General features: G+C 41.8%; 2 protein-coding genes across 2 annotated transcripts; one reads left to right on the top strand and one right to left on the bottom strand.

Annotated features, from left to right (window-relative positions):
- Window positions 1–29,732: 29,732 nt before the first annotated feature.
- METTL25 (methyltransferase like 25) lies at window positions 29,733–127,515 on the bottom strand. The gene is made up of 11 exons (XM_034766101.1): window positions 127,216–127,515; window positions 112,637–112,801; window positions 100,739–100,785; window positions 96,246–96,390; window positions 56,388–56,482; window positions 52,981–53,010; window positions 50,467–50,540; window positions 45,926–46,019; window positions 33,319–33,393; window positions 32,652–32,723; window positions 29,733–30,442 (listed from the first exon to the last, which is right to left on the bottom strand). Exons 1-11 carry the CDS (start codon window positions 127,475–127,477, stop codon window positions 30,356–30,358), a joined length of 1,146 nt encoding a protein of 381 aa, XP_034621992.1. The 5' UTR covers window positions 127,478–127,515; the 3' UTR covers window positions 29,733–30,355.
- Window positions 127,516–127,646: 131 nt separating this feature from the next.
- CCDC59 (coiled-coil domain containing 59) lies at window positions 127,647–142,161 on the top strand. The gene is made up of 4 exons (XM_034772248.1): window positions 127,647–127,815; window positions 129,875–130,097; window positions 136,323–136,422; window positions 141,739–142,161. The coding sequence occupies exons 1-4, from the start codon at window positions 127,686–127,688 to the stop codon at window positions 141,898–141,900; spliced, it is 615 nt and encodes a 204-aa protein (XP_034628139.1). The 5' UTR covers window positions 127,647–127,685; the 3' UTR covers window positions 141,901–142,161.
- Window positions 142,162–144,179: the final 2,018 nt, after the last annotated feature.

Below are 144,179 nucleotides of genomic sequence, written 5' to 3'. Positions count from 1 at the left end.
AACCAATAGAGAATTATTTTGCAAAAGCAATTTAACAGAGGGGAGCTTCAGTTTTAAACTACTAAGTTCTTGTTAAAGATAAAAATAATTGTTGACAAGGATAAAATAATTAAGAGAAATGGAGAGGTCCTTTTTAAAAGGCATTTAGCTCCTTACACTTTGAAAGGGAATAGCAGTGATTGAGATAGCTAAATTATACATTGATTTGGAAAAAATAGCTCTTACCTTTAACAACTTTTGAAGCTTCCTGTGTTTCCTGAAATTAACAGAGTACATTTCTTGTGTCTTGACCTGTATACTCACACTGGGTAGATGGCTGCTTTCTGTCTGATGGCTAATTTTGTTAAACTATAATATTAAAGAGACTCTTTAAACATTAATGATTTACCCCCTACTTGTCATAAGTTATAGCGATAAGTGTTTTAGTTTACATTGTAGTCGTTTCTGTTTATGAAGTCATTGCTGCAAAGAAGGGAGAGGACAATGGAAGAACAAAAGAATCTTTTATTTGCGAGAGACTTCCATGAAAATAGAAAGATAGATGTCTTCAAAGTGAACAAAATATATGGAGGGCAGGATTTGCTTCAGCTTTCTTCTACTGACCACAGCATATTACACTTGCATTGGTTCGCTCATTAAAAAGCATGTTTGGAAACTCATTTTAGAGGGGAAATACCTATGCCTAGGGCCAGAAGCTAGGAAGAAGCAACTTCAAATGGGTTATCCATATGATCAGCTATCTTGGCACTATCTTCCAGCTTCACTTTTTCTTCAGACAGTGCAGAAGAAGTCAGAAATGCTCTGCAAAGGGATTGGGAAGCTATAAAAGGTCTGATAGAGTGAAGATTACTTTTTCCAACCTGGACATAAAAGTGAAGCTTTTGGAACTTAACTCACTTGGGTTTGTTTTGAATGGGATGTCAGAGCAGGAGACAATGATTATTTCTGAAATCCTTCACAAAATTAAATTAAGTGTTACATAGATTCAGATCTCTGGACTTCCCCACAATGAAAGTTGGATTGGCCAGGGACTCTTAAACATTTTTCTTTTTTAAATAAAAGATCCATGGCTTGTATCCCAAGCAAAATCCAACTCTTCTGCTACTCTTAAAGTAAAGCTAAGGATAAATGTTTTTGGAACGGTTAAGGGGTGATATGTTTCTATGCCCCTCCATTCAAATCAACCAAGATCATGTACGCTAAACTGTTGAATGGTGGAGGGATTATTTATTTAGCCAGATAATTCCTCAATTTTACTGGGGAGGGTGGGAAAGGAGGAAAGTGTTTGTCAAAGAACATTGGTAGGAGCTACATTTAGATTGTGCATTTGAAATTATTTCTAAATTAACACATAGCATTTGTCAAATATTTGTGTATTTTCTTTCCTTTAGATAAAGCTTTGGAATTCTCCTGTTAGCAACCAGTGGAAACACCCTGTCCTTCTGTATGATGTCCTAATACTAGTGTGACACACAGGAGTACTGGTAGGGCACTAGACTTTATAATCTGACCCCAGTCACCTGCAGAGGGTCAGAGTTAGGGTGACACCCCTGGGCCAGCCTGATGCCCCTCCCCCTGCATGGGGCTGGCCCAAGATCTCTCTGCCTCATGTCAGCATGGGGCCAGGCTGAAGTCCCCCTCCCCTCCTGCCACCCTCCCAAGCATGAGGCTACCCAAGACACCTGCCACCCCCTGTGACTCTCCTCCCCACCGTGACTCCCTTCTTCCCCCTGAGTGTAAGGCTGGTCTGAACTCTCTCTTCTCCCCCTTGTGGTGATCCAAGCCCCCTCGCCACACGCCCACACTTGGGGCTGGTGGTCCAAGCCCCCTTGCTGCACGCCCATGTGTAGGGCCGTCTAAGGCCCCTTTCTCCCCCTGCACCTGGGGCAGGCCTTGCCACTCACCCCCATCCCGAACCCATTCCTCCATGCCCCGCTAGGGGTTCCACCCCACTTTTTTGACAAATTGGGCATTTGTCCAGTCTCTTGCCAATTGATGATCAAGAGCAAACAGGCCAGATGCCCAGTTATGTAAAAAAAAAAAAAAAAAAAGTCAGAATGGCTGGGACAGGACCTAAAAAAGGGACTGTCCTGGCTAAAATGGGACATATGGTCAGCCTACTCAGAGTTATTGGCATAAATCAGGGTTACAAAAGGTTCTTGTAACATGACATCTATTGGGTCCAGTGGCCACTATTACACAGTGTGCCCTCCTTAAGACAACAGGTGTAACGCCTATAATCAGATGGGTACATTATCTCCCATAATTTCTTTCACCCACTACTTTAATCTTGTCTTAAAATAAACAGAGTTCTTCCAGGCAGGAACTGTCTCATATACTGTGTTCATACAGCATACTGTGCACAGGTCCAGTGGGAGCTTAATAGATAATTATGGCTCAATGTGGATGGCTCAATAGATAATTATTTTCTTTTGTATATATTTATACCCTGGAACAGTTAAAAAGTTACCCAGTTACCATATTATATATACAGCATCATCAGAAACACAGCTGTAAGAAGCTGCACAATGAACTACAGTGATGCTGTGTGATTGAAATAGGACCATGTATATCACTGTTGCTACCACGGTTATACAATTGCAACAAATCTTGTACGAAGTATATCATGTAAGGTATCAATGGAAAAGTTATGATTTGTTAAGCATGTTGATCCTCTTTATATGCATGGTCATCTTTTTATTTAAAGCTATGAATATTGATTATGGGACTGTATTTCAAATGTGTTTGCTCCTGGGATAATACCCACAAGGTAATTTGCATTCAATCTAGACAGCACATTGTGAATGGATTATTCAGGTTGATGGCCCATTGAAGAACACTTAACTCTCACAATGGGACATAGAAGAAACTTGTCCCACCACAAATATGTCTTACTGGGGCCACCTTAACCTCCAAGTGGGCAATGACTGCTCTGGTGAGTCATCAAAGCCATGTAAGGGCATGTAACTTGTTCATATGACCCTGGACTCCATTTTATGCCTGTAATTTTCCACAAACTGAAACTCGGAGCTTTGTTTGTGACAGTAAAATTCCATCCACATCAGAGAGGGTATAAAAGACCCTGGAAACATCTCCATTTTGTCTTCATTTCCTGCTTCATTTCTCTGCACTGGATTTCTAACAAGGATGCTATACACAAGAATTGATGACCTCCAAGCTGTCTGGGTAATTTCCAAAGAGACTTTTGCAAACTAGCAGTTTATTCCATCACTGCTACAAACCTGATATAAGAATTTTGCAATGAGTGTTTGTAAATGATCTATTAACCATTTCAACTCTATTTCTTTTCTCTTAAAAATAAAACTTTAAATTTTAACTATTAAATGAGTGGCAGCAGCATGATTATTGGGTAAGAGCTGAGTTACATATTGACTTGGGTACGTGGCTGATCTCTTGAGAGCAGAAGAACCCTTTGGTTTGATGAAATTGATTTTCATTAACTACGCATCATAAAGTCTAGTGTCTGGGTGGTGATGCATTTCTTACTTCTTTTTAACCAGTGTGGTGAGACAGAAGTTTACTTTTGTTAGTGGCTTGGTATATCTTATGGAAGAATAACCACCAGTTTGGGGTGATGCTGCCCTATTTCTCAGTAGTTTGTCCTGAATCTGGTATTCTCAGCTGTATCCCACTGAGGCATGGTGACAAATGCCTACAGTACATCTTAAAGTTCCAGGGCTGACTCCCTCTCATGGGGCTGCTGTAGAAAATTAAAAAAATAAAAATCAGGAAAGATATACTTGAAGTCTAATAAAGTAACTCCAGACTTACATCCAGTTAACCGAGAACAGTGTTTATCACATACCATATTCATACTCAGTTCACAGCCCAGCAGAATTTTTTATCCAAGTGGCTGTGAGACTCAGCTCATTAATGTTTATGAGGTGCTCAGATATTATACTGCTGAGATTTTACTGTGAATAGGATTTGGAGCAGGTCTTGCAGGGGGACATACGGTGCGCAGTGTGACATGCTGCTCCATGAGAGATCTTTATGGGATGATCTGGGTGGGCCAAGAAGGTGAAGGGGTGGGATGAAGAAGGGGTGGGGCTCATGCTGAATTAGCCACCATTGCAAAGATCCTTCATTCCTTCCCCCGATCCAATTAAAAGTCACAGAACAGCTATTTTCCCTCCACATCATGGCAGAGGGAGGTGGAGAGGTGGGGATATTTATCTCCTAATATCACAGCAGAGTTCTGCAGAGTTCCTCAGCACCTAGCATAGTTATTCTGGCTGGGTGTTGGAGAGAGGAATTTGTCTTTGTGAACAGGAAGCTTCCTAGTTACGGACTAAATCCACCCACAGATTCTAAAATCTATATTTTGTAGGGAGCTAAATGGATTCCCAAGGTCTTTAGCATGGAAGACTGCGAGCTTGCCAGATGACCGGCAAGATGATGCAGTCATACTGCCAAAGAGGAAAGATTTTGGAGTCTACAATTGCTGTGGACCTACCTGATCTACATTTTCTCGGGGGCGGGGGTAGGAATTCACACCAAGATACTGTCACATCTGAGTCGAGCACTGCAATTTAAGTGAAGATTGTAACATTATAGACAGTTCTTTGAACTGGGAGCAAGCCCAGGATGTATTAATGGGCTTCCTGAATCTTGAGAGTGAATTTGAACAAAATTTCCAAAGGACAAAGTGTTAGTATTAGTTCAACAGTTTGCAATTAAGTTCCTTTTACTGTAAGATTTTCAAAATTGAGGTAGGACTTTAAAAATGTATAATACCACACACGGTCACACACATACACAAATCTCATAAAAACCCTAACAGACAAAGTATACGGATCTTTGCTTGGCTGAGGTAGGAATCCTGCATTTACTCTAGAACAAAAGTAACATATCATAGTTAATGTGGGGTGACCACTTCAGTGGTTTCTGCCTGATAGGCTTGATGTGTTGACATTACACATTTACTTTTTTATATAGATTGAAAAGCCAACTGGGCCAAAGGGGTGATTTTCTACCTTTCACCTATTACAATAAAGAAAAAACATTTGCAATCAAAAATTTTATTTTTTATTTTAACTTTCTTGGAAAGTGTAGGAGGAAAGTGCTAATAGCCAGGTTTATAATAGGAAACATCACTGGTGTCCTTACTGCATGCTGTAGTGGGTTAGCGGCAGTCTCTCCCCCTCCAGCTCAGTGGGAGGCCACTCTGCCTCACTACGTCTCTGGGGTGCTGTCCCCTATCAGGGATTAGAGTTTCAGCGTCAGGCAGGGCAGAGCCAACAAAGAGACTTAAGGTTCAAATCCTCGGGCAGGGTGGAGCCAACAAAGAGTCTAGGATCTCAAGACCCAGGCAGGGCAGAGCAAACAAAATATAGTCTGACATCCTGGCTCTGGCAGTGGGCAGACAAACATAGGCCTCTTGGCCTAAGGTGCGGTGGTGTTACCCCAGGGGTGAGGTTGGCAGTAGAGGGTAGGGGGACCCGGTCCCACCCTACTCCATTGGGTCCCAGACCAGGGTCCTAATAATGGCGGAGGGTTCTGCCAACAGGTCAGCAGGGATCCTACCACAACGCACTGACCTGCATTCAGGCAACAACCCAACCAGATTACAATGTCCCTGGGCTACTGCCTACACTTCCTCAATAATGTACCTGCGGTTCAGGGTCATCCCCTGTCTCTCCGGGATATATGGCAAGTGGGTCACCTGGGTCAGTCTCCTCCAGGTGCAGGGAGTGGCACAGTGCAGGTTCAGCTCTGGGGATCTGCAGCAGCCTGAAGACATCTGCTCTCTTTTCTGGCTCAGACTCAACTGAGTTAGAGGTTCCACCTTTTCTACTTCCTGTCCTGCCTCTTAGCTTCCTGTGGGAGGGAGAGCCTGGCTTGGCTCTGGTGGCCAAGGATCAGAGAGTGGCTCCTCCCCCTCTGGCTCAGTGGGAGGATACTGTCTCATTACACATGCACTACATAAAGATTTGAGATCAGACTGTTTTATGATTTAGTGATTTAGCTGGAGTTGGTCCTGCTTTGAGCAGGGGGTTAGACTAGATGACCCCCTGAGGTCCCTTCCACCCTGATAGTCTATGATTCTACTTCTCAATGAAGTAAAATGTAAATAAGTTTGTTATAAATCACTGCTCAGAAAAACTGCACTGTCGTTCATTTACTCCGTCTTTGTGCATTGACTTTGCTGAGAAGCCCCAGGCAAATAGGAATACAAACAATGTAAGTCTTATTTTGTGAACTTCATTTTGTTGTTGGTTATTCTTATCCTAACACAGGAAAAGCTAAGAATATTTAGAGAGAAATACAGAGAACTCATTAAGAGGAATATGAAAATAATTACCTGAAATAAATGTTTCCATGGTTCTAAAACTCCTATCCAACTGCAGGATGCAACTGAATTAAGGAATTCAACTTTCTTGCTACCTGCATTCCCAAATGAAATAAGAAAGGCCCTTGCAGCTATACAAGCACACATTTGGAGCAAGATAGCATTTTGCACAGAGACCTGTGTAGGGGGCAATGCAAAGCTGCCCCTTCCTGCAGGATTACCTGTGCCTCAGAAGGTACAATCTCTTCCAGTTCCCCAGCGCACTTTGCTCCATCCATTTGAAAGGTGCAGCTTGGGCCCTCCAGTGCACAGGGATTGTTGCACAAGGAAGTGCAGAGGATATAAGGTCACGATCTACTCTGAGGGCTGCCACCTGCCTGGATTTTCACCATCCTGGTAGGTTTTTGAACTAGTCTGCCCATTAAAAGACTTAATGTGCTGTATTTTGTTGTTGTTGTTTTTTCACCCCCATGTTGGACACATTAGAGTGCCCCTCAGTTCACAACCCTGTAGTCTGGACTGCAGCACCATGTTAGGATGAGATTTAAAAAAAACCCCAAATACATACCTTATGGGTAATTTTGTGTGTGTGTAAAATGGTACTCTAAAATATTTTAGTAATGATTAGCCATAGTCTGCAGCAAGACCTTTTTGTTGGTGGGGAATGGCCTCTGGGTGGTTTGCCTGTATGTCAGAGATGCCAACCCTACCTGCTTGCAGCCCCTGTGCATGTGATTTGCCTTGTGAGAAGCAACGTTTCCAAATCTCATGATTTTATCAAAAGTCTCATAATACTTGGTGTTATTCTTAAACACCCAGCTCCTGGAGTCAAGTGATTGGGAGACTGCTTACACACAAAACCATAATACTTTTCTAGCCCTCTTGGTTGTGGAGATGTTTGAAAAGGACCCAGCACCTTTTAATCCCATGATTTTTAAAGCCTGACTTATGACTTTTGACTAGCTGGACTTGGCAATGGTGTGGATGGGGGTGGGGTCGAGGCAAGCAGTCCCTGCACACAGACATTTCCATTGTGTGTGGCTTTTCAGAGGAACATAATGGAGTGACTGTGGGAGGTATCCTCATACAGCCTCTCTTCTGCACAGCCACTGAAGGTGTGCTCACAGTCTGCCCCTTGATTTATTAAAGGAGCTATAAGGAACAATAACAGACACAAGAGAACTTCTAGCAAAGCCTAAAATGGGATTTCAGAATGTTCTTCCTTTAATCTTTCTGGTGCTAAAACTGTGGGAAAAAGCAAAGCTATTGCATAATGATGCTTGACTCTAAAGCATTGATTGTAACACCACACCATCATCCCCAAGCTATTCCTTGCATGTAAACATCAGGGTTTCATGGGATGTGGATTCATATGAAGTTTGAAATGAGAAGTAATTTGAAAATGCAAAACAAAAGTGAAAATTTGAATTTTGAGTAAAAAATTGATCAAAATTTAGGGGGAAATTATTGAAATATAATGTATTTAACTAACTCTAGAGCTGGTCAGAAAACATTTTAAAAGGTTCATGAAAATGTTGTTAATGTTTTCTTTAGCTAAATTTAAAATTTCATCAAAAAATTCAATTACATTTGGAAAATTTTGACAAGTTCAATGGGAAATTTATATCATCTGGTCCTGAAGGTGGGGGGGCGGGGGTAAGGAAAGGAAAAAGAAAAAAAAGAGCATCTCACTGCTGATAAAAGTACCCAGTAATAAGATTAGTATATATTGTCCATAATAGAACAACCATGATCATTTTTATATAAGGAATAGCTCTATCCCACCACTATCTAGCAAGTTGCCTCAAGCCTTTAACACCCATTTATTTGGCTTAGACCAGGGGTGGCCAACCTGTGGCTCCAGAGCCGCATGCAGCTCTTCAGACGTTAATATGCAGCTCCTTGCATAGGTGCTGACTCCAGGGATGGAGCTACAGGTGCTAACTTTCCAATGTGCTAGTGGTGCTCACGGCTCAACCCCGGGCTCTGCTCCAGGTCCTGACCCCACTCCACCTCTTCCCCCCAAGGCCCCTGCCCCTTCCCCAGAGCCTGCCATGCCCTCGCTCCTCCCCCTTCCCTCCCAGAGTCTCCTGCACTCTGTGAAACAGCTGATTGTGGCAGGCAGGAGGCATGGGGAGAGAGCGGGAGGTATGTGGAGGGAGAGGGAGGCGCTGATTGGTGGGGCTGCCGGCGGGCGGGAGGCACTGGGGGTAGGATGGGGGGAGCTGATGGGAGGCTGCTGACATATTACTGTGGCTCTTTGGCAATGTACATTGGTAAATTCTGGCTCCTTCTCTGGCTCAGGTTGGCCACCCCTGGCTTAGACTTTCCCCATTATGGACAACTATTTATAAAACGACTGTGTAGATTATATTGCATGTAAAACTAGCTACATTAACTGGAAGTGATTCTTGTTTGCATTCTATTCAATTATTGTGGTCAAAGCTTGCTTTGTTTAAAACGGTCAGCATCTTTTTTTCATCAATTAATTTGTTTTCTGCTTTAGTTAAATAGAGTATAAAACGTTGTCATGTTGCTATGTTTCCAAAACATTCTGTGGTATGTCTGATCCACTGTATTTCGGGCTGTTTTTCATGTGTGTGTGCTTATCCTGTGCATCTCTGTATTTACTAGATCAATTTTCTTCATCTCTGTCCTTGGTTTATGGCTTAATAATTCAGTCACGGTACAAATATAAATATTAATTGTGTTTAAACATACATAAAAAGTGTCCTGGACAAATACTACAAAAATATGTACTGCAAATATACATTTGGGGTGCTTCTGCCGCTTGTGTCTACTTTCCATATGTATTCTAGCAAGTTATCTTTATTAGCGGATATTTACAAAAGGTAATTTTGATCAAATGCTTGAATATGTGTCAAAAACAAGTTTCATATATTACATTCTGCCATCAAATTCCTCCTTTACAATTTTCAGTTTGTATTGCATTGCACCCCAAACCTCCAAATACATATTCATTTAGCTTTACTATCATAACCAGTCCCATTGGCCATAGTAGGACAACTCTCAGTAGTAAAGGCAAGCATGTGCATAAGTGTTTGCAGGACTGGGGTCCCAGTGAGTTAAATTAGTCATCCAATCAGGATACAAAGCAATGGAAAAATTAAGTATTCACTATCAACTCTTTGTGAACAATCTGTAAGCCAAGAATTATTCCCTGAAGAAATTCGTGAAGATTTTTGAACAACTCACACATTTGAAAAAAAGGTAGGATCTGCTATTCAATAATTCAGAAAGAGTGAAACTCACTACTAGCTAAAGAGCCACCATCAAACTTAAGATCAGCTAAGGTCCTCAAAGTAAGGCTTAAATTGGACTTAAGTGGTGTCTGCATCCTCTGCACAGTGGTGAATTTTACCCAAATTGACTAAGAAGACAACTTAAGCAAAGTACTTGTCACAATATTTTTCTGGCTCTTGTGATAGGCACTGACATGTTGGATAAAAGATACTGTTTCTGCAGAAGAAATGACATCCACTACAGAGAGTGAGAATCTTATTTTTCTTCTACAGATGACAGTGATTACTCTGACATTCCTTTTTCTGTTATAACAGGCAACTTGTTGCCTTGTGTGTATCTTGGGCATTTTCATAGCAACAAATTGCAGAGATGCAAAAGCTGACATTTTGAGACCATGGCCATATAAACAGCTTTTCAGAAGCTACATGGCAACATTATATAAAAAACTAACTTTTAACAAAGTATTCACTGATAAAATGTAAAAATAAAATAATGTCAATCTCTTAAATTGTTAAATTTCCCAGAATATGGACAGGTTTTTGTTTTATATAAAATTACCTGTCATTTTCTTCAGTTTGTAGGAGTGCGTGGTCGACCCTTGCAAATCATGCTATTCTGTGCATTGCTTGCTTTTTGTTCATAGGCCATGCCGCCAGAACTGAGATGATAGAGTGTATGAATAATACTTTTGGGTCACTGGAATTTTAGCCCTGAAAAGCTACTCAGAATAGTCAGGCACATTTCCAGCATCCATATAAGGATGACAAATTAGTGCTCTGTAAGAAGGTCCAGACTGTAGCTTTCTTATTTAATTTACATGAAAATGTTAGTCTCAAACTTTTATTTCAGTTGTAAAATGGTACAATCTCCCCACAGCTCCATTGTTCAGTATAACTGCTGGAAAACAAACCCCAGGGGTAAAGTTTAGTGAAGTCAAGTACATGGGAAATTAAACATTAAGGATAAAAGATTATCTTTTTAGTACAATAGGGTAACTTCCCTGAGGAGAACTTTGAGAGCTAAGGTCAACCTCTCAGCATTTTTAAGAACACGCAGAGTTGAGAAGTACCATATCAGAATACAAATGCAGTGATAATACAGTCAGTGTACAGCTAAGGGGCTTTTCCACTAATAGGTAGGCATATTTATGATTTTACATATACATTCTACAATATCTAGGGCAGCTTTCTGAATGCATACTGTTTCTTTGTCTTTATAATGTTCTCTAGCCCCCTCAGGGACAATAATATGGATTATCAGACTAAGGAGCAGTCACTGCAGTTCAGTTGAAAGCCAGGCAGTACACTGTGGAACAGTAAGCACAGCAATTAGGGCCTGATCCAAAGCTCACTGTACATTTCCTAGGAGACAAAGTGCAGTCGCGTACTGACTTCCTCAGGAAAGAAGGAAAAAAAAAACAAATGGAGCAAATGGAAAACGTTCTACTCCTTGCAGCTGAAAACATCTATTGCCAGATTGCAGGTGATTCTTTGGTACAATAAAATAGTTATTATGAAAAGAGGAAGAGGGCTGACAAGCCTCTTAATGGTTAACTCCCTTAACTGAGCAGCTGGAATTCAATGTGTGTTGTTCTGCAGATTAAAACAATTAGGTCTTGTATTTAATAACTGTATTATTTTGATTTCAAGCATTACAGGGCACAGAAAGCAGGACCTGTACCCCGATCTACCCTCTGCAGTCCAGAGCCTGCCTTCTGAAATGGAGAATCAGCTGTGGTCTCTGTAGCCACACCCAGATCTTTGCACAGTGACAGCCACTCCACACACATCTCTTAATTGTTAATAATAAATTACTAGTGAATAAATAATATGTTGCCTTTCTGGAGTTCCTTTCCTCTGAGAATGTCAAACTGCTTTACTAGTAGGGTCTCTGGAAGACTGGTACCAGGGGGGGCAGTCTGGCGTGGTGGTCAGCATGATATTCAGGAACCAGAAGCCAATGGGTCAATCCAAAAACAAGATCCAAGTGTCGGAGATGAAAGTTGGAGCCAGAGTCAGACAGGAAATAGGAACCAAGCTAAGGGTCAGCACTAAGTTGGAACATAAGAGCGAAGGCCTAGGATTTAGAGCCGGAGCAATCAGAAACCAGGGCCACAGGGTTCAGGGACTGGAACGAGGCTGAAGGCAGGAGGCAGGAAAAGGGCTGGGAGTCAGGTAGCAAACGGCAGGATATCTATAGCTTTAGCAAGCCAGAATCTACCTTTTAGCCCAGACAACTTTCTGTATCTTTTTCAGACTTACATAGTGTACCCTGCCCAATCAGGGCCTTGGAAGCTCCTCCAATCAGATCCCTGTGGTCAGTAACTTTAGTGACGTGTAAGACTTTAGGGGTCCCAATTCTCTAGTCACTACTAGAGCTGTCAGGTGGTGCTATGGAAGTGGCAGTAACCCAAGAGCCTGCAGGCCTGGATTCAGGATCTTCACATCTACAAACAGTGAGTTTTTCTCCCCACTCCTGACATAGCAGTGGTTATGATAATCCAAAGGGGATTAACTGTCCAGGGTGGATAAGTGCAGCAGAACCAAACATGGAGGAGGGAAATTCAGGAGCGCTACAGGGAAATGAGAGCAGCAATGGGAATGCTACTGAGACTGGCTTTGCTGGCAGGGTTTACCCAACTATGGTGCCCATAACATCCCATATATATTTGGAAGAAATAATAATAAAATGCAGTATATCACCTCAGCAAGACAAAGGAAGTTATTTGATTAGAATAGTGTTTTATTGTTTTGGCCATTGGAGCTGAATCTTTTTACCTGGCCCAAGAGAGTAGTCCTACTAAAGTCACCTAAGTAAGATAAGCAGGATTTAGCCAATGGATTATTGGTTATTATTTGTTTTACAGTATTGCTTGCATAGCCCAGCCAGAACTGGAGCTCCCTTTTGCCAGGTGCCGAACAGCCCCGTCCGAGAAAACTTTCAGTCCATATAGCCAAGACAAACAAAAGGTGAGTGAAAGGAAGAATTACAAACCCCATTTGACACATGAAGAACTGAGGCTCAGAGAGATTAAATCATATAATCATAGAACCATAGAATATCAGGATTGGAAGGGACCTCAGGAGGTCATCTAGTCCAACCCCCTGCTCAAAGCAGGACCTAATCCCCAACTAAATCATCCCAGCCAGGGCTTTGTCAAGCCTGACCTTAAAAACCTCTAAGGAAGGAGATTACACCACATCCCTAGGTAACCCATTCCAGTGCTTCACCACCCTTGCCTAAAGTCAAACTCAGAAATCTGTGGCAGATCTGGGAATTAAACCCAAATCACCTGAGTCCCAGTCCAGCACCGCAAACTCCCTTTCTAGAACTGGGCAGTAAGGACCCTGAAATTGCTCTTAAACCCTAGTTTGGTACAAGTCAGTGAATTAAGCTATCACCCAGTTCTGGTGCTAGTTTGATATAGAAATTAAGTGCATGCTGTGAATTATAATCTCAGTGGTGAAAGAATAGATTAAGGACTATTTAGAAAAGCTGGACATGCACAAGTCCAGATCTAATACATCCAAGGGTGCTGAGGGAGTTGGCTGATGTGATTGCAGAGCCATTGGCCATTATCTTTGAAAATCCGTGGTGATTGAGGTCCTGGATAACTGGAAAAGGCAAATATAGTGCCCATATTTAAAAAAAGGGCAGAAAGAGAACCTGGGGAACTACAGACTAGTCAGCCTCACTTCAGTCCCCAGCAAAATCATGGAGCAGGTCCTCAAGGAATCCATTTTGAAGCACTTGGAGGAGAGGAAGGTGATCAGGAACAGTCAACATGGATTCACCAACGGCAAGTCATGCATGACCAACCTGATTGCCTTCTATGATGAGATAACTGGCTCTGTGGATATGGGGAAAGTGGTGGATGTGATATACCTTGACTTTAGCAAAAGTTTTGATACAGTCTCCCACAGTATTCTTGCCAGCAAGTTAAAGAAATATGGATTGAATGAATGGACTATAAGGTGGATAGAAAGCTGGCTAGATTGTCAGGCTCAATGGGTAGTGATCAATGGCTCGATGTCTAGTTGGCAGCCAGTATCAAGCAGAGTGCCCCAGGGGTTGGTCCTGGGGCCTGTTTTGTTCAACATCTTTATTAATGATCTGGATGATAGGATTAATTGCACCCTCAGCAAGTTCACAGATGACACTAAGCTGTGGGGAGAAGTAGATACGCTGGAAGTTAGAGATAGGGTCCAGAGTGACCTAGACAAATGGGAGGATTATTAGCCAAAAGAAATCTGATGAGGTTCAACAAGGACAAGTGCAGAGTCCTGCACTTAGGAAGGAAGAATCCCATGCTGGGGACCGACTGGCTAAGCAGCAGTTCTGAAGAAAAGGACCTTGGGATTACAGTGGATGAGAAGCTGGATAGAGTCATCAGTGTGCCCTTGTTGCCAAGAAGTCTAATGGCATATTGGGCTGCATTAGTAGGAGCATTGCCAGCAGATCAAGGGAAGTGATTATTCCCCTCCATTCGGCATTGGTGAGGCTACATCTGGAGTATTGCGTCCAATTTCGGGCCCTCCACTACAGAAAGGATGTGGACAAATTGGAGTCCAACAGAGGGCAACAAAAATGATCAGGGGGCTGGGGCACATGACTTATGAGGAAAGGCTGAGAGAATTGGGCTTGTTTAGTCTGCAGAAGAGAAGAGTAAGGGGGGATTTGATAGCAGCCTTCAACTACCTGAAGGGGGGTTCCAAAGAGGATGGAGCTCAGCTGTTCTCAGTGGTGGCAGATGGCAGAACAAGGAGTAATGGTCTCAAGTTGCAGTTGGGGAGGTTTAGGTTGGATATTAGGAAACACTATTTCACTAGCAGGGTGGTGAAGCACTGGAATGAGTTATCTAGGGACTGGTGGAATCTCCTTCCTTAGAGGTTTTTAAGGCCCTGCTTGACAAAGCCCTGGCTGGGATGATTTAGTTGGTGTTGGTCCTGCTTTGAGCAGGCGGTTGGACTAGATGACCTCCTGAGGTCTCTTCCAACCCTGATATTCTATGATCTCTTACTGCATGTGTTAGAAAGGATTTATTTTGGCTGAACCATAATATATATGCTATAGTGAAGATATTTTAATGGAGAAATAACACATCACATGACTTAACCTACCATCTCACAATACTTATATTTCATTCAATAATATTACTTTGTAAAAACATTAATGTTCCTAGGCTAACAAAGCACCTTTGCTGAACCTTATGTACAGTATAACTAAAGAAAAATAAATGAGCAGCCTATAAAACAGCAACATTTTAGTATGACTGTAGAAGTAAATTAATAGTTCTGATAAATTTGTGACAATTAAGTTTGATTGTTGTAAACTAAAATAATACATCATCATAATGAAAAAAAAATTCAAAACCTTTTCATACTGACAACCTGAAATATCATTTTAATTTCTCAGGTATTTCACTGGAAACCTACCTCCAAGTATATCACTTTCAAGTCCCCATGGAAACAATTTTCAATAAAACAATATTTTAAAATATTTTCCCTGGGAATCCAGTCTGAGCATTAGTGACTTAAATGGAATTTTAAAATCAATGAAAATTTATGGCTCATTTTCTGTGTTTATGGGTTCTGGATTGAATTCTTGGTCTGTGCATAAAATAGGTATTTGTAATTTTATTTTCTCTTACTTTACCATATAAGGTCATAAATAAGGGACATGTTGCCTTCCAAGGGCTGAAAGAGGTGGTGAGTAGGGGGAAGAGCACACCATTTATACACAAGATAGAATTCAATTCTCAGTTTGATGATGTTTGAGAGGAAATCACTTCAACAGAAGTTGGTTTTTAAAGAATTACAGTCAAATCCTGCTTGCTTTATTCCTGAGAATAATCAGACTGAAGTCGATGAGCATTTTGCTATTGCCTTTAGTAGAATCAGGCACAGCTTTTGGTGCTTAATATTTTCATTTAAGTTATTCTTAAAAACACTGAATGCCCTAATTATTGGTAAAAGACTGAGGAGGAGTCAGAAGCAAAAGACTCTGAAGGGTTTAAAAAGATGCTAGCTGTAATAAGAAAAGAAACCCAAACAAAATACTGTCGAAGCTTGCCATAGTGTATTTGAAAAAGATTTCAGTGACTAAGCCACAGCTCACAGAAACAGATATACCACTCAGCTTCAACATGGAAAAAAGGAGAAGAGTACACAACTCCCTCTTCTTTACTGAAATCAGGGAGATGCTTTGATATAGACACGGTAATCCTATACTTATAGGATAGTCAAGAAGGAGATACATGGAGGATAATAACTGAATTCAATTCCCCCTTCTCCACTTATCTTTCTGTCTACACACACACACACCCCTCCCTAACTCTCCACCCATTCATACTAAGGTTGTGTTTATATAATTCTGAAAAATAAATGGGAAATGCTAATGATAAAATAAGACATGCTCAATATATTAAATATTTTTATTTATTATTATTTTATAATATATATATTTCTTAATGTTGTTAATTCTACACTAAGATAGGTATCTATATGTGTAAAGATGAACTAATTTTAATGTCTTATTATATGTAACCCAAAATATCAAGAAATAAAATTGAAAAAAACCCTTCCTTTTCTTCACAAATGGAAAATTTTACCTTACTATGTACAACTATACATTAATAATCACATCGTTTTTCTTTAAAAAAAAATGCCTTAGGACCCAATCCTGCTCACATATAAATCACTTGAATGGTTTGCCATGGACTTAAATAAGGCAGAGTCAGGCCCATCCTACATAACCATCCATAATAAAATGCCTCTGATTAATATTCAGCTATGCTTCCAAAGCCTCCCCTATGAGCTTTTTGCACAGTATGATGCTGTATAATGCTGAAGGTCTGGACTTTTCCACTTTTCAGCTACAGATAAACCCCAATTATCCGGAAACATTAGAAAACTTGTTAATCAGCGTTGAATTTTGATTTCTATTTGAATTGCAGATTTAGGAGATAAAAATTGTTTTCAGATCACCTGGAATTTAGATAGCGGGATTTGGATAACTGAGGTTTATCTGTATTCCTGCCAACTCTCAACTATCTCAATTCCTGCTTGACCCATATACCTGGAATGCCCATCCGAAAGCTGTTCTTTCAAATACTTCTTAAATGCCACCTCTATAGATTGTCTACAAAGTTGAGTACGTTCATACTGAAGCAGGTTAAAAATTTTTATTTGAAAACATTTTTTTAAAAAGAAGCTCAATGAAAGTTTGCTTAATCAAGGACCACAGTGCTGTCAGGCCTAAAGCCATCAGGAAAAAAAGTGAAATGTAACTGTACAGAAAACAAATAATGAATTATCTAATGATTTTCTGGCCAGAAAATAATTAGTTAACCTCACCCAGTCTGTGAATAATCTGAATAACATACACTACTATGGGTACTATTTTGGAAAAAAAGGTTCTTTCTTCGTGATCTTAAATAAATCAAAACTAAGGTTGTAGAGACAAGGGAGGAATTACAATTTTTGGAAAGGGAGATGAGATGGGTGAGGTAATGTCTTTTATGGGACCAACTTCTGTTGGTGAGAGACAAGCTTTCGAGAAACACAGAGCTCTTTTTCAGGTCTGGGAAAGGTACTCCCAGCATCACAGCAAAAGGAAAGGTGGAACAGATAGTTTAGCATAATTAGTTAGCACGTATTGTAAGCTACAATTGCACTGCACTATACAATTTTTTTAAAAGTTTTTTTATTCAGCACTTTATGGTGCATGTGTGTATGTTTTTTTCTTAATAACATGGCAACAATTTTGTTGAAATCACCACTTTCATTAAGTCATACCTTTTTATTATAACATTAGCCAGTCAGTTCTTGGTCTACAGTCCAAGAGCTTGAAATTAACAAAATTAAGTTTATATGTCATCTCCTTAATGTCTTCTGAGGTCTGTTCTTTGAGCGATGCATTGGAGAATTGAATGGATAACAACTGATACATTCATCTGAGTAATGTGCAGCTCTTAGTGTGTTTTATACATTCTAACATCTGTGTGTCCTCTTGATGACTTCAGCCCTTTCAACTTTAACAATTGAATATAGAATTTATAGTTGAGAAACAGCATGACAGCTTGCACTGTCAGTTTTCATTCATGGCTCTAATAAAAGTAGAGGTAATAAACAATGTAGATTTATAACTGTACATTTTAATTATTGTTTGTGAAGATTTAAATAATCAAAAGAGGTGATCACTGCTTCTTCTGATTTGGAATTGCCTCTTTCGATGCCAGACACTACTGAGTTATTCAATAAGGAGACAACTACTCTTTTCATCCTTGATTTGTGAAAGAGTTGATGGCTTGTATGTTAATGCAATTTGAGTTTCCGTCTGACAACCTGATTTGTTAACTTGGTAGATTTACCGTGTCTTGACTTGCTTGATAAATTCCATGTGAAACCCAATACCTTTGCCCTGACAATAGCTTTATCAACATGAAAAACATGGTTTGGGTGCAAAGATTTAGTTAAAAACTGAGAAGAGTTTGATTCCAATTAAGTTAAGAGTTTGCACTACACATGTAATTTACCAATGTGTAATGGTTTATTCTGCAGTTATGTTTAAAAATAGACTGCTATCTTTGAACATTCTTAGAGCAGAATTGCACCATCATTGTTTAAACTGAACTGTCCACTGAAATAAATGGAGAATTCTGCTTTAGAATATATGGCACATGCCCCATAGTTAGGAAAATGGAAGTCCCTTACTTATTATGTATTTGCTGTCCTAGTCTGTGACTAATCCTAGGGTAATGACACAAGCCTGAAAGCCTGTAAATTGAATGATAAACCTATCAAGCAATCAAAAAGTGCAGTAAAGGATGAAACTATAGATTATATAGTAGTTAAGAAATAATAAATACTAAGTGGAAAATAAATTGATTTCCTGGGTTTAATAGGAAATTGGACTGTAGACCTAAAAATCTCTTCACTTTTGCAATTGGTTTCTAGATTGCTGGGCAATTTAAAAATATTGACCTCCATGCTACTTGCAGGAAGTTCATACTTTCCCATCAGATGTTTCCAGTGAATTAGTAGATTTTTTTTAACAGCTGATAAAAATAGTGACTTACTTTATGATAGTTGGGGTGCTTTGAAATGTTTTGTCCATGGGGACATCCCTTATAGTGTTTGTGTCTGCAAGCTCCAAATATTTTGGCCAGCAATATCTGTGGGGGTATACCTGTACCCTGCAAATCCGTGTGCACCTCCCCTCTCCCACAGGCAAGGTATATAAGGTTGTGCAACCCCAATTTCAGTTCCCTTGCTATTCCAGAATCTCAGCAGAGGGCGGGTCTCCAAAGAAGCAGGATGGCGAGTAGGCTGTGGGATCCACACAGATAAGACATCTCAGAACCACATGTATTGTAAGGTCAGTAACAGTTCTTGATCCCTTGAGTATTTATTCATGTGAAGCCACTCAGGGCAATTAGCTAACAGTTCCTGATAGACTGGAGAGGGCCTGAGGAGTCCTAACTAAAGAGAAATTGCGGAACTGTTTGCCTGAAGTTAGCATAAGGCCATGAGACCAGGTCTAGGGCATAATGTTTTTTAAGATGTGGACTGAGTTTCATGTATCTCCTCTGCAAATCTTCAGCAGGTGGACATTCCTCAGGCATGCTGAAGGAGATGCTTATGCTCTAGTAGAGTTGGGTCTGATACCCAAAGGAAGAGACAAGCTTGCTAATTCTTAGTGCATTTTATTGTGCTGTCTGCTCTGCTTAGATAAACTTTGAGTGGAAATAGTTTCTGCATAAGCAACAAAAAAGCAGGCAATTTCTTGATGCATTTCATCCTCTTTTAGGTAATAAAGTTTCCTTGAGACATCTGGGGTATGTAATTTGGGTTTCAATGGACTTTGGGAAAGAAGATAGCGTGATTAATTGGTTGGATTAGATGGAAATCACACACCACTGTAGAGAGGAATTTGGGATAGGGTCTCAGTCCCACTTCATCCCTATGGAAAACAGTTGAGGGAGAATCTGCCATTAGAATTTGATTCTCACTAACCCTCTTTGTTGAGATAATGGAGAACAGTCTTGAAAGAGCTGGTAGAGGGAGCAATCTTTTAGGTGTTCAAAGTAGACGGAGGTTCCAGTCACATTGAGATCTTAGGAGGAAGAGGGTTCTTGAAATGAGGGGTAAACATGAACTGACTGAACCTCTTAGAAATGTAGTAATAGTGGAGTGTGAAAACACAGTATACATCCGTAGAAAGGGAAGGTATGCAAATATCACAGGCAAATGGACCCTGACTATGCTGAGCCTGTTTGTTTGTGATGGAAAAAGTAGCTCAAATTTTGAGAATAGGAGCTTCCAAAAGGTCAAACTTTTGTATTCTCTCCCATTTAATTCTGTAGCTGGATCTCAAGGAGGTTTCTGTTCTGAATGGGGATATCCTGCACCTCCACTGAGCTAGCTCTTCCACTCAGCAAGCCAACATCCAGTTTGTCAGGTGTAGAGATATGGGGTTAAGATGTTGAGAATTCATCCCTGATCCTGGGAAATTTGGAAGCAGGATTGGAGGCTGTTCTGATAGGTGTAACAGGTCTGTGAACAGTGCTGACATGTACATGATAGAGCTATACATATTGTTGAGGCTGCATTCTGTCTGACCTTCCTGATGATTTTGGGACGTGGATTCTGGTGGAAAGACATACTGAAGAAAGAAAAAAGGACCAAGAAAGGAAAAAAGGTATCTTGAATATTGCCCTCTTCCCCTGGAGATGGACAATGAGCCTTCGTTGTTTTGGTCAGTGGCAAACAGATATATTAGGAGAAAGCCCCAGCTGTAGAATATGGGTTTCAAGACAGTTATTCAGATCTCTCTTGGATGATAGCCAAGTAATGTATGCTGAGGTAGTCTGCTAAATAGTTATTTACACTTGGAAGGTGGCAAAGTTTTTTGGTGTTTCCAGAGTGTGATTGCTTCCTGACACAGAGACACGATGACGCCCCTCCCTGACTGTTGATGTAGTACATAGCAGTATGCTGTGTGTCACAATCTGAAGAGCGACTCCTTTCAGTGGGGGGAAGAAAGACTTTACAAGATAGCCGTATCACTCTGAGCTCTAGAACATTTTTGGGGATAATGGATTCTTGGGAAGCCCATGGGCCTTGTGTCTGTAGATGGTCTAGTTGTGCTTCCCAACCCAGCATGGATGCATCTGCCACTAATGACCCTATAGGAAGGGGGAACAGATGGGCACTCCTTTGCCAACTGTTACTGGATCTTTCCCAGTCCAGGAGGCCTGCATCATCATTGGGCTGTGAGATGAATGTCCATATGATGTCTGCTGGGCTGATAGAGAGACCTCAGCCAGCCTTGAGGAAGAGGCAGGTGCACAATGACATGTGTCCTAACAGTTTGACAGATTCTTGGTGTTGTGAGAGGATTTCTTTGAAGATCTGAGATTAACACTGTGATGGATTGGAACCTTGAGTCCAGAACTGCTCCTATGAAATGTACAGACTGGGTTGAAGTTAGCATGGATTTCTTGTATCGGGGGTAGCCATGTTAGTCTGTATCTACAAAAACAACATAGTTATGCATATGCATCCGAAGAAGTGAGGTTTTTACCCACGAAAGCTTATGCCCAAATAAATCTGTTAGTCTTTAAGGTGCCACCAGACTCCTTGTTGTTTTCATGGATTTCTTGTAGTTCCTGTCCAGTCCCAAGGACTGAAAAAAATTGAGAACTGTATTTAAAGTGTTCAAGATGTCTAGTAGGGATATTACCCAGGTGAGTAGGGTCCTACCAAATTCACAGTCCATTTTGGTCAATTTCACAGTCATAAGATTTTAAAAATAGTAAATGTCATGATTTCAGCTATTTAAATCTGAAATTTCATGGTGTTGTAATTGTAGGGATCCTGACACAAAAATGAGTTGGGGGTTTGGGGGTGTCACAAGGTTATAATAGAAGGGTTATGGTGCTGCTACCCTTACTTCTGTGTTGCTGTAGGTGGTGGCTGCCTTCAGAGCTGGGCAGTTGGAGAGCGGCGTCTGCTGGCTGGGATCGCAGTTCTGAAGGCAGAAGCAGAAGTAAGGATGACATGGTATGGTATTGCCACCTTTGCTTCTGGGCTGCTGCCTGCAGAGCTGGGTCCTCAGTCAGCAGTCACCACTCTCCAGCCGCCCAGCTCTGAAGCCAGCAGTGCAGAAGTAAGGATGGCATGGTATGGTATTGCTAACCTTACTTCTGCGTGGCTGCTGGTGGGGTGCTGCCTTCAGAGCTGGGCACCCAGCCAACAACTGCTACTGTCTGGCTGCCCAGCTCTGAAGGCAGCACAGAAGTAAGAGTGGCAATACCATGATTCCCCCCTAAAATAACCTTGTGACCCCCCTGCAACTCCCTTTTGGGTCAGGCCCCCCCAAGTTAAGAAACTCTCATCTCCCCCATAAAATCTGTTTAGTATAGGGTAAAAGCACACAAAAGACCAGATTTCACAGGGGTAGACCAGATTTCATGGTCCATGACACGTTTTTCATGGCTGTGAATTTGTTAGGGCCCTAAGATGAGATAATCCTTGAGGTATGGCTAACTGTATTCCCTAATGCTTTCTTTACTGCCAGGCATTTTATAAAGACACCTGAAGACAGCAAATGGCAGCACTCTATTGCTAATGACCATCTCACACTGTGAATGTGTGATATGGTCTGTTTGCTGAGTGTATCGCCACATGGTATTAGGCATGTTGTAGGTCAAGAGACATGAACCAATGCTAAGGATCTAATGAGGCAAGTTGGAAGATAAAATCGCCATCCTGAATGAAATTGTGAATTAATTTGTTGGAGATTGAATGCACGCCTCTTTTTGTTTCTGGGATGAGACAGTACTGTGAATGGAATCCCCTGGCCTGTGAACTCCTGTGGAACTTCTTTTATGACTCCTGGCTGAAGTAGGAATTTCACTTCTCTTAGTAAAGCCTTATGTGAAGGGTCCCTGAAGAGGGATGGGGAAGGATAGGATGGAGTGACTAGGGACTGGAATTGTACAGAATAACCCTTGATGATGATTCGAGGACTCACTGGTCCAAAGTGAATTCAGCCTATGCTGCCGAATAGAAGGAAAGGAAGTTGGCAAAGGGGGAACGGGGGAGAAGATACTGTCTGGCTGTCAGGATCAGTGCATGGCTCTCAACTGGACTGTCAAACCTACTGCTTTGAAGAGGAAGCAGGGTAAGTAATGCCAAAAAAATTGGTGTAAGATCTCTGATCTGCCCTAATTTAAGGGTTTAGATGATGGAAAAATATTGGGACCCAGAACTCATGGTATTTGACTGGGTCATTTTTGGAGTCTAAGGACCACTCCCAGAGGCCTTTAGGGATAGACTCTCAGCTCACTGAAGGTAGTAGCTGGTCCCTTCTTAGAATCTGGCCTATGACTGTTGAAATGTGATGCCATCTTCATAGGTTTCAGAGTAGCAGCCGTGTTAGTTCTTTTTGCATCTTCATAGATTACTCTTAGAGCCAGAGCTTCAACAAGTGCCTCTGGACTGGTAGGTCCTGGTGGCACAGGACCAACACTCCAAGTATTGATAGAGAAAGTGGCTCTCCACAAGACAGAGGGACATTTAGTATGCCAGTCAGAAATGGATATCAAGCAGGCACAAGGCAGATAAGGCTTGAAGTTCAAATATTTTGGCTCCATCATGAAGAAGTAAAATTGCTCTGGCATGGGGCATCAACCAGCTGGTCGTCTACCCAACATGGGGGAAAAGGGTGGCTGTCCACACAGCAGACCACATAAAAAAATATTCAGAGTACCTAATATCTAATCAAAACTAACTATAAAAAAACTATAAAGTTATAACCTTACTACCTTTTGTTCTGTTTGTGAGGAAAGGTGCTATGAGGTCTCAGACTTATACTGCAGGGTTCTGAGTTCTGATTCACTGCCAAAGGCAGTAAGAGGTAACTGAGATGTTGTTGGGATTGCATTACCTATATATTCTTGAGTGGAGGGGCACAAGGATATGCAGGATTCAGGTGGAACCCCAACGGACAATACTGGCCAAGATGTTCCATACCTTCACGTACAATGCACATGTGCACCATGATCCACACAGACAAATATTGGAAGAAAGACCGGGTATTTCCAACAGTTCTTGAAGTAGTGTATATGAATGAACATGGCACATTGTGTGACAGTGAAAAGAAAAGAGCCATTTTTTCACTGCAATCTTTTCAGCAATAAAACTTGAAAAGATCTCATCACATGTGAGACACATTTTTTCCTAATGGAAGAATCCTTGAAAATGGCCATGATGGGCTTAATGAAATTTTCCCCTCTCCTTGGTATTCAGATATCTGAAGCTTAAAAACTGTATTGAGATTGAACTTCTGATGACTTCTCTGACTGTGAACATCTGACAGAATTCTCATGAAAGAGTTGTTATTCTAAGAAGCACATTGTCTCTGTCCTTGTTTGCATAGACTACAAAGTGCCTGACTACTGAAAGAGCCTAAAGTGGATAAGGAGCCCATGAAAATTTATTCAGACCTTGTTTTGGGCTAATTCTAGAGATTGTGCCTGCTATTCTGAGTTGGTTCCAATGGCCTTTTATATAACAACCAACTATACTTGGAACTTCATCAGAACTTTACACATTAAAGTTTTCAAAATTAATTACATTTGCAGCATTCATTGTAGAGTTTTAACTCTGTTCACACTGAGTTGGGCTGGGCATCCTGAGACTAATGTACATTGGCCTTGCTGGGATACTTTTAACACTGGTGTAGTAGCTTTAGCACCAGTTTTGAGTGCAAGGCATCGACTATTTGTGGGTTCCTTGTTTGGGTACATATCTCATGTGTTTCTGTTTCTTGGCCTGGAAAAGCGGGACAACCATTTCATCTCTGAAAGGAGTCATATAGAACTAGTAAATTGTGATGTGATCACGACAGCATCATTACATTTCACCAGCCTGACTGGTCAACATATACTGATGCAGCATCACAATGCAATATCATGATACAACAACAATTATTTTATAGCACAAATTATACTGGACATAATATTGCTTTCTTACCTCCAGCTGCTAGGAGGTGAAGGAAAGGGTTTTCTCATCTCTATTCCTTCTCTCTGGGGAAGGAATCAACCAGCTCATTAGGTTCCTTAGTATTCCCCATACAATCTTACATGTGGAATGCTCCATTTTCTCTTCCTTATCCTGCTCTTGAGAGATTCTGAACAATTACAGTTCCCATTAACTTCCATGGGAATTGCATGTGCTCAGCAGCTTTGAGGGGTTGAAACTCCAGGGATCAAGAGGAATGTGAGGAGCTCAGATTAGCTCCATAAACCTAATGAGGATCACATGTGGTTTGGGAGTCGCAGCTTAAAGATAAGTAGCCTAATACTAGAACAACCAACACCTTCACATCTCTCCCAAATGTACCGTGTAAGACAGACTTGGCTTGTTGGAAAGACACCTCTCATTTTTCTTTTTGCTGAATGGTTTAAGAGGGTTTGCCTAATTCACACATTCAGACAATGTTTGCAGACATACACAGAGCTAAGATTACTTTCTCTCAGCTCTAAAAACACTCTTATGGCTGTCACTGTATTTGGTTCAGTTGTCAAAAACAATTAGTATCAGGTATCAGAGGGGTAGCCATGTTAGTCTGAATCTGTAAAAAGCAACAGAGGGTCCTGTTAATTAGCATCAGGCAAGTTTTCCTTTATTCCCACTCCTACCCAGCCTAACCTCCAGTTCCCACTTTCCTTCTCCCCCTTTCATTTTACTTATTATACTACAGTCTGTTATTTGTTTGTTTGTCCGTTTCTCCTATATACGGGTAATTTAATTAATTGTGTTTTATGCACTGTAACATATTAAACTCGTATGGTGTCGTGCACTGGAAAATTCTAATAAAAGCCACTCAGACTTAAAATAGAAAATTTTCACTCGTTTAACATTGACAGTACATCTGCAAGCTTAATGAGGCAACCCACAGAGATAAATACATCAACAAATAAGTTCCCACACATGCAGCCAATGGCCTCATCAGCCAAGTACAACTGCCTGGGGAGTTTGGGGAAGATTCAACTTAGTCACAGTTTATACACGGCACATTCAGGACTGATCATGGCCCCTGATACACTCCACTTTGGTGGAACAAAGGGGCCATACAGCTACCCTAATAGGGCAGCTGAAAATTATCCTTGGGGAAGTCCCCTGGTGGAGTACAGGCAACATACCTGGCCCTCTGCAACCATCTTTTAGAGCTACAGGCATAACCTGGGGTATTGGGTGTCAAGAATACTGCACAACACAATAGCTGTCTGGGGACAGTTACCATCTGGCATTAGAGCAGCGCTGAGGCTGTTTAACTTGCAACAGATGTGAACTGGCCCTTGGCAATCTCAGGGAAGTGCAAAGGTCGTCTTTCCTCCACAGCTCATTGGGTCCTGTGCTGGTTCACAGCTTGTCTAGCCCTCAGGATTGGTTCCTCATTCTCTGTCCTTAAACTATGCTAGTGCAAGACCCAAGTGATTGAAGGCCCAGTACTTGGGCATTTAAAATTAGGTGAGACAAAGATCTATAGAGAACAACTTCAAATAATCGAAAAAACCCAACTTAAATCTAATCACCTAAATTCTGCACTTGGCCTATTTCCTGTAAAGCAATCCTACAGGATTTTTAGGTCAACATAATTTAGGGAATTGTGTCACTAGTAATACAGCCCTGGCCTGAATTAACTTATAGGAAAAAATACAGGATTGTTTGTTTGAATCAAGCAGCATAGAAGGTAAATATGTCTGGATCATAGACATGATTCAGGCCAGTTTAGTGCTGCTCATGTCAGCCATCGGTGGGATTAGAAGATATGTCTCCCAGAGAGGGAGAACAGCCTTGTGGTTAAAGCACTGGACTGAGACTCAGGAAACCAGTTCTCATATCTCCAACTGACTCCCTGTGCAATCAAAGGCAAGTCACTTAATCTCTCTGTGCCTCATTTTCCTAGCTGCAATACAGATAATAATACTCCCTTTGTCTGGCTCTTCTATTTACATTGCAAACTCATTGGGGCAGAGGCTATCTCTTATTATGGGTCTACATAGCACCTAGCACAATGTGGTACCAATCAAGATCGAGACATGTAAGATCTACTGTAATACATGGATCACTCAAATAGATCTTTGCAGCATTCAGGAAGTAAGTAAGTATGGGGTTAAAGTATAATATTTTCTGAGAAAGGCAAGATCTTGGAAGCATGGAAACTTCAAAAGACTAGTATACCGAGATGTGCCAGATGCCATAGGCACCAGGATTAGTAATAAACTGTTGTAACTATACGTGTTATATGTATTTTTGGAAATTGGGGATTGTAGTCTTGCTCCATGGGACGGGGTTACCAAGCTTCCCCCACAAACTAAGATCAGTGGGGGATAATCACTGCAAACCATGGCACAGGTAAATAACTCCGGAGAAGTATCACCCACTGGGGTGAGTTACATATACTGCTACAGACTGGATGCAGGACACCCAGGAGACAAAGAAAGAGCTTGTGATATAAAGGGCCAGCATGAATGGCAGAAGAGGTCCCTGATTTTGATCCAAACATTGACATGAGATTATAACCACCAGGGTAAAATCCTGCTGGAAGCATTTGAAGGATTGGAAAGCCATGTGGAAGACGGATGACATCTGGTAAGTTTAGCATGCGTGCAGACTGTGTATTGTTTTGTGATGTTTTTTCTGTAATGCTTTTGTCCTAAAAATAAATGTACTGTGCTCTGAAAGCTGGCTCATCACCATGTCTTTGTTCCCGAGACAATGCAAACCATACACAGGTGCTGGATTCAGGTCAGTGCTGCTGGGATAAACACAATGAATTGCAGAAGAACCGCAAGACTAACTTCCTAGTCTGGAGAAAGTGCGACGAGGGTTCTGCCTAAAGAGAGGTGGTGGCTGACGCCTGAGACCTAAAGGCGTGCCCCTGAGTACACCAGAGAGGGGGCAGAGGTGCAGTTAACTACAGAATTGCAACACATTTATCATTACATTTATATAATTCTGAAGGCTCCTAGAACATTTTGGCCTGTCTAGTATACTAACGTGTAGCTGGTTATGGGTTGGAATGTAGCAGCCATGTTGTATTAGGAACAATACAAAAGAGCATTAAGAACATGCAGAAGAAATGTCCTTAATAGCCACTGTCCCAATGGCTCCAAAGCATCATGAATCTGCATATTACAAGAATGTATCACATTGCCCACTCAATAGCTTGTTTTACCTTTTTAAATATTTTATTGAAATTATGAATAGAAAGTAAAAACATTAAAATACTATATTAAACAGTGTGAAATTCTACAATTACCAAAGCAAAGTAAGGAAATTTTACCTTCAATTTCAGCATAGATTCATCCAGTTGAAACTGAGATTCCCACAACACCTAACCAGAAATATTAGTCCCACAGAAGTCAATGGTAAAACTTCTGTTGGATTTACTAAAGCTTAGATTTCACTGACTGATATGAGTTAACAAGAGTTATCAAGACACAAAATGAGATTAAACTAGCTAAATGAGACATAAAGGGTAAAAAGAAAACATTCTACAAATGCATTAAAAGCAAGAGGAACACCAAGGACAGGATAGGCCCGTTTCTCAATGTGTGTGGGGGAAACAATAACAGAAAATGTGGAAATAGTAGAAGGGCTAAATGACATTTTTGTTTCAGTTTTCACCAAAAAGGTTAGTAGTGATTGGATGTCTAACATAGTAAATGCCAGTGAAAGTGAGGTAGGGTCAGAGGCTAAAATAGGGAAAGAACAAATTACTAAAAATTACTAAGACAAGTTAGATGTTTCAAGTTACCAGGGTCTGATGAAATACATCCTAGAATACTCAAGGAGCTGACTGAGGAGATACCTGAGCCATTAGCTATTATCTTTGAAAAGTCATGGAAGATAGGAGAGATTTCAGAGGACTGGAAAAGGACAAATATAGTGCCCATCTATAAAGAGGGAAATAAGGACAACCCAGGGAATTACAGACCAGTGAAGTTCACTTCAGTACCCAGACAGATAATGGAGCAAATTAAGCAATCAATTTGCAAAACTTAGAAGATAAGTTAATAAGTAACAGTCAGTATGGATTTGTCAAGAACAAACCATGTCAAACCAACCTGATAGCTTTCTTTGACAAGGGTAACAAGCCTTGTGGATGGCGGCGGGGGGGGGGGGGGGAAGTGGTAGATGTGGTATATCTTGACTTTAGTAAGGCTTTTGATATTAATATTGTGATATTAACACGGCTGCTACTCTGAAACCTGGCTTTTGATATTGTCTCGCATGACCTCATAAGCAAACTAGGGAAATAAAACCTAGATGGAGCTACTATAGGGTGGGTACATAGCTGGTTGGAAAACTGTTCCCAGAGAATAATCAGTGGTTCACAGTCAAGCTGGAAGGGTATATCAAGTGGGGTCCCACAGGGATCAGTTCTGGGTCTGGTTCTGTTCAATATCTTCATCAGTGATTTAGGTAATGGCACAGAGAGTACACTTATAAAGTTTGTGGCTGCTACCAAGCTGGGAGGGGTTGCAAGTGCTTTGGAGGATAGGATTAAAATTCAAAATGATCCGGACAAACCGGAGAAATGGTCCGAAGTAAATAGGATGAAATTCAATAAGGACGACAAATACAAAGTACCCCTCTTACAAGGAACCAGTTGCATTCCTACAAAATGGGAAATGACTGCCTAGGAAGGAGTACTACAGATAGGGATCTGGGGATCATAGTGGATCACAAGCTAAATGAGCCAATGGTGTAATACCATTGGAAAAAAATGTAAACATCATTCTGGGATGTATTAGCAAGAGTGTTGTAAGCAAGACACAAGAAGTAATTCTTCCACTCTACTCTGTGCTGATTAGGCCTCAACTGGAGTATTGTGTCCAGTTCTGGGCTCCACATTTCAGGAAAGATGTGGACAAATTGGAGAGAGTCCAGAGAAGAGCAACAAAAATGATTAAAGGTCTAGAAAATATGACTTATGAGGGAAGATTGAAAAAACTGGATTTGTTTAGTCTGAAGAAGAGAAGACTGAGAGGGGACATGGTAACAGTTTTCAAGTACATAAAAGGTTGTTACAAGAAGGAGGGAAAAAAATTGCTCTCCTTAACCTCTGAGGATAGGACAAGAAGCAATTGGCTTAAATTGCAGTAAGGGTGATTTAGGTTGGACATTAGGAAAAACTTCCTGTCAGGGTGGTTAAGCACTGGAATAAACTGACCACAGAGGTTGTGGAACAGGTGAGACAAATACCTGTCAGGGCTGGTCTAGATAATACTTAGTCCTGCAATGTGTGCAGGGGACTGGACTAGAAGACCTCTCGAGGTCCCTTCCAGTTCTATGATTATAACAGAATGGGCATTTCCCCATAAGTCTGAATTATACTGTCCCATCAGTTTTTAAGCTATTAACATCTATAGAGTTCTGCTTTAAAAATAATCACACAATATGGGCCTCTGAATTTTTCTGGGAAAATCAGATGCTTAACATTACTTTATTAAATTAGACCAGGACATGTTGAAATATAAAACGAGTTCAATTTTACTTTGGATATATTTCTCATGATTCACACTTATTAAATGCTTTATTTTTCAAGTAAAAACAAGACGGTTACATAACATATCATTGAAGTACTTAGATAATAACTTAAAATAATAACAAAATAAATGTGAGTGTCAAAAGTAACAACAATATTAGACCTAGAGTTGTGAACTATCTAGCAATTTGCTTCAACTTGAGCACACTTCTATTTCTTCAGAGCAACAACTGCATAGCATCTGGGGGATTTCACAGGATCAAATAACTTCAGCAGTCCAGACCAGGCAATGTTGTCCTGTAAAATGATATATGATTAAAGCACATAAAAATGCGTTTGACTTAAAAGCAAAGATATGGGAATGGGTCCATATTTTTAAATACAAAACTGCAAAAAAAGAAAACTCTAACTTTTATGCAATACATGAAACAGTTGTGAACTCACAAAATAATGCTTATGAAAAGTAAAACAGTCTGTGGTTTAAAGTCTTTAAATTATTTCTTACATATTGTCATGTGAGTCTACCACTCACTATACAGATTTCTTCTTTTATGAATTACAAGCAGTGAAATTAAAGACAAAACCCTACTAACTTTACTCATTCCAATAGTTCCATTGAAGATAATGAGATTTCTCAAATGAGTAAGTTGACTTGGATATGGCCCTGACACTTTGTATAGTTTCCATAATTTCTATTTCATCTTGTCTAGAAAAATACAATTTGTGAGACAACCAGTTACTCCTGAGGGAATTCTGCACCAAAAAATTAAAAAGTATGCGCCAAAAAAAATTATTTCTGTGCACGATATTTTAAAATTCAGCAAATTTTATTCGTCAATAAATAAATGTGAAGGTTCCTGCATGGCAGTGGGGAGCAAACACCACTGGCTGCATGTAGGTAGGAGATCACCCTGTAGCCCCCTCTCTCCTGGGCCAGGTACTCGGTGGCGAGGTTGCATCCGACACTGACCCTGAAACACCCTGGCGCTCTTCCCTCTGTAACAGCTGCACCAAGTGTGGGCAGGCAGGCTCAACCCAGCAGGATCCAACTATGGGGGATTCAGGTGTTAGCAAGCCGGACGGCACACTCCCTCACTTGGCAGCTCTGTGTTCACAGAAATAGGGGGAGCAGTGGCACATGACTCCACAATGCCCCCCAAACTATTCCCATGGGCACCCCCACCCCCAGGGTGATTTACCTCTCCACTGGCTCCTCCAGGCACTGGAATTGACCTGCCTGTACTGCTAGAGAGGAGTATGTGACCGCTCTTGCGCCTTCCCTTTGCTTCCCTATCATTTTCTGTGGGGAAGCAAAGAAATCTACAGGGAACATGAATTCTGCACGCATGCAGTGACGCAGAATTCCCTCAGGAGTAACCAGTGCAAAATTAAATCTATGGGTATATTAAATTTAGAGAAGGTAAATCAGAGCTAACTGCAGAAGGTCTGATCTCCCAGTTTGGGAAATATACAGATCTCTTCATGATTTATAGCTAGTTGGCATTTAGGAAAATACATCATTAGATATTTCAGAAACGCCTCTCTCTGTAAAAATACCAGTTAGAACAAAAGCAAACATTTATTACAACTCATTTGCTCCAAGTGTACTGTAGAAGAGAATAAAAAAAAACTTTCCTTATGATAAAATGGAGCTATTAAAATGAAAAGTTTATAGTGGAAAAAAAGAGCTGCTCACACAAATGGGCTTAATATGAAAAGGTCACAAAACTTTATTTTGACTATAGCCCACAGTAGAAGCTTCAAAGACACCACCCTAACCTTCTAACAAATTACCATTGGATGGAAAATATGTTATTGGAACAGCATAAGTATGATCATTACTTTTGAGTTAATTAGGACAAGCTGAGACTTAATGGTGTAATTCAATGGAAGTCAGTGTAGTTGCACCAGGTCTATATTTGGCCAGTTCAGATGGGCTGTATGTTAGTCAGGTGCAACTCAATTTATTATATAACTGAAAAAAAAAAAAGCTTTTTTTCCCCACTACATATCTTAACTAAGTAGGTATAAAAATAATCCACATGCATTTTGGACATGATCCAAATCCCATTGAAGTCCACAGAAAAACTACCATTGAGATCAGTGGGCAGCAGATCAGTCCTTAAAATATCATTAGTTGAAAGCTTTAGTATTCACAGGGTAATGTTTGTTTACTACTTCCAGTATTAATTTTAATGATTAATATACCAATACTTGGTATGGAATAAGATTTGTAAGGGTTTTAAACATTTTTTTTACTGTTTACTGACTAGTAATTACCATACAATTAAAAGAACATAAACTTTACGGTTGCAGTTTTGCTTAAAATAATAATAATAAAAAAACATCTGCTGGGCATATGTTTAGACAAAGATGGAATGAATACTTAAATTTTTGCAACTATGATGAGAATAGCAAGTCTGCAACAGGGGCTCTTTGGTACCCAGTAAATAATTTGGTTAAAATAAACAGACTTCAGGTAACATGAAATATAAAGTAAACACACCTTCTCTTTGAGGTAGCAAAGACGATCCAGAAGTAATAAAACTTCTATACAGGGAGCCAGAACAACTTTCAACTGAAAGAAAGGTTAGACACAATCATGGCTTTAGGAAAGGAAGCCAGCATACTACTAAAAAGACAACTCTGTCCCCCAGAAACACTTCTAGGAAGGTGAATCATTTTCTTGAGGAAAAACCTTTACAAGTGCCACCTTGCCAGTTCTTCCCTGACATTTTCAGAAAAATCTAGTAAAGATCAAAAGTCCATGGAATGTTATAAGCAGGGCAAGTATTTTACATGGCTGGCTCAGAGGCATAATTTAATATGCAAATCATACTATAAGTGGCAGAAAGCTTTTGAAGAGGGAAATAATTTTTAGAAGACTTTTTTTGTGAAATAACTTCACGGAGACCAATCCGGTTTCAAAAGGAGTCTGACATTTCTTTCTTCACATTCATAATCCCCCTTGAAAAAGAACCTTCCATGTGTTCTCTTTATTATTTTACTGACACCTGATATAGCTCTGGAATAGGATAGCCTCGAAGTGAAGTGTTTTTCTGTAGACAGTATATCACAATATAAGCTGGTCCACCACCACATAAAATTTGACAGGGCTCTATTCTAGACTAACACATATATACAAGGTAATGTTTTTAATCCTTTGATTTTACCATATTAAATGCTTCCAGCTCATTCATTCTATGCTTGTATTTTTCATAGTAATCCATTATACAGCTGTCCGGAAGCTGCAACAGGGGAAAAAAATGGATGACAACAATTAAAGCCATTCCTATTACCTAGCCCAGGAAATGTCTGAAACAACATTATTCTTTCTAATTAAAAGTGATAATGTCAAATGAACTTTAGTTTTGTTTTTTATTAGTACTTTTCTAAGGCTTATAATGAGCCATTTTTCTGTTCTCAATTACCCAAATTCTTCAATTAACTTTAGCCTTTTCACTAACGTGAAATATTCAGATATATTTATTACTCAGAAGCATGAAACCATTCTTAAATAAGCATTATACACTGAAGTGGAGGTAACGTTCCTATTTCTTACAGTGAACATCTCACATCAGTTTTTACCAAGAAGTACAAAAGGGCTCACTTACAGAGCAAAGGGGGGAGTACGATATGTCACAGTAAAAGGAGTAGGAGTCAGGACTCTAGGGTTTTATTCCTGGTTCTGCCACTTACTCGTTGTCAGGCCCTGGAGAAGTCACACACTTGCTCTGTGCTCCAGGTTATCCCTCTGTGAAATAACTATAATACTTCCATATTACTTTTCCTCACTTGTAATTCTCTGCAGTTTCCCTCTCCTTCACCAGACTGCCTGGTGCGGTGTTGCCAATGCCTGTAATATTGCAGGTGCTGCAGTTTGAGGCTGGTTTTGCTGAGAAGACACAGGCAGCTCTGGAATTTTGCCTGAGCCATGTGCAGCTTTCCCCCTTGGCTAGTAGAAGCCATTATGCTGCCTGTGTTACAGGCACAGGGCCAGCTCCAGCGAAGGAAGCAGGTGCCTGGGAAGGCAAATACAAAGGGGCGGCACTCCGTCTGTTATTGGGGCAGCATGTCCGGGTCTTCGGCGGCAGGTCCTTCAGCCCCTATCTTCGTCTTCGGCGGCAGCTCAATTGTTTTGTTTTGTTTTTTCCTTCGCCGCTTGGGGTGGCAAAAAAGCTGAAGCCGGCCCTGTACAGGCAGCAGCCATAGGGAAGCTTTGGCACAACAGAGCTGGCCCCTACTCCAAGTTTGGCAGTACGGTAATGGCTTAACACCCGCCACGGTGCAGGAAGAGTGAGTTAATGAAGATAAGAGCTCTGGGGAAGCCCTCTCACTGAAGACTGGAGATAGGGGGACAGTTATTGGAGATATCATGGGATTAGGAGAAGAAAAGCAGGTGGCTGCAGGATCCTGCAGAGGAGGAGTGGGACTGGGGGCTGCAGGATCCTACCTAGGGGATCCTCCCAGGATGGAGCGGGGCTGCCTGCCAGTTGGGACCAAGGAGAGCTCTGGGCAGTGAGAGGGGAGGAGTCTGGTCATCCTGGTCCAAATTCTCAAAGGATGCTCAACACAGCAGCCACAGTTAAATATAAGCAAGTTATCATGTGCATTTTTCACATGCAAAGTGTCTGATTTACATATGCACATCAAACAGTATTTCTAACTACTTGATTTATGCACACCACTGTATTTATTCTACACACGGTTATCAGAGTTGCAAGTGTAAAAAGTTGTGTGCTCAAAATGTGAAAAATATTATATGAATGTAGAGACCATATTATTCTGTGATATTTGGACATTATACTCTGAATGCAAATCACCAAAGGAAACAAAGGCCTTGTCTACACTACAGGGGAAATTTGATCTAAGCTATGCAATTTGAGTTCCCTGAATAGCGTAACTCAAATCAACGTAGCTTAGACCTACTTATTGTGGGGTCCACACGATGCAATGTTGATGGGAGACACTCTCCCATCGACTCCCCCTACTCTTCTCAATCCGGTAGAGAACAGGAGTTGACGGGAGAGCGATCTGTGGAAGACTAAATCGACCGCTGATGCATCGATCGCCGCTCGTCAATCCTCTGGTTAGTGCAGACAAGCCCAAAGAGTATGCTTGCTGCACTTGCCAATTCTTCCTAAGGCCTCCAATTCTGCAGTGAAAGAACTGGAATGTGCTCCTAACGTTCTCAGGCAACATAGAACATTGCATTGTAGCCAGAGTCTCTTCCCTCCTCTCCCTCCACAAATTCACACATTTTAGTTTGTTTTGGGATATATTCAAGTTACTTTAAGTTTTAATACACTATTGAAAATTATGTGATTTTGTACATGTGGTTCTTGCACCCTTCCTCTGAAAAAAGAAAGCCACAGATCATGATTTTTCCTTTAATTTCCCCTTAGACTGTCAACACCATTGTGTAATTCTCCACCATTTCCCTGGAACAGCTGTTGCTAAGGAGACACATCCAGTACTGCTCTGTGGTGGGAGAATGAGCAGGGGATTTTAGATAAACAGAGATGTGCTTTCTTATTTTACTGCCCAGAATACAAAGCCTTAATTCTCAAGTGAGAGAACCATCCACTGTGTACAAATAGCTGTACCAAAACCATGATCCCCTTTTCTTTTTCTCTTAAGATAATATGACACAATATAACATCATGTGACATTTATTACTACTTGATATTTTCTTATATGAGTACTGAGAAGTTCTAATAGGGACATGGCCCCACTGTGCCAGGTACTGTACAAATGTCTATGAAGAAACAATCCTGATTCTGAAGATAAGTGACACAGAACAATGATACAATCCTATGTATATTCGATATACATACATATGTATTTATTCCCAAATCTTATGGTTATAGGTGGATAAATTGCTAACTAACCTCATCTTTATTCCACTCAGTCTAGCTATTGGATGATTTCTTATCAGCACTGTGGTCTTGAGGAGAGATTTAAAGGAATGGGTATCAGCATTACAGATTAGCTCAAGGTGAGTGTTTCACATGTAAGGAACATTGTGGAAGGCAGTATGATGATGTTTGTGTGAGAAGATGAAAAACAGGCCGATGAGACTCATGTTGTTCACAGAATGGAGGACATACATTAATAATAATCTTATACTCTCCAAATGTTTTTATACCATGGACCACATTTTAATAGAAGTCATGGACCCTTCCTCTTACAGTGAGTACAGTCCACCTTCCCTCCCATTCACAATCATGTAGCAACTACAGCCATTACTTACTCATAAACGTAATAGTAGGAAAGTAGTTGATATACTTTTAGATTCTTTTAATGCAATTTAGCAGCTGGAAACAAGGAGGAGAACAGCTCTCCAAGGACCATGAGCAAGTGCTCAGCAACCACCATTGTTCTAATCTGATTAACCCATTACTCTGCACTATATCTTCTTAAAATGAAACAATCCAATATAAAAACAAATACCCTACAGCTAAATTACAAGCCCAGTGATGCTTGTAAACCAATGCATGACAACTACAATATTTTGGCATTAGTCAGTGGATAGCGAAGTCTGTTTTGTCTTTCTTTAAAAATGTAGGGAAGCGATCAATTTCACAGACTCCATCATCACTAGAATCTAATTTGGGGAAACACAAGCAAAGGACAGGGGCAGGTGCTGAAATGGTAGTAGGTTTAAAGTGAGAGTGGGGAAGCAGAAAAGTAGTAGTAGCTAGGTATGTAATAGCATCTCAGGACACATACAGCTAGGTGGTTAGATATAAGGCTGCTGAAGTTATGCTGCATTATGACAAAGAAAGGAGCAGCATTAAAAAAGAAAATCGCAAGATGTTACACATTTGTATTTCAAAGTAGAAAAAAATCATATGTTATACTGCTTGAGAAATAATATACAATCATGTAATTAAAGATTACCATACACTTATACACAAGGAGAGGGAGAATAAAGTGTACAGTTGTTATTTTGGCATTTCCTCCCTTGACTGTTTAATTGCATAGGTCATAATGTTCTCAACATAGTTTTTGTCTGGAATTTCCTAGTTTGTTTTAACATTAAAAACAGCCACCCACAAAGCTAAGGCATTTAAATTCCAGATTTTTGAAGCTATGTTGGTTCTACAAAAAAAATGGTATTTAAATTACCTAAAGAGGAACTTTTTGGACAGACACTATCAGAACACCCTATCCTAAGCATTTTAGGAGATCTACAGGACAGAATCTCTTTCCCATGAAACTTCATGCAAATCATACAGCAGCCCTTCATAACTCCTGGGTCCTAACAAGCTCCATAGAGCCTGAGGGCTTCTGCCTTTTCCCATGCACATCTTCAGTACATATTTCACTGTGAAGCTAAGTTTGTCATCAATGCATGCATAGCACAGCCTGCCTTAGCTACACCCTTTACAAGTTTAGTGAAAAATTGCATGCAAAATATCTCACTGCCAATGTGCAACATGCAATTTTGAAAGGGTCATATTTGAGTCAAATTAACAGCAAAGGTCATTTGGAACATTCAAGCCATTGCTCTCCAGTGAGTGAAAAATCAGCAGAGAGGACCTTCCAATATGTTGATCTCCCCCTCCCCATGCAGAAGAGATAGGAGGTCAGTTGCCTGTATGACACCATCCTCCTCATTCTTCTGGCATGCTCTCCATAGGTCCAAAGAGCCATGCATGGGAAAGGAGCAGGCCAGCAAGTAAGAGTGACAGATTGTCGGGGGGCAGGGGAGGGAGAGGAGTGTACACATTGTCACTCTGGTGCAACTAGTGGAAATGCCATATGGAAATTAATGAAGCCAATGGCCTTAAAGACTATTTAACATTACATTAATGTTGGTATATGGCTGGAGCACCTGCAAGACACAGCTCAGCATAGAATCATGGAGACAGAGGGCCTCCATCTGGATGCTCCCCACTGGACTCCAAAGTCCACAGGATGTCAAAGGATCTATTGGGTGTGTGTGCTGGACCCCGGTTTCTTCTACAAGGGGACAAACCATGGATGAATTCAGAGGGAAGTCCATGAAGAGAACCTCACATAGTTTCCCAGCCCCTATGCAGGCATTTCCACATAGAGACATTATCTGGCCTCATAAATTTAAGGCTGGGATTTTTAAAGGAGCTTGATGGGATTTGGGCACCCAAATCCCTTAGGTTTCTTCAAAATTTCCAGCCTTAAATACTTGGTCTTACAGTGGCCTTAACATGTAAATCTGTACTTAATACTATAGGAAACGGAACACACTGAAATTAAACTATTCCTTCTTTTTGACACTAATTTAGAAAGGAACATAATTTCCACAGAAACAAATGCATGAAACCACAGTATCAATTACTATAAACAGTATGCTGATAACTGAGGCAGGACTGAACCCAGTATCTTTTGAAATATAGACTTAGCTGACATGGATCATTGGCTCATGTTAATAAAATATGAGACTGTTATATCTGGGGTGTAGGTGGCCAGGCCAGGAATGTCTGCTGGGTTGGAACGGAAGGCAGGATTTGAGACAAGTTACCAACCCAAGTCAGGAGATGGGTATCAGGGTCAAGCTGGGCCAGAGTCAAAGGCAGGAGTCAGGACTAGCTACCAAGCTGAGTAAGAAGACAGGTACCAAAGTCAAGCTTGGCTGGGGTTTAAGACAGGAGTCAGGAGCAAGATGGGGCAAAAGACCTCGTCTGTAGCAGTAGGAAGTCAGAGTTTCCACTGTTGCTGAGACAGTTCCCTGGGGCAACTTTCTGGTTTAAAGAGCTGGTGTGAACCAATCAGGTGATCGCAGGGCTCTGTCACTCTGGCCTCTTCAGATGGTACTTTCTGCGGTGCCTGACACTCCAGTAATTGTTGGATGCTGTATTATCTGGCTCCCCTGTGGTGCTGTGGAGGGGTCTGGACTGCACAACCCTGGGTTCTAGTCCCATAAATCCTTCTAGAGACAACAGCTATGTACACTGTGCCTTCAGAGCAGGTTGATATGACTTTAATATCTGTAACTTTATTTTTGGTAGTCATACCTTTTAAAAATTGTGATTAAGTATATTGAGAAAATTGTAATATGAAATAATGATCCACACAGACTCATAGACTTTAAGGCCAGAAGGGACCATCATGATCATCTAACCTCTTGCACATTGCAGGTCACAGAACATCACCCACCCACTCCTATAATAGACCTATAACCTCTGATTGAGTTAATGAAATCCTCAAATCATGATGCAAACACTTCAAGTTACAGAGAATCCACCATTTACACTAGTTTAAGCCTGCAAGTGACCTGTGCCTGATGTTGCAGAGGAAAACAAAAAATCCCCCAGGATCTTTGTCAATTTGATTGGGGGTGGAGGGGGAGGGAGGAATTCCTTCCTGACCCCAAACAGAGTGATCAGTTAGACCCTGAGCATGTGGACAAGACCCACCAGCTAGACACCAGGAAAGAATTCTCTGTAGTAACTCAATGCCCTCCCCATCTCGTGTACCATCACTGGCCACTGGGGATAGTTGTTGCTAGCAGTCACAGATCAGCTACATGCCATTGTAGGCAGTATCATCATACCATCGTCCTTCATAAACGTATCAAGCTCAGTCTTGAAGCCAGATAGATTTTTTCCCCCACTGCTCTCTTTGGAATGCTGTTCCAGAATTTGATTTCTCTGATGATTAGAAACCTTTTTCTAATTTCAAGCATAAACTTGTTCACGGCCAGTTTATATCCATGTAGCGAGGCAGAATGGCCTCCCTCTGAGCCTGAGAGTGAGGAACCTCTCCTTGCCCATTGGGGGGGCAGAGCCAGACCAGGCCCACCTCTTGTGCCAGAAGCAGAGGTATGGAACAAGAAGTATAAGAAGCAGTGCTTCCAGCTCAGTTGGGGGAAAGCCAGGAAAGGAGTCAGATGCCTCTGCCTTGCTGCTGGCCCCTAAGCCAGAGACCAAGCTGTACCAACTCTTGCTCCTGGAGGAGGACCCTGAGGAGCTGCTGGGACAGCTGCCAGTTGACAACCTGGAGGAGCTGCCGGGACTGCCACCAGTCGAGTATTCTGAGGAGCTGGTGGGACTACCAGCTGCTGAGTACTCAGAGGAGATTGAGGTCCCATGAGCAACGAGGCCCTACGAACAGGTACAGGTAGGATGTAGCCCAGGGAAAACCAGACTTTAGTCTGGTTGTGTTGCTAAAGCTGCAGTCAGCATGTTTTGGGAGGATCCCTGCTGACCCAGTGGTGGGACCACATGCCACTGGACGGGCCCTGGGCTGGGATCTGGTGGAGTAGGATGGGCCTGGGTCCCCCTATCCTTCCCCCTTCACTACCAACCCCATAGCTGGGGATTGGCTGCATGGTCACTTTAGGCCCTCAGGCCTATAGACTGTCTGCCCCAGCCAGGAGGTTGTGGCTATAGATTATTTGTTGCTCTTCCCGATCCTGAGGGCTGTTCATTATTGTCTGCCTCAGCCAGGAGGCTATAGACTATGTGTCGCTCTGGTGATGCTGGTACTAACAGGACTCATATCAATTGTTTAAAAATATGTTCAAGGAAATGACAAAAATTGTTTTGGATACATTTTTGTAAAACAAAATGATAATGAATTCTAATTAACAGAATGATCTACATATTCTTTACACAGTATCAGTCATAATCTAGTATCAGAGGGGTAGCCGTGTTAGTCTGAATCTGTAAAAAGTAACAGAGGGTCCTGTGGCACCTTTAAGACTAACAGAAGTATTGGGAGCATAAGCTTTCGTGGGTAAGAACCTCACTTCTTCAGATGAAAGAGTCATAATCTAGTTAGTTTTACCACTGAAAAATGAAATACTCTGGAATTCACAAAGGCACAATCTTAATGTAGCAACATTGAAATAAATAGTAATTTTAACAAAGACTAAATAGCTTAAAAATTCACTGCAAGACCAATGAACATCAAGTCCCCTTGAAAATACCCATATCCTGGCTCAAATTAATGATCGTAAAGGAAATGTACCAGTGAAATTATTACAGTATAAGCATTCTTTAAAAATGAATGGCATCCAATTCCTTCAAAGAATGTTAATAAAAACAACAAGCTTGTTTTATTGTACAGATTAAAACTACTATTGCTCTATATACTGCACAAACGAAGGGTTGTACCAATAAAAAGCATCCCATATCATAAGAATAATAAAGACAGCAGGTTATGTGATGATAAACATTTCTCTTTATGTGCTGCATAAAAAAGCTACATCAGGAGATTCAGAATATTTTTCGTTCTGACTTCTAGATGCAAAATGACAAATATCAGAGCTGTTTAAATTATTTTTAAAGAGAGGAAAATGTCTTTGCTGCAGGGTTATTGTTTTCATGTATGCAATTTACTGCTGTGCCATTAATTTAAACACCACTAACATTATATTGTGCAAAACTGAAAATGAAAAATTTTAGGCACAGCCAACTTTTTTGATGCATCACTATGGGTTTAGAAAATCAATCAAACTTACAGCAACCTATACAAACACACACACTCTTAAGGTAACACAACCTAAACTGTGGAATTGCTACTGCATCTCCATAGTACATACTTAATTGGATGCTTCTGGAGGAGTTCTTAAATTGTGTGTGAAATATTTTGACTACAAGACAAAGTAACCATCATTAGTGAAAAAGTAAGCTATAACTTATACAGTAGCTTGTATGCTTGGATGTGATGACAAGATGGATTCAAGGTGATTATTTAATATCTTTTCTCTGTATGTGGAATATCAATTGACAAAGCTATTTCTATATAGAATTTATACTTGAATGAATTAACCCCTTCATGATTTCAGGCTGCCACAAAGAAGCCCTGAAAAGTATAAAAAATAGCAATGGTGCTAAGACATTGGGTGCAAAGAAGGTTGAAAAATGGATTTAAATAAAATGTAATCTTTTTGCATAAATCAGTGTTACTGTATTGATATAAAACAATTAAAGAACATATATATTTCCCACTGTTTTCTATAAATAACATGGGAGGTAACTACCATTACATTATTACCAACAGGTTCCAGATTTTCATATTTAGATGTCCATCTAGGATAGAAATATTAGAAACTGAGCTTGTTACTTTCTTTAAACATATAAACTGGGACAACTTAGTGGTAAACTTGGAGTATATATCAGCACTGAACTTGGCCCATTATGTTTTAATAATATAATGGATATGACATATGCACACTAAAACATGGGCTATCATAAGGGAGTTTTAAAAATACATGATACTATAATGACAAATTCATAAAAACTAAATTATAAGATCTTGAGCGTTCTGCCATAGCAAGTTTTATTATACGTGAAGCCATTTGCTGTATTCCTGTATATTGGGCTGGGGTGAATATGCTACCTATTTAGAGTGGGAATAGTTTAGATTAAATAGATTATGAATCGTTAAAAGTAAAAGTAACAGCTAAATGTAGTTGCAAAATACCTAATGTCCGCGTCCTGTTTCAGGTTTTCTGAGGCATGTACGAACACTTTACTCCTGGGGGAATTGTTCGTCACTGTGCGTATGCAGAATTCATGTCCCCTGCAGACTTCTTTGCTTCCCCGCTGAAAAATTACTTATGATGGGAAAGCAAAGGGAAGCTGCAAGAACTGTCATATGCCCGTTCCTGGCAGCACAGGGCAGGCTGGCTCGAGTGCCCGGAGCAGCTGGTAGAGACGTAAATCACCGCCAGGAGAGATGGGAGAGGGGCTGGGCAATCATGCAAGTGAGAGAGAGACAGAGAGAGAGAGAGAGAGAGAGAGAGAGAGAGAGAGAGACAGAGAGAGAGACTCTCCCTTGCTACTGAAGCATGCTCAGTGCAGAGGGGCAGGGCTTCAAGGTGTTTCTGAGGAGGTAGGCATAGGGCAGGCTCTGTCCCCTCTGGCAGAGCAGAATGTAGCAGCCTGTCTGCTTAGTGAATTGTTCCCATTGTCTCTGTGAGTTCCCCCAGGAGTATAAAACAGGTGTAAAAGTTTTAAGGCTCCTTCACATTGCCAGAGGGATGTAAAGGACAGTATGGCCTTATAAATGCTCATGGTGCTTTCATGATTAGAACTGGTCTAAATTTTTGGACTGAAAAAAATTCCTATCAATGTGCTCCATGAACTGTTTGCTATTGACCTTTCTGGAGATGGTCAGCAGCCAATATTGCATTCTTGGGAGTAGCAAAGCACCTGCAAATGAGCTGTATTCCTTCCCTTTTCCAAGTAACCCTACTCCCTACCCTGCTTCCTGCTGAGGCTGCAGAGGGAGCTGGGATATTTTCTACTGGACAGTGGTAGCAAAATTGGACAGAGAGAAAAAGAGACACTCCTCTGGCGGAAGGAGTGGGTATGACCCCCTGCACCAATCACCCAAGGTGTCTCTGTTCTGCATAAATGTGAAAGTAAGAAGTGCTCCCTCATATGATCACAGGTGACAAAGGGTATTTGGTGAATTAGAAAGTAAGAAATCTTCTGCAGATAAGGGCTTCCTCTCCTCTTTCTACCTAACTGCCAGTGCTTTCTTCTTACAAAATTGTGTGTATGTATGTGAATGTGACTAGAACCAGTAAATGTGTAAGGGCAAAGAAAACATCTTTGAGAAAAATACTATCCTCACTCCTCCACACCCTCCCTCACTCCACTACTTTTCCCCATGTTCCATCCATCATTCTATCAGAACTGCACAAAAAGTTAAGCAAATGGAGTGCCTCCACTGGGGTTATATTTTAGCCCCAGGGAAGCGGGAGGCTTGACTGTCCACCAAAGAATGAAATGGATCTAATGTAACAACATTCAAGGCAGAAACAACCACTTAGAAACTTTATAGGCCAATCAGGAGCACATTTTTATCCTGAACTGTACATCACATAAAAGCAGGAATTTATAATGAATTTTTTGGGCAGATTCCACACTATATAGCCATACAGATGACATTACTAATGTGAGAAAATGACAAAATAGTCACGGTCCTCTTTTAGAAGTGACTTCTAAGGATTTGCCATTTTTGATCATCTTCTACTTGGATTCTAGCCACATATAAATCTCTCATATGTAGCTCTTCCTGCTTTGGAATGATAATGACTAGTATGAAAATGTTTTCTCTGACTCCACATCTCTCACAGTAATTTCTTAGGACTGAGAACCAATCCAGAAGCATGTTAGATTAGCTAGACACTTCACTTATTTACACAGTTTTGAAGATTAACAGATGGTCATTACAGAATCAGAAACACGTTAATATATACTTGTTCTCCATGCACAGATTTGTTTAAATATACGTTTGTAAATGTAATATAACATAGATTTATTCTAAAACTGTACACTTTGTGCATTATTTAATATCCTCTTTAGATCTTTTTACTGCCTCCCTCCATTGTTCGAACTTTTTACACAAACATAATCTGGTTATATAATGAACTGGATCTAGTCCTCTGGTCTTCTACAGCTGTGGCTAAAATATTTCATTTTAATATTGAGAGCAGTATGGTAGTCCAGTGGTAGCACAATTCAGAGCACAAGTTTAGGTCTATGTGGGAAGCTGAAAATGATAAGGGGTTAATTTATTAAGCAAAAGCCACTTATTCTGTTATCTCTGCCGCACTATTCAGCTTTTCTGATATACATAGCTTTAAATAATAAAGGTGAAATAGCTCCATATTTGTTCAGAATAGTGGTTCATTTGGATCTATAATGAAGACACAGGAGGCATGCTTAACATAAATACTGATTAAATATGAAAGTTATGACAGGCTGACCAGCATAGTTTCAGCACAGGCAAAAGAATCCACATCTTTCATCTGAAACTCAAGCATGTGGGAGGTGTGTTTATTTACTTTGGATGACAGCATGTGTAAAACGTGTATAATATAAGGAGGCATTAAGTTACTATGGTCATGGAGGCCATACTGAGTATTTACATAGAAAGCGGGAAGGAAAGGCTTGATTTATACCAAGTCATCTAAGACTATTGACACTGCCATTCAACTTATTACCCATCTGGCACTGGTCACTGTCAGAAGTCAGGATACTGGTCTTGATGGACCATTGGTCTTACCCAGTATGTCCATTCTTATGTTCTTACCTGCTGTTCTGTATCCACTTCCTTCACAGAATCAGACTAATCCACCTATCTTCCCTGGATTACAAAGGCATCTAGATGCTTTAACCCTATCTCGGCCAAACCCTGTACTGAGTCTTTTCATGTTATCAGAGCATGGTAAGATTGTAAGGAAAATTGAATGAACCAGGAAGCGTTATCTGCCCATATGAGTAAAGGTCTCAGCTAAACCTTGTTACTGGCTTTGATGCTGTATCTACAGTCTAGTACTCATTTTATGATTTTAGGCCACAAAGAGGATGCAAGAGTTATGTGGTGGAGTACCCATCTCCACCACACATGTCTTGGAGGACAAAGGAGAAGGAAAAGGATATTGTAAATGTATCTGGAGAAATAGAGATGTTCATTAATTATAAACACTTAGGCTTTAGAGTGTATTTTCTGAGGGGTTTCAAAAACATTATTTAGACTATTAGTAATCATACAAAAATAAAAATAAAAAGGCATCTCACAAGTCATAAGTTTTAAAATGAAAGTATTTTAAAGAAAATAAAAGTGAAAACTAATCCCCAAACTGAATATACAAACTGAAATAATTTGTCTTGGATAAATATTGTTTAATTCACAAAGAGCTGAATATGTGGATGTATATTCTAGTAATAATAGCTGCTCACATAATATATACAAACAGCTCCATCAAAATGCTGGCCACTTCTTAGAGTTTACATTGATATGTGAACTGTATGCAATATGAAATCAGCTGCTTACCTTTGTCTCATCTAGTTCAAGCTTCTTCAGAGACTTTCTGACATAATCCACGAAAGAGGAAGACTTGGAGAAAATTTTACCAACATGCCGATCACTGCAAATGTAGTATTGAGGTTATTCTTTTAATTTTCTCACAACACAGACGTTCCATATTATTGTTTCATAAATCTCAGATCCACTAAAAACATATACAATAGGATATTCTGTGAAGTTGGAATAATAATTTATTTCAGTTTTACTTTTTCTTTTATCTAAAAATACATCAAAGCAAGCTAACCAATACCCAAAGACCTTTTTAGACCAAAAATATTATTACTCATGAATACCTGAAATTATGAATGAGGTGAAGGTGATTTTTTTTATTTCTATTCCTCTCCTAACATTGTTTTTATTGTATTGGTTCCATTACACAGTGTCCATTTTCAGTGCCTCACCTGACAAGCAACAGAGGGTCCTGTGGCACCTTTGAGACTAACAGAAGTACTGGGAGCATAAGCTTTCGTGGGTAAGAACCTCACTTCTTCAGATGCAAGATATTGTCACCTGACAATATTATCAAGAATTCAATGTTTATGAAAGCAGAACTTTTTCAATGCCAACTGTCGATCCAGGGATCATGTAAGTTAAGTGTGATTCTGATCTTATTTATGCCTTGCAGATTTCTCTCCTAGATGTATGTGTAGCATGTGATTCTCATTTAAATTAGGCAATGTCAGAATTTTCCAGATTTACAATTTAGGGTGCCTCTTCAGAAACTTGCCCAATATTTGAATTGGTTGAGGCAAAGTGGTAAAGCAATGCAGAAAAAGTATCAGAAGGCAAACAGAAGATGCACTCACATTAGCAAATTACATGTAATCTCCATTTGAAATACCTTAGGAAAAAATGTATGAATATGTTTCGTCAGCCCTCAGTCTGAATTAACTTTCATAGCCATCACCTACATAACACACAGCTCCAGGTCTCACTGACCTTGGTAGTCTTGTACTGTAAGAATCATATTCCCAAAGACATTAGCTATTCACAAATATTCTCTTCAATGTATTATTTATGCACAAACAGATTTTCCATAAAATATTAGTTAGGTACTATAACACTAGCAAACCAGGTGCCAATTTATACCAAGATCCCCATGCCTCACTTTGATACTGCCAAACACATAGCTGGAATTAGTCTGGCTCCCCTGTGTGTTAGTACTGTTAAAATAAGTATTAGTGTTATAAAAGTGTGCTTAGTATTTAGACTTTATTGAATGCTTGTAAGCTGCTGGATGCATTAATTTCCCTTATAACATCTGTATCACATATCTTAAGATAGTATTTGAGTATGTGCATTGTATATCTCTGTAATTGTGTAAAACACCAGGTAGGAAAGGGACCTGAGTAAGGGCTTGTCTACACTGGCATTTTACAGCGCTGCAACTTTCTCTCTCAGGGGTGTGAAAAAACACCCCCTGAGCGCTGCAAATTTCAGCACTGTAATGTGCCAGTATAGACAGTGCACCAGCGCTGGTAGCTGCACTCCCAGCGCTTAGAGCTATGCCCCTCTTAGAGGTGGTTTTTTTAGAGCCCTGGGAGAGCGCTGTGCCACGACTACACAAGCCAGTGAAGACGTGCCCTTAGTGTGAAATGCTGGCTTCCAAACGTAGGCGTTAGGTCCTGCCCAACACAGAAGACTACTTGACACCAGATGAACTATTGTGGAACATCAGAGGACAAAAGACTTTGTTAATTGCTCTCCCTGTCTCCCAATCCCTACCAGGAAGAGGAGATGTGCAAATAAATTCCTCCCATCAGCTGAGCTGGCAGTTCAGAAGAGAAAGGTGAATAAAAATCCCTGATAAGGAAAACTGTATCTCTGTGCTGCTTGGACTCTCAGGCCTTGGCTACGCTTGCAGCTGTACAGTGCTGTGAGGTAAACCTGTCTTTGTACAGCTGAGTAGGGAAAAGCGCTGCAGTCTGTCCACACTGACAGCTGCCAGCGCAGTGGTGTGGCCACACTTGTAACATTTGCATCTGTGTTGGGAGTGGTGCATTATGGGCAGCTATCTCAGCATTCATGTGGCTGCAACGTGCTTTTCAAAACGGGGGGGGGGGGGGGTGGATTGTGTGGGAGAAGAGAGAGTGCAGCTCTCTATTTTGCAAGTTCCGAACTCCCGGCCCCCTGCTCATTCATTTACTCACTCAAAGCAAGCTGCAAATTGCTTGCTTTTCTCTGTGGTTCGAGCTTTGAAACCGGCACTTCCGCATTCCTGCAGCCGGTCACAACAATGGAGAGGATTGGCCACTTGACAAGGTGATTAGTACAGCGCTGCAAGCGTTTACACTCACACCTGTGAGTCGTGGCCACTCCGCTGCAGCTGTTATCCCTCTCGGAGATGTGGAGTACCTGCAGCGGTGTACCCAGGAAGATACAGCGCTGCAAGTGCCCTGCCAGTGTGGACGGGGAGTGAGTTACAGCGCTGGGGGAGGCTTTACAGCGCTGTAACTTGCAAGTGTAGCCAAGGCCTCAAGGGCAAGGTTTTCTAGGCATAAGCAAGAGGTCCCCACTGTTTAGCCTGGGTTACCTCAAGGAACAAATAGAGCTTGCTTGTTATAAACGCTTCTATTACCTTTTGAAACTTAAGACTGTAATTCCTTTGTGTATGTATGTTTACCTGCTTTAACCTTGTAAATAACTCTCTTATTTCCTTTCCCTAATTAACAAACCTTTAGATAGTTTATTATAGCGTTGGCTACAAGCATTGTCTCTGGTGTGAGATCTAAGGTTCAACTGACTTCAGGTAAGTGACTGGTCCTTTGGGACAGGGAGCAACCTGAACATTGTTGTGATTTTTGCTGTAAGGGACCATCTATCACAAAAGCAAGCTTGCTTAGGTGACAAGGTAGATTGGAGTGCCCAAGGGGACTGTCTGTGGCTCCCTGGTTAGACTATTATAATACCTGCGGAGTTTGCACTTGATGTTTGGTTGGTGAAATCTAAGTATGGAATACAAAACCAATTTGGGGTTTGTGCCCTGCCTCTTAACAGTCTGTCCTGAGGTTGGTACTCATGTTCGTGAGTCACAGCTTGATGGGTATATTTTCTTAAAAACTATTTTACTGGAAACTCAGAGAAAGCCTATTCTTTTCAACTGTGGGCCTATTCAAAGCCTATTGAAGTTGACAGAAAGACTTCCATTGATATCACTGGGCTTTGGGTCAGGCTCCAAGTTCTTTGTGTCAATTAACTTTCAATTTTATTTTATTTTTAGGGAAATAGGAAATTCCTGTTACTGTATTTTTTATTATTCTAATGCAATAAAACCTTTGGGCAAATGCAGTCTGAAGACTACTTAATGGCTATGCATTTAAAAGAGTCTTTGGAAAAAATATGCTTTTAGTGTATCTATCCTACAAATCAGAAGCAGCATAGTTGTAACAAGAAAATATATACTGAATACACGAAGCTCTAAAAAGTCAGAATGGGCTCTTAATGACTCAAGGCATCATAATTCATTCTTTTAATTGTCTTAAACTGTTTTTTAAGTGTTATTGGATAAGGAACCTGACATCTTAAAAACTGCTGAACTGGTCCCACAAGGCTTCACTGAGACAAAGAAAATTCCAGCTACTTCATCAAAACTGGAGACATCTACCATTAGCAAGCTTAAAACTGGGCCTAAAACTCTTTTAATTTCAAAACTGCAATCTTTATTACTTCCCCCATGTTACCTTTACTTTAATAGATAACATACACTGGTCTAGCCCATACTTTCAGTTTTTACAACCTAGTTCTCATGGTTTGTTCTGCTAAATCTTCTGTGTAGTTTTATTATACGTAATGTCAAGTTAAGGAAGAAATTCTTCTGTTTGGAGGTTACCCATCGACAGAAAAAACTATGCTCCCACCCCAAATGCCAAAGACAATTTGTCATTGGTCCTGTGAGTCCACACTGGCTCTTGGACTCCCTGCTGCTCAACTCAATATGCACTGACAGGCCTTCAAGTCAGTAGCTGACTATGAGACCTATGATAAAGAAGCACTCTCAGATATAGTCTGTATAGCTCAAAGCTGTAGTGGTGTGCTCACCACAGGGAAGAAGGCAAGAACACACGGTGCGGGTTTAACCAGGCCTCAACTTTACTAGTCAAATTATCTTCAAGGTTACCATTGAGATAAAGCCCGGTGCATTGTTCCTTTGCTAGTTCTTAGGGGTGCTCTCCCCGCAGGGGGAGTCAATCATCACACTAGGAGGTTCTCTGGGCATCTCCAGCCACCCATAAGCATTTAGTGAATTTGCCACAGTTGCCTACATGTCCAGTGCCAAGGACAGGGCTAATGCCTCTGCAATGCTGGAAGGGCAAGAGCTCTGTGTGGATGGTATGCTCTGCATATGGATTCAGAGCAAATGAAAGAGCCCTGTATTATTTACTGACTGCATTTATAATACAAACAGATACAGACAGAATTTAGGGCCTCATTCTGCAATTCTTATGCTAATAGTTACAACTTGCAGAGTAAGGGAGGCAGAATTAGGCCTTAGTCTCAGAATCTCATACCTTTTGATGACACCGTAACATTCCTCTATAATAACCTGTAGAACAGCTCGATAAAACAATGATTCTGTAGGCAGCTGGAAAAAAGAAAGCAAAGAACAGCAGGACTGCAAAGTTGGCATCAAAATCAAGACCAGAGTAACTAGAATGATGTTGGCTGCCTTACCTAATTACTGGTTTGTATTCTCTCAAACCAGTCTTATTAACCTGGTTGACAGGACAATTTACTAATTTTCCTGTTTGCAAGTTAAAATGAGTCAGACGATATCATAACCATAATTGTGAGAAAAAATAAACACAGGAAACTGCAAAGTTTGCTAGGAAGTGGGTGGAGGGATAGGGATTATAAAAAAGAAAGGAAGATGGGCCAAATTCTGATCTTCATTTGTAAACCCAGGGAACTCTATTGCAGTTAATGGAGTTATTCCAAAATTGCACCATCAAACTTCAAAGCAGAGTCTCGTCCAATGAATAAAAAAAGAGGCAAAAGGAAAACATACTACCTGTGTCATAACATTTTCTTATTTATAGCTACTTTATCTTAGTTCCCTGAAACACTGATATCCATGCAGAAAGTACTGCGCTTATAAAAACAGTGAAGTGCATTTAAAACTTCATACCTTTAGGTATGAAAGATGTGTTTACTTAAGAAAAGTTAATGCTTGTCAGTTAAAAATGTAGTGCCAAATGCATCTCCTGTGTAAACCCTCTGCAGTCAATGGGCTTACAATGGGGATAAGTTGGCCTGTAAATCTAGTCTATTAAATACTTGTACAGTTAGTGTGCATACACAAAAAAATGATAAATTACACAATCATGATTTAAAGTACTCAGAGAACAGAATTTAGACAGGGATTTAAAAAATGAGAGACAAGTGTGATATTCCCGCCAGAAGCAAGCCGCTGCAATAAATCATACAGAAATTCTCAATCACAGTACCTTCCTATCTCCTACAACAGTAGTACTAAGTGAAAAAGTTACTGGTCACTACCCTGCAAGATTAGGAAGATATCTGGGATTTGCCTTTTGTATTTGTGGTTACATGATGGTAGATTACTTATACTATAGTGAAAAATATTACATAGTTTCTGGTTTTATGTTATTCAATATCTGTCCATAAATTATAGTCAAATAAAAATGCAGTTACAAATAAATATTTTTCAGGGAAAAAAACTACTAAACATTCATGCTCATCCTGGTCTTCGCATTTCAATTTTCAAACAGCTTATGAGTATGCAATTTAAAATATTATGTTAATTTGATCTCAGGCTTTTGGAGGTCTCAGGCTAGCACGTATGATCCACACCAATCATGCTCCTGTGCTGAGCTTGTATCTGCTTTCTGAGAAAATTTGGACCCAACAGTATGTGCTAGGAGGATAAGAGGACTGGCCTACATGGTTTAGGAGTTTTGTCTGCAGTGTGCTGTACCACATTCAGGAACACAACCAAGTACCAGATTAGGCTTCTGGTGGGGCAAAACACTGTTAAATTTCTCTAGTTACTAACCGAATTTTAACCATGGAATGCGATCCCAGAGAGCCAGGTATGTCAGTAACTGTTTGTTAACTTAATTAAAAGTTGCGTGTTCAAGGCCTTTTACATAGTATTAGGAGCTTTTATAATTGACTTGCTATATAAATTATAAAATATTCTTAAAATACACGGGACTATCTTACACTGTCATTTTTGTTTCAATAACAGAAATTAGTTTACTATTGTTCAACTTGTTTTAAAAGTTAGATGTACCTAAAGTTCCGCTCCTCCTCCTTTATTAAAATAAATTTTAATAAAAATTTGAAAAATAACTTTTTCCATGGTTCCCCATAGTATTTTATGAACAATATTTTTGCAGTTTCATATTATTTCCTTGCGGACATGTTTTTGCCTCAAAAACAACACAAGTGACATTATGGTTGGAAATCTCTGCAGAAATTACCAAAATTTAATGAGTTGGGAAGAGCCTGAACTAATCCCTTACTCCTAGTGACCATGTTGCTAGACCCCAAAACACTGTGGTTCTTCAGAATAAAGGGGTCAGTGAATCCTCTAAAGATGATCTGCACTGGGCCAGGAGCCTCTGTTGGATCAGTCCGTATAAGAAAGCACCCAGAGTTTGGAAAGGTAATTTTATACTTTAATTTTTTAAAGAAGCGCTTTTGGATTTAGCGAAGAATATTAACCAGCATAATTAAGCATAAAATAGCTTACTATTAAAATAAGGTATTTTCAAAAAACTATATTAAAATTGTACTTTCTCTAAAATATATGTTAGCTGACTCTTAATTGTCTGAAGAAAATAGATACTTTAGCATCACTATGTGCAGACAAGGCAATAAAAATGCAATTCTGTGGTGCTGAAACATGATATCATTCTGACTTTGATTTATATTCTGTTAATTGTAGTGTTTTAGAACCCAGTAAGTCACAAGTTCAGGAGAAGGTCATGCATTAAAAGTATTCAAAAAGAGAAAACAGTTTTGTCATTAGAAGGGTTAAAATAAACAACATTACTTACCACTTGGCTGACCGCAACTCGTTCCAAAGCCTTTAAAAGTGAAGAAATTAAACTTCTATGTTTATTCTTTATCAGGGCATTTTATAATCACATTGTATAAAGCCTGGTGGAAATGACATTTTACAAGATTAATTATGTGATATAACATGAGCTTGTACACTTAAGAGTGTTAAAACCATTAGAGGTTGTTAATCAGTTCACTTCTGTTATTTAGGGTTTATTTATAGGACATGCAATGATAACGGAATGTATATATATATTCCGTCATCATTGCTACATATATGTGCTCTCAAAAATTGAAGAGGATGGATATATATATGATGGATATATATATCCATCCTCTTCAATTTTTGAGGATATATATATATATATAGCAATGATGTAAATATATATATACATTCCGTTATCATTGCATGTCCTGGGATATATATATATATATATATATCCTCTTCAATTTTTGAGAGCACTAAGTAAAAAATAAATGTATTTTTTCTTGGCTATATTTCTATACAAGTATAAGCATAAAAACAGCTCACTTTAGTTATTATAATGTATAGTTTAAATAATCTTTTAATTTAATGCACAATACATTAAAATATCTTTTTAAATCTCTAGCAATTACACAAAAGTTCATTTTCCACTTCCAGTACTTAAAGTTAAACAAAATAAAAACTTTAGAGAGACTGCAGTTTAAAATGTCATGTAGATCCTTTAAAATAGATTTTTCAGCCCATGAATCCTGATGATTTGAGAGTATTTGATTTTTATGATCTAAGGTGACAAAGAATTAAGAAAATATATGAATTGGGTGGAAGATTTTTCTACAGTTGGAAAGATATAGTGCTTATAGGAATTACAACCGAAGAGTAAAATTCTCTGTGCAACCAAAGATAAATATGCAGTGAACACATTCTGTGGCACTGCCACAATATAATAAATAAATAAATACCGCACAGCATATTCCTCATACCATCCCTATACCCCAAATCCCCAGCATAGCTCCTCTCTCTATTTCCCACTCCACTCCCTTGTCCCAGAGCTCACCTATCCTGTCAACCTGCACCCAGGACTTCCCTTCAGCTGCACTCCAAGTAGCTGCAGTTCTCCCTTCCCCTACCTTTTATAGAGTAGCAGGTGCGATTTACACTACATAAAAGCTACTTCCCTTCTTTACTTCCAATGAATAATTGGCTATTGCAGGTATGCCCTGTGGTCACTGCTGACCTCTGCCCTACTCCAGATGTCTCTCTTCCAGCTGCAGAGCAGCAGCTCTCCACAGCCCACAAGTCTCTGTGTCACCATCAGAGGTGAATGAGAACCCCAGCTAGAAAGGAGGGCAGTGTTACTACTGTCCAAGCTGGAAATTTTCCTGCTGCTGCATGATTCCCCTGGTAAGATACTGTTGGCTACTCCTGTAATTCACTATTACACACAGCGTGCTAGTGAATACCGATGACCAGCATTAGCCAGAGAGAGGCCACTCTTCATGCAAATATGCCAAAATAGAATCAAGTGATGCTGAGGCACAGCTCAGTTAAAGCCAGCTGTTTAGCATGCTGGCACAGACCAATGAGTGCTCTGGATGTGGATATGAGTTCTCAGGCAGGACTCTAAACCAGTCCCTATGGTGCCTTTGGTCTTCTGTAGTTCAGCAAATGGGAATTGCCATGCAAGTAACAACGATGGAATAGTTATTAGTGCACTGCAAGCTCCCAGGGAACCCTAGCTGGGTCACTCCCTACAGAGGGAATAGTGTTCTAACTGCACTGCTCTGTCTGCCTATTCCCTTGGCCTATGGGATGAAATGACAAGCCCTCATCACGCATGTTCTTGAGAGAGTCTCTGGCACAGTAATAGCACCTATGGGCAGAGGAGAACTTCTTGGTATCCACCTTTCCAATAATTTAAAGGAGAAAGTTTGGAAAGGGAAACATGCTGATCTTTTTTCTGGTAAGATAAGTGCACTGGGTGCAAAAAAATAATAATTGCTCTGTGTGGCCACAGGCATCTCCAGCTGGTTGTTTGCCTCTGAAATAGATCATTCTATCCTCGTCAAAAGGCAGCCTGAGCTTACTTTGTCTCTCACTAATAAGGCCTAATCTACACTAGAAAATTAGGTACGTTTAACTACATCAGTCAGGGGTGTGAAAAATCCACATCCCCTGAGCGGAGTAAAGCCGACCTAAGTCCCTGTGTAAACAACCTAGCTACTGCTTCTCGGAGAGATTGATTACCTACACCAATGGGAGAATCCCTCCTATTGGTATAGGTAGTGTCTACACTGAAGCACTGAAGTGGCGCAGCTGTGCCGCTGTAGTGTTTTCAGTTTAGACAAGCCCTAAGAAAGAGTGGGAAATGGAAATTCTATAAGGAAAGGAATGGGCCAATATGACAATTGATCTAGGGTATAATGGATATATTACTGGGACCACAGAAGATGGTAAAACATTTTGGGAGGGCTTAGTGAAGGGTTTTAGGGTAACATACGGAGGTTCTAGAATTTACATTTTGGTCCATATCCTTAAGCACTTGAAATGTTTCATGCAGTTTGTTGAGGATGTCACATTTAAGGGTGAAAACATCCTGTATAATTGTCCTGACATGTTTCAGTCTTAAGATCTCTAATGTTAGCTCTGATCTCTTTAACCTTGATATATGGGCCTGAGTTGATTTTTGGCAGGTATCTGTGTGAGTGAGCAGCTGAAATTGAGGCTAACAGCATCTGTTGTGGTGCATCCTGGGAAAAGGGATTAAAAATAAACAGAGACTAGAGGTGGCGTTTTCCCAATGCCACAGTAGTTGAAGACTTAGGGTCATGCCCTTATCCTCAGATTAAGCACCTTAACTTAAGATTAAGTTTCCTGTGCTGATGTAAAATGAGCGAACAGGAGCACTCTGTCTCTTGGTGCAATGTTAGATGATTTCCCGGTGTAAAGGCTTATATAGGTGTGTAGGTCTACTCTGGTTTTGGGGTTAAAAAGGCCTGTTTATGGTCTTGTACAGTTAGGACATTGAGTGTTATGAACAATGAACCTTTTTGGGAAAGTCAGTGATGGTAGAAGGAATACTATCCCTTTTAAATCACTGCCATGACCTATTGCCCTGAAAGATTACTTTGTTTAAATTCAATTCAACAAAATTGTGGCCTTTTTGGTCATTTTTAAAATATTTTTTGTCTATCTTCATTGTTTCCTGTCCTCAGCAAATATAAAATGTGCAAAGTTGGAAGGTTAATACAATTTTTTTACCTATAATTTATCATGCATACAACATTAATGATGTTATTCTGTAGAGTCTGGTATTTAAGTCATAGCTCTAGGATTACAAGCCAAAAACAATGAATTCTATAACATCTGGATAAAACTTCCAGTAGGGAAAAAAAGAAGAAAAAGAAAAAAGAACCATACTAAGCACGCTGACATTCTGGCATTGCGACCACAGCACCAGCCCTCTTCCTTTAAATACCGGCACATGGGAAACCCCCACAATCCTGGAGAGCAATCTGCAGATGAGAGAAAAATAGTGTGTTACTTTATTAAATTGTTCTTCTCTTAAAGTAAATCATCTATTGAGAAAGACAAACAGTAGTTGGAGCATAGGAGCAGAGCTGTGTAACTGTTATTCCTATCCAATAACAGAAAGCATACTAGTGTTATGAAAAAAGGTATTTTCTCAACAACAGATGTTTTTGCTTTAGGCTCCATTTTTGAAATCTTCACATTTTCCAAAACTATTCTTCCAAGACCTAACCAAGTGAATTCTCTGCAAAGTCTTTCTTTCTTTCTTTCTTTCTTTCTTTCTTTCTTTCTTTCTTTCTTTCTTCAGAGATGACAAAAGTGTTTGTAATTAATTTTGGCAACCAACACATTGACAATCACCCCAAGATGCTGAGCTGGGCAGCCCGTCAATGTAGCAGGATGTATGTGTCACTTACTGCTGGGCTTTTCTTTTACAGTAAACAATTTTTAAACAGTATTTTGGCAAGTCATTACAGAATGTGTGCTTGTTTACTAAAGTGCTGATGGCCTGTTTTGTTGTTAGCCATTATGTTTGTTTTCCAGAAAGGACCAGCTGCAAATGCTCTTGCTGCTTCTTCAAAACACCAGGGCATTTACATCACAGACTGCAACTGAGTTTGGTTCAGTCTCATTAATGTTTCAAGAGACAACAATGCTCCTAAATTAATGCTTAATCCTAATGCAACACTGGGACAGCTAAACTGGCAACATTATGAATACTACCTGTGTGTATGAAAAATTCTGCTAGGTTTTCTTTAAAAAACACTTTGATGTCAGTTGACTGTTTAAATCATTCTGAATGTGATTTTAATTGTTAAAAATGAAAACAAGTTGGATAGGATCTTGGCATTTCAACTTAGAAAGATGGCTCTGAAATATTTTAAGATTAATCAAGCAGAAGAGGTTAAAAAGAGGACAGTGGAAATACAAAAGTCTTCAGATTTATAAAAAGTTACATGCATTCAAAGAATGGGTTACAAACTTTCATGCAGAACTCTTTTCAAAGAGCTAGCAGACAGAAAAAGGAGACCAAAATTGAGAAAGGATAAAAAGACCCCAGACCAATGGACTAACAGTGGAAGCTCTAAGAATTAGAGAATGTGGCTAGTGAAGGGCAACCAGGAGAAGAAAAAGAGGAGCTCCTTAAAATATTAAGATGATGTTTGGGGGAAAAAGACCAACAGAAGCCTTTGGCCTACAAGGGTCTGTCTACATTGCATCTGGGAAGTATGATTCCCAGCATGGGGAGACAGACTCGTGCCAGCCCTGCCAGAGCTAGCATGCTAAAAATAGCAGTGTAGACATTGTGGCACTGGTGGCAGCTCAGGCTAAGATGTCAGGTAGGCTTAGACTCGTGGCTCGCCAGAGCCCCCAGTGGTGCTGCAATGTTCACACAGCTATTTTTAGCATGCTAGCTCAAGCAGCGCTGGACCTAGTCTGTTTACTCGGGCTGGGAATCACACTTCGTAACTGGAGTGTAGATATACCCAATGGAGTCTTATGTACAATAAAAGGGGAGAGAATAGTAGGGTTATTTTTAAGGTAATTTATCTGATCTCTAGTCATAATCTTTGTTCGCAGTCCCAGTCATAGTGGTCCTAATCTCAGAATAACAGCAAAGGTGTAATATGTTGTGACATATATTTCCCTGAATTTTTGTCACTACTGAGTGCAGAATGTATCACATCGATCCTCACCCAATTCTGCTTTTTGTGAATTATTTTAAGTGAAGGGGACTGTAAATGTGTGATTTTATATGGAGGTAAAATTAGGATGTGATTTTTATGAATGTATTAACTTTAAAATTAGTTACTATACCCAATATCCTAATTAGCTTTAAAGAAACATGGTCTAGTGATTAAAGCACCTAACTCTGAATCAGGAGATCAAGGCTCCACTCCCAGCTATGTCACAAAACAGACTGAGTGGCTTCGGTTAAGCCATTTAACCAAAGAAACTTAACAAGATTTGAGTACTGTGGTGGATAATCAGCTGAACATGAGCTTCCAGTGTGATGTTGTGGCTGAAAGGGCTAATGCAATCCTTGGCTGCATAAACAGGGGAATCTTGAGGAGGAGTAGAGAGGTTATTTTATGTCTGTACTTGGCATGTGCAACCACTGCTGAAACAGTGTCCAGGTCTGGCATCCACAATTCAAGAAGGATGTGGATAAATTGGAAACGGTTCAGAGAAGAGTCATCAGAATGATACAAGGATTAGAAAACCTGTCATATTGTAGATTCAAGGAGCTCAATCTATTTAGCAAAAGAGAAACAAAAAGAGAACGTTAAAGGGTGATAGATTACAGTCTGTAAGTATTTGTACGGGGAACAAATATTTAATAATGGGCTCTTCAGTCTAGCAGAGAATGGTAGAAGACAATCCAATAGCTGTAAATTAAAATTCAGACTGGAAATAAGGCGTACATTTTTAAACACTGAGAGTAATTAACCACTGGAACAATTTACCGTGAGTTGTGGTGGATTCTTCATCACTGACAATTTTAAAACCAGGGGTGGATGTTTTTCTGAAAGATCTGCTCTAAGAATCATTTTGGGGAAGTTCTATGACCTACGTTATACAGGAGGTCAGACCAGATTATCACAATAGTCCCTTCAAGCCTTGGAATATATGAATCTATAACACTGCTCTACAGCCAAAATGCTTCTGAAATAAATGTAGTCAAACTTTACTAATTCTGGGTCACTGAGAACGAAAATGATGCTTAAAATTGTTGATTGGCTCTAGTTTTCAAGATATGCTATTGGGTCAGTATATACGACCCTTAACTTGGGAATGGCAGAGGATAAGTGAGTTATAAAGGGAAGGGATCTCAATTTAAACCAGAAATGACTAAAATACATCTTTGACTGGATCTATGAATAAATCTATGACTGGGTTTGGACAGTACTTGCTTTTTAGGCAAAACAATGAATGATGCAATCTGAAGCTGGTATTGCGTCATACATGATATGAATTGCATCATGTTATTCCTAGAAGTCATGGATGATGCAATCATAACGAAGCTTACATCACTCTGCTGAACAAATTGCCCTATATCAGCTCTAGAAATCATACAGTGTCGTGCTCTCTTATTTGTCAGTGTTTGATTTTGCAAAGGGACACATTTCTGTTTAGGCAAAGTGAGCAGAGATGCCTCGTACTTGTGTGAACAGTGCAGATAACTTCTGCTATGTTTGTGGTGAAGTGACTTTTGCATCACAAAAGCGCAGTATAACCACTATGGTTTCTTCTAGATCTCCCAATAAGATTTATTTTGCAAGTGTATTTAAAATGTAAGCTCCTTGGGGCAGGTTTTAAGTATCTTCTCCCATGTCTTGTATACTCCCAAGCATACTGTGGGTGTTTAAAACAATTTAGCAGATAGATAAGCCTGTATTAAGGATCTATTTTTATGAGCCACATTTTTAAAACCTGGACACCCTTTCTGTGCCTGCCATTATTTATAGGCACTATTAACATTACACAATGTCTAATTACCTGATTGCTCACAGGTGAGATCTCTAACCAGCATTATTTTTACCCTCAAAACTGCAGGAGGTAGAAGGGAGACAGAACGGTTACTTACCTTCTGTAACTGTTGTTCTTCGAGATGTGTTGTTCACGTCCATTACACATTAGGTGTGCGCGTGCCGCGTGCACGGACGTCGGAAACTTTTTCCCTTAGCGGCTCCCGTCGGGCCGGCGGGGCCCCCACCTTCCCGCCAGAGCGGCGCCCCGCTCCAGGGTATATATATCCCTGCCGACCCGACCCCTCCGGTTCCTTCTTGCCGGAGACTCCGACAGAGGGGAAGGAGGGTGGGAAGTGTAATGGACGTGAACAACACATCTCGAAGAACAACAGTTACAGAAGGTAAGTAACCGTTCTTTCTTCTTCGAGTGATTGTTCACGTCCATTACACATTAGGTGATTCCCAAGCTTACCATTGGAGGTGGGTAGGAGTCAAGGTACAACTGACTGTAACACAGCCCGGCCGACCATCGCGTCCTCTCTGGTCTGATGATGGATCGCGTAATGGGCTGTGAACGTGTGTATGGACGACCAGGTGGCTGCCTTACAGATCTCCTGGATCGGGACCTGCGCCAAGTAGGCCATTGAGGACGCTTGGGCTCTAGTCGAATGGGCCCGGATAACCGGGGCCGGAACATTGGCGAGCTCATAACAAGTGCGTATGCAATGCACAATCCATGCCGACAAGCGCTGTGTCGAGATAGGCAAGCCTTTCATACGTTCCGCAATCGCAATGAACAGCTGGGGTGTTCTGCGGAATGACCTGGTCCGCTCCAGGTAAAATGCCAACGCCCTTCGGACATCCAGGGTATGTAGGCTGCGGTGGTGAGGATCCGTATGGGGTTTTGGGAAAAACACCGGGAGGCAAATGTCTTGCCCCATGTGAAACTGTGACACCACCTTTGGGAGGAATTTGGGGTGCGGCCTAAGTTGCACCTTATCTTTATGGAACACCGTATAGGGTGGTTCCGACGAGAGGGCCCTCAATTCTGATACCCTTCTGGCCGACGTGATGGCCACGAGAAACGCCACCTTCCACGAGAGGTGCGTGAGGGAGCAAGTGGCCAGGGGCTCAAAGGGAGGACTCATGAGTCTATTTAGGACTAGGTTCAGAGACCACGTCGGAACCGGCGGGCGTGAGTAGGGAAACACCCTTTCCAGCCCCTTGAGGAATCGGGCCACTGTGGGGTTGGAGAATACTGACACTCCCAACTCTCCCGGATGGAAAGCCGAAATAGCGGCTAAGTGAACTCTAATAGAGGCGGGCGCAAGCCCTTGATTCTTGAGGTGCAGTAAATAGTCCAAGATAGACGGAACCGAGGCCTGTAAAGGTTGTATGCGTTGAGGCTCACACCAGTGGGAGAACCTTTTCCACTTTGCCAGGTATGTTGCCCTTGTAGAGGGCTTCCTACTATTAAGGAGGATTTGCTGAACCTGGTGAGAGCACCTGTGTTCTGCATCGTTCAGCCAGAGAGATACCATGCCGTGAGATGAAGCGAAGACAGGTTCGGGTGGAGTAGGCGACCTTTGTCTTGCGTGACTAGGTCGCGATGGAGGGGAAGGGTGATTGGATCGGCTACGGACAGTTCCAGCAGGGACGTGAACCAATGCTGGCGAGGCCAGGCTGGGGCAATAAGTATGATCGTTGCCCTGTCCCTGCGGGTCTTGAGAAGAACCTTGTGTATAAGTGGAAATGGAGGGAAGGCATATTTTAGGCTCCCTCCCCATGGGATCATGAAAGCATCCGCTAATGATCCCGGGCTGAGGTTCTGGAACGAGCAGAACTGAGGGCATTGGCTGTTGTCCCTGGTGGCGAACAGATCCACCCGGGGAAACCCCCACTTCCGGAAGATCGAATGCAGGACGTCTCCTCTCAGTGTCCATTCGTGCAGTCGATAGGATCGGCTGAGGCGGTCTGCTAAGCCGTTCTGAATTCCCGGAAGATACATCGCGATGAGGTGTATCGCATGGGCTATACAGAAGTTCCATAATTGGAGTGCCTCGCGACAGAGGGGAGAAGACCGGGACCCGCCCTGCTTGTTTATATAGAACATGGCGGTAGTGTTGTCCGTCAGGACTGCCACGCTGTGACCTTTTAGGAAGGCGTGGAAGGTCTGGCAGGCGAGGCGAACCGCTCTTAGCTCCTTCAGATTGATGTGAAGCAGCTTGTCCTCTCCGGACCACAGCCCTTGGGTCCGCAGTTCCCCCACGTGCGCCCCCCAGCCCATGTCTGATGCGTCTGTCACTAACGTCAGAGTGGGTTGTGGGGCAGCAAAGGGGATCCCTTCGCATACCTGCTGGCGATCGAGCCACCAGCGTAGTGAGCTGAGCACCTGGTTCGGGATCGTGACTACTTGATCCAATGGGTCTCTGTTGGGGCGATGCGTGTGGGCGAACCACAATTGTAAAGGCCGGAGTCTCAGCCGGGCATGTCTGACCACGTGCGTGCAAGCTGCAATATGCCCCAGAAGCTGCATGCAACACCTTGCCGTTGTCGTGGGAAATTTTTGGACCGAGCTTACGGCCCCGTGAATTGACATGAACCGTGCCTCTGGTAAACTCGCTCGCGCGGTTACCGAGTCCAGGGTAGCACCTATGAAGTCCAGCCTTTGTGTGGGGACTAACGTGGATTTCGGCACGTTGACCCGGAGGCCGAGCTTGTCGAACGTCTGCAAGGCCAGCGTCATGTGAGATCGGACCTCGGCCTCCGACCTGCCCGCGAGTAGCCAATCGTCCAGGTACGGGAACACACGCATCCTTCTTTTTCGAAGGAAGGCTGCTACCACGGACATGCACTTTGTAAACACCCGTGGAGCTGACGCCAGGCCGAAGGGCAGGACAGTAAATTGGAAATGGCGCTGTCCGACGACGAAGCGCAGAAAACGCCTGTGGGCCGGATTGATTGCGATGTGAAAATAGGCATCTTTCATATCGAGGGCAGCATACCAATCCCCCGGATCCAGGGATGGGATAATAGTACCAAGGGAGACCATACGGAAGCGCGCTTTGATCAGAAACCTGTTTAGATCGCGCAGGTCCAAGATAGGACGCAAAAAGAAGAACAGGAGTACTTGTGGCACCTTAGAGACTAACAAATTTATTACAGCATAAGCTTTCGTGGACTACAGCCCACTTCTTCGGATGCATAGGACGGATGCAAGATAGGACGGAGGCCTCCTTTCGCCTTGGGGATCAGGAAGTATCTGGAATAGAATCCTTTTCCCCTTAGGTCCAGAGGGACCTCTTCTACTGCTCCTGCAGCGAGAAGGGTCTGTACCTCCTGTATGAGGAGTTGCTCGTGAGAAGGGTCCCTGAAGAGGGATGGGGAAGGGGGATGGTAGGGAGGGGGCGAGGAAAACTGGAGGGTATAGCCCGCCTTCACTGTGCGCAGGACCCAGCGGTCCGATGTTATGCGCGACCAGGCCCGGTAGAATTGGGACAGACGGTCCTTGAAACCCAAAGGAGGATCCGGTATATGAAGTGGTACGCTGTCCTCGGGCGTAGCTTCAAAAGCCTGGTTTATTTCCCGGCTGCGGCTTGCCCTGGCCGTGATTCTGGCCCTGGTTAGGCGTATTGTTACGTCTCCGCCTGTTATCCCTGCCTCGACGGCGGTAAGGCTCGTGTCGGGGCCGAGGGTGGTAATGCCTTTGAGGCGGCTGGGGTTTGAAGGGCTTACGCTGCGTTACCGGCGTGTGCATACCCAACGACTTAAGGGTCGCTCGTGAGTCCTTAAGGCTATGTAGCCTGGCGTCCGTCTGGTCGGAAAACAAGCCCGAACCTTCAAACGGGAGGTCCTGCAGCGTGGTCTGCACCTCCGGCGGGAGACCTGAAGCCTGCAACCACGCCGAATGCCTCATCACGACTCCCGACGCGATTGTTCTAGCCGCAGCGTCGGCTGAGTCCAGTGCGGCCTGTAAGGAGGTCTTGGCCACTGCCATTCCCTCGTCCACCAGGGCCGTGAACTCCGGATGCGCGTCCGGTGGGAGGGAGTCCTTGAACTTGGCGACTGATGCCCAAGAGTTAAAATTATGCCTGTTTAGAATCGCCTGCTGATTGGCGATCCTCAGTTGCAGGCCCCCCGATGAATAGACTTTCCTCCCGAATAGGTCCAATCTCTTAGCTTCCTTGCCCTTGGGGGCAGGAGCTTGCTGGCCATGTCGCTCCCTTTCGTTGACCGCCGAGACCACCAGCGAACAGGGGGACGGATGTAGAAAGAGGAAGTCAAACCCTCTAGATGGGGCGAAGTATTTCCTCTCCACTCCCCTTGCAGTTGGCGCACTGGAGGCCGGTGTTTGCCACACCGTCTTATAGTTGGACTGTACTGTCCGTATAATCGGGAGAGCGACTCTGGAGGGGCCCTCTGGGCTCAGGATATCGACCATGGGGTCGTCCTGCTCTATGGTCTCCTCCGCTTGCAAGCCCAGATTGAGGGCTACCCGGCGAAGCAGGTCTTGGTGTGCCCGATGGTCAATCGGGGGAGGGCCGGACACCAGTGTGCCCGCTACCGCCTCATCTGGCGAGGAGGAAGAGGTCGGGGCCTTCTGCCCATCCTCATTGTCCTGCAATCCGGCATCAGCCAATTGCTCCTCTGCGGCCTGACCCGCCGCGTGGGATTGGGACGGTACCGTACTCGGTGCCGAGTCCACTCCTTCCCGCTCCGGTGGTCTAGAGACCGTTGCCTCCCTATACGATGGCGGACGGTGCCGCGGGGAGCGGGATCGGTACCGGGATGGCCCGGATCTCGAGGCTCCCGATGGGGGCTCTTGTTGGTGGTAGGCCCAGGGTGTCCAGAATGGCCATTGGCTCGGCTGGCCCCATTGTGACTGACCGTAGTCCCTGCTGGCTTGTGACATACGGGCATAGCCGCCGTATCGGTCTGAGTCAGTCCCCGAGACCACGGACGGTGACCTGGAAGGCCACAGTGGGGCCGTGGGACGGTGCCGGTCCGGTCTTGGGGAGTAGCGCCTCCGCGACCAGGACCTGGAATGGCGCCTCGTCGACCTGGACCTGGAACGGTACCAGTGATCGCGGGACCGGGAACGGCTACGACTGGTCGGCCTCGGGTAACGAGCCGCCGATGCTTCGCGGTGCCGACTCGTGCTCGGTTGCTGAGTCGGTGCCGGCCGTTTGTTGAAGCCCGACTGCTGCGGTGCTTCTTGCGCCGAGGGCAACCGGGAGTCCACCGAGGCGGAGCTCGACCGGGACCGGTCCCTGGAACGGTGCCGAGACGGCGACCGTGGTGGGCGCACCATCGCCAGCTTGCCTCTGCGCGGCAGCATAGGCGGGGCGCCTTCAGCGCGTGCCGGGGCCTCGACGGACAAGGCAATGAGGTCCTTAGCTGCCTCAAACGTGTCCGGAGTGGAGGGCTGTTCCACCAGTTCCTCCAGCCCTGCATCCTCGCTCGACGCGCTCATCCCGGGGCTCGACGGGCCCTTCGGCACCGGAGCCACTACCGGGGTCCGTGATGAGGCCGTGTCGGCCTTAGGGGCACTCGAGGTCTTTACCGGTGCCGCCTTCTTGTGCGGGGAGCGACCTCGGGCCTTAGGTTGGCCCTTCACTTTTGCCGGCGAAGACGATCGGCGTCGTGCACTTCCCCGCTGGGTCGGTGCCGCGGTCTTCGGGTGACCCGCCGGCGCCGGTTCCCGCACCGAAGCCGGGGCGCTCCGCACGGAGGCAGACGGTGCCGTCGAAGTGGAGGGCTGTAACGCCGTCTCCATGAGCAGCTGCTTAAGGCGAAAGTCCCTCTCTTTTTTAGTTCTGGGCTTAAAGGCCTTGCAGATTTTGCAGCGCTCCTTCTGGTGAGCCTCCCCCAGGCAACGAAGACACGAAGCGTGGGGGTCGCTCAATGGCATAGGCCTGCGGCACGTGGCACAGGCCTTAAAACCCTGGGCGTGTGGCATACCCCGCCGCCCAGGGCCGGTGCCGGGGCTGAACAAACAACCCCAGCAGGAACTTTAAGTACTCTAATGAGCCGTTAACTACTGGTTAAACACTACACAACTAACTGATAACTGCTAGATAACTCTAATGTGCTAAGGGACACTCTCAGACGAGAGACAGAGTTGTTCCAACGCCGCCACGGACGGTAAGAAGGAACTGGAGGGGTCGGGTCGGCAGGGATATATATACCCTGGAGCGGGGCGCCGCTCTGGCGGGAAGGTGGGGGCCCCGCCGGCCCGACGGGAGCCGCTAAGGGAAAAAGTTTCCGACGTCCGTGCACGCGGCGCGCGCACACCTAATGTGTAATGGACGTGAACAATCACTCGAAGAAGAATGAGTTGATTCAGATTTAAAAGTCAAGTTTACAGTTATTTTAAAAGTTATATTGGGTTTCTTTTAAATTATTTTGCAGTGAAATGTCCTTTAAAAACAAGGATAATTATAGTTTGAATGAGTATGTCTGGTCTCTAAGAAAAAACAAGTTTGGATCTCAGAAACCGCTCTAACAGAATCCTGAATTGGAAGTTCAATAAATATTGATATACAAACCCTGAAAACATTCAGGAATACTTTATGGATCCATTATGAAAGATTGTATAGCAAATCATTGTACAGCATATAATTGTAAAAGAGCCAGTCTATTGTATATGAAGCAACTAAGAAGACATCTTACAATTCATTTAAGGGATGTTGATCAGGCAGAACTCCTCTCTATATAACTCCACATAAAGTGAGTAATTCTAGGTAATGGGATGAAGCACTGAATAAGAGCTAAAGTGGAGTGTAACTCTATTCACTGTCAATGAAGCAGATATATCCTGACGTGTAGGCTAACAATTTACAGAGATCCCAGAGCACACGTGTAGCAGAAGGAATAGCCAGAAAGAGCATACCAAAAGGAGCTGCTGTCAAAAGAGCTAACGTCTCACATTCAGGCTCAATTCTATTCTATTGAGGTTTATCGGCTCTTCATAGGCCACTGTGCATTTCTAATTTCCACTCAATAAACAGAGGAAGGGCTCATTGAGGTATAACAGAACTTAAGCATGCCATCCCACAACACGAGCACGGGGCCTCCAATTCTGTAAGGTACCTGAGCACATGCTTTAAGTCCCACTGATTGTAATGGTCCCTACATATGTGCCTAATACTGAATAGAACAATTTGGTAAATCATGACCTAAGCAAATAAAATTAAGGGATGTTTGACTGGTTCCAAGATGCACGTCACTATTCTCCATGTGTTACAGACTGTGCAATGAGCAAAAGACACACATCAGATGTAAATGAGCGAACATCCAGATCAATGGTCCAACAACACAAATCAAGGCATTGATTATGCAAAAATGCACAATGTCAGGCCAAGTAAAGCATTCTGATGTACTGTGATGAAAACAACCCCTTCTTATAGCCAAAGAGCATAAGTCCTACTTCTAAATCCAGATAAAATGGAGGTAACATTGGTGTGTTTATGGAGTACTTTTTTAAAAGCAATTATTTGAATTAGCTAATTCTCCATTCTGTTTATTTCTATGGGCTAACTAGTTACCACCCACAAGGGGTAAAACTATTATCAACTGAACACGGAAAGAAGTCTTTAAGAGTTTTGTAAGAATGAATTTGTTCAAAGTATGTTGAATTATGTCTTTCCATCTCTTCTGGGAAACCAACTACTGGATTATTTCATAATGCATTAATTTTCTCATGAAGGTTGTGTGTTTACTGTTATCTGATCTTGATTTTGTAATTCTGGTTTTATGGTCTTTTAGAGGCTGACAATCTGTTTTCAACTACTATTCTGTAAGGTTTTGCAGAGAGATTTTAACTCCAACTACTCTGCCTACATTTTTTGTAGCATTGCAACTACCTTAGCACTTACATTTGGAATGTCCATTTTATATTCTATGTAAGCTTCATTTGTAGTTGATGGAATTCTTTTCCTTTACTTAACTGTTCCCAGTGGGGAAAAGGGAAGATGCAAGTGGATGTTGGACTTATATAAAATGTCACTGATGATTCGATTAAACAAGAAGTATTATCCAGAAAAAATATATATTTTTGGATTTTTGTCAACTACCCCCACCCTCATAATAAGTTTTAATTCTTTCAGCATGTTGTAATGGGGGAAAAGAGCTACACACTCACCCTTGTCAAAACCCTCCATTCCACTGCATAGGTCCCTCACACTGATTTGTTTGGTCAGCATTTCATGGCTAAACAAGAGTTGTATAACTAACCAGAACAAATACGTGTGGATAGAAAATAGTGCAACTTATATCACGTGGCCAGGGTGTGGAACATTAAACACACTCTATTGACTGCTTCTTTTGGTGCTTACAGAAAAAAATATTTAACAATGCATGTAAGAGCAAAGGATTTTTTTCCATTATGTTATTATGGAATGTTATTCCATTCATATATGTGGAATAGGCCACAGAAAAACGTTAAAAGAGGATGGGTACTAATGTCATCAATTTTACCCAGGTCAGTGTATTGTTTGGATCAATGTATAGGAAAACAGTGGGCCTCACTCTTCTGTGTTCTATACTATACCTTGTATAGAATTTTATACTGTGCAGAATGAGTGTAAAATACCACCCTTCTAGTCTGGTAACATTTTAAATTAACTTTGCACATGCATAAATGACTCCAAACGGTGCAAAGCAGTGAAGGATCAAGGCCACTATATTTTATTCCTTTAGCCGAGAAAGTTCCACAGTGTATTATAGTTTCTTGTTTATTTCCTGACTCTAGGGTGACCAGACATCAAGTGTGAAAAATCGGGACAGGGGTTGGGGGTAATAGGCCTCTATATAAGAAAAGGCCCTAAATATCGGGACTGTCTCTATAAAATCGGGATATCTGGTCACCCTACCTGACCCAGTGTTTTTGAAGACTCATTTGCATTTATTAAAATGTTTTCTTTCTTTTTAGTTCCCAGTGATTCTCAAGTGTTATGCATAGAAACATATTCACAAGTTTTCCTTTGCAACTTCTGAAACAGAATGGTTTATTACTAAGCAAACAGTCCCTAATACAGTCAATTTTTTTTTTTACAAAACTTTTCTTACAGACTCATTCTAATTTATTTAACACTAAATATTACGCACTATAGCAAACACAATTCATACTGGGTGGCAAGACAATGACTATCCAAATCACCAATGGTTTATTTTAAAGAGTACAAATCCGATTTTTTGTTTTACTGTTTTCAATAACATGTAGATGATTTATAAATTCTGGTTTGGAACACTATTATTTTTCTTCAGATCTCTGACAGATAGTCAACACAAATCAGTTATTACACTATGCAACGTACTATAAACATAGAGGATACTTGTTTCATTCAAATTGCTGATGGCCTTTTTCTTCTCATCCTATTTTTAAGGCGTTAAGCTACTCCAATACATACATAACTAAAAATGGATGGAGGTGAACTGTGATTTATTTTCTAGTGACTGAGTCCATCAGTTTGTATATAGTATGTGACAAACAGAAGGCAGAAATAACCTTTTAATGTACAGACCAAACTGCCAACTCTACTCAGGATTGCATTTTGTTTCAGAAATTATACTCTCTAAAGGAAAACAACTGTCATTTATATCATTTTTAACCTTTACCTTGGCCGAGGCAATTTGTTACTGAAGTGTTGTGAAATATCAGTCTCTTAAAGTGTTTCAGCATGAGTATAACTTGAAGAGAAAGAAAGCTCATTCTAATTTAGCACTGACATAACTATAATATTACTAAACCCAGAGATTGTATAGTCTGGAAGCATTTTAATAGCTTTTAAAGTGACACTGACACTTTAAACTTGGCTTTCTTACCAAGATTGCCATTGAAAGTAATAAAATAAAAATCTGATCTCAAATTGGATTTCTCTTTCTCCATTTTTGCCACTTGTTTTATACTGGTCTTGCTATCAGGGCTGGCTCCAGGGTTTTTGCCGCCCCAAGCGGTGCAAAAAAAAAAAAAAAGCCGGGATCGCGATCTGCGGCGACAATTCGGCGGGAGGCCCTTCACTCTGAGCGGGAGTGAGGGACCGTCCGCCGAATTGCCGCCGAATAGCTGGACATGCCGCCCCTCTCCGGAGTGGCTGCCCCAAGCACCTGCTTGGCAAGCTGGTGCCTGGATCCGGCCCTGCTTGCTATAATAGAGTTAGTGTTGTCGATTCCTCTTGGTACTATCTATGTGCTCCAGACCTTTCAGGAACCATGCTGTCATGGGATGGGCGAAGACCGACCTGCCGTGAAATGGGATGGAAAGCCGAGATGGCCACCAGGTGAACTTTGACTGAGGACAGGAATGAGGCGAGACGAGAAGATGCTGCTGACATGATCCGCCAGGATGTTCTTGGCTCCGGACAGGTGGAAGGCCACCAAATGAATGGCATGCCACATACAAAAGTCCCAGAAGCTGAGAGCTTCCCAACAAAGAGCCGAAGACCTGGAGCTGCCCTGTCTGTTGATGTAGTACATTGCGGCAGTATTGTCCGTCGGGATCTGCACTGCCTTGCCTTTCAGGTGGGGGAAGAAAGCTTGGCATGCCCGGAAAACTACTCTGAGCTCCCTGACATTGATCTGAAGGGCCAGGTCATGTTGCAGCCAATGGCCCTGGGTGTTGAGCTTGCCCAGATGGGCTCCCCAGCCCAGGTCTGATGCGTCCGAGACCAAGGTGAGCAAGGGCAAGGAGGTTGCAAAAGGGGCTCCCTGCAGCACCGACCTGGTATCCTGCCACCATTCCAGAGATGAGAGGACGTGGCTCGGCACCGTGACCACAGGGTACAAGGGGTGCCTGCTGGGAATGTAGACCGAGGCCAGCCACACTTGCAGGGGCCTCAGACAAAGCTGGGCATGGCTTACCACGTAGGTGCACGAGGCTATATGGCCCAACAGTCGCAGGCATGTGTGGGCCATGGTGAGCGGTTGGTTCTGTATGTGGCCGACCAAGTCCGACATGGCTTGAAAGCTTGCTTCTGGCAGGAAGGCCCTGGCTCTCATGGAGTCGAGAACTGCTCTGATGAACTCTATGCATTGAACTGGCATTAAAGTGGATTTTTCTGTGTTTATTAGGAGACCCCAGATCGCTGCAGGTGGAGCGCACCAGATGGAGGCTCCTCTGGACCTGCTCATGAGACTTGCCCTTGATGAGCCAATTGTCGAGATATGGGAAGATCTGGACCCCTCGAGGCCTCAGGTATGCCCCTACCAGTGCCATGCAATTCGTGAATACCCTGGGGGGTTGAGAACAGGCCAAAGGGCAGCACTGTAAACTGGAAGTGGTGCCCTGCCACTATAAAGCGCAGGAAACATCTTTGCCCCAGGAAGATAGAGACATGAAAGTAAGCGTCTTTTAAGTCGAGAGCTGCGTACCAGTCCCCCAGATCCAGAGAAGGGATGATGGAGGCCAATGATACCATGAGGAACTTCGACTTCATGAGAGACTTGTTGAGGCCCTGCAGGTCCAGGATGGGTACGAGCACCTCTTTTGCCTTTGGGATTAGGAAATAGCAGGAATAGAATCCTCTTCCTTGCATATCCCAAGGAACCTCCTCCACGGCCCCCCAGACTGAGAAGGTTCTCAACTTCCTGAACGAGGAGCTGCTCATGAGAAGGGTCCCTGAAGAGGGATGGGGAAAGGAGTGAGTGGGAAAAGGGGCAGCCAAAAATTGAAGGGTGTAGCCCCGAGTCATTATGTCCAGGACCAAATGGTTTGAGATAACCCGTGACCAGGCCGAGTGGTAAAGGAAAAGGAGGTCGAGGAAAGGGTGGGATGAATCTGGAGAGTTGGCTAATTTGTTGCTCCAAGCGCACCCACAAAATGAGTGCTTCTGGCCCCCCTGGTGTTTCACCGGGCCAGGCTGCACAGGAGATCGGGACGATGAAGGGCAGCGGCAGTTGAACCCAGTGTCCCTTTTCCTCGTAGGCCCCTGTCAAGGCTGCCTCTGCCTAGGTGGTGGAGGAGACTGGAACGGCTGCCTGGACGACTGAGCTGTGTGTATCCCCAGGGAGTGGAGGGTCGCCTTCGTGTCCTTTATGCCATGCAGACCCGCATCCATTTGGTTGGAGAACAGGCCAACCCCATCAAATGGAATGTCCTGGATGGAAGCCTGTATTTCTTGGGACAGGCCGGCGGTTTGGAGCCAGGAACTGTGCCTCATGACCACTGCCAAGGCAACCACTTGGGCAGCTGAATCGGCCATGTCCCAGGCCATCTGGAGGGAGGACCGGGCCGCTGCAGTCCCTTTGTTCACCATGGTCGCGAACTCCTGGGCCACCTCCTGGGACATGGAGTCCTTCAACTTGTGGCGAGAGTCCCACAAGTTAAAACTGTAGTGGCCCAGAAGGGCCTGATGGTTCGCCACCCGAAACTAGAGGCTGGCCCTAACATAAATCTTTTGACTGAACAAATCCAGTCGCTTCACCTCTTTATTCTTAGGGGTAGAACTGGTGGGCCCCTGTTTGTCCCACTCATTGGCCGCCGACACAACCAATGATCCCAGTGGCGGATGAGTGGATAAGTACTCAAACCCTTTTATGGGAGCTAAGTATTTCTTTTCCACCCTTTTTGAGGTGTGTGGGGGGATTGGAGGACGGGGTTTGCCAGATAGTTTTGGCAATATTCAAGACTCCTTTGTGTACCAGGAGTACGACAGGGGCTGGGGCGGACATGGAGAGCACATTCACTGCTCTACAGCCAAAATGCTTCTGAAATAAATGTAGTCAAACTTTACTAATTCTGGGTCACTGAGAACGAAAATGATGCTTAAAATTGTTGATTGGCTCTAGTTTTCAAGATATGCTATTGGGTCAGTATATACGACCCTTGACTTGGGAATGGCGGAGGATAAATGAGTTATAAAGGGAAGGGATCTCAATTTAAAGCAGAAATGACTAAAATACATCTTTGACTGGATCTATGAATAAATCTATGACTGGGTTTGGACAGTACTTGCTTTTTAGGCAAAACAATGAATGATGCAAACTGAAGCTGGTATTGCGTCATACATGATATGAATTGCAACATGTTATTCATAAAAGTCATGGATGATGCATCATAACGAAGCTTACATCACTCTGCTGAACAAATTGCCCTATATCAGCTCTAGAAATCATACAGTGTCATGCTCTCTTATTTGTCAGTGTTTGATTTTGCAAAGAGACACATTTCTGTTTAGGCAAAGTGAGCAGAGATGCCTCGTACTTGTGTGAAAAGTGCAGATAACTTCTGCTATGTTTGTGGTGAAGTGACTTTTGCATCACAAAAGCGCAGTATAACCACTATGGTTAAGAAAGCCTATCACCTTTATTTTGGCTGCAAAATTGGAGATCAGGACAAGAGGTGGGTCCCACACATATGCTGCAACACTTGTGCAACAAATCTTCGCCAGTGGTTGAACAGGAAAAGGAAATCTATGCCTTTTGCAGTGCCAATGATTTGGAGAGAGCCAACAGATCATACCAGCAATTGTTACTTCTGCATGGTGCCTCCAGTTGGGAAAGGTGTGTCAAAGAAGAAAAAGTGGACTGTGCATTATCCAAACATTCCATCAGCTATACGCCCAGTACCCCACCGAGAAGGACTGCCAGTTCCTGATGCACCAGAATCATTCTCACTTGAGTCAGACGAGGAAGAGGAAGAGGATGAAACTTCTGGTCCTGAACCATCAATGTCACAGGACCCACATTTTCTCCCATCCTCCTCCTCTGAACCACACCTCATAACACAAAGTGAACTGAATGACCTTGTCAGGGATTTGGAACTACCCAAGAATAAGACAGAGTTGTTGGGCTCCAGACTACAGCAGTGGAATCTCCTGGCAGGTGATGTTAGGGTTTCCATGTTCTGTGACCGTCAAAAGGATCTTGTCCCATTCTTCTTCATGGAAGGTGATCTTGTAGCCTGCAACAACATCGATGGTGTGATGGCAGCCCTCAACGTCATTCACGATCCAGATGAGTGGAGACTGTTCACTGATTCATCGAAGACGAGTCTTAAAGCTGTTTTACTGCATAATGGCAATGTTTTGCCATCAATTCCAGTTGGTCATGCAGTCCATATGAAGGAAACCTATGACAACATGAAACAACTTTTGAGGTGCATAAACTGTGACCAACATCAGTGGCAGCTTTGTGGCGATTGGAAGGTTGTTGCTCTCTTGCTTGGTCTGCAGACTGGATACACAACATATTGCTGTTTTCTCTGCGAATGGGATAGTCGTGCAAGAGATTCCCACTACATCAAGAAAGATTGGCCACTCCGACAGTCATTGGAGCCTGGGAGGAAAAGTGTTCAGCATCCAACACTTGTTGAATCAAGGAAGATTTTGTTACCACCCTTACACATCAAGCTGGGTCTGATGAAGAACTTTGTCAAGGCCCTTGACAAAACACAAGCAGCTTTCAAGTACCTCCGTGGAAAATTTCCAAGGTTAAGTGAAGCTAAGACAAAGGAAGGTGTCTTTGTTGGTCCTCAGATTCGTGAACTTCTTCTAGATGATGCATTTGACCATGCACTGCGTGGCAAGGAAAAGACGGCATGGAAAGCCTTCCAGTTAGTGGCAATAAATTTTCTCGGAAACAACAAGGCAGACAACTACAGGTTGTTGGTGGAAAACCTCCTCAAGGCATACAAAAGCCTTGGTTGCAACATGTCACTAAAGATAAATTTTTTGCACTCTCATCTAGATTTTTTTCCACTGAACTGCGGAGCAGTGAGCGACGAGCACGGCAAGCGATTTCACCAGGACATTGCAACAATGGAGAAACGCTATCGGGGCAAATGGAGCCCATCAATGCTTGCAGACTATTGCTGGACAGTGACAAGAGATGCTCCATTTAATGAATACAAGAGACAAGCCAAGAAGCGCCGAGTAGACACTGAATAGGACTAAACTATGTACATAATAGTTTTTTGCCTTTTGTTTCATAATAAATTTTATTTATATAACCCTTTTGCTGATTTTTAAAGTGTTACATAAACAGGACAGGTGAAATATTATCATGTAAAGCAACCATAAACACATGAAAAGACCTAGGTTTACAATTTATGATTAAAACTCTACTATCTACACACTATACATAGACATAAAATGTAAAAACGTAAATATCTTAGAAACAGTATCCAATCAGTTGTTTTAATTGTCATATTTGAATTCAGCACATCAAAATACATAATAAATAGCACATTTTATCTCTGAAGCAGATGACTTCTCAAAAATTGTAGACAAATTGTGTTTGTCTGTTCCTCCATCTCCTTGGCCTGGAGGCCCAAATTTGCTGCCACTGTGCAAAACAGTGCCTGATGCTCACGGAAATTGTCTGGTGTGCTAGCCCTAGAAGGCCCTTCCACTGCCTCGTCCAGGGAGGTGTAGGATGTTTGGACGACCGAGGGAGGTCTGGAGGTGTCCTCACCTGCCAGGGAGGGCGGCCTTGGGATGGGTACCGGCTCCTCACCCAAGACGGTCGCTAGGATGTTCTGCCCCAAGGCCAGTGCTGCAGGTAATGGGGGCGCCACCTGTGATCTGTCTGATGCAGTGACTGAGGACTCGTGGCAGTGGGTTACCGGCATGTCAGGAATTCCTCATGCATTCCAATATGGCCATTGGGTAAGCCACTGGCTCTGTTGCCAAGCCGGTGCTGATGCCGCTGACGCGCCCTCTGGAGCCCAATCACGTTGTCTGGGCGAGGGGCTGAATTGTGCCTCCAGGCCCAAGAAGTCATCCCCCTCTGGCTACCAGGGTGGGGCTGTGGAGTCTTGGTGACAGTAACTGACAGTGGGATGAAGACTGGTCCTGGGGAGATCAATGACACCTAGGCGAGCTTCAGGATTGGGAACACGGTGCTGACACCTCATAACAACAGGCCAGAGACTTGGGTCGGCATGCAGACCAAGAACATGGCGACCTAGGGCTCTAGCTTGGCTCCAGAGACTGTTGGCGCTCACCTATCTTGTGCGAGGCCTTGCCCTCATGGGGAGCCATAGCTGATTCCTTTGCCAAATGCGGTATTGGATAAAGAGGAGGTGCTTTCAGTTCTCCTGGTGCCGGGCCCTCAGAGGGGATCAGACGCACGATCGACCTACGCCCTTTACCACTCCCTGGAGTTGGTGGTGCGTCTTTACGGGGGGGGAGAAACTTCCCACGGCTGAGCCCTTAAGCGGGTCCGGAGTGGGCATGAGGACCAAGCAGGGTCCTTTGCCCAGAGCCTCTTTGTCAGGATTGGCCAATGCCATCTTCTTAAGTCTTTTTCTTTGGCACCAGTGATGGGGATCAGTGCTGGGAGGACCCCAGTGCTGGAGATGCGCTACGCACCGAAGTTGAAGTGCTGGGTTCTGGTTTGTGCCGTGCTGCCTCTGAAGCTGGGTGCCAGGCAGCCTTCATTGATTTAGTTGGGGACTGGTCCTGCTTTGAGCAGGGGGTTGGACTGGATGACCTCCTGAGGTCCCTTCCAACCCTGATATTCTATGATTCTATGATCAGGAGGGCCCTGAGACGTATGTTGTGCTCTCTTTGTGGAAAGTGGGGCATGCCCCACTGGGGACAAAGTCCCTGCTGGGACACTATCTAAACACTTAACCGGTACTTAACAACTATCTAACAATGATTAAGACTATTTACAGGTAGGAAAAGCACAGGGCTAAACTAGACAAGAAACCGCCGACCACTTGCGAAGCAAGGGACAGAGGCACTCCGATTGACCACCATGGGCGGTAAGAAGGAACTGAAGGTGCAGGGCCAGCAGTGCCTGATATACTGTGCCATGAGCGCGGCACTCCAGAGGGCGCCACAGCTAGCCCTACAGGTACCACTAAGGCAAAAGTCTATGACGGCCACACACGTGGGCACGCGCACATCTACAATAGAATCGACACGAGTAAGCACTTGAAGAAGAACTATACAAATTGACATCAGCTGAGTTTCTAGCACCTTAGTGGTTATTTGTAACAATGTTGGGTATATGGTTTTCAGATAGAATCTGATTTTTTTGAGTTAACAATTTCCCTTTAAACAACAGGAATCCAAATAGAACTCTAATTATTAGCCAGTGTCTCCTCCACCATCCACATTAACACACATGGAGTCTGTCTAAACCTCTGGCCTTATTTATATAACTAAAAAGTCACAGTGAAATAATACATTAAGTTATGGTATGAAATTCTGATCAAAATCACCACGTGGACCTGTGCTGCTATATAAGTAAATATTAATTATCACAAATGTGCAGCACATATTGACAAAGAAAATTGCTATTGACCTTGTTGACCAAACTATATGCTGGGTCTGGATATTAAAACAGAAAGTCCTACACAAAGATAATTAGGTATTGTTTTGTTTTTGTCAAAAGTCAGTGAAGACTGACTTAGAGTTGGAGTCATCTTGCAAGACAGAGCTCTCTACCATTGTTTATATATTATTTTATTTTAGATGAATGGTGGTGGTGGGTTGGAAAGGCAGGGAGATATCTTTCAAAGGATTCCTTGAAAAGGATGTTTTTGTTTCCTCACATTCAAAGTGTACAGAACCTTGAGATCAATTATTTATTAATTTTGTTTACACTTCAATTGCATTTTTCTACTACACAAATCCAATGTACATGAGCGTTTACGATCCCTTTCTTTGGCCACAAAAATAATAAAGTTCAAATAAAAGCAAAAAAAGAAAAGAAGAAGCAACAGCAGCAAGAATATTTTAAGACTCCATTTCTAACCACTTCAGGCCAGCTATAAAATACCCCAAGGCAAAAATAAAATACGCTGAAAGCCTGCAGAAAACACACAACTGACTGAAGATCAGATACAGCTGTCAGTGTGAGGTAATTGTACAAGGACTGCCAAGCACGTTGAAAAAGCTCCGTATTTAATCACATACTTATTGGCAGGGATGGCTTTGGGATTCTGGCCAAAGTCACATACTGAAGAGTAACATGATATAGCACCTAACGCTTGTACACAGCTGAATCCACAAAGCTGGCACTAAGATCTGCTCATCAGCTATTTAATTACAAAGACCAATACCTGGGAGGTAACCACCATAAAAATCATTTTCAAGCTTGGGTGGTTCATGATATATTAGTGGTTGAGATAAAACCAGCCATAACAGATGGGGTAAAAATAAACAAATCTATTCCCTGATTCCTATTTTAATTTTTAAAGTTGTAAGAAAAACAGCAAAAGTGTACGGCAATCGACCAATTTCATTTCTATCATGTAACAAACTGCATGATTTAAAGTCTTGAGAGTGTTTCTTTCTGTGTAACTTGAGCTTTGCTTTCTTTGAAGAAATATGGTGAGCATTCCTAGAAGTATATGATTAAAATACCCTACAGAAACAACAGCAGCATGAGTCATATGACAATTGTACATAGTATTCTTTTGTTTCCCTTTCCCCTCCCTCATTCTTTTTTCTCTTTCCTTCTGTCTTGTTCTTGCTACTTAGATTCTTTTTGATATTTCTGATTAAAATGTTTTCCATATACACAATGAATTTTGCCCCTAAAACTCGGTATCAGTAATACATGATGTCCTAATAGAAATATATAGATATAGATATAGATATACAATGAGATAAAAACACTAAAGAAAGCGCTAAGTGAAGGTGTGCTAACACAAAATCATCAGTTTTTATTATATAGATGTTACAGTAAGGTCTACAGGCCCCAACTAATATTGGAACCCTGTTGCCCTAGGCTCTGTACAAACACATTATGAAATATAGTCCCTGACTCAGGAGTTTACAATCCAAATATACAACACAGAAAAGAGGTGGGAGGGGAAACAAAGTCAATGAAAGATGAAGTGACCTGCCCAGGGTCATACAGAGGTCAATGACAGCTGGGGCAGGGATGTGGGGGAGAGCAGGGGGTATAGAAATCTGGTCTTCAGAGTTATGAGGTTTTGGTTCTAATCTTATCTCTGCCACAGGCTTTATGTGTGACTTTAGGCAAGTTACAACTTTTCCCCATGGACAGCATGATGTGCTGTGAGGTTTAACTCATTAACATATGTAAATATTTTGAGAAGAAAATCACTTTATAAATTTAAAATATTTTTCAAAAACATTTTATTACACTGGGTAATGAGGTCATATAAAATATTGTGTAGCATACTCAAACTTTTATATATTTTTATGACAGTTTCTGTTTTTGTATTCTTTATTTCCAATTTATTTTGCAGTTAAGAAACGTACTCTGTCCATTCTTTATGAGAATGGGGATTTGGCACCAATATGTAGTTGGTGTCCAGCTTTTTCTCTTTCTCTCTCTTTTTTTTTTAAGCAGGGAAAATCTTTGTGTCATTGACTCTTGTTGAAGCTACTGAATTGTTTGTCCCTGCCCATTCTCTCTTTACTTTTTACTGCTTGATTTGCAATTTTAGGTTTCAGAATACAATGCTGTCTTTACTAGTGAATGTTTTTGCATTCAAGACATTTGTAAATAAATTAGCATTTATTACATCTTCGTATGAGGGAGGCTTTTTTAATACTCAGTATAGTGTGGCTATGTCAGAACTAATAGTTGTAGGTGTTTCTAGTTAATGTTAAGAAAGAGTACAGTTGGAGTTTTAACAGTATGCACCAGGATTAGGAAGTGTTGGTATTAGGTAAAATCTGACTAGCAATAATTCCCTAAGATTAAGTCACAGCTCTAAAAGAAATTTTTGTATATAATTTTAGCAAATATTTGAGTTCTCACCTTATTAATCTTTCTTATTACAAATATTTAATCCCTTTTCCTTTTGGTAACACTTCCCATATTTGTTCATTGGTTGATGACTTTGATTTATTACACTGCTTGGTTTGAAGATTAAAGCAATGAGTGAGTGTTGTCTCTGTTCACCTCTGCACCTGGGGAACTAGAATATGCAGTGTAGTAAGATCATCCATTTCTACAGTGTAGCGTAGGCGAGACACAAATCAAATTTCTTCTCCAGTAATATTGCATGATAAATAGAGATTTAAGAATGCTTGTTGACTGATGCAGTGCTTGCTGGTGTTTAGCATGTTTAGTTGGTTAGGGCACTGGAATGGGAGTCAGAATCTATTTTTCTAAGATATCTGTTGATATATCTATCAAGCCTCAGTCACTGAAGGTTTCTAGGTAACAGTCCTGTGCTTCAGCTGTAGACTAGCTCCATTATAACAATGATTTTTTTTGCTAAATCTCTACAATTGGTTAAAATGTAAAGTAACTTATGTAAAACATTTAATTTCAATAATAATATTTTTTTTTAATCTGGAATACTATGATTTGAAGAAAACATTTACAATCAATCATTTGAATATACAGTCATCCAACAGGCAGAATACCATTTAACTCAACTATTTCTCCTTAATTTTAACAAAAGAGCACTGTCACATTATCTTGGCTTGTAGTTCAAATTCTGTAACAAGCCATTTGTCTTGTCTGTAAAGACAAGCTCTGCACTTTCAGCTGGATCTAGGATTCTTCTTCACTTACTTCCTAAACACTTACATAGTGCAGCTGTGTTGCCGTTAACAAAGGTGCTTCCAACCCAGAGATGGATGAATTTCAAGTTCAGAAGTGACTCCTGTACACTAGAACAGATCCTGCTGTTTTTATTGTGTCAGAATTCCTACTGAAAAAGACAATTACCTTTTTTCTGGGGGTGTCGGGTTGGAGGTGTGGGGTAATAAGTTTCTGGGAGCGCTCACAATTGGCTGGGTGCTATACAAATTAAGAATGTATGGTCCCTGCCTGAAAAACATACACTAAAACAGACAAACATATGAAAGATAGGGGAAAGAGGTACAACACAAGTAGTGTTCAGTGTAATGAATGACCATATTTATAAAAACACCTTTTTCTCATAAATAATATTAAATGTATATATTATCTCCAGTTTCTCATCAATTTTGCTATTATTAGTTGGCAAATTTCCCATCTCTATAATGGTAAAATAGATCTTCAGAAACAAATAGGAGAAATTTTTTTAGATTTGGTGTTAATATGAAAGCTACAAATATTTTGTTTGTTTTTCCCTGGTCAAATATGACAACCTATTTATTTGGCTGGTTTGAGATAATAAGAATGTAAAATAATAGGGAGAAAAAATGAATTTAAAACATGTTCAGACAACTAAAATCTGTTTTAAAAACTGGAAGACAATAATTTGATTAAACATTTTTCTTATTTCCAAAATATAGTACATTAACACTGACCTACTGTAAAAAAATCTATATTGAGCATGTGCAATTAATCATTTTTATAATATTTAAGGTTTCCACAAAGTTTCATGTTATAATTCTTTACTAATACTAGAAAAACAGGCATTAGTTCAAAAATCATATACACTGTGCTTTTGATAAACCCAACGGCTATCAGAGTGCACATATTCTGTTTCTTAGGCAGGTCCAGGGAGGATTTACAAACACTTAGTGTAATAAAAAGATATAGTGACACTTTGCCTGAACAATATTGTGTAAAATACTACTCTCAAGACAGAAAAATGACCTTGATTATAAAATAATGATCTCGGTAACCTTCTCGTCCCCTATATGATATATTTCACTACAACTGACCTCAAAACCAGCTGTTATTTTAATATATATGTTGAGTGTTTTTCTTCTGTGCTGTGTAATTTTTGTTTCTTCTGAATATTTTGACTTCTAATTTAGAATCTAATTGTTTACTTGATTTTCAGTCAGCATTCTCAGACTGAATAGTTATGACTCTTCCAATATCTGTTTCATTCCAGAGAATGGATTGTTAAAGAATTCTTTTGAGGTTCTTTCAGGAGAGCACAAACTGTTTGTCTGACATTGCTAGATGTGCTTAGCAGAGAACACAGGGTTGTGAACAGATAAGGTTCTTAGGTTATTAGCTGAACTGGTGTAGAAGAATGGGGCATGATAGATAGTGATCCGTTTTTATTTCTGTACATATCTAAGTCTGTAACCTTTTTGGTCCTTCAGTATTTTTCTTTGGTAATGATCTGCACAGGTCTACATTTTTCTTTGAGTATGATCTGAAATCTTTTCTAACTCTTGTAGATGTGTGAGAATGCTGACCTATACATTATTTGTTTGAAATTTGGTTGTTGTAGCATAGTTTCTCTGTAGGCTTTGTGTACATCCTTCACTAAATGTCCCCACCCTTTGAGCATACTTACAGGTCATCTTGATATACAAATGACTTGTTACCGATGAAGCATGAAAAAAGACTGGTGCACAAGTATACAAAAAATATACTTGAATCTGACTGAGGCAAAATAAAGAATGGTAGAAATACTTTATTGTAACTGTGAAGGAGATAAAGGAAGTTTTGGATGCAATGAAATTATCTGTTTCAGGTAGTATAAAGCCCTGTGAATCCAGACTACCTTAACATAGAATTTTAATCTAATGTATCTCAATGTGATTTATTATTATGTGTATCACCACAGTGTCTAGGAACTCCAATCATGGACGATGTGTTTGCTTGGCACAATACAAACACAGAATGATGATCCCTTCTCCAAAGAGCTTACAATCTAGCTATAAGACAAGAGAAAACAGATGGATATAGACAGACAGATGGGGGGGAGGGAGTACAAGGAAACAATGAGACAATATAGGTCAGCACAAAAGGATGTGGTCTCAGCACACCAGCAGCCTAACTGTTGTCACATTTTTCATAGGAGGTATAGCAAAGGAGAGTTTTGAGGAGGGATTTGGAGGAGGATAATGAGGTAGCTGTGGATGTTTATGGCAAGCCTTCCCGAGCATCCGGAGCAGCATGGGAGAAAGCATGAAGGTATATGTTTGAAAATTGACTAAGTGGGCAATGGAGGCTGGCATTGGAGTATACCTCTAGATACTAAATGAGAAATAATTGGTAAGGTGGGTATACATTATAACAGCCCTTGAAAGTGAAGATAAGTCGCTTGTAGAGGGATACAAAAAAGGGTGCCATGGTCAAAGTGTCGGGCTGGGAAAATGAGCTTTGTAGCAGCATTCTGAATGGATTTGCATTTGTCAAGGCCAGAGAAAAGGATATTGTCGTAATTGAGACATGAGTTGAAAGACTAGACAAGGATTTTAGCTGCATGGATGGATAGGAAAGGTTGTATGTTAGAGAGGTTATGCAAAAAGAAATGTTAAGATTTACACGTAGCCTGGATGTGAGGACCTGTTTTTTATTTAGAGGTGAAGATGACACCTAGGTTCCAGGTCTGAGTGACAAGTAGGATACTGGTGTTGTCCACAGAAAGGAGATAGGAAAGAGGGCTTGGTAGATTAAGAGCTCTGTTTAGTTAGGTTGATCTTGAGCTTATGGATAGACATCCACCAGGAAATGTCAGAGAGACAGGCCAAGATTTTAGTTTCTACAGAAGGAGACAGGTCTGGAGTAGAGAGGTATATATGTGAATCATCAGCATACAGATAATAGTTGAATTTGAAGATGGTATAGGATGGAATTGGAGAGGAACTACAGACAGCAATTGTAAACACTACATTAAATGAGTTTACAGCTGAAAGGAAGAAGGGGCAGTAATTGAAGAGGCAAGAGGGGTCAAGGATGAGATTTTTTTAAAAAAGGGAGAGCCTAGAGCATGCTTGTATTGGCGGGAGAGGGGGGAGAAAGCCAGAGGACAGTAAGAGGTTAACAATAAGAGTACGGGAGGGGTCAGAGTGGATGAGAGGGAGATCAGGAGTTGGGATGGGATGGGGTCACTGGGGTAGGTGGAGAAGTTAGAAGGGGAGAGCTGATGAGAAACTTTTGAGGCTAAAGAGGAGAGAATTGGTTGTGGGGGGGAGAGAAAGGCAAGACTAAATGAGGAGAGGAGAAAGGTCATGTTGTATTTTGTCAGTTATATCTCCTTTGCTGATGAGATTAACCAGATTTACACAAGACTGACCGCTTTTATGATAGCAGATCCATGTCAGAGAAGGCACAAATGCACCATCTTCTCTAGTAGCATTTTGGTCATTGTCACTCTCTGATATTCTAGAAGTGTTTGGGGAGCTTTAGGTTGGTAAAATCTATTAGGGGATACATAGTCCATTATTGATGCAGATTGTCAACTCAGCTCTTTGGAAAGGAAAACAGGGTTACCATATCTACTAAATAAAAAAAGAGGACCCTCCACGGACCCTGGCACCGCCCATTTCCCCACCCAGCCCCGCCCCAACTCCGTCCCTTCCCCACCCCAACTCCGCCCCCTCCTCCCTCCCACTCCCAGCCACGGGGAAAGGGCTGCCCAGCGCAGCTGGAGCCTGGGAGGGGAAGAGCCCAGCCAGGGGCGCAGGGTCTGGAGGCTGCCCGGCAAACCGTGAAGCCGGTAGCGCTTGGGCTTCGGGCAGCCCCCTTGTCTCCGGACCCTGTGCCCCCAGCCGGGCACTTCCCCTCCCAGGCTCCGGCGGCGCAGGGTCCGGAGGCATGGGGGCTGCCCGAGCGCTACCGGCTTCGGGCAGCCCCCATGCCCGGCTCTTAAACAGAGCCGAAGAGTCAGGGGAGGAGCAGAGCCACTACGGGCTTTGGGCAGCCCCCATACCTCCGGACCCTGCGCCGCCAGAGCCCGGGAGGGGAAGTGCCCGGCTGGCGGCTGGGGTCCGGAGGCAAGGGGGCTGCCTGAAGCCCATAGCACTTGGGCAGCTCGGCTCTTAAACAGAGCTGAAGAGTCAGGGGAGGAGCAGAGCCGCCATTTTCCCGACATGTTCGGCTTTTTGGCAATTCCCCCCGGACGGGGATTTGAGTGCCGAAAAGCCGGACATGTCCGGGAAAAAGAGGACGTATGGTAACCCTAGGGAAAAGTACCACAATCTTTCAAATAACACAAGAAATCAACTCTTCACATTGAAGGTCTTGCCAATTACTGCCCTGCCCCTAACACTGTGTGTTGGGAAGACTATTGAGAAGGTTGTGGAAAGACAGATCTGCCATTATCTCAAATGCCCTGAAAGCAGCAAAAACTTTGTGGAGGACCTATTTTGGCAGCATTGGTGTGAGTCTTGTTTATGCATCTGATACCTAGATACGGGGGGTGAATTGCATACTACATTGGAAACGCAGACAGGCAAGATAAGGAGCAAAAATTTCAAATGTGCCCAAGTGACTTAACAGCCCCACTGTGATCTCTAGGCACTGAAAAGTCTAAGCCCCATTGACTTCCAATGAGACTTAGCTCTCAAGAGAAAATGAAACTTAGGCTTCTAAGTCATTTGGGAACTTGTGAAAATTTTACCTACGATGCTGACACGACAAATAATTTACATGACCGCTTTATTTAGTTATGTCATTGGAACTATGTTAGTCTTGTTGGTCAAAAATCTCTTTTCTGTAATAAACCAAGCCAAGATATCCAAGGTAATTCTTTTAGAGCAATCAGTTGCCTTTGAAACTATTCAGAAGTTGCTTTGTTTACATATCTGTGAATCCTGGGTGAAGCAGATGGAGCTGTGTTCAAGTGACTCAAGTCTTTCCTCTTGAAGAGGTCCCCAGGAATGGTATTAGGCAGTTGTGTAATTGTCCGGTGATGATATGTACAAACATACATAGAACCCAAACTGGAATTTCTTAACCAGTCTTACATCCAGTAAGATATAGTGCATCACAAAGTCTTTAGGTGCGGTTTAATTTTTAAGTATTAGGGAGATCTACAAACGAGCCAACTTTAAAGAAAATTAGTGTAGCAGTTTTATCATGAATGTTTAAAGCTGAACAGTCTGGAGTATGAGATAGTTCCAAGTTTAAGATTAAAGCCAATGATGCTACAATGATTTACACCAGCTGAGTATCTGCAACAATAGAAATAGTGAAATTAAGGTTGCTCCATCTTTTTCATCCATTTAAATAACTTTCACTAATATTAAATGAAATTACAGCAAACCTGTATCAAATAGAGTTAAACTTGGATCAAAACCAAAAAGTAAATATTTATTTCTGTAGCCCTGAAATCCTAGATATTGCATAAGGGATACCAGGACTTTGTGTGCTGTTGGTCCTAAACTAAAAACAATGTACTACCATGCTTTTAAAATTGTATAGTCTATCATATGAGAAGATATTAATGCAAAACTGTGCGCAAGATTTGGTCATGCAAAGTACTTCTTCACGTACATGCTTTTTCCCAGGCTAGGAAAATGAACTCTCAGAACAATTTTAAGTAAATGTAAAAACAGTTACCGTATTTAAAATGGCTACACAACACTAAACTGCAATTGTTTCATAAACAAAGAAACAGCCTTTCATTTAATCTTTTTTTTTTTTCTTCTTCACTGAAGTGGTTTCAACAGAAAATATCTTACTTCATTCTAAGGTTGAAAGATGTTTGGGACAGTCTGTCTTTGTGTGTCTGCCGGTTTGTGCATACAGGATGCCTGGTACATTCTAGAAACTACTGAAAGACAAATAACCAGACCTGGTTTTGCCTAACTTTCATGGCATCTGGCAACAGGCCAAATCCTAGTTCTAAGGCTCTGCAAAGAAGGGAGGAACCACTTAAACGGTCATTCTCCCTCGGAACAGATTTTAAAGTTCAAACAGGTTCTTTGAGTCTGTAGTGTGTTCATCTTAAAAAATCTCATAAACTATATGTATCCTTTTACTGAAAAAAGTTTATATGAAAATTGATTCCCCCCACCCCAATGATTTAAACTGTTGGCATCTTCTTAATCATTTCCAATATTCAACAGAGTCAGACTATACAATTTTACCCTCTAAGTCATCATTTATTATGGAAACACTGGTTTTCACCAGATATACTCCCTTCCATGCTTGACAGAAAAATTTACAAATACAGATTAAATCCAAGATTTCAAATCCTTTTTGTTGTGTTCATTCATGAAAGAATAAAATAAAAAAATATTTTATTTTACACTGGTCACTTCATGGGGGATTGTTGGAGAGTCACAATATTGTCTGTGAAATTTAACAAGATAATGATTTTTAAATATTCCAAAATATTTCAGATAGATTTTGATTAAAAATATCTGTATTTTCTTTACAGTCATGTATTAGGTTTCTCACAAATTCCATGAAATATTGCAAATGTGCCCTGTGCAGCAATATCTAGAGATGGTCTGGAAAGAAAATCAGGCTCTTTGATCTTTTGCTTGGAATAGTTTTCATGTGTTGCCATGGTCTCAATGATGGTTGTTTTAAGACAGTGACCATGTAATATTTTTGAAAATGCAAGCAGATATTTGCAATGTTTAAAAGGCAGCCAAGCAAAATAAAAGGCTCCTGTCCTATAATACTTCTACAGCAATGATTAATCCTTCTACATTTCAACAGAATGCAATAGTAAGTAGCCATAATGTGTGTGTAGTGTGTTCATCTAAAGTGGCACTCAGTACTGGGATCTTTTTTGTTCCCTGCATTCAATTTATTTAACACCCTTTTTATTTAAATTACACAAATGTATTGAAAATCTTAAAATAAAGTGTGCCTTCTTTAGCATCCTTTTCATTTCCTTTAATTATGTTTACAAGCTTTTAAAAGTTAGATGTTAACAAGTGGAGCCAAAGTTTATATTTACCTGGATTAAGAGTCTCAAGGCTCTCGTTCTTTTGCAGAAAAAGTTTGTTGCATACATAATCAGTAAATGTGTAGTCACTCAGCCATGGACTATGCCCATAATTATATGTGATCTGTGCCGAGGCTTTATTTACTCTTTTCTAACACCTCTCAAAATTATGAAAAAGTACTCTTCAAAACTTCTAGTAAGCCTTTAAAATTCATCAGTCTGGCATACATCCCTTTGTTACTAAACTACTATAGACAAATTGCCTCATCTTGCAAACCCGTACTATCAGGACCGTTTTTACTTCCTAGTCACCAGGGCCGGCTCTGGCTTTTTGGCCGCCCCAAGCAAACAAAAAACAAACTAAAAAAAAAACCCCATGCGACCAGAACGGCAAAGCAAAAAAAAAAAAAAACAACCCTGCGGTGCGGCCAGGGTGCAGGGGGACTCCCTGTGCTGTGCCCCGGCTAGCAGGGGGAAGGGAAAGGAGCGGGGGGGAGAGAGAGAAGGGGGGCGGCCAGGGCTTCAGTGGGGCACTACCACACTGCCCCTCCCGCCGTGCCCCCTGACGGGAGGGCTCCACACCACTCCGGTCGGCTGGGAGGGAAGGACGCGGGCTGCCCTGCCGGGCTTGCTGCAGGGTGCTCCCGTCCTCCACGCCACTGCCCTCTACAGGGCAGCCAGAGCAGAACAACAACAACAACAACAACAACAACAAAAAGCGGCCGCACCACCCTAGGATTGGGCGGAATGCCGCCTCCTACAAGCTGCCGCCCCAAGCACCAGCTTGCTTGGCTGGTGCCTGGAGCCGGCCCTGGTAGTCACACTATTGTCAACAGAGGCTTTAAGTCCCATTCAAATCAATGGGACTACTCAGAATACTACACCTGGTAGTGAGCATTTTAGGACAAGCTCTTTGCAATCAAACTATGAAATAATTATGAATAATTGTCTCTTTAGCAATATACAGTGTAGTTGTAGCCGTGTCGGTCCCAGGATATTAGAGAGACCAGGTAGATAATGGTCCCTTACAATATGTACTAACTACTCATGCTAAATAACCTTGCATTTTGCTGTGATGCTGGGAATTCCTTTCCAAGACCTGAAGAAGAGCTCTGTCTGGCTCAAAAGCTTATCTCTCACCAACTGAAGTTGGTCCAAAAATAGATATTACCTCATCCACCTTGTCTCTTTAGCGATGGCAGTTTTGGTGCATTTGCTCTCACAATAATGGACACTGTATTTGAGAACTCCAACTCTCTTTGTGACCAACCAGTAAAGTTTATATTTTTGACAGGTAGGGAAAGAGAAGTCAAAGGGGAGTCCATTACAATTATATTTAATTCACATTTTCCTTCTTTTATTCACCTCTCTTAGGTCATAATCAAGTTCCCATTGTCTGGCCCATTTACTTCAAGACAAATGGGAGTGAGGGCTAGGAAGGCTCCCCAAAAGCCTCATATCCAAAACTGATCCAGGGAGGTTATTTCAGCCTAATGACCAATAGAAAACAGAAATTTTCCTGATAAATTGCCATAATGACTTATAAATAATAAAAATCCTACTAAAGAGTAGTTACTGAATATTCTGAGAGTAACTGACTCAATCACATTCCAAATTTAATTTTGGAAACAGAAGCAGTATCTAAAAATATTAAAACAATACATTTTGCCAGCAAGTACTGTGTGATCGGGTGAATCTAGAGCACAGACTCTGTTACAGGGAAGGAAAACCCCAAGGGAATCAATTATTCTAATCACGAAGTACATTTATCCGGAGAGAAATCTCTGTATAAATGACCAATTCTACTTAAATGAGGAAGCCAGAGTAAGATTATTTCAAGAGTTGTCAAAATATTCCTTATTAACTGACCCATACTAGTTGGTGCTTCTTCTGATAACACCAGCAAGATTCACAGAGGGGTGTTAAGTGAACAAGAGCTCAAGATTATTCAATACCTTCTCTAGTAAATCACAGTGAAGGCTCTCACATTCCTATGAGCCCAAAACTCTTCCCAGAATAACTGGAGCTGTAGTTCCTTTCCCATAATTCTTGCCCAAACCTTTTTGCAGGAGGATCAAGCACACCTATGGGGGACAGAAGAATAGTCCATACACATACTGATCATAGGACACAAGACCATGTCCAATTGTGCCATATACTTTAACCTCACCCACTCCTAAATCCTCAATCAAACATTGGGAAAGGGGTAAATAAAACCTTGTAAAGGTATGACAACACAGTTACTAATCTTCCAATTTATGAAAAATATATGCAATTACACATCCTGATGAATCCACTACCCAGGCCCACTAAACACTGCATGTTGCATCACCAGAAGGAGAAATCCTCTTTCTATCCACAGCACAATCAATATGATGTGAAGGGACAATAATGTATTTTTGGTATTAGACAACTTTTGGTATTAGATACAAAACAAGTGCCAAGAGATACACAAGCCTCTCAGTCTGGACAACTGTCACCCATAGCATCTTTTGTGAGGGCTAGCACATCTATTTCAACCAACACCTATCAGGTCACAGCCTGCCAGCCCCGGAACTGCAGCTGCTTTGGAGGCAGGGGGGAGAGCAGCGTGGCCAGAAGAGGAGAGACTTTGGCCCCTCCTCTTCCCTTCTGGCTCTGCTGGTTGTGCTGCCTCTCCTTGCCCCCTCTGTTGGGGGGGATGAGGGGCTGTGTCCCACCTCTCCCTCTCTATACCCGTTCATAAGCCAACCCCCTTCTCTGATGCTTCCCTTTTTTACTAAAAAAAAAATCAGCTTATGAATGAGTATATATGGTATATTTCAATTCACCTAATACGAGTACTGCAGTGCAATCTCTCTTTATCATGAAAGCTGAACTTACAAATGTAGAATTATGTACAAAAAATAACTGCATTGAAAAATAAAACAATGTAAAACTTTGAAACCTACAAGTCCACTCAGTCCTACATCAGCCAATCGCTCAGACAAACAAGTTTGGTTACAATTTGCAGGAGATAAATACTGCCCATGTCATGTTTCCAGTGTCACCTGTAAGTGAGAACAGGCATTCGCATGGCACTGTTGTAGCCGGCATCGCAAGATATTTATGTGCCAGATGCGCTAAAGATTCATATGTCCCTTCATGCTTCAACCACCATTCCAGAAGACATGCCTCCATGCTGATGACGGGTTCTGCTTGATAAAGATCCAAAGCAAAGCGGACTGATGCATGTTCATTTTCATCATCTGAATCAGATGCCACCATCACAAGTTTGATTTTGTTTTTTGGTGGTTCGGGTTCTGTAGTTTCCTCATCAGTGTGTTGCTCTTAAGACATCTGAAAGTATGCGCCGCACCTTGTCCCTCTCAGATTTTGGAAGGCACTTCAGATTCTTAAGCCTTGGGTCGAGTGCTCTATCTATCCTTAGAAATTTCACATTGGTACCTTCTTTGCGTTTTGTCAAATCTGCTGTGAAAGTGTTCTTAAAATGAACAACATGTTGGGTGGATGGGTCTTCATCCAAGACTGCTATAACATGAAATATATAGCAGAATGCAGGTAAAACAGAGCAGAGGACATACAATTCTCCCCCAAGGAGTTCAGTCACAAATTTAATTAACACATTATTTTTTTAACAAGTGTCATCAGCATGGAAGCAAGTCCTCTGGAATGGTGGCCGAAGCATAAAGGGGTATATGAATGTTTAGCATTTCTGGCACGTAAATACCTTGCAATGTCATCTACAAAAGTGTCATGTAAATGCCTGTTCTCACCTTCTGGTGACATTGTAAATAAGAAGAGGATAGCATTATCTCCTGTAAATGTAAACAAACGTGTTTGTCTTAGTGATTGGCTGAACAAGAAGTAGGACTGAGTGGACTTGTAGGCTCTGAAGTTTTACATTGTTTTGTTTTTGAGTGTAGTTATGTAACAACAAAAAAATCTACATGCTGTGCTGCCCGGCCTGCTGGAGCACTCTGCAGCTGCGCCGCCCGACCTGGCCTGCTGGAGCACGCTGCAGCCACGCTGCCAGGCCCACTGATGCACTCTGGGGCCACACTGCCTAGCCTGGCCCGCCAGAGCAGGCTGCAGCCGCGCCGCCCAGCCTGCCGGAGCAGCTCCGGCTAGGCCAGAGACATCCTCCCCTGGCCCGCCCCAGCTAAGGTGGGAAGGGATGGGATGGGGAGAGTGTGGGGGTCCCGGGCTAGGGTCATGCGGGGGGTGGTCACAGGGGTTACTCCCCTGACCCCCAGCTTCCCTCCCCCCAAAAATTTCCCCACCAGTTGCTGTCCCGGCCCGTCAGGGTAAGCAGCTGGCAGGCCGAGACACTTTGTTTACTTAGTATCAGAGGGGTAGCCGTGTTAGTCTGAATCTGTAAAAAGCAACAAAGGGTCCTGTGGCACCTTTAAGACTAACAGAAGTATTGGGAGCATAAGCTTTCGTGGGTAAGAACCTCACTTCTTCAGATGCAAGTAATGGAAATTTCCAGAGGCAGGTATAGGTTTACTTCTGTGCTGTGGACGCTTGAGGTAAACAAACCATCTCGGCCCACCAGTGGCTTATCCTGATGGCCCAGGAGTCAAGGTTTGCTGATCCCTGAATTATAGAGTTGGCTTATGAATGGGTCATAAAAATTTGCCATTTTTACTTATCCATCTAGGGGGTCTTGGCTTATAAACAAACCAGCTTATGATTGAGTATATACAGTACTATTTCTTTTGTATTTTACAGTGCAAATGCTTGTAATAAAAATAAATAAAGTGAGCACTGTATACATTGTATTCTGTGTTGTAATTGAAATGAATATATTTGAAAATGTAGAAAACATCCAAAAATATTTAAATGGTATTTTATACGATTAATTGCGATTAATTTTTTTAATTGTTTGACAGCCCTAGTTTTCAATAACCACTCCTCATAAAATCTAGTGTCTAGGTGGTGACATAAGGGTTGGAATGCCTAAGGAGACTGAATTTTTGACTTTTTAACCAATATGGTGAGACAAAAGTTTACTTTTGTTACTGGCTTGGTACATCTAATGATACAATAACCACCAGTTTGCAGTGAGGCTGCCCTCAGCAGTTTGTCTGGAATCTGTATTCTCAGCTGTGACCCACTGAGGCAATGTGATATACCCTGGATTTAATTTTTCTTTTTTTTAAATCTTGTTAATGGACTGTCATTCCCCTTTAGAAAAAAAGCTTTTGGACAAATTATTTAAATTATAATTTGGTCTGCTTGAGAGGCAGTGCCAAACTGCATTGGCCCAGGGAGAGCTGTGGCAGGGATTATGCTTTAGCCCTGGTGCAGAAGGGTAATGGCCTCTTGCAGGTGCAGTCTACATCGCCTTGGCACACCTAGCCAGTTCCAGAGGCCAGTCCATAGCAGGGGTAAGGAAGACCCATGATCCCATTTCCTCCCCACTCCCTTTGAGACAATTTACTTTGCTAGGAGTGCATGAGCCCCCGGGGAGGCTCTGCATTCCCGAGAGCAACGACTGCAACTGATCGTAGCCCCTCCACTATGCAAGAGAAAGGGACAACCTTACTTTTTTGTGGAAACCATAGTTTTACATGCTGTAGTTAATATTTCTGCAGTAAAATTTTAAATTTGCTAATTTCCTGAGCATGCCTGGAATAGTTTCAGTGTGGTCTCCCAGGAAAAGAAAAATTGTGTGTTTTCCTTTTTCTTTTCCTAAGGAGCTCTTAATTAGAGTAATTTACATCCTTCAAGCTGCAAGAAATTAAACTAGAAATTCTAATATACAATCTGACTTCATTTCTACAACTGAAAAAAAAAAAGCTGCAAAAGAGCAACATCTCCTATCACTGTGCACCTGCATAACTTAATGTTTCAACTTACAATAAATATCACACTTGTTCTTTTGGTAGCAGTGATGGCAGTGTAGTATTAAGCCTGGTCTACACTGGGGGGGAGGGATCAATGTAAGTTATGCAACTTCAGCTACATGAATAATGTAACTGAAATCAAAGTACTTAGACCTACTTACCGCGGTGTCTTCACTGCGGTAAGTCAACGGCGGACACTCTCCCGTCGACTCCGCCTGCCCCTCTCGCCCTGGTGGAGTACCGGAGTCAATGGGAGAGCGCATGGTGGTCGATTTATCGCGTCTAGACTAGACCAGATAAATTGACCCCCGCTGGATCAATCGCTGCCCTTGTTGATCCAGCGGGTAATGTAGACAAGCCCTTAGTTTCTTAAGGCTTTAAGGGCTGCTCTGAAAAAAGAAGTATACCTACAAAAAGGTCAGGATGTTTTGCCCTCTTTGCAATAGGTAATTAACATTTGGGGAAGAAAAACTTGATATCAGGGCTTGTAAAATTCACCTGATGCCTACTAGCCTGAGTGCCAAGTCTAATTACTAGAGTAAAAATTGCTGTACATCGTTTATTATTTCTATTTAGTATATATCTAAAAATATGGATATATTTTGTAATATTGTCTTTCCCTTCCTGGTTTCACTTCCCTTTTTTGTTCTTTTATTTCCTGTAAGCAGGACCTCATGTAGAATAAGATTAGGAAGGAATTTACATTGATGCATCATAGATTCCTTTTTAATTGCTGCATAATCACACTCAGGAATCTAAACTTTCATTACAAAAGTAACTCTAGCCCTTGTGGGTGTAAATGGAGGAACTGATGTATGCCTGAGTCTGCAGAGAACCTGCAACAATAGCTGAGAGAGATGTAGACTACCCCATTCATCTTATTTTAACATGGTGTTAAAATTGTCATCAAGCTTGAATGTTAAGTGTTAGCATTAACTACTTCACTGCTGATCCAGTTAGCATTTATCATTTTTAGATGTAGTAGGAGACGCTAGGGTGAAGTACAGAAGGGCAGCTACTGTAGTTTTTGTCACAGATTACTGGACTGGGAAAAGAGGAATTCATCTCCTTTCTCACTTTCACAGAAAGCATGTATGTTATATAACAAAGCTGCACTCCAAAGCTTTCCAGCTTCCTCATTTAAATGCAAAATCCAACAATTATTCGCTTACTGAGGCAAATACCCTTTTTTATTCATCACAAAATTCTCACATACATTAATCTAACACTCTGGCTAAATTGTTACCAATATCAGTTTTAGAGGCCTACATATTTTTTTGTTCCTATTATCCAGCACCATGTTATTTGCTGTGCTTTGCTGAATTTTTAAATTCACTTCAGTTTGTAATTCACTGTTGTATTTTTGACAGTAACAATGATTATACCACTACAAGAGTTGAATGGCAGACATTAAAAATAACCAGAATTTTTTGTGACAACAGTCCATCAGTTTCACATACTACAGTATACACTGATAAAACTTGTGCAATTACAATCCTCAGCTTTTTCTTCTTTGAAGGCTATACAACTAAAGATATCAACCTTTTCCCAAAAATGAAAATACTAATGCTTGAAGGAAAGCTTTTAATTTGGTGTGAAGATATCCTCAGACAACTTTCAGCTTTGTACTCCAGGAAAATCTGTTATACATGTACTGTTTTACAAACTATCCTGGCAATGGCCCAGAGTGCTACACTCTGATGGGCACTTTTTAAAGCAATTACTTAAACTCAGAGGGCCAAATTCTACTCTTAGTTATGCATGCACAACCCAAAGTAAATGGAAGTTGTGTGCACACAGCCCAAAGCAAAATCTGGCACAAAATATTTTAAAAGGATAAAAACATATTGACCAAAAGAATCCACATTTTATGAGTGAAGTAATGGAATAAAAACAGCTGTATTTTTAACCACATAAAAACCTTCTGCATTCATGTGCCTAATTTCAGGAAGAATATTGGAAATGCTGGCATAACAGGAAAGCTGCAAGGCATCCAGGAGTGCATGAGCACTCACAGAACGTAATTAAAAACAGTTCTAAATAAACCACTGAAAAAGAATAGACACAAGTGGTGCAAGTAGGGTGGTACAGTCCAGTATGCCATACCAGTAAAATATTTATAGCCGGTACGGTGTACTGGAAAGACACAGGAGCAGCAGAACATGGGGCCTACCACCACCAGCCCTTCCACGCAGCTGCGTACCTGCATCTCCTGTACAAGGTCTGTACAGCAACCCTGCCAGAGGACAAGGGAGGGGCTGGGGCAATACAGCCGCGCCAGAGGAGCTGCCAGCGTGGAGCCGCCCAATGGTCCCACGTTCTGCTCCTTTCACCACTGCAGTTCCCAGGAGAGCCCTGAACCGCAGCGGCGAAAGGAGCAGAACCCCATGCTGGCAGCTCCTCCGGCACGGCTGTACCGTCCCAGGGCCCAGCCTTGTCCCCTCGCCCCCAGCCCTGTCCTCTGGCAGGGCTGCAGTACAGACCCCGGACAGGACTTAGGAGATGCAGCTGCATGGAAGGGCTGGGGGCGGTACAGACGTACCAAAGATGCTGCTGGAGTGGGGCTCAGTTGCCAGCGTGTCTGGAAAAAAATATTCTCTGCTGTCAGAGGGAGCTGGTTTGAAACTCTTCTGCTGGCAATTCCCAAAGCAGGTGTGACTGTTAGCTGGCTATTGTTCCAGGAGCAAGCTCTCCTCTTCTCTTGGCAGCCCAAACAGCAGCTGTGCTGTGTCCACCCACTGGGAGCGCTCCCTTCCCAGGATCATGGAGAGGGAGAGCGTGGGGCCCCAGGCTGGGTCACGTGAGAGGTCCCATGGAGAGGTGTTCCCCCCCCCCCCCCCCCCCGCGCTTTAGCTGGTGCAACGTACCAGTAAGAAATTAATTCTACTTGCACCACTGGACACAAGGTAGCTATTAGTTAAAAGGTAATTATATTCTCATCTTGCAGACTGGCAACCTGAGTTTAGCAGAATTCCTGTACCTTTTTGGTTTTCAAACTCTTCTGTCAACAGATGGTAGCAGCAGCCCACACTGCAAACTGCCTTGATTTCAGGCTTAGCAGTAAAGATTCGCAGTGTATTCGGAGCAAGATCCCCACATGTATGTAGTCCCACCATTATACAGTCCTAAAAATAAACAGCAACAAACACATTTCTTTTCAACTAAAGAAAAGACAAGAACAGTAAAAACAGACAAGCTATAAATAGTTAATTTGCTGTGAGATTTAAATATACAAACTCATGGAGACTCCCGGTGTCCTGTTCTAGAAATTTACTGAAGAACACCAAAAGCATTTCAGTGCCAACAAAGTGTGAGAACGTTTCCTATAAACAAATGTGAGGGGGTGGAAGTGTTCTCTGTATCTTTGTTGGAACTCTGAGGCTACTCTAATTTTTCCTTATTATCCATTCCTTTCCTTGGCAAGGAGAAAGCAGAAGCCCAGGACCATTAACTGAACTTGAGCCACCTGTGTGGCAGTGCAGAGACCTACCACCAAATGACCAGCCATTCTCTTTTGACCTTTTTTTTTTTTAACCAAACCTTTCTACCTTAACTTGCATGACCGAAAGTACCCACAACACTTCTGCTACTTCTTATTGCCTCAGCAGACATTGGCAGTACTTTCCACCTGTGACTGAAAATAAGTGCTGCTTGCGACTGCTGTTTCTGCACCTGTTTTGTTTGCTCTGTCTCTATAGTATCTCTCCTCTCTAAAGAGCCCAAGCCAGAGTCCCTGAAGTCAACAGGAGTTTTGTCAATGACTTCAATGGAAGCATGGTCAGAGCCTTAGTTATGGATAGTATACTCTTCTCTCTCTCTCCATTTCCTGTATTTTTTCCTCACTCTTTCTCCTTTTGTCCCTTTCTTTTATTTCTCCATCCCAGTTATCCTTTGTCTCACTTCCCACCAGGATACTTCTCCCCTTCCTTCCTCCACTATACTGTCCATCATCCCTTTTCTCCTCTCTTTCACCCTCACTTCTCTCCCGGCTATCCTTCTGCTCCATTCCAACTCTCTCTGGAATTTTCAGCCTTGTAAGAATTAAGTGCCATCTGTACAATCCTCTTCTCTTAGCTGACCCTATAGTGAGGTCAGTACTCTGCAGTACTTCCTCCCTTCATGGTAATGTGAAAGAGCCTTAGAAGGGCTATGGGGCCTAGTAAGGGATGGAAATTCATGCCCCTGTAAGAACGGCACTAAACCTGCTGGCTGGAAAAGTTGAACAAATTCTCCCAAAAGAAAGGTGGTGGAAGATGGCCACCAGATGTAAGAGACCTAAAAACCAAATTAAATATGAAGATTCTGTTAAAACAGTCCAAAAGCCAAATTTTGTTCTGAGCTATACTGTTGTGATCTATCTACTTCAATTCCACTTTTGTAAACCCCATTATTGGTGTAACTGAAAGCAGATTCCGATCCCTTGACTTATACAGTGTATCTATCCAACAGAATTCATTAATTCAGCATTAGCTCTGGGCTACACACAAACATATATTCTAACCTTGATACTGTTTAATCGATTCAAATTAATTTTAAAGTTTTGCCAAATAAATCAATCAACACTTCAGTTTTTCTCCAAACATTCTCAGTGTTTAGGAATATAGGCACTCCTCGGACTTATGACACAACTGGTTCCTGAAAATTGTGTCTTAAGTCAAAAATGTTGTAACTTGAATTTCCCGTAGGAACAATGTCGGATTGAGCATCGTAAAGTTTAAACCGATGTCGTAAAGTCGAAACAGGATGACAATTTATAAACGTTGTAAGTGCCATTCGTCATAATTCGAACGTCATGAAGTCAAGGATTGCCTGTATTGCAAAATCACTTGATTGTTTTAAAACAAATGTGTTAACCATTTGTAATGAAGTTTTAAAAAGCCTTTGAATGGTACAATTTATCACATATCCTTCCAGGCAGTACTTTTACTATTTGTAGCAACCATAATATGACTTTGCTTCTAAAAACGAAAGTAGGGGCCTGATCTCTGTTCATCTCCACCTTTTGTGTTAATTTACATAAGGGCAAAGAGAGCACCTAGTGGATGTAAAACACAATCATTCTTACTTGGTAGCATTTTCTTTGTGCTCACTTTGTACCAGTGTAAATGATATCATAAGGTACAGGGAAACTGAGATCAGTTCTCGGTTGTTTAGTCGATTATTAAACTATCATTATCTTTAAGTCCAAAAATCCAAACTGCAAAAAATGATGCTTATAAATAAAATTATTTGGCAATTCCTTAAGAGGGGTTATTGTGCTGTACCATATAAAGTATTTCATATCTAAAGTTCAATTTCAGGTTACGTAAATTTTAATTACTAAATAACAATAATTTCACAAAAGTTGTTTTTAATGCAAAATATATTCTCCTGAATAACTTGTAAATATAAATTACTCTCCTTGTAATTAAATGTGTTATATCTAACTAGAATAGTTAAGTTAGAGGATAGTTGATGAATATCATTGCACAGTTGCTGTTAACTTTGTTTTAAGTGGTAATTTCAGCCACTTCATAAGCTCTAAGTAGAGCTTAATTCACCTAGCCAAAAGTAGTCCAGCACATCTTCTGAAATAGGAAAAAAAAAATGTATCAGTAAGAAATGGTTATGCAAAGTGGGTGTGAAGTGTTACTGAGTCAGAATTCTCCAATCACACTGTTGGCAGCATTCTACACCCACTTTGCAATCACTTTGCACAGGTNTACAACTACATTTACCTATACTCAGAGGACACATAAAGGCAGTGTTGGGAAACATTCTCACAGCACAGTTTGCTGATTCTGGCACTTTAAAATGATGATCACTCTATTAATTCTGCATGTTTGCTGATCATCTCACAATAGACACACTTCAAGACACCATCAATTATATTGAGGAAATGGGAGGCAAGAGAAGCACATTTCATAGAATCAGAGAATATCAGGGTTGGAAGGGACCTCAGGAGGTCATCTAGTCCAACCCCCCGCTCAAAGCAGGACCAATCCTCAACTAAATCATCCCAGCCAGGGCTTTGTCAAGCCTGACCTTAAAAACCTCTAAGGAAGGAGATTCCACCACCTCCTTAGGTAACCCATTCCAGGGCTTCACCACCCTCCCTATTTTTCCTAATATTCAACCTAAACCTCACCCACTGCAACTTGAGACCATTACTCCTTGTTCTGTCATCAGGTTCCACTGAGAACAGTCTAGATCCACCTTTTTTGGAACCCCCTTTCAGGTAGTTGAAAGCAGCTATCAAATCCCCCCTTATTCTTCTTTTCTGCAGACTAAATAATCCCAGTTCCCTCAGGCTCTCCTCATAAGTCATGTGCTCCATTTTTGTTGCCTTCTGCTGGCCTCTTTCCAATTTTTCCACATCCTCCTTGTAGTGTGGGGCCCAAAACTGGACACAGTACTCCAGAGGCCTCGCCAATGCCGAATAGAGGAGAATGATCACGTCCCTCGATCTGCTGGCAATGCCCCTACTTATACAGCCCAAAATGCCGTTAGCCTTCTTGGCAACAAGGGCACACTGTTGACTCATATCCAGTTTCTCGTCCACTGTAACCCCTACGTCCTTTTCTGCAGAACTGCTGCCTAACCACTTGGTCCCTAGTCTGCAGCAGTGCATGGGATTCTTCCGTCCTAAGTGCAGGACTCTGCTCTTGTCCTTGTTTAACCTCATCAGATTTCTTTTGGCCCAATCCTCTAATTTGTCTAGGTCCCTCTGTATCCTATCCCTACCTTCCAACATATCTACCATTCCTCCAAGTTTAGTGTCATCTACAAACATGCTGAGGGTGCAATCCATGCCATCCTCCAGATCATTAATGAAGATATTGAACAAAACCAGCCCCAGGTCCGACCCTTCGGACACTCCGCTTGATACCGGCTGCCAACTAGACATAGATCCATTGATCACTACCTGTTGAGCCCGATGATCTAGCCAGCTTCCTATCCACCTTATAGTCCATTCATCCAGCCCATACTTTTTTAACTTGCTGGCAAGAATACTATGGGAGACCGTATCAAAAGCTTTGCTAAAGTCAAGGAATAACGTCCACTGCTTTCCCCTCATCCACAGAGTCAGTTATCTCATCTGAGGAGGCAATTAGGTTAGGCAGGCATGACTTATCCTTGGTGAATCCATGCTGACTGTTCCTGATCACTTTTCTCTCCTCGAAGTGCTTCAAAATTGATTCCTTGAGGACCTGCTCCATGATTTCTCCAGGGACTGAGGTGAGGCTGACTGGCCAGTAGTTTCCCAGATCCTCCTTCTCTTTTTTAAAAATGGGCACTACATTAGCCTTTTTCCAGTCATCCGGGACCTCTCCCGATTGCCATGAGTTTTCAAAGATAATGGCCAATGGCTCTGCAGTCACATCTGCCAACTCCTAGCACCCTCAGATGCGTGCATCCGGCCCCATGGACTTGTGCTCATCCAGCTTTTCTAAATAGTCCTGAGCCACTTCTTTCTCCACAGAGGGCTGGTCACCTCCTCCCCATACTGTGCTGTCCAGTGCAGTAGTCTGGGAGCTGACCTTGTTCGTGAAGACAGAGGCAAAAAAAAGCATTGAGTACATTAGCTTTTTCCACTTTCTCTGTCACTAGTTTGCCTCCCCCATTCAGTAAGGGGCCAACACTTTCCCTGACCTTCTTCTTGCTAACATACCTGTAGAAACCCTTCTTTTTAGTCTTAACATCCCTTGCTAGCTGCAACTCCAAGTGTGATTTAGCCTTCCTGATTTCACTCCTTTTTTACCTGCTCCCCATTTCTCTCCAATTCTTTACCTGCTCCCCATTTGTGGCAAGGGGTAGTAATCCACTACTGATCCTTACCAACAGAGTACTACCCTCACACTGGTTCAGCTGCCCTGAGGGGATGGAGCCAAGGCCCACTCCCTGACTATTTGCTTGGGGGATGGGATAAATAGCAGGCACACAGCACCTGCTTATCCCTGCTTCCCAGACCCAAGGACTAAGAGACTCTGCAGGAGATAGCTGTATGTATAGAGGGGAAGAAATGATATTTGCAGGCCCACCGCCGCGGGGGCAAATGGGGCAATTGCCCAGGGGCCTGGGCAGGCTGCAAGGCACCTAGGCACGCGAGACCACTTCGGGCCCCGCGGGCCAATATGGGTGGTCCCGGAAGTGACAGATTTATCACTTCTGCCTTTGGCCCCCTACGGACGGCCCTGGCACCCGGAATTTCTGTTGGTGGGCCTGGATACTTGTCTGTGTGGAATCACACAGACTGAGACATAAAATACTTGTGAAGTAAGATATGCAGAACTGAACCCTGAGAGCACACTCACGGAACTGAAAAAAGAACAGTTAAAGACACTTTTCTGCATAACTAGTCAGATTAATACACCTTCCTCTTTCCTGCATTTCCTGTATTACTTTCTTAATTTGTCCAGAAACTGATCATCAGACAATAACTACATTCATTCCTTAATCAGATCATGCTGGGAACAATGCCCAAATCATTACTTATTTAGAAAAGGTTGATCTGAGTTCATGAGAATCCTAGAGTTTTCCCCACTTCTCTCAAATATCCATAGGATCTCTGCACTTTTTAAACATCTGGTTCTGTATAACAAACTATTATGACAATACTTTGAATGTAATATAGAATCTATGAACAAAAAAAAGAAAATCATAAACTTTAAAATTAACAAACAAAAGCATATGGGAGAAACCAATGTTTGTCATTCCATTTTTACTGTTTTATTGAGGACTTCTGAAGGTTCTCATTAAATGTAAAAATACTTGTTAAGGCCCAGATTCTCCTAAAAAAACAAAATTGCAACCATTCCAATTGAGAAGTTCAGGATTTTTCTCCCGTACGAGCATGATGCTGATGCAATCTTATGCTGAGAGATGAGATCTCGCAGCTTTTCTGTATCTTCAGACAGGTTAGGATCTGAAGAGGGGAGCGTGCAGAGGATCACAGATACCAAAGTATTAGGGTCTTCATTTCTGTGATTTTTACAACTTTTTCCCATTTCAAAGACAACTTTCCCAAAATAATATATATTCTATTTCCCTGTTCAGATAAAACCCTTTGTTGACAAAAATGTAAGTTTTGCCCGAATAAGGAAAATATTGGGCAAATCTTGGTCCAAAACCAGCAATATTGTTATGTAATATACACCACAGACTACCCCATGCACTTCAGCATAAATGTCAAATCCCAGATGGGGGCGTTTAAAATATTAAGTGAGCAAAGTCTGAGACCCCAATGCTTAAATTGAATAGAAACACTTTTGAAAGCAAAGAGACAAATCCTACATGTATGCTGATTTACACCAGCCGAGGTTCCGACTCAAAATTAGTGTCTCTTTCTACCTACACATTTACCTGCATATAAAAAGTGCTTATCATCATAGTGACTGAAGGACTTTTTCCACTTTTCAAACATGCTGTGATAATAACGGATATACTGCAGTCTAATGAAAAAGCTTACAGCTAGAGCCAGTGGAATACTGCAGGGGAAAACTGCAAAGTTTGAGGAAATCTGCAGGGAATTTTCCAGTTTAAAAAATAAAAACATTGCAAAAGTGTTTTAAACTGTGCTGTTCCCTCAAGATCTTGCTCATAATTACTCACCTAATTTAAGCTGCTATGCTTTCAGTCTCTCTTTAAAATGTGAGTAATAGCTGACTCAAGCAAAAATTAGGAATGTTAGAAACAAAGAACCCCCTTCCTGAAAAAAACTAAGACTCATTTATTCTCTGAAACATTCTTCCTATAACATGCTAACAACAGGCTAAGTGTGATTTGTCTTATTTTGAACTGAATTGTATCTGCCTTACCTCTAGACCAGGGGCGGGCAAACTTTTTGGCCTGAGGGGTGCATCGGGTTTTGTAAATTGTATAGAGGGCCGGTTACGAGAGGGTTCATGGCCGGCCCCCACCTCCTATCTGTCCCGCCCCTCCGCCCACCGGGACTCCTGCCCCATCCAACCACCCCTGTTCCCTGACGGCCCCTCTGGGACCCCTGCCCCATCCACACATACCCGCTCCCTGTCCCCTGACTGCCCCGGACCTCCGATGCCCCATCCAATTCCTCCTCTCATTCCTGACCACCCCCCCCCGGGACCCCATCCCCATCCAACCACCCCTTCTCCTTGTCCCCTGGCTGCCCCCGGAACCCCTGCTCCTGACTGCCCCCTGCCGCCCCATCCAAACCCTCCCCCTCCTTCCTGACTGCCCTCTGGGACCCCTATTCAACTCCCTGTTTCTCCCCCGACCACCATCCACACCCCCGCCCCCTGACCACCACCCCCCGAACTCCCGTGCCCTCTATCCAACCCTGCTCCGCTCCGTGCCCCCTTACCAAGCTGCCTGGAGCACCGGTGGCTGGTGGCACTACCGCCGCGCTGCCCGGCTGGAGCCGGGCCACGCTGCCGCCGTCACCACACACCACAAAGGGTATGTCTACACTACGAAATTAGGTCGAATTAATAGAAGCCGGTTTTATAGAAATCGGTTGTATACAGCCGATTGTGTGTGTCCCCACATAAAATGCTCTAAGTGCTCTAGTCGGCGGACCGCGTCCACAGTACCGAGGCTAGCGTCAACTTCTGGAGCATTGCACTATGGGTAGCTATCCCACAGTTCCCGCAGTCTCCGCCGCCCATTGGAATTCTGGGTTGAGATCCCAATGCCTGAATGATACAAAACAGTGTCGCGGGGAGTTCTGGGTACATGTCGTCAGGCCCCTCCCCCTCCGTCAAAGCACCGGCAGACAATAGATTCGCGCCTTTTTACCTGGGTTACCTGTGCAGACAACATACTATGGCAAGCATGGAGCCCGCTCAGATCAGCTCACCGTCACCATATGTCATCTGGGTGCCGGCAGACGTGGTACTGCATTGCTACACAGCAGTAGCAGCTAACTACCTTTTAGCGGTAGACGGTGCAGCATGACTGGTAGCCGTGGGGCTGGCAGCCGTAGGGCTGCATTGCACCAGCCCCTTGCCTTTTGGTAGAAGATGGTATATTACGATTGGTATCCGTCGTCATCGTACTGCAGTGGCTGTCAATCATGGGCACCTGGGCAGACATGCAACTGTCTCGATGATGATGGCTATCAGTCATAGTATGCTATTTTCTGCCAATCGCCCAGTATTGTCTGCTAAGCACCCAAAAGAGGCCGAGGGAGATCTGGGTGCTGGCAGACGTGGGGCTGCATTGCTACACAGCAGCAGCCCCTTGCCTTTTGGTAGAAGATGGCATATTACGATTGATATCCATCGTCGTCGTACTGCAGTGGCTATCAGTCATGCTGCACCGTCGGCTGCCAGCTTAAGATGTAAAAAATAGATTTGTTCTGTATTCATTTGCTTCCCCTCCCTCCGTGAAATCAACGGCCTGCTAAACCCAGAGTTTTCAGTTTAATCTTTGGGGGGACCATTCTGTGTGACAGTTGTTTGTGTTTCTCCCTGATGCACAGCCACCTTTCTTGATTTTAATTCCCTGTACCTGTACGCCATGTTGTCACTTGGCCCTCCCTCCCTCCTTCCCCTGGTCCGTCAGATACTAGTTTCGCGCCTTTTTTCAGACCAGGTGCCATAGCTAGCACTGGGATCATGGAGCCCGCTCAGATCACCGCGGCAATTATGAGCACTATGAACACCACGCGCATTGTCCTGGAGTGTATGCAGAGCCAGGACATGCCAAAGTGAAACCCGGACCAGCCGAGGAGGCGATTGCAGCGCGGCGACGAGAGTGATGAGGAAATTGACATGGACATAGACCTCTCACAAGGCACAGGACCCAGCAATGTGGAAATCATGGTGTTACTGAGGCAGGTTCATGCCGTGGAACGCCGATTCTGGGCACGGGAAACAAGCACAGCCTGGTGGGACTGCATCGTGCTGCAGGTGTGGGACGATTCCCAGTGGCTGCGAAGCTTTCGCATGCGTAAGGGCACTTTCATGGAACTTTGTGACTTGCTTTCCCCTGCCCTGAAGCGCCAGAATACCAGGATGAGAGCAGCCCTCACAGTTGAGAAGTGAGTGGCAATAGCCCTGTGGAAGCCTGCAACGCCAGACAGCTACTGGTCAGTTGGGAATCAATTTGGAGTGGGCAAATCTACTGTGGGGGCTGCTGTGATCCAAGTTGCCAGGGCAATGAAAGACCTGGTGATATCAAGGGTAGTGACTCTGGGCAACGTGCAGGCCATAGTGGATGGTTTTGCTGAAATGGGATTCCCAAACTGTGGTGGGGCCATAGATGGAACCCATATCCCTATCTTGGCACCGGAGCACCAAGCCACCGAGTACATAAACCGCAAGGGGTACTTTTCAATGCTGCTGCAAGCCCTGGTGGATCACAAGGGACGTTTCACCAACATCAACGTGGGATGGCCGGGAAAGGTACATGATGCTCGCGTCTTCAGGCACTCTGCTCTGTTTCGAAAGCTGGAGGAAGGGACTTTCTTCCCGGACCAGAAAGTAACCGTTGTGGATGCTGAAATGCCTATCGTGATCCTTGGGGACCCAGCCTACCCCTTAATGCCGCGGCTCATGAAGCCGTACACAGGCAGCCTAGACAGGAGTCAGGACCTGTTCAACTACAGGCTGAGCAAGTGCTGAATGGTGGTGGAATGTGCATTTGGACGTTTAAAAGCACGCTGGCGCAGCTTACTGACTCGCTCAGACCTCAGCGAAAAGAATATCCCCATTGTTATTGCTGCTTGCTGTGCGCTCCACAATATCTGTGAGAGTAAGGGGGAGACATTTATGGCGGGGTGGGAGGTTGAGGCAACTCGCCTGGCCGCTGATTACGCGCAGCCAGACATCAGGGCGGTTAGGGGAGCACAGCAGGGCACGGTGCGCATCAGAGAAGCTTTGAAAACTAGTTTTGTGACTGGCCAGGCTACGGTGTGAAACTTCTGTTTGTTTCTCCTTGATGAACCCTCCGCCCCCCCCCCCCGCCCGGTTCACTCTACTTCCCTGTAAACCAACCACCCCACCTTCCCCTCCCCCCTTCGAGCACCGCTTGCAGAGGCAATAAAGTCATTGTTATTTCACATTCATGCATTCTTTATTAATTCATCACACAACTAGGGGGATAATTGCAAGGTAGCCCGGGATGGGTGGGGGAGGAGGGAAGGAAAAGGACACACTGCATTTTAAAACTTTAACTCTTATTGAAGGCCAGCCTTCTGATGTTCTGGCAATCATCTGGGGTGGAGTGACTGGGTGGCCGGAGGCCCCCCCACCGCGTTCTTGGGCGTCTGGGTGAGGAGGCTATGGAACTTGGGGAGGAGGGCTGTTGGTTAAACAGGGGCTGTAGCGGCGGTCTCTGCTCCTGCTGCCTTTCCTGCAGCTCAACCGTACGCTGGAGCATATCAGTTTGATGCTCTGGCTGCTGGAGCATCAACTCTTGCCTTCTGTCTGCAAGCTGACGCCACCTATCATCTTCAGCCCGCAACTTGCTCTGTTCATCCCGCGATTCAGCCCGCCACCTCTCCTCTCGTTCATATTGTGCTTTTCTGATGTCTGACATTGACTGCCTCCACGCATTCTGCTGTGCTCTTTCAGCGTGGGAGGACATCTGGAGCTCCGCGAACATATCGTCCCACGTCCTCTATTTTCTCTTTCTAATGTTCACTAGCCTCTGTGAAGGAGAAACATTTGCAGATGGTGGAGGAGAAGTGGTTAAAAAAAGACACATTTTAGAGAACAATGGGTACACTCTTTCGTTACAAGGTCGCATTTTTCCTCTTATAGTGAGGGCCTGCCGGTTTCGTGTGAGAGATCACTCACGCAGTGCCAGGCAACAGATTTCGGCTTGCAGGCAGCCATGGTAAGCCACAGTCTTTTGGCTTTTTTAACCTTCTTAACATGTGGGAATGGTTTCAAACAGCAGCGCCCTCATTTCCCATATCAAGGATGAATTGGGTTGGCCATTTAAAATGGGTTTGCAGTGTAAAAGGAGGGGCTGCGGTTTCCGGTTTAACATGCAGCACAAACCCAACTAACCCCCTTTCTCCCCCACACCCAATTCTCTGGGATGATCACTACACCCCTCCCCCCACCGCGTGGCTAACAGCGGGGAACATTTCTGTTCAGCAGAGCAGGAACGGGCACCTCTGAATGTCCCCTTAATAAAATCACCCCATTTCAACCAGGTGACCGTGAATGATACCACTCTCCTGAGGATAACAAAGAGCGATAAGGAATGGATGTTGTCTGCATGCCAGCAAACACCGGGACCATACGCTACAATGCTTTGTTATGCAATGATTCCAGACTACGTGCTACTGGCCTGCGTGGTAAAGTGTCCTACCATGGCGGACGGGATAAGGCAGCCCTCCCCAGAAACCTTTTGCAAAGGCTTTGGGAGTACATGAAGGAGAGCTTTCTGGAGATGTCCCTGGAGGATTTCCGCTCCATCCCCATACATGTTAACAGACTTTTCCAGTAGCTGTACTGGCCGTGATTGCCAGGGCAAATTAATCATTAATCATTAAACACGCTTGCTTTTAAACCATGTGTAATATTTACAAAGGTACACTCACCAGAGGTCCCCTGTGTGCCCTCAGGGTCTTGGGTGAGTTCGGGGGTTACTGGTTCCAGGTCCAGGGTGACAAACATATCCTGGCTGTTGGGGAAACCGGTTTCTCCGCTTCCTTGCTGCTGTGAGCTACCTACATTACCTCCATCCTCATCTTCCTCGTTCTCTGAACCTCTTCCCTGTGTGTTTCTCCAGTGAGGGAGTCATAGCACACGGTTGGGGTAGTGGTGGCTGCACCCCCTAGAATGGCATGCAGCTCCACGTAGAAGTGGCAAGTTTGCGGCTCTGCCCCGGGACCTTCCGTTTGCTTCTCTGGCTTTGTGGTAGGCTTGCTGTAGCTCCTTAATTTTCACGCGGCACTGCTCTGCGTCCCTGTTATGGCCTCTGTCCTTCATGGCCTTGGAGACCTTTTCTAATACTTTGCCATTTCTTTTACTGCTACGGAGTTCAGCTAGCACTGATTCATCTCCCCATATGGCGAGCAGAACCCGTACCTCCAGTTCGGTCCATGCTGGAGCTCTTTTGCGATCCTGGGACTCCATCACGGTTACCTGTGCTGATGAGCTCTGCGTGGTCACCTGTGCTCTCCACGCTGGGCAAACAGGAAATTAAATTCAAACGTTCGCAGGGCTTTTCCTGTCTACCTGGTCAGTGCATCTGAGTTGAGAGTGCCGTCCAGAGCGGTCACAATGAAGCACTGTGGGATACCTCCGGAGGCCAATAACGTCGAATTCCGTCCACACTACCCCAATTCCGCAAAGGCCGATTTTATCGCTAATCCCCTCGTCGGAGGTGGTGTAAAGAAACCGGTTTAAAGGGCCCTTTACGTCGAAAGAAAGGGCTTCGTTGTGTGAACGTGTCCAGGCTTAATTCGATTTAACGCTGCTAAAGTCGACCTAAACTCGTAGTGTAGAACAGGCCAAAGACTGGGTAAGGCCCGGCTCTATGGCTGCGCTGCCCCAGGAGCTCACAGCCACCATGCAGCACAGAGCCCGGGTCAGGCCCAGCTCTGCAGCTGCACTGCCCTAGGAGCTCATAGCCCCGCTGCTGAGAGCATTGCGCCGGCGGCGGAGTGAGCAAGCTGAGGCTGCGGGCGAGGAGGAACAGCGGGGGAGGGGCCAGGGGCTAGCCTCCCGGGCCAGGAGCTCAGGGGCCAGGCAGGATGGTCCCGGAGTTTGCCCACCCCTGCTCTAGATTGTAAGCTCTTTGGGTGTAAGGAGCAGTTATTTGTTTGGAAAACGGCACTAATTGTACAATGCCATATACATCTACAACTCCTACCTCAGTAATTAACAGACATATATTATTCCTCATATAGGTCAACTGAATTGCATGTTTAAGATAGGACATTTTGTAAAGTTCTCCTTAAAGAGTTTCCTGGGCACTGTTCTGATAGGGGGAAGGATTTGTACGCCCTCACCTCCTGTGGAAAATGCCGAGGGTTTGACTCTTGCAACCAGTAGATGTCTATGTTCCTAAAGGAACTTCAGGATCCAAACAGGCTAGGTCCATCTACACAGAGGCCATGTGCCTGTATACCAGCTTCTACTCTTGGTCAGCACAGCTTCTGCAGGAGCCAGGTTGATGGTGGAATTCCCTGCTGTGTTGGCTGATGAACCAGAACCTCTGCTAAAGATGGGTTTTGTGGAGATCAAAGCACGGAGGAGAAAGGTGGGTAAATTTATACTGACTAGGGCAGCATTAATTTGTGGAGGGTAAAATGACGGCTCTGGGTCCATTTCTCCAGCATGGCTCCCTTCCTACATTCAGACCCTAATCTCCTACCAAGAGGAATTCCCCTGTTCCAAATCCCCTCTCTGGACCAGGATCTTTTACATTCCATACCCTTAGGTCAGGGAAGGTGGAGGTCTGATATGGCTCACAATAAGCTATGCCAGGAAGCACGAGGCTAAGACCTGGATTCAGAATTACTCTCTAAATGGCCCTGTCCGCACTATAATTTTTAAGCCCTATTAAAGATTTAAGGGTTGGATTTTCAAAAGCACTTTAATGATCTGGTGTGCTCCCTTTCAAACAACCCACCCTAAAAGTTGTTACTATTATGTGCATCCATATTACAAGGTTTTAAAATTATTTCACAGGTTTGAGAACTCTGGAGGTGTTTGTGTCTCTCAAACATCTTTTTCTTATGACAAGGAACATTACAAAAGACATTGGAACAATAAATGGAATCATGCTAAAAAATAATTTTGCATAATATAATTGACATTTTTCCTTTGTATGTAAAACCCTCTTTAAAGATTCCAATTTGTTCCTGAACATTTCACATAGGATAGCAAATGTGCATCTTTCCTGAAATACAGGAATGAGTCCAGGAAAGTCTAAAAGAAGATTAAAGATCCCAGTTTTCACACAAAAAGTCCCATATTACAAATCTGAAGCTTGGTACTTTGCCTCAACCAGATGACTGCCAGGCAATTCATTTAGATTAAGGAGTCTTCATTGACTTGTGGGCAACTCTATACAAAGGACTCAAATTATAGTAAAATAGTTCAATACATGAAATATTTGTAATATTTCCTATACTGCAATAAAGCACAGGACTACAATTACTATATTACAATCACAGAGCTCATTTACAGTGTATAGAAAACAATTATTTGGTCTCTATCCTTTAATGTAGATGTTCAGTTCTGTACAGACATAAGGAAGAAAGACGCTTGATATATGGCGGGGGGGAAGCTGATCCAAATGCTGGGGACAGCGGCAAAAAAAGGGTACAAAGTCAAGAGTGGGAGAAGCAGGGAAAAAAGACATTAATTAGAGAGAATTAAGCATAGTGCAGGGCCTGAGAGAGCATGGAAAAGGAAAAAAGAGTAAAGATGCAAGCAAAATAAGAGCTGTACATATACAACCAGAAAGACAAGGACAAAGGGCTTCAGTTGGATGCAAGAAGGAAGAGAAGCTAGTGAAGGTAGTCAGGGAGGGGGACTGACATGTTCATAGCACCAGAAGAGGAAGATGATTTTAGCTGTAACGTTTTGGATAGTCTGGAGAGATGAAAGACAGGGAAGTCGGACAGAAAAGATCACAGCAGTAAATGGAATAAATAGCCAACCCCCATTATTAAGATGGTGAAGAAGAAGGGACTTCAGAGTTTAAATACAATGTACAGAGGGATGCAGATTAGAAAACAAAGGTAGGAGAGCACTGAGAGCCTGGATGTGAGCAGTTAATGAGAAGTGTCAAAGACAATGCCAAAATTGTGAGCCTTAGGGAGGGAATGGATTGTGCACTTGAAAATGATTGGGGTGAAAGGCAAGTAAAGAAGAAAGGACAATTTATGATCTGTTAAAACAAGATCAATCCGGTGCAAACTCCAGTGCACCTTTCATGCCGCTTTAATTCAATATAAATAACTGCAGTTAATGGACAGTCTCCAGATTTATACCAGCGCACTTGAGATCAGACTCTAGCCCAAGTAAAGAAATGGGGAATAAGGAAGATCAGTTCCTTTTGTGGTGTCAATTCTGTCTTTAAGGCTCCAATCCAGCAACGCACTTAACCATGTGCTTAACTTTGAGCACAAGAGTAGTACCATGTTTTCAAGTTATATTAAGCTCTGATACACTTAAGATGTGCCTAACTTTAAGGTGCAGTAGTAGTCACATGAAAACTAATCTGACTACTCACACTGTTAACATTGTTGGGGTTACTAGGCCTGCCTGAGAGTTCTTCCATGTTTAAATTCTGTCCTTCCATGTTTAACTCTGATCGACCTTAACAGCCAAGGACAGGTATTGGAATGTGTAAATAGCTAGTTAGCAATTACGACCTTGCTCATTTCAGGTGCCGGCAACAACATTAAGCACATACTTTATTTGTAGATATACACTGTTCCTATATGTCTGATGTTCCTGGGCCATCACAAAGTAGTTGCGCAGAATGCCTCAGAACATACATGCTCAAATGAAATTTTAAAGTAAAAGCTTCTTTGCCACAGGAATATGTGGTTGAGTGTCCAGCATGGGCTCAGTTAATCAAGGGAGAAAGTCCAACAGGCACTTACATTCTTTCTCATGTAAATTGTCATAGTGGCCCCACGTTTGTCAGGGAGCGCAAGGAGAATGTGCAATTTTCCCACACTATATATGAAATTCCAAAATGAGCAAGACTATATTAAGGAGTGCTAAAAAGTCTTAGCAGATGTCTACTGGGCATGCTGTAAAGGGATCTTAAATCACTTAATTTTTTTTTTTTTTAATTCCCAAATGGCCCTACTACGGTAGGGGCTATACAAACACTTAAGACGACACAGTTCCAGACTCAAAAAAACGATTCACATGCACCATTGTCTGCACCTTCTGGGTTTTCTGTAGAAGTCTCTTATTTGAATACAGACCTAGACCCATCAGTATCTGCTAAGGTGAATCCTTGTAACCATGTGGAATCCCATTGATTTGATGAAAATTCAAGGTCCTTGTCTAATTCTTCAGATAGGAGATGAGATAACAGCTTGAGGTGATACAGCTGAAAGCCATCCTAGTGAAGTCTTTAACAAGACCAAAAATACCAATCAAAACTTACTCTCCTCAGGGAGAAACAATAAGGGAATAGAACTAGATATCTGCTTAAGTACTGAACCATGACTAATTCCCTTCTGTCTGTCTTCCTAGCTAGCCCCTTCTAAGGCTCGGTCTTAAAAACATCTACAGGCATGGGAGTGCAGTGACGCCTTTTATTCAAATTTCAGGGTGAAAAAAATCATATAAATCTGTGCACTGGAGTAAGTAGCTAATAATAAAAGTAAATTGAGCAGTAAAGCAAGAGACTCATCTAATCTTAGCCACCACAGCGCCTGCTGAGAATTTTTGTAAGATAAAATAAATTCCAATATACCACATCTCTCGTGTTGCTTTCCACTCAGTGCTCCAAGCATCTGGTCTAATGGGGTACACACTTCAAGACTTGGCAAGGAATGGTATTTAGCAGCGAGAGCAAAGAACTGCACGTTGACCAGCTTCTGAGAATTTTCACAGAACACGTTGGAAAACTTGCAGTTATCTGTGTGGAAAGTGGAGGGAAAAATTACATGTTAACAATAATTAACAATGAAATTGCTCTTCTACTCTTGACTGGAGAACAATAAACAATAAACAAAAAGTACAAAAGATTATTAATATTTTGCTCTTTAGAACTGGACAACTCATTATATTTCTTCACATTTAAATTTTCCTTACAGAATTTAGGCCAAATTCTGCACTCAGTTACACTAATATAAATCTGGGGTAAATCCACTCACTGCAGCAGAGCTACTTCAAAGACAGCAGAATTTGGCTAAAGTGTCATCCCTGCTCTCTTGTTTAATCTCTTGCCTGCTATGAATGCCCTCTCTCTCTTTCTCTCTCTCTTTCTCAGCACTGTGTATTACTGGACTCTGAACCCTAATTAATTTTTTTCTTCCCAAGTCGATTACCAGAGACAACATTTTAATATCAGTGAAGAAATATAATCATTAAATTTACAAACTGTACAGACTTACAATCATTACATTTATAAACTTTCTCAGCTGTTCTATAACTCTGAATTTCCAGTAAGAAATACATTCACCCCAAACTCTAGGTATGATTCTAACTTAGGTTCCCAATTGTCAATGCACCCGAACAAAGCATTTTGTTTGTTGGCAACATCTAACTCATTCAAAGGAGGGCTGAAAAGGTGGCAAATTTTCAAATGATTTTAAAACACGACCTGGAAATAATAACTGATACTGAATTAGAAAATACTGTAGGCTTCAAATTAACCTTTAAAAAAAGAAGTTAAATTATATTTAAACAACAAACAGAATACAGGCACTCTCTCACTTTTTGTTCTGTGTTTGCACATCGCCTAGCATAATGAGATACTGGTCATAGAATCATGGAATATCAGGGTTGGAAGAGACCTCAGGAGGTCATCTAGTTCAACCCCCCTACTCAAAGCGCCACGATAATACAAATAATTGTAATAATAACAAACTATAAAAGTTGTTCATAGTGGTCAATGTCTAGAAACAGTACAACTTGCAAAGAAGACAGACAACAAGCTTCCTTCATGATATAACAATCATCACTCTGAATATCAGCCTGCAATGACCTGCCCTATGAGTTGTCCCTCTTTTACCTTAAAAAAAACTTCACCTCCAGGACTCTATCAGCCAACATATTGAGAATCCGAATGCTGTTACTCTCAGGTTTTCTGTGCAGTAAAAAACAACTCTTACATTAGGAAAAGTTATTTATGGCCATTAAAATTCTAATTTTTAAAATAAAAGTACTCTGCTACCATTGTTCTAGGTCCTAAAGAATTTTACTACCATTAAAAAAATAGCTACTAAAAGCTCTAGAGAGTCCTTTTCATACTGTTTTCTATATTTTCCCAAGATAATTTATACAGAGAAATACAGAAAAGAGAATATGAAAGGGATCTCTAGAGCTTGTAATAGCTATTGTCTTTTATTTATTTTAATGGTAATAAAACTCTCTACTTAAATGAATGAACTTCAGATTATAGTCCAAATAAGGGCGTATGTGAAGACTCCATTTGGGCTCTGATCCATGCCCTGTGATATCAGCAGTCGTCTTCTCATTGTAAGAGAAGGGCATAGAGCAGGGGTCGGCAACGTTTGGCACGCGGCTCGCCAGGGTAAGCACCCTGGCGGGCCGGGACAGTTTATTTACCTGCTGACGCGGCAGGTTCGGCCGATCGCGGCCTCCACTGGCTGCAGTTCGCCATCCCGGGCCAATGGGGGTGGCGGGAAGCGGCGCGGGCTGAGGGGCCAGTGGAGGCTGTGATCGGCCGAACCTGCCGCGTCAGCAGGTAAATAAACTGGCCCGGCCCGCCAGGGTGCTTACCCTGGCGAGCCGTGTGCCGAACGTTGCTGACCCCTGGCATAGAGTATGTAGGTGCTGTGCCATTTTTTCTACTTACCTTTTCTAGCACACCTCATGCTGGATGTGCAAATAATGGATAATAGGCAGGGGTGCTAGCACCATATTAAAGTTGCATGACACTTCTCATTACAAGACCCTATTTTCAGTTCCTTATAACTTTGCCAAACTTTAACTGTTTCAGCTGAAATTTTCTGTGCCAGGTGTCTACCTCAGGTGAATATATTTTCATTTCAGCTGGAAAAAATTGCAGCAATTTCCAAGAACAGGGCTAGGGCAAAATGCATTGACATGCTCATATTAAAAAATTCTGGCAACCTTTTTCTTCAAATAAGCACCCACGCTTTGGATTATGGACTACAAATTTTAGATAGCCTTTGTATCAGGGATGTGCCTTTGGCTGTGCCAGTAAAAATTTGGCCAAGTTACAAACTTATGAAAAAAATCGCAATGTGCACATGCTCAGTAGAGATTTCCTGCAGCTTAACAGTTAAAATCTCCAAAAATTCCATTTACACTTTGCATGCTCCAGCCTCTGACAGCTTTTAGTGATGATCAGACTGTGCATGTGCCATCCCCACAGAGCAACAGAATGCTCCAGTCTAGGGTTATGGGGGCTCAGAAGGACTTCCTCTGTAAAGGCCTCTCTCAGCTGCCCTGGGGTGAGGCAAGGCACTGGAACTGACAGCAGGGAACCTCTCTCTCTTGTGCTCTCAATTACTTCTTTGCTGGCACCCAGGCAGTGTTGCGTAGGAACTCATTTGATTTGACTGTAGAGAGGACAAAAGCTGGACCAAGGGGGAGAAAAAAGAGTAGACTGGGATAGGGAGTATGGAAAGACTGGGACTGGTGGGGAAGGGGGTAACTGTGACAGGGAGTGGGAAGTAGGGAGATTGGAACTAATTGAGCAAGGAGACTCGGTGCCTGTGGGCAGGGTGAGGGTGGGGAGAACTGGGACTAGGGCAAAGACCCTTAGAATGGAGAGACAGAACAGATAAGGGGAACTGGAACTTACTGGGCAAGGGGAATGAGTCTAGGTAGTTACAGACAACAGTCCTGTGACAAGGAAGCAGGAGTGGGGAAGAGACAGGATTGGGAGCATGACATATTGGTGGGGATGGGGCAGAAGGAGTCAAGCTTGGTGGAAAACGGGCAGGAGTGTCTGTGCTCTCTAAGAAACACTCCCCTCCAATGCATTGAGTGGAACACAAGATTCCTGAGCCTCAGCATTTCTCTGCAGTTAACAAATATCTGTAAAAACCATTAGCAAAGTGCGTATCTCATCCCCCTCTAGTGCTGGTCCACATAGAGCACCATAACCTACTACTGCTACCAGTTATTCAATTAGCTCAAGTGGCAGAGGTCTGTGCTGTAGATCTAAAGGTTCTGACTTTGCTGACGAACCATGTGGGTGTCAATATAATGCCACATGATGAAATTTCTGTTTCTTCAGTTTGCTTTATTAAAACCGAGGAAATTACACACAAAACTGTTAAAAGGTTGCAAAGTTAAGCATTCAAAAGTTAGGAATTGCCATAATTAAGGATGCCTGTGCACATATTCCACTGTGTGTATGCATTATGATACAGTCCTTAATTACATGTATACATATTATTTTTTCCCAGGACTCCACCTCATTCAGTGTACATGCTGCTTTGGGGGTGAATCAAGGTTGTGTAATAAAGGAGAATGCTGTCCGTAGAACTCCTGTCCCATTTGTGTCAGAATTTGGAAGGTGTGTAGTGAACAGGACTGAGAACTACAGGAAAAGAAAGGAGAGCCTCACTGTTAAGACACTGAATACTGCACTAGAGTTCCTGTTTGATGCTAGGTAAGTCACCTAATCTAAAATTTCACAGGTCATAAGTATATGTTCCTTATTTTCTGGGTCTCAACTTGATACCCTGGGATCTGATTTGCAGAACTGCTGAGCATTCATAACTGTTAATGGGAGCTGTGCTTTGAACATATAAAGTGCTATATTATGCTAAGTACTCTGAAAAAATCAGGTCCTAGGTGTCTCAAACTGGGCACCTAAACTCAAAATGTTTGGAGTTTAATCTATGTCTCAAGTCCATCTGTAAAACGGGGACTATGACAACCCCCTTCCCTCACAGAGTCATTGCGAAAATAAACTGTTTGTGAAGAACTCATATATTAGATAGTGATGAGCACCAAAGAAAAGCCCATGAGGAAATAAATAATTCTGTCTGCAAAGTAAAGTTTGAATGGTACAGAAAACAAGGCATAGTTCCACATGCTAAATAATAAGAAGAAACAAAAAATTGATAGCTGCTCATTCAGTGAGCACCATACAGCCTGTGCATTGAATGTGGTAGGGGTTCTGAGGAAAAAAATATATGTGATCATGAAATTAAGGACTGTACTATAAATTAAGGATATGATTTAGTCAAGGAGGTCACGGATTCTGTGACTTTACTAGACCTTCACGACTTCTTTGGCTTCAGCTGTCAGTAGCTATAGCTGGGGCTGTGCCACCCTCCGCCGTGGCCGGAGCTGTGTGCCCCCCAAAGCCAGATGCCCCCTGCCGTGGCTGTGCGGGCCCCCTTGTGGATGCCACTGGGCGTGTGCCCACCCCATGGTGATGGGGCTCAGGCTGTCAGTCCACCCACCTCTCGCAGCAGGGCACAGGCTCTCAGTCCCCTCAATGGAGCTCCAGCTGTCACTTCTCCCCCGACTCTTCCCCCCCTTGGTTATTTTTAATAAAAGTCACAGACAGTCATGGCTCTCAGGAATTTTTGTTTAGTGCCCACCACCTTTTACTAAAAATAACTGTGACAAAATCTTAACCTCAACTATAATTTATACACACAAGAAGGCTAAATTAAGATTTTGCAGGAAACCTTAATTTTGGCATTTTCTAACTTCTGAGTGCTTATCTTTGCAAATTTAAGAAACTTCCTTTAATGTAATGGGTTGTATGTGTAATTATATATAGATTCCAATAGTATTCCTCATAAGAAGTTCGTTACCAAGGGACATAAACAAAAGTGCTAAGCAGAAAAATGTACCTAACTTTCTTGATAGTTCCATGATGAACTGTTTATTTTCAAGATTTTATGCAAATATTTTCCCCACACCCATTATCAGTCATTAATTAATGTTTGTACAGCACTTTGAAAATGTAACATGCTAAATAAACATTAATTATCATTATAACTAAAAGTTATATTATAAAAAATAAATCTGTATCTGTATTACTAGAAGTTGCATAGTAAACAGCACAAGCACTACAATAAGGGTGAGCATATGTGCACTGTTTGGTCAACATGTGCCTAGAAGTCTTGAGTCCGCTTTACAACAACATTAGCGGCAAAAAATAGAATTTTGAACAAATCTAATATAATCTATCAAATTCAAGAGACAAAAGCTTTAAAGAAAAACTTCAATTATTTGTTATAATCCTTTTATTTTAGATTAGACAAATATCTTTTAATAAAGGCCAGATTTTGCTACTCTTCTCTCACCCTGAACAATACCTTACTCTGGACTCAAATGCCATGACCTTTGAGTCGAGGACAACACATGGTTGTGCTGCCCCTGGAGTTTACTGGAAGGCAGACTGTGAATCAAACTCATAAACTGCCTTGGTCTCATGCATAATGCTGGCACTAGGTTTATACCTGGCACAGCATTCTTCCCGTGGCACCCAGAGACAGCCACCCTGACCTGCTCCACTCACCTGTACAAGGGGAGGATGTAGCATTCCTGCAGAGGCCATTCTCCTTACTGAACTGCTACTCACAATCTGTAACCCCCTTACTTCCTTGCATGACTGCACAAGTCATGCCACTATTTGATCCACTGAAAGCAGTCCCATTGATTTCAATAGTTTTACTTGTGGAGCAAGGTACTCCCAAGACATGACTACAGGTGGTAACATGTGGCCCTAGTAAGAATAAATATTTTGACAGGCTATAACCAGACTATCAACTTTTAAATGGTTTCAGTAGCTGTCCTTATAATTTTTATTCTTTATTTTTCTACTTCAAAATTGAAGAGTGATTTTTGCATTACATAAATGACTTTGCTTGTTTTGTATTACTGAGATAAATCAGTGATCCAATTATTTGCAAATAACAAAACTTTATGCAAGATACTGATATAGTCTGAAACAAGAAAACAGGAACACGAACATACAGAAATACCGAAACAACGTAAGGAAGAATGCCAAAGGTTCACTTAAAAAAAAAAAAAGTCAGTGCAAGTTTGTTTGTTTTTTACAGGAAGAAGGGGAAATTAGATTTGTGCATTCTGAAATCACAGAGGGGAAATAAAGACTCCTTCTGATACCTTCAAATCAAACAAAACAGGACAATCTAATATCAGAAAGGTGAAGTAATCAAACACTTGTTTGCAATGTAATGGATGACTCCTTTACTTCAAAGTTTAGGGAATTATAAAAGGAGCTGGATACCTAAGCACAGACATTTTTCTGCTGGGAAGATGTGCTGGGAGTTCTGACAAGGAGAAACAGTCACAGCTTGAGCTGTTGCAGAACTAATATGTTTATGCTATGTAAAATCTGCAACTATTGTGTAATTAACTTTAGGCCCAGCATGAAAATACTTTTGCACAGCAACAAAAGCAGCCATGTATTACCTAACAATCCTTTTGTTTGGTTTCTCTCTGTTTTGTAAAATGTCAGTAAATTCTTACTTTAGTTTAATCTTAACTAAATTGGTTTTATTGTTAAAACTGGAGTAGTTACAGTAACTGCTGGAACAAAATAACAATCTGTACTCAAGGGATGCACAGAAAGATGAAAGGAAGATGGACAAGGGCATGAAGAAGGCTTGGATCTTCCTTTCTAAGCCAGGCCACAGAAGGGTTAGTGGCACCAGAAGTTGGCTCAAGCGGTTTATATGACCAGGAAGCATCAAACACTACACACAAAGATACTCTTAAAAGATCATTTTGATCATTCCTCTGTGATAAGAATGAAAATATTCATAAACATAGTGTTCAGTATACTAGAGATCCAGCTATAAATGAAAAATTATGTCAGTGTGTTAGACTGAGTGCTACTACACAGTAACCATCTATCTACTAGTACAGTATTTACTTTCACTGTGAAATTCACCAATAACAGTTATTTCATATTTTACAAAATAAAACACTTTTTTATTTAAAAAAAAAAAATCAAATGTAATTTCTAGGGCTGTCAAGCAATTACAAAAATTAACTGTGATTAATTGCATGATTAAAAAAATTATTCGCACGATTAATCGCACTGTTAAACAATAATAGAATACCATTTATTTAAATATTTTTGATATTTTCTACATTTTCAAATATATTGATTTCAGTTACAACACAGAATACAAAATGTACTTAGATTTATTTTTGATTAAAAATATTTGCACTGTAAAAAAACAAAAGGAAGTGATAGGTTTCATAGTAGCAGCCGTGTTAATCTGTAATTCCCCCATTACAAGTACTGTAGTGCAATCTCTTTATCATGAAAATTGAACTTACAAATGTAAAATTATGTACAAAAAAAAACTGCATTCAAAAATAAAACAATGTAAAACTTCAGAGCCTACAAGTCCACTCAGTCCTACTTCATGTTCAGCCAATTGCTCAGACAAACAAGTTTGTTTACATTTGCAGGAGATAATGCTGCCTGCTTCTTGTTTACAATGTCACCTGAAAGTGAGAACAAGCGTTCGCATGGCTCTGGCATCGCAAGATATTTATGTGCCAGGTGTGCTAAAGATTCATATTGCCCTCCATGCTTCAACCACCATTCCAGAGGACATGCGTTCATGATGATGATATGTTCTGCTCGATAACAATCCAAAACAGTGCGGACCAATTCATGTTCATTTTCATCATCTGACTCAGATGCCACCAGCAGAAGATTGATTTTCTTTTTTGGTGGTTCAAGTTCTATAGTTTCCGCATCGGAGTGTTGCTCTTTTAAGATATCTGAAAGCATTCTCCACACCTCATCCCTCTCAGATTTTGGAAGACACTTCAGATTCTTAAACCTTGGATCGAGTGTTGAATCTATTTTTAGATATCTCACATTAGTTCCTTCTTTGCGTTTTGTCAAATCTGCAGTGAAAGCATTTTTAAAATGTGCACCATGTGCTGGATCATCATCCGAGACTACTATAACATGAAACATATGGCAGAATGTGGGTAAAACAGAGCAGGCGGCATACAATTCTCCCCCCAAGGAGTTCAGTCACAAATTTAATTAACGCATTTTTTTTTTAAATGAGCATCATCAGCATGGAAGCATGTCCTCTGGAATGGTGGCCGAAGCATGAAGGGGCATACGAATGTTTAGCATATCTGGCATGTAAATACCTTGCAATGCCGGCTACAAAAATCCCATGTGAACGTTTGTTCTCACTTTCAGGTGACATTGTAAGTAAGAAGCAGGCAGCATTACCGCCTGCAAATGTATATGAACCTGTTTGTCTTAGCAGCTGGCTGAACAAGCAGTAGGACTGAGTGGACTTGTAGGTGCTAAAGTTTTACATTATTTTGTTTCTGAAAAAAAAATCTACATTTGTAAGTTGCACTTTCACAACAAAGAGACTGCACTACAGTACTTGTATGAGGTAATTGAAAAATACTGTTTCTTTTGTTTATCATTTTACAGTGCAAATATTTGTAATTTAATTCAATATATTTTAAAATGTAGAAAAGCATCCAAAATATTTAATAAATTTCAATTGAGATTCCATTGTTTAACAGTGCAATTAATCACAATTAATTTTTTTAACCGCAATTAATTTTTTTTAGTTAATCGCGAGTTAACCACAATTATTCGACAGCCCTAGTAATTTCTCTCTACTTTCTCTCTACACCGCTGGCCGGAAAAAATCAGCCCTGGGTTTATTTCAAGGAGTGAAACTATACATGATTCTTTTTGTTTCCTTATCGACATTACTAAATAAAAATAAAAATATGTATTTTTAAAATAAAGGTTTATTCATTTAACTTATTTTCAATTCCCTGGGACAGAATTCCATGAAATTCACACAAATCCACAAAATAAGTATAGCCAAAAGCAATAAAAATTGCATAGAAATCCTTAGGTTTGATACAATACAGACAACTCACTAATCTGTCAAGCAAGAGACCTAGATTAGAGGTCGGGGGAGTCAACAACCAAGGCTACAGGCCAGCAATTGTTGGGAGTATGACAGAGATTGAGTATTAAATCTCAAACTGCAGAGGGATTTCTCTACTAGCCAGCTGTTCATCGGTGTTGCCAAAAGGAAAAAAACAACCTGATTTTCCTGTTGGGGAGGAGGTGTTCCAATTTTGTTTCACAGGCATTGTGATGTTTTAAGTGGTACAGCATTGTTGTTACTACTTTTTATTGTAAAACTTGTGAAAATTCCAATCCAATCCAATATTATGTATATAAATTTATAAACATATATTTACACATTTATTTAGCTTAGAATTAGATTTCTTGAAGACTAACCAACATCCAGTAAATTTCCTTTCAGCATTTTTGTAAACCTGGCATATACAATCATGAGTTATAAAGACAAGGATTACAAGAATATAGTCTTTTTTAGCCATTACTACATTAAAATAAAAATGTGTTGCTCTCAGGGCAATCATAAGAAACCCTTTTCCAACACAATTTATTTCTTCCATTCATTTGCATATAATCATCCAAAATTAACTAAGCACTTTTTTTAAAATATAGATTTTAAAGTCTTTAGGCTATATTTTAAAATACTTCTTTAGCATATGTAAAATGAATAAGAAACAGATATGAATGAACTTTCATTTCTGTAACATTTATATATGTATGCTGGAAACACATTTTGATTTCTGAGTGATTCCTTCCTCAACATCTGGCTAGGTAGAGGTATTCCTGAGAGGTTCTTATCTTTTAAATATACTGGTTTCTAACATCAATAAATAAAATTAAAACTTGGGGAAAATATGTCCTTTGTCATTACAATGGTACTGTTACCTTTTCCTCCCCTCAAACAGGAATAATAGCATAGTTTTGGAAAATATTTTACTATAATGAATCTATGAAAACAAGAAACTCTTGTTAACTACGGAAGTATGCATTTCTTTAACAATGTGATGGGAAAGATTACATAGACTAAAACACATCTGTTTTACCATCCTAAACCAAGCATTAGTGACTGAAACATTTTTGTTCTTTCTACTAAGGGCAATTCAGTTGTTGATGAAGATTAGATGAAATATTTGCATTTAATCTGGGGAAGTGAAAACAATTGCAAGTTATCTATAAACAAATAAAGTAAATATATATTGCCCACTTATGCTCAGTGACCTATTTGGCATAGTTAGTCTGGCTTATTTCATAGTAATATGTGAAAGCTGTAAATAAATAACTCCAATGTATTGGAAATGCATGCAATGAGCTCATTAAAGGATTATCTGTAAAATAGTCATGTCCTTATTGTGCCAACGTTAACCTCAAATAGAACTTGTTAAATGGATCCAACTATCCATTTCTGCATCATTTTTACTTAATTAGGCAAAACTATTTGCAAAAAAACAAAAAAAGGCTTTTCCATAAATATAGGAATACCAAAATACAGCACTCCTTCTGATATCTGCTTTTGTATTGTTAAAAGATATGTTTACAAGTATACACTGAATAAAAGGAAGTAAGAGACTAATATTTCTTAAACTCATTGCATTCTATTATATCACTAAATAATATGTTGCAGGACAGCAAACATAAATATTTAGATCATCATGTAATATTAGCATGCTATGATCTGTATACATAATCCTAACAATTTAAATTGTTATTTAGCCGGCAGCTAAAAAAACCAAAACCCAATTATATCAAAGACAGCTCAATTGTTTCCTCAAAGTACAGAATTGTAGTGCGTGTTGTTTTGAAATGTTACAAAGGCAGAATTTCTCAAAGCTTTTTAACTTTAAGATTGCCCACCACATGAAATCTAGTATGTCCATTAATCAGTCAGCTCATGCATCTGTAACTAGGTCTTCAGGCAAACAATAAACGTGCCAAAAAGTTAAAATTATACCATGAATATTTGAGCAATTTACAGTATAAAAATGCAAAATAAATGGTTACAGACTTTTTAGAAAATCTGTGTCTAACTTTACAGTCATCTAAATCAGTAGTTCTCAACCAGGGGTCGAAGTAGGTTTCAGGGCAGCCTCCAAGCAGGGCCAGCATTAGACTTGCTGGGGCCCAGGGCAGAAAGCCGAAGTCCCACTGCATGAGGTTGAAGTCGAGGTCCCTAAGCCCCACCACCCCAGGTTGAAGCTGAAGCCTGAGTAATGTAGCTTCATGGGGGTCCCTGTGGAATGGGGCCCCAAGCAATTGTCCTGCTTGCTACCCCCTAATGCCACCCTGGCTTTTATATGCAGAAAATCAGTTATTGCGGCACAGGTGGGCTGTGGAGTTTTTATAGAATGTTGGGGGAGGGAGGGGCTCAGAAGGAAAAAGGTTGAGAACCCCTGATCTAAATCATGGCTAGATAAATGAGATGTAACTTGGTAAATGTCAGGTCTTAGATGCATGAAAAATAGAGTAGGTATTCTCTATGTCTAAAACTGGATCTGAATTTATTTAAGCTAAATGAAATGAGGGTTACACCCGTTATATGCTCCTTATATGAAAATCTGGTCTACATGGAAATTACATGGGAATGTTCTTGGAATCAGTTAATAAAGAAATCACCCTCCTGTATTAAGCAATATTAAACACTTGGCATCCATATGACAGTTCAAAATATTGCACAAAACAATTATTTTGTGCCAGTTTTTAAAAATGCAATCTTTTACTTTGTAGAAATATTTTAATTGTTATTAGCAATCTTTACTTGGTGTAGAGAATCCATTTTGCTTAATCCACTCTTAATGTTGCCTTTAAATTTCATTTAGTGTCCCCTTATTATAAGACAACTTAAATTAAAAACAGTGGGCGCCTGAATGGTTTTCTACATGCCATTCATCTTATACAATTTGGGGATTCTGTACATATAATCAGACCTGAACTTCTCATTAACTCTTAGGAGGTGAAGGTCTTGCCATATGTAAAGGGAAACCCTAATTTTATCCAAATTTGCGGTAATGCATTTTGGATATATAACCTCGATGTCACATTCCTTTGCGCATTGAAAGTATATTAGTTCCCTGAACCAGTACCTCTATAAGTTACAGTATTTTATACATCATAACTTCACAGTTTTTTTTCCAAACTAAATAAGCATAGTCTTTTAAATCTCTCATAATACTGAATAACTACTATACATACTTTCAATCATTTTCATTTCTCTTCTCCATTCTCTTTTTCTATTTATCTTGGGGTTTGAAATAATATGACCAATACTTAACACATTATTCAAACTGAAATGAACCATCTATTTAAATAAATGCATTACCATATTTTCTGTTTTCTTCTCCATACAAACTTTTATTCACTTTAAAAAAAACAACAACACTGATACACATTTCACAGATATCTTCACTAAGAAATCCACAATGATGCCTGGATCTTGTACAGTAACTCCATGCTTAACGCTGTAGTTATGTTCCTGAAAAATGCAACTTTAAGCAAAACGATGTTAAGCAAATCCAATTTCCCCATAAGAATTAATGTAAAAAGTGGGGGGTAGGTTCCAGGGAAATTTTTTTCACCAGACAAAAGACTGTTATATATATATATACACCCACAGTATCAGTTTTAAACAAACAATTTAATACTGTACACAGCAATGATGTTTGTGAAGCTTGGTTGAGGTGGTAAAGTCAGAGGGTGGAAGAGGGTGGGATATTTCCCACAAAATGCCTTACTGATAAATGATGCACAAGCACTTGGCTGAGCCCTCAGGGGTTAACACACTGTTGTTAATGTAGCCTCACACTCTACAAGGCAGCACAAATCGAGGGAGGGGAGAAAGCATGGCAGACAGAGACAGAGAGACACACCCTGTGTGTGTGAGAGCAAGAGATGCGCATTGCCCCTTTAAGTACGCTGACCCCACTCTTAAATACACTGCCTTTTTAAGTAGGTCAGCAAGTTGAGACAACAGCTGCTGCTTGCAAGCTCCCTCTGTCCTGAGCCCTGTCGTGTCATGTCCCCTCCCACTCTATTGAGGTTGCGTAAGTGGGGGGCAGGAGCATGGGGGAGGGGGACACCCTGACATTAGCCCCCCTACTAAACAGCAAGCAGGAGGCTCCCAGGAGCAGCTCCAAGGCAGAGGGCGGGAGCAGCACATGGCAGTGGGGGAGGGACAGCTGAACTGCCAGCAATTGATAGCCTGCTGGGTGGCTGCTGCACAGGGAACGGGGAACTAATAGGGGGGCTGCTGGTCCACCCTGGTTCCAAGACCCCACCAGCTAGCTGCAACAGGCTGCTCTTCCTGCAAGCAGCGGACAAAGCAGGCAGCTGCCAAACAATGTTATAAGGGAGAATTGCGCAACTTTAAACAAGTATGTTCTCTAACTGATCAGCAACTTAACAACATTAAGTGAGGAGTTACTGTACTTGAAAACTTGGCACTGGGCATACCTATTTTAAATTGTTCCTTTCAATGCATAATTGTCTACAACTTCATCAACTAATTTTTGAGACTCAAATGGAGTTTCTCAGTCCTCCCTAACCTTAAATAATTTTGAATCATGAGCATATACCACCACATAGCTATTACCTCATTTTCCAGATTGCTGATATGTTGAACAGCAGCACTGGTCTCAGTACTGATGACCAAGCTGCTCTTCTCCCTGCTACAATTCCATCTCCTCCATTTGGCTTTTCCATCTCTCTCTGAGATGCCATTCTGTATTGTTTTCTGGCTCCTTCTCAGTTTCTCAGCTTGAATGTCTGGCTCTCTTTCTTCTGTCTTCTCACCCTTACATTTTTATTATAATGACTGATCAGACCTCACTGCTTCTTGCATCTTTTCATTAGAGGAACCCCACATGAAGTTTTGAACACGCTAGTATAACATGGCACCAAAAAACTGCCCAACCATCTCACAATACATTGAGATGGTCCCTCTTGCGGCGGCAGGTGGGGCAGTGATGTCCCTGCAGCATGACAACGCAGCGCAGGATGTCCATACCGCAGTCTCGTGCTTTGCAGAGTCTCTCCTCTGATGCTGCGGAGGGAGCACTGCCAACCACAAGCGATCAAAAATCATGAGCTTGGCTTAAAAAATCACGATCCTTTAAACAATAAATGTGGGGTTCCTCTAAACTTCACCATCTGGTGTCTGATCTTTTTGTACATGCAAGTCCCGTGGTCAAACTTTTCTCGCAATCGGGAGGGCTACTGGCATTTCTTTTAAAGGGAAGCTGAGCATCTACGGAATCACCCGACTCCAGGAGCTGGGGCTTGAAGAGAAACACCCAGCGGGGTGCCCCGGGGGCAACACTATGCCGGCTGCCAGGCCGTGACGGCCACCGATCATGCCGTCGTCACACAGCTACGAGGGCAGAGTCAGCCAGGGAGTGACCCCAGCGCCCACCATGGGACCAGCAGCGTCGGGGCACTAACGCTCCCCTAACGGGAGTTCTGGCACTTACCCCATAGCCCAGGCCTGGCGGTGCCGGCGGCCTCCTCCAGGGGGCGCTGCTGCCGCAGGAGCCCGGCCCCGCTCAACGCCTCCAGCACCGTCTCGGGAGAGAGAGCCACCAGCTGCTCCCACAGCCCCCGCGTGTAAAACTCCACCGTGTGGGCCTGGCACAGCGGCAGCGCCCGCCTGAGAAACTGCGCCACGGCCCGCAGCCGGGAGGCCACCGTCTCCGCTGCCGGTTCGGGCGGGAGGGAGCTAAGGGAACGCGACATGGTAGCAGCGGCGAAGGAAGGAAAGTTTGCTCGGCGCTCGATTTGTAATGCCTGGCGGCCGGGTGTCTCGAGCTCCACCCTGCCTCAGGTGGTCAGGCTGGCGAATCGAACACCGAACAGAGGTCGTCATCCGCCTGCTAGGAGGCGGGCGCTGTTTGGTGACGTGTCCAGAGCGCGACGACGAGTGTGAGGGACCGGAGGAAGGCTGATGGCACCGGCGGTGACGACGAGGAGCCGGGCTGCCCCGAAGAAAAACACCGCGGCGGCCCAGGGTCCCCGCCGAAAGCGGCAATGGAGGCCGGACCCGCGGCAAAGCTTCCTGGGGAACGTTCGGGAGGGTGAGTGGGGAGAGAACCGCCGCCCGGGCCCCGCGGCTCCTGCTGCTGGGGGAGGGAGGGGGAGCGGCGCCGCGGCCTCGCGCGGACTCCAGCGTTTAGGGGGATCTCGCGCTTTCTCCCCAACGGCCGTCCCTGACCTTCCCCGCCCCGGTCCCTTGTGCCCAGCGCTCGCGCAGCCCGCAGCCGCTCGGAGCCTGTTGCCGTCGTTGCACGTGGTGTCATAAGCCCCGGATTGCCCTGTGCTCACGGGCTGCAGCCAAGCCTGGCGCTTCTCAGACCATTACAGTGGCGAGGAGTGGTGCTGGCTGTGCCCCATGCCTCTTACCCGCCCGGTTTGTGGAAGTAGGATTCCCCCGTGGGATGGTGTGAGGGGACTCAGGCTCAGTTGGGTCTTCTCTCCTACACAGAGAGTTCTGTGGCACCTTTCAGACTAACAGATGTATTGGAGCATAAGCTTTCGTGGGTGAATGCCCACCATACGTCTGTTCACCCACGAAAGCTTATGCTCCAATACATCTGTTAGTCTGAAAGGAGCCATAGAACTCTCTGTTGCTTTTTACAGATCCAGACTAACACGGCTACCCCCTGATACTTGACTCCCCTCCTTAGCTTAGACCCTGATCCCTGACAACTGGAGAACTGTAAATAAATAAGGCTGGTCTTGATCTAACAGGGCCCACCTTGTAATGAGGAGTTGCTAGAGTTGTAACTAGTTGGCTCTTGAGATCCCAGAATGCAGAAGGGCTCCCAAGCTTTCTTTGCTTTGGGTTTAGGCCAGCTCTGTGGTTAGTTGGATGTAAAGAAATACATGTGTTGCAAATGCATTCTCATTCTTTCATTCGTAGTAAGGTTCATCAGGTATGTCTAACTGTCCGTGATAAAGTGTTTTAGAGAAGACACTGGAGGGTGAGCCAAGCAACTCTCAAATTTTGGCCATTGAGCAGGAATGATTCAACTAAAAGCTTGTATGGAAACCATGTGCTGTTATCCAAGTTCCAGAATGGGTTTAATCCTTCTGGATGGAAAAGAAAACACCCATTTATGCTTCTAACACTGATAAATGGCTATACAAAGTGGAACAATTATTTATTTATTTTTTTCTTTGACTTGAGTGAATGCTTATAATAGTCATGTATATGTTGAGTGTGGCATATATTTCTAGGCTTGAGAGAGAGCTCTTCCCTGGACAGTTATAAAAAACAGGTAAATGAAGAAAGAGAAGACAATATTTTATTCAAAAATACTTTAAAGCATTGCACTTCTATAACTGAGCCAGTTTTATTCCAGTTGTAGTTGCATATTTCTTGGGCATCCAAGATTATTTTTAGCAATGCTTCTTTGAGACCATCTTTATGAATTCCCTTTGATCTCATACATAGGGCTGAAAGCAAGAGATTGTGATAAGTGAAAACTGTTCAAAACTGGATTTGTAAAAGCAGGAAGGAGACCTTATAAATCATCTGGTGTATTCATCCAAGTATTTTTAAATGATTATCATCAGCAAGGCTGGACCCACACTACCATGTTTTACAACTGTTTTCCTACAATGGTGCAGCTGTATCAGTGCAAGCAGCCTAAGTGCTAATGTAGGGACCAGCCATTTTCACCTTCATGTTTTGAAGCCTTTCTCAGTTTTCTTGACACAACTTAAAACAGTGGAGCCCTGTCTATAGCAATGATTCTCAACTAGGGGACTGGGGACGCCAAGCAGGGCCAGCATTAGATTTGCTGGGGCCCAAGATAGAAAGCTGAAGCCCTGCCACATGGGGCTGAAGCTCAGGGTCCTGAGTCCCGCCACCCAGGGCTGAAGCTGAAGCTTGAGCAATGTAGCTTCGCGGGAGCCCCTATGGCATGAGGCTCCAGGCAACTGCCCTATAACACCGGCCCTGGCTTTTATATGCAGAAAATCCGTTATTCTGGCACAGGTGGGCCATGGAGTTTTTATAGCATGTTGTGGGAAGGACGGGGGCTGAGGGGGGGGGGGGGAAAGGGTTGAGAACCCCGGTCTATAGTAGCAGTTAAGATAGTTTGTCTAACTCACTCTTTCTAATGGCTTCAGGACAAGGATTTGCATTTTGGAGAAAGCAAAAGATCCATCGGGAATACAAGAAATTACTAAAAAAGGAAGGAAAGGCACATCCTCAATGGAAAGTTCAATATACAGATTCTTACCCAGAGCACTTGAAGCATCTCTATTTAGCTGAAGAGAAAATGCTTGAGAAACAATCAAAATCTAAAAGAACTGTAGTTTTGTTAGAACAAAAATGCAGCACAAAAGTAACGTAAGTATCATTTTTAAAACAATTTTTTCCCCTTCCTTCTTAAGGCACCTGATGCCACAGCTAAGGTCCTATAGTTGGTTTGTTATCTTTAAGTAAAGGAATAGATAATATAAGATCCTAATGAATAGACATGTTTTCTTAACATTAAAACTTATTCTGAATTGTTAGAAACCTGAAGACAACAGCTTTGAGCTTATTTTATCAGAACCAGAAAGCAAAACTGACAATAATTAGGGCTTGAGTCCTGTGTTCCCTGTAAGCTATGCACTTGGCAGCTGCACAGGAGAGATTTAAGTGCCCCCCAGCTGATAGCAGAGCACGCACAGCCGGCAGCATGTGTTCAGGTGCCCCTATCCCCACTTTGCTCCATCCTGCAGCTGCTCCCGGGACCTTCCTGCTGGCTGTGCAGAGCGCTGTGGGGGAGGGAGGAGGGAGCTGATGTCAGGATGTCTCGTGGCCCCCGCCTCTGTACCCCATCTCCACAGAGCAGGGCAGAGGGGACAGCCTGGCTCAGGAGGACTCAGAGCTGCTGTGGTCTGAATGGTGAGTGTCTGAGGCCTTGTCTACACTAAAGGGAAAAGTCTATCTAAGCTATGCAATTTGAGTTACATGAATAGCGTAACTCAAATCTACTTACTGCAGGGTCCGCACTACGTGATGTCGACGTGAGACACTCTCCTATCTATGCCCCTTACTCTTCTCAATCCAGCGGAGTACAAGAGTTGATAGGAGAGTGATCTGCGGTCAATCGACCACCAATGCATCGATCGCTGTGCATGAATCCCCTGGTAAGTGTAGACAAGCCCTTGGATTCTGAGTGCCTTTCTCAAAGAGACAGTGCATTATTTCTGAGATTTCCCCAGCAGCCAGGTCACACTGTCTGTCTGTCTCTCTCCCTCCCACTGCCCATGTACCCCATCTCCACAGAGCAGGGGAGGGGAGACAACAGGGCTCAACACAGAGCAGGAGAGCTTTCAGTAAGTGTCTTAAAGAGACAGCCTACAGCTTTCCCCAGCAGACAACACACACACACACACACACACAGTCTCTTTCACGCTCACCTTCCAACACATACTTGTATTATTATTGTTACTTCTTGGTACTTCCTTCAATGCATATATATTAGCTGTAATTTTATTCTTTCAAAGTGTTATTTTAGTGTTTTGACTGGTCTATGCATTTCATAATTTTTATTTCTCTTACACTTAAATTTAATTCTTTGACTAGTGAGTTCTAAAATGCCTAACCTGTCCTGGCTGGACTAATTATCCCTATGGTAACTTTTTAAAAAAAAAATATATATATATTTTTTTTCTACTGGTGGCGCACATAGGCACATACCTCAGTGCTCATAACAAAATGTATTCTACACATGGATGGAAAAAATTAGTGGAAACATTGCTTGAGTCCTCTAAAATAATGAGAATTTTTCCATGCGACTTCAGTGGAAGAATGAAATAATGATGCTGGGCCAAATAATTTACTAATTTTGTCCCCAAATCCTACTAACTGAGATGCCTGCACAGATCCTGTAGCAATAAAGGAATTTAAATTAAAACTACACTGGTTGGAAGAGAATGGTAATTAAATTTCAGTTTATATTTTATGTTGAGTGTGAATGCAAAAGGCATTTTTCTGTCCTAATTTCACTACTTTCATGTTAACAGGAAAATGATAGTCTGTATGGAATAAATAGCTTTGAACTTTTATTTGGAGAAATGAACAACTGGTTTTTAATACTGTGTTTAATGTTAAAATTATTATTTAAAAATCCTTATTTATTTCTCTTTAAAGGTAAGATGATTGGTTGCTAAATCTAATCTTTGTTGTGCTACATGTAATTTACTAGGTGGTGATATTCTCAGCCAGTGGCCTAGTATGATGTGGGGGGGATAAAGTGCTTCTGGAGATTGTCAGGGTCTTTGTTTTTTGGACTGCAAAGCAAATCTGTTAGATTTTGTGCTGCTTGTCACAGTGGCCCTGATTTCATTCTTGTTGAAGTCAATGAAAAGATTCCACTGACTTCTGTCTGAGCTGGATTGTGCTTCAGAGTATTCTTGGTCAAATTAGTGGTGTCCTGGCAAAACTCCAATTTGGGTGACTCCTTTTAAACAGCTTTTTGCTTGCATGTTAAATTAGATAAGGTATTCCTTGTTTTTTTTCTGAAGTCTTGGAAGCTGTTTAAAAACACACATTACATATGTTTTGTCCTCCAAATGTGTCTGCACTAGAGCAGTTTGAGGCAAAATATGTTATAAATGGGGTCCTGCCTGGGCTCTTTTCCATATAATCTCATTGTGCTTCCTCTGTATACATTTCCATAATCAACTTACTCAACATGCCTGAACCTACTACACCTGAGTCCTGTCACCTTACTTGAAAATAAATTTAATTTTGACCCAGCACCTTTTAACTACAGCTCAATATTCAGATTAACTGTTCTTCTCACAATACTGGAGAAGTTCATCATCTTTCATCTTGTCAAACAATTCATAGCTCACAGTGTCCATGATTCAATTCTAGAACTGTGAAAATAGTGTGAAAATAGAAAATACTTTACACACATTTACACAGCTTAATTCAGATGTTTACAGTTTCTTAAGACTTTTTGTGTCTGCAGCCATTCAAGTTATCCAATTTATTTGGGTAAATATTCACAGAAAGTGAATTTCAGTATTTTGTGCTGAAAGTGTTTCCAATCCCAGCTAAGCAATAAACCTTAAATTTAGAACATTCGTAGGCAACCCATAATAACAGTTTGAAAAAAATTGTATTATCTTTCAATTATTTACTTAGGCTAGCTGTATAGTAGGTTTCTACCCACTACATATAATCAAAAGCACCCACTGGATAAGTCACCTACTTCAGTCTTTAGACCATGGTTCTTGCATACTATATAATTTTAGCCATTGTAACCTTTGACTCTTCACTTTCTTTTTTCATTGTTAACAGCTGCAACTTGGACACCATATTCCTGTATGCAGTCTCCAGAGGCTGTTATTTTATCCCACTTGTCTACATCTCTTCACTTGAGCATATCATTTTAAGGCAGTGATTCTCAAACTTTTGTATTGGTTATTCTTTTCACAAAACAAGCTTCTGAGTGCTATATATTTTTTATTTTTAACACTATTATAAGTGCTGGAGGCAAAGCAGGGATTGGGGATGGAGGCTGACAACTCAGGAGGCCCACATAATAACCTTGCAACCCCCTAAGGAGTCACGACCCCAAGTTTGAGAGACCCTGTCTTAAGGTGTTCGCATATTCAAGGTGCTCCGATTAGTGGATGAGGAAAGGAAACTTTCAAATCAGAACAAACTTTCCCATTTTCAACATCCAATTAAACCTTAATCTGATAACATCCATTCTTTCTTTAAATCCTTCAGTGACCCCACTCACATCTCTCCTGCATTTGCTCAAATATACTAATACTGTGTGAATATAAATCCATGGTACGCCCACATCTTGAATGCTGCGTGCAGATGTGGTCGCACCATCTCAAAAAGGATATAAATTGGAAAAGGTTCAGAAAAGGGCAACAAAAATTATTAGGGGTATGGAACGGCTGCCATATCAGGAAAGATTAATAAGACTGGGACTTTTCAGCTGGGAAAAGAGATGACTAAGGGGAGGATATGATAGAGGTCTATAAAATCATGACTGGTGTGGAGAAAGTCAATAAGGAAGTGTTGTTTATTCCTTCTCGTAACACAAGAACTAGAGGTCATCCAATTTTCAACATCCAATTAAACCTTGGATGGTTTAATTGGATGTTGAAAATTGGGAATGGGGAACCGCGGCCAATGGGAGCTGCAGGGGAATAATAACCGGGCCGCGTGTTTGAGACCCCTGTACTGGATGATGATACTCTGTGATGGATTATATCACTGATGTCTCTCCAACTATCCCCTTGTTATGTATCATAATTCACAGGTGGGATGCTGAGACTTAAAAAATTGTTCTAGTGATAATGTTCACTTCTGAGGATTTTGCTGTCATTGGAACTTTGGCCAGAGCAAATTAGAAATCTTGTTGCATCGTATTTGTTTTTAAGTATATAAATCCATCACTTTATCTTTAAAAATACTTAATGCATTAGAGTGCAACAGTTAAATTATTATACTAATTAATATGGTTGTACAAGTAGATAGTTTTCAGTCACTTTGTATTCATGTGTTACAGTTGCTTGAAATTCAGTCTCCAGAAATGCTTGCTCTTATTGAGTGTATGAATACTGCTGTATTACATGTGCTGTGTGCATTTGATGCATGACAGTTAATATTAGGGGTGTCAATCGCAGCTAATGCAAGCAATTAATGCAAAATAAATTAACTAGATTAAAAGAAATAGTTGTGATTAATCACACTGCTAAACAATAATAAAATATCAATTTCAATTTATTATAAATATTTTTGGATGTTTTTCTACTTTTTCAAATATGTTACCTGAAAGTGAGAATAGGCATTCTCATGACATTATAAATAAGAAGCAGGCAGCATTATCTCCCATAAATGTAAACAAGCTGGTTTTGTCTTAGCGATTGGCTGAACAAGAAGTAGGACTGAGTCGACAATGTAAAACTAAAGTTTTATATTGTTTTGCTTTTGAGTGCAGTTATGGTTTAAAAAAAAAATTCTACATTTGTAAATTGCACTTTCAAAATCAAGAGATTACACTACAGTACTTGTATGAGGTGATTTGAAAAATACTATTTCTTTTTTTCGTTACAATGCAAATGTTTGTAATAAAAAATAATAATATAAAAGGAACACTAAACACTTTGTATTCTGTGTTGTAATTGAAATCAATATACTTGAAAATGTAGAAAAAAATTCAAAAATATTTATAATTTAAATTGGTATTCTGTTGTTTAACAGTGCGATTAAAACTGATTAATTGTGATTTTTTTTTTTTTTTTTTTTAATCATTTGAATCTTAGTTAACATAGTTTGGGATTATTTGCCACTTTACCATGTTCTGTATTAAAGTGTAGGGGATATCAAATAGAATCTTGTCTATGGTGTTTCTATTCTATTTATTTTTGGCATTTGTCTTTGTATACTGCATTACTATTTAAAATAGTTGCACACTTTCAAAATGGTGTGCTCTCAATTTTAGGTGTTAGTACACAGTCTTGCCACCTGATGGAGCTGAAAATAAACGGATGACTACTGCAGAAAATAAATGAGATACTTTTGAATGGCAGCATGAGTTCTAAGACATAGTATCTGAACTTTCCTTTTTTTTGACTGAGCCTATATCATGTTTGCTAGATGGCACTGGTTAGCTGTCATTTCTGAAATCTAAACTATAGAGCATGAAGGAATTTGTCCACCTGTTAGTTTGTGTCGCTGAAGTATTTTCAAAGGTAACAGGTTTAAATTTTGGTAATGGCTTGAGCCCTTATTTACCTTCCATGCTATTTAAATAATGTAAAAATTGGGAATCTGAACAAAATCATGAAGGTAGATAACTCTATATTACACAGAAAAATCCCATAAGGGAGAAGTGTGGTGGCAGGAAACTTCTACCCATGCTAAACTGCATTACCTCCTGCTAGATTACTACATGGAATTATCTGCATTCTGAAGAGGGTGGTGATGTGGGGACCAGAAATATCCCTAATGCAACCCCTCATTCTGTAGGACATATGCGCAGGACACAAGAGGCACTGTACTACTTATAACAACTCCCTGCCCTTCCTCTTTGTGCACAGAGCTCCATGTAGTTCAGCCCCTGGTATATTAAGAATTTACTGAGAAACCTGATATATTGGATTGCCATCCTTGATTCCTATCATGATTGTGATAAATAGATAAGCCACATAAGGTTTGGATCAGGTAAGCATCAGAGAATCCTACGAGTGGAAGGGACCTCGAGAGATCATCTAGTCCAGTCCCCTACACTCATGGCAGGACTAAGCGTTCTTTTGGTATAGAAATTTAGTGAGATTTTTAGTATTTGTGTAATCAAGAACACGTTGCAGTCCAAGCAGACATGAGAATAAAGAGACAAATGCTTTTTTTGTTGTTGTTGTGGAAAAAAGAGGGTATTTTGTTTTTGGTTTTTGTTATTTTTTTTTTAAGTAAAGATTCACGGTTTCTTCTTAGAGCCACTTAATTCCTAAATAGTCTATACTAGATCAATACTGCTTTGTGCTACAGTTATGATTGTGGTAATCTAAATACCCATGAGCTAATTACATGTACACTTGTCCATTACAGGTCAGATATGACTCAGAGGAAGTTTAAAAAGAAAACTTCTAATCAAAAAGCAAAAGAAGAATATGAGAAAATAAAGGCTGAACGTGCCAAGAAGAAAGAGGTGAATAAATTTTAAATTGAGATCTTTGGGGCAGGGTTGTGTCCAGAGGTTAAATTGGAGGGGGGAAGTAAATGATATTCTTTGTCTCCGAAATCAGATTAAACACCACTCACAGAGTGTAAGTCTTAAAATACGATTGTTCATGCCCTCCTGTTCTGCACTGCACTGGGTTTCCTTAGTTTTGTTCCCCCTGTTTGTGGGTTTTAATATACATTGTGCCTATCTGGCTAAGCTCAAGCTTCACAGGACTTGATGCCCCTTGTGCTCTTTGATCTGGCTTCCTTCAGTGAGGTTTGGCTGCCCTGCTTGGACTTCTTGGATTTGATTTTTTGATTGGGGAAAAATAAGTTGTGATATCTCCCCATGCCATCCATTTGTGATGCTGACTGAGATGTCACTCATTCTGGAAACTACACATTTTCATAATGAGACAACAGTATAATGCAGTTGGAAAAAAAAAAAAACCTAATATAATTCTGGAATGTATTAACAGGAGTATCATATGGAAAACATGAGAGTTAATTGTCACGCTGTATTCTGCACTGGTGAGGCTTCAGCTGGAGTACTCTGTCCAATTCTGGTTGCCACACTTCAGGAAAGATGTGGATAAACTGGAGAAAGTCCCAGAGGAGAGCAACAAAAATGATAAAAGGATTAGAAAACCTGACCCTATGAGGAAAGGTTAAAAAAAAACCCAAACTGGGCATGTTTAGTCTTGAGAAAAGAGGACTGAAGGGGATCTGATAAGTCTTCAGATCATTAAGGGCTGTCATAAAGAGGACTGGGATCAATTGTTCTCCATGTTCAGGTAGAACCAGAAATAAAGAGCTTTGTCTGCAGCCAGGGGAATTTAGGTTAGGTATTAGGAAGAACTTTCTAACTCTAAGGGTAGTTAAGCTCTTCAATAGGCTTCCAAGGGAAGTTGTGGAATCCCCATCATTGACGGATTTTAAGAACAGGTTGGGCAACACCTGTCAGAGATGATGTAGGTTTAAGTGCTTTGTTACTTCTGGAAATCCTGGCCCTCAGGTATCACAGTTGGGGGTTTCTGTTAGCAAATGATGAGATGAATAGAGTTGTTGAAACCTGTTGGAGCTTTTGCTCTAAGCTATCCGCAATTGAGACAGCGTCACTGTCAATCTACCCTCAATTCAGGTATTGAAAGTTTTCTTGGTAACCATCAAGGTTAAGACTCTTTAATGAAAGCTAAGTTTCTGGAGCACAAAATGGCACCTGAAGTCAGGATGCAGGTTTTGTGTGGTTGGCTGGCTAAAGCAAATTGGAGTTCAGTAATTAATTTATAAATCTTGCTTTCATTTACAGTTTCGCTAATTCATCTGTGTGCCAAGTAAATTTGCCACTTAAATGTTTAGATCAAGATTTTTAAAAAGTGACTATTGATTTTTTTGGGTGGCTAACTTGAACCATGTTAAAGGCTTGGTTTTTAAAAAATGCTGGTACTCGGCAATTTCTAAAAAAAATCAGGCCAAAATTACTAGTTGCTTTTTAAAATCTTGGCTTGATAAAAGATGTGTAGGCAGCCCAGTAGGAAACTATAAAATACTAGAATATGCATACAGACATTTGCATGGGATTCTGACACGGTGGAGAAAAATATCATTTGTGTAAAGTTTTTTTTTTTTTTTTTCCTTTAAGAAAAAATGACAGAACAATTTACTCACACATGCTGGGTTCAGAATTAACTCGGGAAAAGATTTATTCATGTAGAGCTCAATTAAGATGACTTTTTCATATGCTGTGGTCAAAAAGATAGGATTAAGTAGGGGTCATAAGTATGTAAACGGTAATACAATTATATACATCAGTAGAACTTCCTCACCTTGGATACTGCATTTGTTTTTGGTCATCTCTTCTTAAAATGGGTAAAACAACCACTAAATACCGGTGGAAATTATTGTAAAGGCATTGGAGATATGGGGCTTTCATAAGGGGAGAGAATATTATGTCATGGAGGTGCACATATAATGTGAATTTGATATGATTTATTCCCCTTATGTAAAAAAGGACACTTTATAGAGAATGCTTTCAACAGTCACACTAACTAGAATAAAATTTAATCAGAACATAAGCTAATTGCTGGTTGATACTAAAATAGTTACATCTCTTTCTACTCTCCACTTTACTGCTCGCCTCTCCAGATCTATTGAGTCATGACTTCTCCCGCAGATGGAGATATTTGGGTTGCACTTTCTTGGTGTAAACACTTGAGGCAATTCAAACTTCTTTACAGGGCTACAGGGCTTTATTATGTCTTTTCCTCATTCACCAAAGAAGTGAACATGCTAAGCTGTCAGCTGATGGACAACTTGGAATGGACCCTGAACACATCAGACCAATTTATATGCAGGGATCCAGCGCCCTCCCTCCTCACTCCCCAAGGGATATATTTGCATGCAGTTAAATCATAAAGGTGCGAGACTCTTCACCAAGGAAACTTACCAGAAATCTCTGAGAATGGAGGCTCTGGCTCACAGATAGCTGAATCATCTTTTCTTTGCTTCCCCCTTTTGTCACTAGTAAAAGTGATTCAGAAGATGAAGGGGGAGGCAAGTCATCCTCACCCCCACTGATCAAAAAGGCTTTGGTATTCAGACCTAGCGTGGTCTCAGAGGTCTTCACTCCCATCTATTCCGCAGGCAGGTTTTCCATGCCTGTGTCCTACTTACGCTTGACAGCAGGGCTGTTGAACTACAGGCTCTAAAGAGAGGGGATGCTCCCCCAAAGAGAGTCCTCTAACTTTACTCAGGTGTTCCACTTATTCAGAACATGCAAAATCCTCCTAATGATGCCAAGGTAAAATGACCCCAGAAAACCAGGGTTTTTACAAGATGGTCTAAGACCTTCCATCGTTGCTGCTTGCATCTACGGTAACTCCTCACTTAACGCTGTAGTTATGTTCCTGAAAAATGCAACTTTAAGTGAAACTATGTTAAATGAATCCAATTTTCCCATAAGATTTAATGTAAATGCGGGGGATTAGGTTCCAAGGAAATTTTTGGGGGGCAGACAAAAGGCATTATATACTGTACTGTACTGTGGTGGGGACGTGCCCCTGGCTTACCCCACACAGGCACAGCCCTCTGCAGACAATGAGGCAGGCAAGGACGCTAGGAAGCGCCTTGCACAGCAGCAGCTTCCCCACCAGAAGAACAGGTGCTGACTTTGCTGGGGGATGCTCCAGGCCTGCCTCTTCCCGTCCCCGCTCCACTCCAGGCCCGCCTCTTCCCACCCCCACTCCACCTCCGGAGCATGCCGAATCAGAGACTCAGCGCTTCCCCGCTCCTCCCCCTCCCACCAGTGTCGAATTTAGAGTTAGTGGGGCCCTGTGCTCAACTTCATTTTGGGGGAGGGGAGGGGAGCCATGGGGGGAGCATTCTCTCTTATCTCTCCCCCTTAGCCCAGGGCGCTGCAGCCCCTAAAGCCCCTGCATTCCGGGTGGCCCTGCCTGCCGGGGTCGGGGGGCAGCTTCCCCGTTCCCTCCCAGAAAATCCTAAGCGCTGCCAGCAGCTGTTTGGCAGCAGGGGAAGCGCGGGGAAGGGGAGGAGGCGGAGAAGAGGAACTTGTGCAATGCTCCCTTGTAAAGTCAGCCAAATGACGTTATAAAGGAGCATTGCACAACTTTAATGAGTATGTTCCCTAATGGAGCAGCAATGTAACTTGGAAACAACGTTAAGCAGGAGGACGTTAAGTGAGGAGTTAATTTATGTGCTAAATAGTGTTATAAATCTTGACACATCAAGTTTCTAATAGATCACACAATGATCTTAATGATTCTTAAGACTGCATATCTGTTGAAACCACAAGTCAGGTTTATTTCCTTTCCATAGAAACGTGTTTTCTTGTAGTCGTGTCAGCAAGAAAAGCCTCCAAAATCTATATTTATAGACTCAAGCCATCCTGCATATTCCACATGGACAGGGTCATTCTTCCTGCTCCAGAATAATTTGTTTCAAGCCCAATGTCAGCAATGATCTAAAGTAACTCTTCTCTGATGACTCTTTGTCTGGCCTGCATGAAATGCAATTGATTAGGAAGGTTTGATATATATATTTTTTCCAATGCCATACATTTTAGTATTTTTTCAGTAATATTCATTAATAAAATACTCATTTATCGACACTTTGTGTATATGAAAGGGACTTAGTATTTGTCATTATTTAGATTTTTCAGCTGCTTTGGGATTCCTATTTAGAAATGTTTGCTTGGGTTATTTAGATTTAACTCACTTTATATTTTCATAGAACATAAAGTACTATTCCTGCTGAATTATGAAATATTTCTGTTGCATAAAATTGTTTTTCATGTGTTTTTAATTTCTACAAAACGCTGACACCTATTTATGCAATGAAAAGAATATAATATGCATTTGATAAACTAGCATCTCTTGACATGCACACTGCTGCTAAGACATCTGTCTTTGTGGCCTTTACAGTGTTGCGTTTCAAAGCATAAAATCCCATCAGAGCAGCCATCCAAATAAATTGAAGCAAGCCTTTAGTCTGATTAGTGACAGCTTCACATATTTTGATCGGACATCATTTCAGTGTATCAAACTAGTTATCATGCTCATTAAAAATATAATTTGCTTTAGTAATTTATTCAGTGTAAAACAAAATATTGATAGTAGCACCTAAAGTTGCCCTATGAATAAAATTATATAAAGAGTTTTATACCACGCTTGTCACTGGTAGTATGTGAGTGCTTTCCAGTAGTGCATTATGTGATGTGACTAACATCTGTAACCTGTTTGTTTTTGATTTTTTTTCCTCATTCTCTCCCCAGTGGGATAAGTGTGTGCAGTGGAGTGTCTTGTTTTAGTGAGGAGGCTTTTATTTCTTGTTTTAGTTTGTTTTTTAATATGTATGTTGCAGTGTATTTGATACAGAAAGCAGGTTTAAAAAAAAAAAAGTCTTGCCCTTGGAAAAGAAGGCGGTGAGGTTTGTGATGGTCCTTAGTTCCTGTGGGATTTCGTTCTACAGCCTCAGCCAGCCCTATAGAAAGGTCTGTGTGCAAGACGAAAGAGCTTTAGCTTTATTGTAGAGAGTACCATTGTGACACAGATGTGAAGTTGCCATCACAGTCTTCATTCCAATGGAACGTTTGTTTCAGTTACAATATCTGACTCTTCTTCAGCTCTCAGATTTCTTTTAAAAGTGGTGATGGCCATAAAACCAGTATGGTACCCAACTTCCAATATTTTCACAAGGATGCTTGTATTATTTAAAAATCACATCTAGGGTTTGTACTGATTCTGATTTACTCATGTCAGTTATATTTTCGCTGCTTTTATTCCAGGAAGTCGAGAAAAGGAAACAAGAAAGAGAAGAAGCTCAAAGGCTCTACAAGCAAAAGAAAATGGAAGCTTATAAAATATTAAGTAAAAGGACCAAAAAAGGACAGCCAAATCTAAATTTACAAATAGAATTTCTCCTTCAGAAAATACAACAAAAACCATAGATCAGATTATCTTCTCTTTTCAGTGAATTAAATCAATCCACTAAATACATGCATTGACTGGTACTTTGTATTATAGGTGATATTTTTTAATGTGAATATATGGCAACTATTTTTGTTTGTTGTGATTATTGGTCCAGGATTGTGCTGGAGAGGGTCATTGATCCTGAAAACATTTGTACTGGTCTGAAAATAATATTTCTAGCTCAAGCAGATTATGGGATATTGAACTTTTTTACAATAAATGTTCAAATTAGCACCTTGCTTTATTCCCCACTTCAGTTCTATGCTTGATTTTTACCAGCCAGTATCCCAAATTGCTAGTTTGAGACTTGTTACCATTTTGAGAGCTGGGATTCCATGCTGCTTTTCAGATGGCATAAAGCATTTGTTTTTAGCTCTAGCAGTTCTGGTGGTGTTAGCTGCTGAAATCATGTCCATTGAATAGGGAGAAACAGGATGGCAAACTATGTGAACCCACTATCTAAAGGAACTGCCAGGGCTAGGATTGCATTCCTTATGCCATTTGAAAGCTCAGAATACAGAAACCCAAAATATAAATTATATTATAAGGCTTTTATTATACCCTTCCTCCTCCTTCCCCTCCCTCCCCCCCCGCTCGCCCCCCCCCCCCCCCCCCCAGGAATAAAACTTGCCCTGGTCTAAGACCTTCTAATCAGTTCTGGGCTAGTGCTATAAAATGATAAGGTCTAATATGTTACGAACCATCATGGATAGAAAAGCGTACTTTATAGATAGAGCATTTTTCCATGCTTTTGCTTTAAATCTAATAGTAATGGTTCCGTCTACTGAGAATTTTTTCCTCTTTGAAAACATTCAGCCAAACCTTGTAAACATTATAGACTTATTTTTAAGTTGGGCTATGGTGATGTTTACTAATGCTAATGATATTTAGCTCTGGATGTAGCTATAAAAATGTTAATTTTTGTACACTTGCCTGCAGCCATGGCAGCAGTTAAATTTTTTTCAGAACAGAATGTTTCCATCTTCCGTAGCATTCAGAAAATCATTTTTAAGGTTGTAATTTTAAATAGCCACAAACATAGTATGGTCAGTATAATGTGGTGCAATACAGAAATGAAGAACCTCACTTCATAAAGGTTTATTCCAAAAGTGGTAAATATTTATAAAATGTATTCCTCCATATATTAAAATGCTATGTTTTGGAGTTTGAATGAAAAGGTGCATTTGAGGTGTAAATGGTCCCCTTTGAGCACTGTGAGGCATTAATTCATATCAAGTTGAAAAAATTTCATCTCATAGTTTAATTTGCAATATCTCGCCCTGCTTTGACAGCCAATAAATAATGTCAGATGAGTCTCTACATCTGATAAAGATTATTCAGACACAAAGGGGAAGAGAGTCTGTTCCAGACACATGGATGAGTTCAAATTTGATCAGTTATCAAGGGAAAGGCTGCAAAAATAACTAAGCTGTAGACTCTCTAGGGTATCCTCTTCTGCACATCCATATACATAATTAGCAGTGAGGAAACTTGGAATTTCTTACTGATAGCATTCCATATGAGGAGGAATTAAATGTGATGGAAAGACTTCTTCAAGCCATACGCTGTAAGAAGAACCATCAGAGGTGCAGATCAGTATTCTAGAGAAATACTTAAGCTATTCACAATGTATTTTTATGAGATGTTTAGTATCTTCTGAAATAAAAAATCCTTGCTTTCTTTGTTTTTATTTGAAATACTCATGTAGTAAACAAACTATAAAATGTGATTGGCTGACTTTAAGCTCCCTCAAGAGGGAAGTAGTTTAGAATTGGGGATAGACAGTTCTCATTTCTCAGAGCCCTAAGGATTTGCCTCCCGCTGCCTCTTCACACAGCTTGCCCTCTTGGTTATGCATCGTTGCTGTAATCTCATTCAAGCAGTATTCTTATAGAACTTGGCAACAGAATAAGTGAGCTTTTCTCCTAAGAATCTTTTTTAGCAAATGAATGCACTGCCTGCAGGAGAGAAAGTAAAGGCACTTGTATATCTGAATAGTCATCTTTTATTATAGAGTCAGCATATCACACTCACCATCACTAATTTTAACAATATTTCCATTCTACCCCCTTATTTTCAGTTACTTGTAACTTTAACCTTCCATGCTGAAGTTTTCCAAGTTTAGTCTCTCAAAATCTTTGTTCATAGAAAGCTGCACTGTGGCAGGGAAATGGTCTTTATTGAGAAGAGCCTTTCACCATTTTTGCTTTAAGTTGGTTTTGCTGGGATGGTTTTGTTGGCTGGAAAACAGATTCAT

Source organism: Trachemys scripta, chromosome 1 (assembly GCF_013100865.1).
Source record: "Trachemys scripta elegans isolate TJP31775 chromosome 1, CAS_Tse_1.0, whole genome shotgun sequence".
Taxonomy (NCBI): Eukaryota; Metazoa; Chordata; order Testudines; family Emydidae; genus Trachemys; species Trachemys scripta.
This window is presented reverse-complemented; position numbering and strand designations above follow the sequence as displayed.

Bases quoted from the DNA above. Each gene is read 5' to 3' on its own strand.
- METTL25 (XM_034766101.1), bottom strand. From the start codon at position 127,477: ATGTCGCGTTCCCTTAGCTCCCTCCCGCCCGAACCGGCAGCGGAGACG. The intron at 96,391-100,738 runs TGACCAGCCCTC...GTTTATTTTTAG, and splicing joins AGCACAGTATGGGGAGGAGG to GACTGTATAATGGTGGGACT. The intron at 56,483-96,245 runs GTACAGGAATTC...TCTCATCTGCAG, and splicing joins AGAGTTTGAAAACCAAAAAG to ATTGCTCTCCAGGATTGTGG.
- CCDC59 (XM_034772248.1), top strand. From the start codon at position 127,686: ATGGCACCGGCGGTGACGACGAGGAGCCGGGCTGCCCCGAAGAAAAAC. The intron at 127,816-129,874 runs GTGAGTGGGGAG...TAATGGCTTCAG, and splicing joins CCTGGGGAACGTTCGGGAGG to GACAAGGATTTGCATTTTGG. The intron at 130,098-136,322 runs GTAAGTATCATT...TGTCCATTACAG, and splicing joins AAATGCAGCACAAAAGTAAC to GTCAGATATGACTCAGAGGA.